The 142868-nt window shown below is 44.5% G+C and overlaps 3 protein-coding genes across 11 annotated transcripts; 1 reads left to right on the top strand and 2 right to left on the bottom strand.

Annotated features, from left to right (window-relative positions):
- Nucleotides 1-13449: 13449 nt before the first annotated feature.
- On the bottom strand, nucleotides 13450-36697 carry VSIG4 (V-set and immunoglobulin domain containing 4). 4 transcript variants are annotated; one of them, XR_015793599.1, is made up of 10 exons: nucleotides 36589-36697; nucleotides 31078-31437; nucleotides 30385-30663; nucleotides 29887-29937; nucleotides 27909-27965; nucleotides 25150-25263; nucleotides 24717-24738; nucleotides 22039-22583; nucleotides 16853-17133; nucleotides 13450-14344 (listed from the first exon to the last, which is right to left on the bottom strand). XR_015793599.1 is itself a non-coding variant. In XM_007436741.4 (8 exons), exons 1-8 carry the CDS (start codon nucleotides 36644-36646, stop codon nucleotides 22379-22381), a joined length of 1146 nt encoding a protein of 381 aa, XP_007436803.2. In that variant the 5' UTR covers nucleotides 36647-36697; the 3' UTR covers nucleotides 19553-22378. The 4 variants fall into 4 exon arrangements, 3 of the variants coding, with proteins under 3 accessions (XP_007436803.2, XP_025027998.1, XP_025027997.1); XM_007436741.4 differs by lacking the exons at nucleotides 13450-14344; nucleotides 16853-17133 and having other exon boundaries at nucleotides 19553-22583; XM_025172230.2 differs by lacking the exons at nucleotides 13450-14344; nucleotides 16853-17133 and having other exon boundaries at nucleotides 19553-22475.
- Nucleotides 36698-49323: 12626 nt separating this feature from the next.
- On the bottom strand, nucleotides 49324-79773 carry LOC103065833 (heat shock factor protein 3-like). 3 transcript variants are annotated; one of them, XM_088129303.1, is made up of 13 exons: nucleotides 79533-79773; nucleotides 70855-70963; nucleotides 66396-66523; nucleotides 65158-65297; nucleotides 64079-64154; nucleotides 61077-61138; nucleotides 59263-59344; nucleotides 58854-58935; nucleotides 57574-57718; nucleotides 56779-56884; nucleotides 55365-55430; nucleotides 52681-52747; nucleotides 49324-51214 (listed from the first exon to the last, which is right to left on the bottom strand). In XM_088129303.1, the coding sequence occupies exons 1-13, from the start codon at nucleotides 79662-79664 to the stop codon at nucleotides 50910-50912; spliced, it is 1500 nt and encodes a 499-aa protein (XP_087985429.1). In that variant the 5' UTR covers nucleotides 79665-79773; the 3' UTR covers nucleotides 49324-50909. The 3 variants fall into 3 exon arrangements, with proteins under 3 accessions (XP_087985429.1, XP_087985427.1, XP_087985428.1); XM_088129301.1 differs by having other exon boundaries at nucleotides 57485-57718; nucleotides 58854-58996; nucleotides 79533-79762; XM_088129302.1 differs by having other exon boundaries at nucleotides 57485-57718; nucleotides 58854-58996; nucleotides 65158-65282; nucleotides 79533-79761.
- A 116-nt stretch (nucleotides 79774-79889) lies between these two features.
- On the top strand, nucleotides 79890-142270 carry HEPH (hephaestin). 4 transcript variants are annotated; one of them, XM_088129300.1, is made up of 22 exons: nucleotides 79890-80023; nucleotides 83843-84030; nucleotides 87094-87248; nucleotides 89840-90084; nucleotides 90634-90846; nucleotides 97884-98063; nucleotides 99441-99695; nucleotides 108905-109073; nucleotides 112535-112743; nucleotides 114608-114739; nucleotides 116150-116361; nucleotides 117585-117738; nucleotides 119904-120116; nucleotides 120863-121076; nucleotides 123857-123996; nucleotides 125443-125574; nucleotides 127588-127694; nucleotides 128511-128736; nucleotides 131585-131724; nucleotides 132032-132194; nucleotides 132773-132799; nucleotides 134729-142270. In XM_088129300.1, the coding sequence occupies exons 4-22, from the start codon at nucleotides 89931-89933 to the stop codon at nucleotides 134992-134994; spliced, it is 3306 nt and encodes a 1101-aa protein (XP_087985426.1). In that variant the 5' UTR covers nucleotides 79890-80023; nucleotides 83843-84030; nucleotides 87094-87248; nucleotides 89840-89930; the 3' UTR covers nucleotides 134995-142270. The 4 variants fall into 4 exon arrangements, with proteins under 4 accessions (XP_087985426.1, XP_087985425.1, XP_087985423.1 ...); XM_088129299.1 differs by having other exon boundaries at nucleotides 87042-87248; nucleotides 112604-112743; XM_088129297.1 differs by having other exon boundaries at nucleotides 87042-87248.
- Nucleotides 142271-142868: the final 598 nt, after the last annotated feature.

The raw sequence follows: 142868 nt of genomic DNA, 5'->3' as shown, positions 1-142868 counted from the left end.
GAGGGGAACATGATAGAGGCCTATAAAATCATGCCCAGTCCTAAGCTCCTCACAAACAGCAGCCTGACTCACAAATAATAGGCTGTGTCACCATCATCAATATCATCACCAACCCTGACAAAAAACCAAAGATGATAATCCTCTTGTGGATTGCGCAACTTCAGACAGCAATGGTGGAATACTACTCTATGAGCTTTTCTTCACGTGCATTAAAGAGGCAATGGGATGCTTTTTAACACCAAAATCACATGCCAAGAGGTAATCTATGCTCAGGGTGTGATCAACACTTCTACGTCATGGGTTGCCTTGTACTAGAAAAACATCATGGGTTTTTCAGCAGGATTTCATGGCCATAGACAGATCACTTTCTGATTTCCTTGGAGTGTTTTTGGGGCTGTTTCCTGCTGTAGGAAAGCAGGATCTATTCAGCTGACCCAATCCTGGCACCTGATGGAACCAACTGGGTTTCATAGGGAACTTGGAGTTGTTCTGACGGCTTAGAGCATGGTCTGTCTGAGACTTCGATCGCTGGAATGAGAGGGCAACTGGGGCCTTGGATCAAATCGCACCCCTGTGGCTTTTCTTTTCTCATGGATCCTGTGGCTCCCCCAGTTTACAGCAGAACTGAGGGAGATGAAGCAGGCTAAAAGATGCCTAGAATGCCACAGGAGGTTGACAAGGAGTGAATCCAACTGCAGTTAGGGCCTACCTTGTGGCAATCAGGGCAGCAAAATGCCCATCATTTTCCACCCTTATAGAATCCACAGAGAGCCACCTGTAGGCCCCATTTCAAGTGACCTGGTCCCCTCTGAATGTGCCGCTCCCCTCAGCGGGAGCTGCAGACTCATTTATGGGACTGCTGGGAGGAACACAGGCATCTGTGGATAAAGTCACTCAGATTCGCTCCCAGCTGGACTCTGGCATTGATGCAGGTGCCATGGAGTTGACTGAAGCCCATCTGGCATAGTTGTTTGGGCAAAGTTTGATCCTGCAAGTCCTGAGGAAGTGGACACAGTTCTTGCAGCTGAGGACCCAGCGACCTGTATGTTTGGCCAATGTCCCTCTTGCTTAATGAAGGCTTCCCAAGAGGCAACAAGTGGTGGGGTGAATGCATGCTTGAGAGAGTGGGTGGTCTTGTGATGCTTAAGGAGGTCTGTCTCCTCCTCAAGAAATCATCACTGGAGCCCACCGTTTTAGACAATGTTCATCTGTCTGCAACTTTCCCTTTTTAGGGACATTTGTTGAGAACGTTGTTGCTCTGCAACTTCAGAGAGCCCTGGAGGAAGCAAATTATCTGGCCCCCCTTCATCGGGTGTTAGGCCCAGATACAGGACTGAAACAACATTGATTATGTCTGTGGATAACCTTCTGTCGAGAGCAGGATGAGGGTATTGCATCCAACCTTGCTCTCCTTGATCTCTCTGGCAGAAGAGCCGCAACCAAGACAATGGACAGATAAGAGAAATCTGAGTCCGAAGCAGGAATGTAATTTGAGAAAGCCCCTCTGACCTGACCCTCCCTAGTTTTCTTCAGGATAAAGGCAGGGAGGGGAGAGGCGCCTTCAGACCTGCAAGATTCCTTAACTGTCACCTTATAACAAAAGTAGGATTAACATTAATAACGTTGGTTTCCTGGTCTGGACTACCTCAAAAGCCTGACGTCAATCTTGCAACATCCATCTGCATGTTGAAGGAGCCTCTTCTTTGGTGCCAGTCTCAGCCAAAGGAAAAAAGTGAGAGCAAACTACTTCCAAAAATACTGCCAAGAAGCAGGGGCTTGTCCAGGCAGTTACCAGGAGTCAAGACTGACTTGAAGATACCCACACACACGAGTCATAGATCTCAGAGTCAGATTTAGTTTGCATGTGGATGGGAGACCATCAGAAAATTCCTCCTTTTTTTCACCTTTTCTGCTCAGTTTCTGGGAAAGGCAATTATTTTGGCAGGTTTTCTTTTCCCCAGGAGAACATTCAGATGAGATTCTCCTGGAAGGGCGTGGTAGTCCTGCAGCAGCCTTGTTTCTAAGCAGGGGTGGGAAGTGGGGGTCCTTCCTTGTACCCTCCTTTCTGTGGCTGTGGCAGCTCCCCTAACTTTGGTGGGTCCACAGAAGTCCTCTGTGGGGCTCCTAAGAGTGAGACGGGCCACAGAGGCTGCCACATAAGTAGAAGAAGTGGGAAAACTGACACCTGTGATTGAAGCCGATGACACACCTCAAGCATGGGTGGGGCTTCAATTACACAATGGTGACTGCCATCTTGACTTTTTTGACCCTCCCGTGCAGACCCTTCTGCCCCCTGCTCCCTCAGAACAATCCAGGGAGCTTGATTCACCACCAAAAGACATGTAAAATTTTGAAGCACCTGAGAATGAGGTAGGTAGATCAGATTCTTCTTTTTAATGGGAAATTGGAGGACAGATTTTGGCATCGCTTTAGGAAGGAGAAATTCACCCCTCTTTATACTGAGAAAACTGGAGCCAGGAAGGCCACAGGAGACAAGGGTCGATATGAACAAGTAGTCCTTTGGGGTACCTTAAAAGCCCAAAACATTGGGATAAAAGTTTCTATCTATATATTCTCTGGAGAGATCATGTACGGCCATAATTGGAGGGGCTGCAGACAATCAGGGGAGGGGCAGAGAGAGGGGAAATGGAGGGGATCATTTCCTCTGGACAGTGGCCCTTCACCGAACAAGGTGGCTGCCTGAAGCTTTGATCCTGAGTTTCCTTTGGAGCCGGTTCAGTCCAATCTCTGAACAAAACCCACTTTCTGAATGAAAGCTGCAAGTCAAGCTGAACTGTCAAGAAAATGGCAAAGTGTGCAAAAAGACCTATCCTTTTGAATGATGTGTAAAAACAAGCAGAGCTGACTGAGTTCAGATTGGAACTTGGGGGACAAGGTGGTGGCAGCTGTGGCCCTCGGGGTGTGGGGCTGGCAATGAGATGCCAAGGACTCCTGGTCCATCCAGGGATTTTATTTGGGCCCTCGGGCTTTATCACGGACCAGTGAGAAAGCATCCAGAGAGTTGGGTTAAGTCGTCTTCAGGATGGGGACCCAGCTGCAGGCTGTCTTTTCCACTTTTCCACCTTTTCCAGAGGTGATACTCGCGGGTACCTCCTGTCCCTTAAGAGTGACATCCAAAGCACAGTGGTCAGTCATGAGATGGGCCCTTTCCATGGCAGACCCACACTTTTCTAATCCCAGGGTAAATAAGATCCCCCCCCCCCCCGCATAACTCCAGAAAGGCCCCAGCCAGCGTTTCGGGGCTGGTGTTGGGTTATGCAATTTTTATTTGCGTTTCCATTTTAATGGAGTCTCATTTGCAGTTTACACTTCTGTTAGATGACTATACGATTTACGTGCCACGGTTATTTTCATATGTTGAAGTTATTTTAATGGGGTACTTATTCTATTATTTACTAATTGCATAACCCTCCTTGGAGAAAATTTTATTGCAAAGGAAAATTTGAATCCATCAAATAAATAAAATAATGATTCATTTTCTGGTCCACTTTGGCTATTTCAGTGAGGCGTACTTTATGAACAGTCTCTTCCTCTATCCACTCTATTTTTAAGTAAATGTATGATTTTTTTTCCCATTCCTCTTTTATTTGAAATGAAAGGAGAAGTGAGCAGCAACTGAATTTTGTGAGTCTCTTTGCCCTTGGGCAAAAGAGGGAGGGGATTCTTTTCATTTCGTGTGTAAATGAGGCTCCTGGCTAAGGTCTGCTTATTAACTGCAGGTGGTAAAATCCAACTAACTCCAACCTGGCTTTTAATTGCAAAGAGGATGGTAAAGAGGATAGCCAACAGGTAATTCTCTTCAGATACCAGACTTCCTTTCCTCTAGAAAACGGCTAGTGAGTGGGGTAGGTATTTAAGATGAGTTTACATATCCTCAGTTCAATTAGGAGGAAAGACTGACATTCAAATTGGAAGCAGAACATTATTCATGAGCACCCATTTTTAAAATACCATTGTGTTTGAGAGAGATAATGATACTGCCTTGTTCCCTTAAATCAGTGTTTTTCAAACGTGGCAACTTTAAGATGTGTGCACTTCGACTCCCAGAATTCCCCAGCCAGCATGTTGAAGTCCACACATCTTAAAATTGCCACGTTTGAAAAACACTGCCTTAAATGGAGCAAAAAAGTTAAGCTGATGCTTGAACTTCTCAGTTTCCAGACATTTCAACATTCAGGATAGATTGTGTGTTACAATCCCTACCCATCTTGCCGGAGTGGTTACTGAGGTGATAGGTTTAACCAGCTCCCATCAAATATGCATGCAATGTTCTTGATCCATGAGTGATACATTTCTGTGCATGGATATCCTTAGCTGAACTGAGACAAATAATGTCAACCATTAAAACACATTTTGCCCTTGAAAGAGGCATTTTTTTTCATTCAGAGCCCCTTGATAGCCTATTTGTTAGATTCACCAAGAGTAGCTTGGCTCAGATCCACAGGGGTAAGCAAGTATGTTTTGCATCTTTTATAAATTAGTGAGCATAAATTGAATTGAGCAGAATGAAATGTTAATTCAAAGTGGCTTACAAATGTTGCTAAAGCATAAATGTTCTGGTGTGGCCTTTCAACCAAGTTTATTCCCATGACCATTTGACTGATCTCACTGACTGGGTTCACTCTTGTTCCATACGTTATGCCATCATGTGATTTGCTCGATGCACATTAAAAGAGAAAGTGGCTTCAACTGCACAGTTCCAGCTGCCATCTGGATTGTTTTGACCACCCACTCCCCGTGGACACCCTTGGACATAATCCAGCCACTCACTCCAAGATGGGAGCGTGCAGGTGGTCTGTTCTGACCAAAGTGTTATGAACATCACAGAATCTAATAAAAAATAAGCCAGAAGTGCATAGGGCCTATCTACAAGCAGGAAAATGCTTGATGAGGTCATGATTTGGGGACAGCTCAAGAAACAGCAGTTCTTGAGATGAGCTCAAGAAATTCCTGTAATGTCCTTGGCTGTTGAGGGGAAGCTTATACTGTATAAAAGTATATAAATTATGCATGCTTTCAGAACATAAATACAAATGCATATTCACTTGGGCAGATACTCCAAAAGTGTAATTTTTCATCTCTCCCCTTTGCTCAAACCTGGATTTAAATTAAGGTTTGGAACATGTTAATGGTTGGGGAGCTGGGAGAGCAGTCATGGCTGGAAGAAGAATGCAAAGTGGGAGAGTCTCATTACAACTTTGGGCAGAGATGAAGCTGTTGTCTTTCCTTCTCTGTCTCTTTCCTCTTTAATCCTATTTTAGGATTATATCCCAGAATAATTATCTGGATTTGATACAGAAGAATGGCCAAAATTAGGTGCAGGAGCAGTCTATGTTGCAGGAGAGAACCAACGATTGCAGCACATTACTCAATTTTGACTTGTCAAACATCCAGCTATTTCCTGTCATCATCTGACCTCAACTTTATCTTCCCCATTTTAGCTTCCTCTTAAGGAGGGGTCCCCTGCAAAACAACCTCTTTTCTTTGTGGACAAGCTGCTCCTCTTTGGCTCCAACTGATGAATAGCCCATTGCGGGAATGAGAGTTTGAGTCCCCATGCAAGGAGTTCAAAGGGAGGGTAACGTATGCTTTTTTGGTTCTTCTAGGCAGCACATTCCATGGCTCTTCTCACCTGGTTTGGTAAGAAGATGGGTTGAACTGGTCCTTTGGGGAAGCAGGCAGTTGGCCATTGTTTTCAGGGAGGTTTTGGTTACAAAACCCTGCCAAACCTGCTTAGCAACTAATGGGATGAATCTTTTCCACTTTTAGGAGTGAACCTTCTTCAGAGGAACTTTCCGTTCCCTGAAGATGGAGACAGACAAGGTCTCCTGTCAAGGAGAAGATGGTAGTTTGAAAGCAGGGATGGAGTTACAGCACTAGGGAGTCTCCTTCCACTTTCAAACTCTGAACATTGGGTTTAGCAGATATTTGCATTTTCAAAACCTGCCAACCTGTTTGAACAGGGTCAATAGTGGTACGAAAGAAATGTACCCATAGCACTAAAGCAATTTCCATCAATTGGTCTGTTTTTAAACTTAGATGATATAGGAATACAACCAGGGGATGGGAGGGGAGGGTGATTTTAATTGGCAGCAGTCTTCCAACTTCATTAGATATAACCAGCTTTGTGTTAAGTAGTAAGTAAGAAAATAGTTTAATGAATAAATCTCCAGACCATTTCAAGTATACTATGGGTAATAGCAGTACATACACAGATCTTTAAACAAGACATTATTATTTCAATCTAAAACTAATACATTACAATTTTAATTTAATTTTAATTTAATTTTAAATTTATTTAAATTTAAAGATCATTAATTTTTGTTCTAGCTGAGCCTTAAGAAGTAGCATAAACTGGTAACACTGCATTATTTAATTTTCCCGCCAACATATAGGTGGCAACAGGCATATAATATTTATCAAAAATTTTAAAATGGCATATTGTGATTCCTGATTTTTCCTTTAATGTTGAAACAGTTCCTCTTCCATCTCTCTGTTCACTCTAGTTATCATGTCTGTATTGAGTTTGCTGTATTTCAGCTGAAATATTTCATTCCCTAAATTTTAGGAAATATTTGTTCCAGCATTTCAACTGTCCTCTGTAAGAAAATTGAATAGCAAATATTTTATCTCTGTGCCATGAAAATGTCATATGTTAAATACTCTCTATCCATTGTTAAAAGCAGAAGTGCAGGAACCCTTGAAAAATTGGCTCCCATGGCTACTGGATCCATAGTGCAAAAGTAGGAACGATCTATAGAGGCCAGCAAAGAGATGCAAACGCCAAGCACTTTGCTGCCTCCTTGTGGTCATGTGGACCTTTGCAGACCAGAGGTGGTAGCTCTAGCGAATTTCTTCACTTAAGAATGTTTTCTTGAACACTGTCAATGCTCTTCACTTTGGGTTATATGATATATATTAATATATATTAATACTCAGGATTGTTCAGATGGAGTGATTCATACTATTTAATGGAAGGTAAATTTATTGTGACAATATGAAGCATTTAAAGAGCCATCAGATATGTTGCCATTTTTGAGAACTATTTTTCATTCCCTTTTTACAATCTTAGGAATGTTCTTCATTTTTACAGATTTATTTGTTTGACAGGTGTTTTTACCTTGTTTGGCAATAGGAAAGTCAGGAATCACAGTATGCCATTTTTTAAATTTTTGATAAATATTTTATGCCTGTTGCCACCTGTATGTTGGCAGGAAAATTAAATAATGCAGTTTTACCGCTTTATGCTACTTCTTAAGGCTCAACTAGAACAAAAATTAATGATCTTTAAATCTTGTTTCCAGTTACTCCTGGAAACCTTCAAGTGGGCTTTAATTTAAAATTAAGATTAAGAGTAAATGTTAAAATTAATAGCTATGCCTAAAATGGTTACACAGTTTGCCTCCTTTATTATAAAACAAATTGGTAACTTGGCATCAGGTTTCTTGATCTTAGATATCAGCATCATTATAAAACTCTTGATCTAAAATAACAAGAATGTAGTAACATTTAGCCCAAAACACTCTTTAGGCTACTGGATCTTCTGAGTCATGAAATCCACAGCTAGGTAAGCACATTTTGGCCTAGTATGCTATATGATTTAGTTATAGTCCAGGGGTGTCATTTAAGCCCAGGAAACTGGGTTAACTGAACAAATAGTGATTGTTAACCATCGGTAAGCATCTCATGTGACTGCAATCATAGAAAAGTTTCATATACTGGATAAGGTGTTCTTTGTTATTTACACGCTATAAAAATAGGTTGGAATAAAAGGATTATAGTCCTTTAAACCCTCTCGCAGTGCTGAGCTGCACAAGTCATTAGAAAATGAGCAAAAGTTTTCCCAACAAATTTCATTTCACCAAAGATCCAGCCTGTGAACATTTTCTCAAGAATCCATTCCACTGAAATCAGGACAAGTTTCTCTCCAATAAACCCCACTGAAAACAACGCAGTAGGATTCAGCTATAACCAGCTAATTTCAGCTGATGTTACGGCAGATACTATTCTAGCTAATGCTGGGAGTTTTAATGAATGTACAGGAAGCTTTCAATTTAAGAAGTTCTTGCGCCAGAAAGCAAATGCCCAGGGTCTGGCCCAGATGGCTGGTACACATGTCTCAAGTGCGAATGAAGCCAACCTGGTACATCACTAGGAATGGAAATTCTCCTGTAGGGATGCCTAACAGTTCATTTATCAGGGACAAACGGCTCTTAATTGGCCTTTCTTGGATTCTTTAAGCCTCCCATGGCTCTGGGAGAGCGCCAGGCAGGCTCAGTGGCTTGTTGAGCATCCTTTTGTTACAGCGCTCTTAAAGCTACCCTTTACAATGCAGCTGGACATTGTTTTCACAGGGAGAGGAGGGCTAACAGATCGTGGCTGCAAAACTCCGGTAGCAACTGTTAGTTTTCTCTCTGTGTCTCCTGCCATCTAGTGGTTAGCTGCGGTTTGCAGCTCAGATCTGAGCTCTAGGGGTGAGCCTATAGGGCTCCAAATGTTGTTGGATAACAATCCCCATCACCCCATATCATGCAGTAACCACACAGGGTCTGATTGGCCCTGGAGTTCAGCAACATCTAGATCTCTGTTTTTCAAACTTGGCAACTTTAAGATGTGTGGATTCCAGCCGCCAGAATTCTGGGAGTTAGAATCCATATATCTTAAAGTTGCCAAGTTTGAAAAACACGGACCTAGATGTTCACATGTTCCCTCCCTTCTTCCAGACTGGATCTCAGATTAGTCCCAGATTGGACTGCAGCGTCCTTTTCAGAAAGGAGGATCAAAGCAGCCCCGGAGAGTGAGGAAGGAGGGAAATTAGGGCTGTGACTACAGAACAGGACTGTCCTTTGTTCGTTCTCCCTGTGCTGGCTTTGGAGATGAAATTATCTCCCATCCCAGAAGCTTGGAGTGGGGGACAGAGATCGTTGGAGTAAGTAATCTGGGGGAAGGGTTAATTTCATCTCGTCCAGACCTGAACCATCTCCAGTGTAGTAATCATTCACATTAAGGAGAAAAATCACACCCAGAGAGACACAAACGAGCCCCGAAGAACAGCCATGGTTCTACGCAGGGTGTCTGCAGGGTGTGGCAGGAAAGTCACGATGGTGCCCACACCTTTCGGGCACCCCTGACTCTCTGGCACCGTGCATGGCGAGGCCTGCATGTTTCACTCAGCTGCAGAATAGTCAACCTCATTCAGTCTAGCTGTTGTGTGGACCCAACCCAGGTTCCTTGGTGAGTGTTGTATGGTCAGGGTGTGTGTGTGTGTGTTTGTGGCTGGGTGTGGCTGTACCTGACCTTTTTCTCTATTTTATGGCTCTCTACTTTTTAAGGTGTGAGCTGCCCAGAGTCGAGCTGAGCGGCTTCTAAATTTAAAACAAATAGAAAGCATAGCATAGCTTCCCTTCGCTTAGCTTATGGTTCACTATTTCATGCAAGCCCGGAAAACTAAGCCAACTAAACCATAGATAAGTTAGCCATGCGCACGTGCTTTGTGGGCACACTCTTGCCACGCAGTCCAAAATGTAGTCCCGGAGTTGATCCGATGTCTGGCTTCGCGTCACTGCTAAACCAAAATGCGCTTTGCTTGTTTGTGGCTTGTTGAAGGCTACCACATCCAGGCTGTAAAAATACAACCACTAGAGCAGTGTTCCTCAACCTCAGCGACTTTAAGATGGGTGGACTTCAACTCCCAGAATTCCCCAGCCAGCCATGCTGGCTGGGGAATTCTGGGAGTTGAAGTCCACCCATCTTAAAGTCGCTGAGGTTGAGGAACACTGCACTAGAGGACAGCAAACAGCAAAGCTGTCAATTTTTGCAGCTTAGATGCAGTGGTCCTAAATGTCACCCGTTGTGTGCGTCCAGCCAACAGGCGTTCAGGTTTAGCATCCAGGGCAGACCCAGCCAATAATTCATGAATGAGCAAACTGCAGCTTACATACAGTGTAACACAATCGTGTGTGTGTTGGTACAGAGGTAACCCGTGCAAACCCATGTTGGCTTCTCCATTTAGAAAAGGAAGTGTTGTAGCTCATAGAGTTAATTCAGAACGTTTTTTTGTTTTTATTCCACCGGGCCAAGTAAAAGAGATTTGTTGCAGCTGTGCCCAAACAGGAGGGCGAGTCCTTTCCAGACTGGTTGATGATCCTTTATATAAGCTTGTCATGGGAGGGAGCAAAGAGGGTAATCCGTGCTGAAGGACACCGTCACAACGTTTATTCTGCCATTTGCTCTGCAATTGTTCGGTGCATTAGCTGAGCTGCACCCTGGCTGGTTAAATTTACAGGACTTAGGTTATGTTTTTGTTTTAAATCTAAAGCGTTTATACGCCACTCCCCATAACATTTCTCAAAGCAGATTAATGATCACATTTAAAGACAATAAGATGTTCCATTATTATAAAAGATATACATTAAAATGCCTAGGGGGAAAAATCCCTCCACCATATTTAGGAAAGGTTAGAGTGGGATCCTTGCCTATGAACATCTTCTCCTTTGCACAAAAACTCTACAGAGCTGTCTGAAGTTTGGCCAGGGTGTGTCTCTCAGTAGGAGCTACTCTGGACACAAATTAAAAAATGCTGCTGAGGAAATATGCAGCCTAGAGCAGTTGCTTATCCTGTGCTTTGTGAGACCAGAACACCGTTCTCTCATATCCGGGACTGATGGCGACACGACCCTTCCAGAGTGACCAGGCCAATTCTGACTTCCACATCAGGCCCTCAAACCGCTTGGGATGCTGTTAGTACATGCAAATCAACATGTATTCATTTGGGACGGGAAGAGGGTCAGGCACCTAAAAGATTCAGTACCCCACACCTCTAATCGGATATGGATTTCCTCCAAGACTGTGAGCAGTAATTTAGCTTGACTGGGGCCCCTGATTGCCTCTCTTGACTTCAGTGGTTTTAAGCTCCCCCAGCTCTTTGTAGGGTCCAATGGTGGTCCGATGTCAGGCCCTTCCCCACAGTTCTCCTCGGCCGCTCAGCATCCGTGACTGTTCTTACGGGGGAGCCATCGGTACCTCTGCGCTGTGTTTCATCATCCATCTGGACAATGTACGTGTGGCATAAATCTGTTTCCGTATCATGGGTATGTCTGCAACCCAATACAGCAGAATACTAAAACCAGTTAAGCAAGCTAAGGCAATATAGATATCACAGGGAAACTCCTGGGTCACCCAAGGAAGAACCCAAAGTAAACATCCAGCTGCGGCAGACCCAATTCACGTCAGAGGCCGACCCTTTCAGATGCTCCAGAGATCAGGGACGTTCCAAGCTGCAGACAAAAGGTTTTGTGGGGTTGCTAACCTTGTTCCTTCTCTTTTTCCAAGCCTACTACTTGATGAAGATGCAGTTCGCCACATTCCACAGGAGCCCTCAGTGTTGCCCTCTGTGTATTTGACAAGCTGGGTTCAACACTCAGTGTAGCAGTGTCAGTTTGTCAAATATACAAAGTGCGGCATTTGTCCAGCAACGGTGAGCGCCTGCCGGAACAGAGAACTTCCAGGGCCTTCAGAACGCAAGCTGTAGTGATTTCGGAGGATGCAAAAAACAAACAGCAAAGTTTTGTATTTTTTCCAAGAATTAGGTACTGGTTCTCCCCTGTTTAGCATCTTTAGAGATGGCATCAGTGCCAAGGATAGGCCAATATGGTGGTGTCAGCGCTTCAGGGTAGACCAGATGAGGAAACCAAAGTTATAGATATTAATACTACTTTTATTATAAGGCATCTTACAAGTCTGAATGCACTTCCCCGCTCCCTCCCTTTATCTTCATGTTAACTAGGGAGGGTCTTGTCTGAGACACTTTCTCGGGTTACAGTTCTGGCCCAGACTCAGATTTCTTTTATCTGGCCATTAACTTGGTAGCGGCTCTTCCTCCTGTTCCTCCAGGTTATTCCTCTTGTCCATTACAGATGAATGCTTTAAAAATTATTGCTTTGGACTTTGTGCAAACACAGCATCTCTCTGTTGTTTATTAAAACAGCCTAACTTTTTCCAGTGATCTACGTGGCCCTAAAGAAGGATACTTTAAGGAATCTACTCATTAAAGTTAATGTGACCCTTAAAGCAGCGGCACCTTTTTTCAGGCTCATGTGTCAGATTAAAGGTTTTGGATAATGAATTATTTCAGTTCAGTCTGTGCAGACATATTTTAAAAAAATGTGTGTGTGTGATCAGGTGACTTTAATGAATAGCAAAGAGGTGTGGCGTTGTGCCCCACAAGGCTCAAAGCACTGGTTCCAAATCAGTATTCTGCCAAAGATTGTTGTATCTGATGGTTACCATCTGATGGTGGTTTGGATTTCTGCAGCCCAGATCTGGTAGCCCAAATGTCACCTTGTCACCTTGTCAGCTCTTTTGTGGAAGATTGGAGGGCTAAAAGAATGAAACAAATGCCTTAAGCTTTCACCTTTCTTTTGGCAAAATTGCAGAAGAAAACACTGATGAAAATAAGCAGTGTTCCTGGGGATTGCATGAAGACCACAGGCATGAATGTTCTACAGCTAGATCAACTGCAAGTAACAATCTTCCCGCACCAAGGAAGAAATTTCACATGGCCTGTAGGTTCTTCTAAAGCAGCGTCTCTCAACCTTGGCCACTTTAAGATGAGTGGACTTCAACTCCCAGAACTCCTCGGGCTGGCTGGGGAATTCTGGGAGTTGAAGTCCATTCATCTTCAAGTGGCCAGGTTTGGACAACACTGGACTAGAGAGTCATTCTAGAAGCTGCTGCAAAAAAGAACTAGCCTCTGAATAAGCCCTGCAACTCTGTACAGGCACGGGATCTTTTCCATGTGAAAAGAATAACAAACTCCACCTAATTCCTCTTGGCTCTCATTCCTTCATGGATCTGCTTAAGATATCATTATCATCCTGCTAAATCAATCTATTATAGGATGAAGGTTCATTGAAAGTTATGAATATAATCTGTCATGCTTGTCCATTGTGAGTTGGTAGACAGATGTTTTTCAACTTCCCAGCCTAAAGCTGAGGGAAGAGGACCAGCCCAAAGTCCCCCTGGGAGGTTCTGCACTTAAGGGAGGTTTAGAACCTGGGTATTCCCGCTCCTTGTCCAGCACTTTAACCATAAGACTGGCTTCCATCTGGTGCCAGGTGGTGCTGGAAGACAAGTTCTCAGAATCCCAGCCAGCAAGATCCAACCCAGGTGATCAGGGCTGCCCAAGCCACCTGCGCAATCTGGATGAACCACTAGAACGCAACCAAGAGATATTGAAAAATATGACTCTTTGCTGATCTATACCTATTTTGCACCCCAGATGTGGTAACTCTACATGGATCAGGCACTAGAAGAGTGTTAATATTAACTTGCAGTTTCTTTTCAGCCACTGTGTTTATATGACATATTTCGATGATTTATTTCAATTATCTGTTTTGTCCATGTTATCTGAAAATGGCAGATTGAAATTAAAATTGCTGTGATTCAGCAAAGGTCAGCTGTATGATCAATGCAAGCCATTTGAAGGAAGTAAGAATAATGATCCTATTTTTTGCAAGTACAAATAATACAGGTCAATGCGACCTACACACCCACCATGATTCCTCTATTTACCACAATGACAGTGGGATGAACACAAAAAGATGACCAAGATAGCCAGTTGTGTAAATCCTTCCAAATAGGCATTGCCTTATTTGGGTTTTGGAATACTTCTTATTTGCCAAACACAGCTACCTTGGTATTGGTGCAGCTATGAGAGAAACAATGTACCTAAAGAAATAATATATTGATAGAGAAATTCAGGAAATCCTTTTGAAAGTATTTGGGTAAGAATAAAAGAACTTTATTCATGTATTTGGGTAAGAATAAAAGAATAAATATTTATTATAGACCACCTAGGCAGGCAGAAGATACAGAGGTGGCCTTTCTGCATAAGAGGACCAGTCTTTCGAAGAGACAATAGTGGTAATGGGAGATTTCAATTATCCTGACATCTTCTGGGTACCTTTTGTCAAAAGTCAGTGGCCCAACAAGTCCTTGTCCTCTCTTTCGTCAGAAGTGGCAGAAAGAACAAGGGGGTCTGCTCTTCTGGCCCTAAACCTCACAATAGGGAGGGATTCGTTAAAGGGGGCTGGCATCCTGGGGGAAAGTGAACATTGGTGAACATTATCCTTGGATTCATGATATCCAGAGCAAGAGGAAGGGAGGAGAGTGAGGACTGCATAGCAGACTTCATAAGAACTTTATGAACTCTGAGGGAAGGTGGGTTGGATCCAGTGGCTTCAGATCCTGGAGAAGGAAAGCATCCAGGAAGGATGGGAAATTGTGCAAAAGGAGATGCTGAAGCTCCCATCACTAACAGCCCCTGCAAGAAGAACAAACAGGAGAAATCCAGAAAGGCGGCTGGAGTAGGTAGGACAAAGCACTCTCAAGTGCTGAAGAGGGAAAGGGACACGTTCAGGAAATGGAAGGAGGGGTACATAACTGTAAAGGAATGGCAGGTAGTCTCCGGGAACTGTAGCAAAGCATCTGTCTTCTCTCAAGAGGGGGAGCTCTGGCTGATCCCAGAGCACAGCTTAGGGCAGACAAGAGGATAACAGAGAAGAGTTCAGAATGAATTCCAATTTCTAAGGTCAGATAGCACATTGAAGGAACTAGTGCAGAACCATTTTAGGTAATTTTTCAGAACTCCTGGAAGACTGGGTGGGTGGCTGGAGGAGAGTAAGCGTCCTCATCTTCAGAAAGGGGAAGGAGTAGGACATGTCAGCTCCATAGCTGTACTGGCCCCACTTCACCTTGGGTGAGGGAGCCGAGGGGATGGCTATCGAGTTTTCAGAGGATGCAAACCTGGGAGGGCTCTAGAGGAAGGAGAGGGAGGCGATTCAAAAAGATCCAGACAGGCCTGAGCAGCGGGACACAGCATCCAGATAATAGGAAGTAACTGTTTACTCTGTCCTGGTGAGACTCCCATTTGGAGTACCATCCCCAGATCTAGATTCCACCGTTCAAAAAGAATAATGACAGATGGGGACGTCTGGAGGGGCTCTGAAGACACAAACAACCCTGGGTTGAGTCTTCCGATGGAAAGGGATACAAGCTTTGGCAGCACCCCTTCCCCTTTGCTTTTTCGCATAAAAAAAGGGAAGAGGAAGCAAATGTGTTCTCAATTTTTGTCAAGTGTGTTTTATGTACATAGATATTAAAATTAGGGCAATGTCAGGGAGTGAAATCCCAGCTTCCTCACTTCACATTATTTCCACCAGAGACAGAGTCTGTTTCTCTCTCCAATGAGCCAGAGACAGAAAACACTTTGCATGTGTTCGTGTCTTCCATATCAACTGAAAACCAATTCCTTAATGATGCAATATGCCATTAGAGCGACTCCTACCACATGATTTAGGTCAGAGGGGCAGAATCCAAAGGGAAAGGATCCCTTGCAGACAGAGGCACCTAGTAGAAGCCACAGTGACCACACAGGTGCCATGATGTCATTTGTTACTTCTTCCCAGCCCATGGATGCCCTGAAAATCTTTGAAGTGACTCCAAAGGTGTCCAAACATTGCTGCCAAATTGTGTTAATGAGTTGGAAGGGGGCAATATTAAATGCATGACTGGAGAGCAATCCTATTAAGCATATGAATATTAATTGAAAGTAGATGAAATTGGATCACATGAAGTTTTTGCTCTGGCCTTGCCCACCATCCTGGGAGGGTAGCTCCCAGACACCCCTGAAAGGCAAGTCCAGTCCAGCAAGTCCAAAGAAGCCTTCAGCCCCACTCATCTGGGACGGAGCTGTTCACTATCATTAGACCCCTAGGATTCACACCAGGGAATATAGTATTCTCTATGAACAAAGCCTTCCCTGTTGGTCAACCTGGTGCATTTCCAAAAATCTTGCAACCTTCTTTCTTATCATGGAGGTCTGTGCAAAGGTGAGGGGGAGGGAGGCAGGACAGCAGCACAAATGTTGCTGATTTGCTTTCTCCAGCTCTGCAGAGAGAGATCCATCAGGCGTGGAGACCTCACCAGATTTCTCCAAGAGCATTGACAGGAGGGCAAAGGAGAAAGCTCTTCATGAAGGGCATCAGAACAATCATACAAGCTCCTTCCTGTTACTCCCAACCCACAGAAAACTTGGGAGTCTGGGCCTGACTAATTTGGAAGACTGGGACATCCATGGGGAGCGGCAGGCTTAAAAAGTCAAGAGGGGGCTGCAACTGCGCAGTGAAAACCCTGCTCCTTTTTATGTCTATCAAGCAGGGTGAGACTTTGATCACAACACATCTGATAAAGAGGCATGGCTTTGACTGTACAGCTGAAGCCTCTATCTTGCTTTCTTAACACACACACAAACCCCCCATGGTCATCTGTGTTCTTCTTCCTTACCAAGGGCTCAGTGGTGGCTCCCTGCTTTTGCCTTACCAAATCCCAAATCCTAAGAAACTGTTTCGGTCAAGGCCAACACTATGGAATCTGACTACTTATTCACCCGAAAGGAGCCTAAATGTAGCCCTGCTTCGCCCCTCTCTGTACAGGGATGTGGTCTGTGGCATCGTAATGGGAGTGGCAACCCCCAGTCTATCGAGGAGAGAGTTTGTCTCCAGGGAGCGTGAAGGGCTTTGAATCCACAGATGCTGCCTAAAATGTTCCACTGGAGTTATAAGGTTCTCCTCCACCACAGGCCGGGGTAAGACACCTTAAGGCAGTGTTGTCCAAACTTGGCCACTTTAAGATGAGTGGACTTCAACTCCCAGAATTCCCCAGCCAGCATGGCTGGCTGGGGAATTCTGGGAGTTGAAGTCCACTCATCTTAAAGTGGCCAAGTTTGGACAACACTGCCTTAAGCCAACCCCGCACCTCCATCAGCACTCACCTGCTCCTCGGCTGAGGTTTTTTCTTGCTCTAGCCCGTCTGAACGTTCCCAGAACGGATGGGTCCACACAGTTTTCTTGCAGGAGGGCCATCAGCAGCGGTTTGCAGGATCAGTTTCGTCCCCCTTCTTGTCTGTGGGGATTACAGCAGATCAGCCGAGTCCTCCAGGGTCTGCCTCATGCTGTCTGCCTGGGTGAATTTAGCTGTCAGGGTGGGATCTCTCATAGAAAAGACCCAAAGAGGATTTTTTTAAAAGGCTGGAAATCTTTTATGGACTTTTCGCTAAAAGAAGAAAAAGATGAAAGGGTGATTTATGGATTTAATGATTGAACCAGATGAGAATTAAATAAAGGGTTGGAGGGATTTCTGGAAGAGTTAAGAGAGAGGGGAGACAATAGGTTTGTTAATATCTGTTGAAGAGAAGGTCAGAAGTCCTATTCCATAACTTTAGCTTTTTCCTTGCTTTTTTCTTTTCTCGCATTACTTTCTTTCTTTCTTCTTTCTTTCTTTTCCTTTTCTTTAGATTTGCTTTTTGCTTTTTGTAAAATCCTCAATAAATGTAAATAAAAAACAAAGGTAGGATCTCTCCAGTCTTCACTGGTTGCCAACAATTTGAGGAAAATCAAGATTCCTTCAGGCACTTTCCCATTTTTTAAAATGTCGCAGTCAGTCTAAAGATACTGAGGCCCATTCAGAATGCAATGCGCTCACGGGAATGGTGCGCGTGAAACGAAGGATGTGCTCCTAAAAGAACTGCATGAAACTCTTCTCAGAAGTTAACAGGCAGTGACTTTGTCATCTGATCCCCCCATTCTAAGTAGCCCCCCTTATCTGGGCCAAAAAGTGACTTAGTGGCTTGCAGTTCACATCTCCAGCATGGGCATTTGAAGAGAGACAATTGATGACACACACATCATTACACATTGCACAAATGCTGTGAATCACGTTATTTGTGTGAGTTGCATCCAATTATATAATGTGTGCCATTTGCATGATGATGTCGTGATGTGTGTGGCGTTGGCCTGCCTTCTACTGGAAACCTATGATTCCCAGCTCCACCACAACACCTTAACAATGAAGGATATTGAATAAATATCCACTGGATATTTGGGGGGTTCTTTTTGGCTTGCCCAAATTAACTCCCCAACAGAGGCCAGGAGTTAGTCCTGTATACATTTAAAAAAGGCATTCTGTTTAACTTCACTTAAACACACTCCTGGTCAAACCAGGATTTTGACGTAACTGGAGAAACAGCATAAAAAATGAAGCTCTAAAGACAGTTATGAAAAGTTGACTCCGAAGAGGAGAAACATAGAGAACTTGGAGAGTAATAAAATTGCCCCCTCCAGTGGATATTTATTCAATAGAAAATTTACAAGCGTGATAAATAAGGCATCTAAAATGATTAACCAATAAATTTAAAAAGGGAGTTCCGCAGCTCAAAATGAAAACTGACTCATGGGGAAAATGTGACACATTAAATACATTAAAAAGAAAATCCAGGGGCTGGGTCAATCTTCATCTTCCATGGTTGGGACATAATGGCTTTATTGCCTAAACGGCGATGTCTATTTCAGATTCTTCCAAGTCTATCTCCACCCGCAATTCCCAGAGGACAAAATTTTTTTAGCCTGCATCAGGGTTTCATGCAATATAACGTATACTACATCAGAAGAGGATGGATTAGAAATATTCCCAGCCTTAAATTGTACTACGAAGCTGCACAACTGTGAAATGTTGTGGGAATGGCAGCCAACGTAGAACCGACGTCAAGGCAAATTCGAAAAGAGAATAGAAACTTTACACTTCTGTACTGAATATACAAAAAAATGATCAATTTCACTTCTACCCCATTTATTTTTATTTTCAAATAATTTTATTATACAAAGAGAGAGAATAAAAACAAGTACAAACTACAAAAAATATAGAAATACAAAAAGAAAAATACAAAAAAGAAAAAAGGATAGAAAAAAGAAAAAGAAGAAAGGAAAAGAAAAGAAAAGAAAAGAAAAGAAGAAAAAAGAAGAAAAAAGAAGAAAAGAAAAAAGAAGAAACTTCCCCCTTCACCCCAGCAAGTAAAAACAATTTTAATAGCTTATCACCATCTCTTAATACAACAAATACTCTCTTCACCCCTTAACGCATTTCTTAATTAAAAAACAAAATCCTAAAGCCTCATCATTCGTTCTTTATCAGCAAAAGTCCAATAAGGAAGACCAGATATCACTAATTTTCCATTTTAACCTTGATCGAATAAGCCAACCCTGTACTCCTTCCCTGCATTTTTAACAATCTTAATATTTAACCCCTTCAAATGTAGTCCCAGAGCTTGTTTTCTATTTGTCTTTTTTTTAACCCAAGAATCTTCCAAAACTTTAAGAAACCTCTCTTGTATATCCAGTAAGTAAAATTTCTCTGTCTCTCTCCCTCTCTCTGTGTCACTTCTCATAAAGTCCTTCAAGTCTTTAGCAGACTTCTTTTGTGGATCTAGTAAGAAAAAGTTATCCAAGTCACTTTTCTGGCTTAATAATTATAGATCTCCTTTAAGCAGTGAAACATCCATCAGTTTCATTTGTATCTCCATATCCTTCTCATTGCTTGACACATTTAAATCCACATTCAAATTCATTTCAAAATCATCTGTTGTAGCTGCTTCCTCCTCCTCCTCCTCCTCCTCCTCCTCCTCCTCCTCCTCCTCCTTCTTCTACACACTATCATACAAAGTAATTTTAAAGACCAGAATTCAAAAATGTCCCTCAGAGATTTCTGCTCCATTCTTTCATGACAAAATGAATTTATTGTCCTCTAGCTCCCCTTAGTATCCAAACTTCAAGGTCCCATTATCTTGTTTCCTCTTTAAAAAGCCCAAACAATCGCCATTTCCCACCGTAAGAAATCTTCTAATTAATTCAAAACTGTGCTTCCAAGTCCATCTGGACCCTTAATCCATTCTTAACTTTCTAAAATCCATATTCTAAGCACCCTTTTGCTGTTTAATCCAAAAAATAATATTTTTCCAGAACTTTTAAAATCGCATTTAAAACTTCTTTCTCCAAGGAGAAGGCAACTCACCTGATGAACGTAGTAAAACCTTGCCGATCCGAAGGGTTTTAAGATTTCCAGTACAATAAAAAAATTAATCCAAAAAGTGGTCAAGAAATGAGGCTTGGTCAAGCTTTATGTCCTTAAAAGGCTGCATTACAAGTATGAGCTTGAAGTTATCCCTCAGCTCCCAGCCACTTAACTTGTAAGCTGACCGCAAAATGATTCCTGCGGTCCACTCACAAGGAGCAGTTGTCCGGGGTCACGTGGTTATCTCAATGATCTCTTCTTCCTCCAGAGAAATTTCACCGGTCCAGACCTGTCAGGTTCAGCCCAAAGAACTCCAAGAGACAATGCAAATACAGTTCTGTTGCGTTTATTAGCTCCAACCTCAAGACAGAAATCTCCCCAGACTGAACCCCAGTTCCCAAGCCAGCCAGCCACAACACCATGAATTCCTTAGGGAGGTGCCAGCCTCATCTTCTTGAACTTCCCACGCTCCTCCGGCAAACTAAGAACACGCTTATCTCCCTGAGCCTGGCCTTCATAAGTCCATTCCACCACAAGACCCAACGTGCAGCCATGATTTTTCTCGTAAATGAGGTCCTGCTGTGAGCAGGACATCACCTCGCCATGGCTCCGCAGGAAGTTTAACCCATTTCTGAATGAACAATGGAAACCTGGAAAAGGTGACAACCTCCACCTCACCATTTTTATTAGTTGTAAGCCATCCTTTGGGTGAGGAAATATTTGGACAGACTGAAAGGGCAGAGGGTAAATGGACAAGAATGAGAGATATGTATTATGAGGGAATTTTCTTCCCCTGCAGCAGATCTAAACAACAACAACAACAGATGTCAATCCTACCTGATTTAATTTGCTGCAAATGTGTTCCTTTTTCTCTTCTCAACATAACATCCAAACTATTAAAAGACAGTATACTAAATTTGAAAAATAATCTAACATATCAATAAGCCAACAAGAGGGTTAACATTATGCTATTCTATAAAAGTACAAGCCCCTGCCATTGGGCTAGGAGAGGGGAGATCCAGGTTCAGGTCCCTCCCTCAGTCACGGAGGCTCCCCGGGGGACTTTGGGCCAGTCCCGCCATCTCAGCCCAACAGCTAGTGTGGTGTAGTGGGTAAGGTGCTGGACTAGGAGTGGGGAGATCCAGGTTCTAGGCCTCCTTCAGACCCAGAGCCCCATGGGAGACTTTGAGCCAATCCTTCTCTATCAACCCAGGAGCTGGAATGGTGTTGTGGTGACGACAACGGAGCAAGAAGACCCGGGTTCTCCACCCACAGCTAAGGAAGCTGCCTGGAGGACTCTGGTCCACTCCCTCTCTCTCAACCCCATCTACCTCCCAGGAGTGTTGCTTTGGGGAAAATTTGGAGGAGGGAACACTACGCACACTGCCTTTTGCTTCTATAAATCTAAGAAATGAACCAGCCACCTCAAGACTGCCCATCGGCTGTTCAGGAGGAAGGGGAAGTGAAGGAGGATTGATCCAGTCCCTGCTTCTCTGCCTGAAGCGGCTGGGGGCGCATGAAGACAGGGAGCGGCGCTACTACAAGCATTGGGCTCCAAGTGTGCACGCGGCAACTCTGGCTTTTAGCCTGGCCTGAGCAATTATGCAGAGAAAAGCCACTTGCTGACGTCTCTTGTCATCCAACTGGGCTGCACACAAAAAAGACTCCTTTTTCATTATTTATGCTTCTTGGTGAATGAATCTTGGCCAGACAGTTCCTCCCGCTAAGTCAGTATTAGATAGTTTTGCTTTAAAATGTCTAGGGCAATGAATAAAAACAACTCTAAGAAAGTATTTGAATGCAGGACAAGAAAAGCTGCCGTATTTGTCTGCCTACTAGAGGAGGGGGGAGAAACTTGTTTAAAGTAAATTTAATTCATTCTGCCTTTTTGAATCAACACAGAAACCACATTTAAGCAATAATCCCAAAGGCACCGTTTCCTGATGTTCTGCAGTGTGATTCAGCAATCAAAAATGTTTATAACAGAAAAGTGCTTTTTATTAAGGCAAAAAGTGCTTTTGATCAGATGGAAGAACTGTGTATTCTAGGCAAAACTGCAAACAAAAAAGCAGATACATGCTTTAGTGTCAACATTTTTTAGCAAAAGGAACTCACGCTCAGCAGACCGAACCTGCCAAATTCACAAGAAGGAGAAACAGAGGAAGCAGAGCCGCCAAATGAGGGAAATGCACGCTGAACGTCTGCCCACCCCTAGTTCTCCTAGCATCAGCTGCTCTTGCGCGGGGGCAGGTTCTAAGCAGCTGCGACCGGACCATGGAGTTGCAGGGGCTGAAAGAAGCACATCTGGGTGGCCAGGCATGAGAGCCACCAGCCCGGGAGGGGGAGGACCCTGTGCAGAGATGTGTTCACGTGGAAGCGCAGAGGTGGAGGTCCTTCAGGATTCAGCTCTTGAAGATGTAGCAAGTTCTGCTGCTTCCTGCTAGAGTTTTGGCCATCAGTTCCCCAACCGCTTCTCAGTTACCAGGATCTCATATTCGTTGTCCATCTTTTCATTCATCAACACGTATTCATCAGCTTTGGTAGGCTCCATACTGTAGGTGTTACCAAAATGTAAATTAGGTTCCTCATACACGCAGGGACCATCGACTCCTGAGCTGGCCAGGACGTGTTCATTTGCCAAGGTTAGGGCATTATTGTTGCTGAAACAGACAGTAGGATGGTGAAATCAGGCAAGCAAAAACTGCGGGTTCCACTTATCTGGGGAATCTTAGCATGGTGAAAGATGCCTTTGCACAACACTTTTTTGAAGGGCTGACTCAGAAAGATATCTATTTGCTGCCTCGGCAGTTAGCATGAGCTCTCTGCTCAGCCTCGTGAATGCCGCCTCATTTACCAGCTCTCTTGCAGAGAACATGATCTATTTTGAGACCTCAGTTCTGCTTTAAAAAGCACAAAGGGTAACTTAGTGGTATTTGTCCAGCACAAACCCATCCGATCCCATTGGCCTTCTGCTCTTCCTCTCAAAGCACACATACACACACACACATGTGCGCACACACATGTGCGCACACACACACAGGCATTCACAGAGACTGACTTCATCCCAAACTCTCTGTAAAAAGAGTCTTAGCTGCAGACAGGCTGTAAGGAACAGAAAGGTCAGTTTCACAGAGTGATGACAGCTCTGACTAAACAGGATTTTCGATTAGCAACCAGAGGAAAAGGAGGAAGAACAAGAAGTGTATACAGAGGCCATGGGGAGATACGGCTTTCCCGAATTACGCTCAACCCCCATAATGGTGGGTCACAACCCGGCTGGGTTTACTAAATTTATGTGATCTGGAGAGAAACCTGAACGTGGAGACACTGGTTCTAGAGGGTAGTCCCAGGCCAGTTAGCAGGGGTCGCATCTTACGGCAAACTAAATTAGGGGTTGAAGTCATCCAGCATTTTGAAAAAGAAAAAACAAAACTGGTTGAATGCAATTTTTAAAATATTGCACAGCCTGCAACAAAGCCATACATTGGATTCACGCAACACAATTAAGCAAGGTCAACTTAACCTATTTTCGGGTTTGCACAATATAAGTGATCCCATTCGCTAGACAAACAGGCAGTTTCACACCAGATAGTAAGGCGCATGCGCGCACACACACACAAAGATTAAAACCAATTTTGGACAAGGTGGAAACTGCACATTGTGGGCATCTAGCTGACCTGGGTTAAGGGTGTTGTGTAACACAGCCACAGTGATATCAGAGCTAGGTCACCTCCACCCAGGAAAGGGGAAGCGCAGTAAGGCTCTCTTAAGAGCTCTGTGCCCATCTCTGAGTGGCAGAAAACTCCGCCAGCGTGAAATCTGCCACCCTCCTGCCCTGATGGCTTCTCCTCCCAGCCCCAGCATCCTCTGGCTCACTCCCAGGCCACGGGGGACAGAGCCTAAGGGATTCATACCCCTTGAAGCTGCCTTGGATGGTGTCAGAATGCGAGAGGAGCCACTGCCTGAGCACTGTATAGCCAAGGACACGCAGAGGCTTTCTCACTCAGACACCGGGGGCTAGATGAAGGCGACAACACAGGGGCGTAGCAGAAAAGAATAAATACCTCTGGTGGGGTATGTGTATGCTGTCGTTCAGTGCATGTCTGGGTGCAGCCTTACTCTAGCCCTGTGTTTCTTCACCTCAGTTACTGGAAGAGGTGTGGATTTCAACTCCCAGAATTCCCCAGCTGGCCTAAAGCCTTAAAAAAAGGATGGATTTGCTGTCACTGGAGTCCATACCGAAACCAGCATGCCTTGCAGAGTCCTCTGCAAAAATAGCCATGAGATAACGGCATCCTCCAATGACCTCTCGTCCAGGAGGGCGAAACCTGTGGCTCTTCAGATATTGCTGAGCTGCAATGGATTGTGCTTGAAAACACCCTCAGCAGATCACTCAGCACCAACGACACTGTGGCTGTCATTGTGGCTGTGTTACACAACATTCTTAACCCAGGTCAGCTAAATCCCACAATGTGCAAGTTCCATGTTGTGCAACAGCTTGATTCATCTCAATATATTTTTTTCCCTTTGTATCGTAATGTGTTGCATGGACTCTGCTTGTTTGGTTGGTAGGGGTTGGTAGGGGTCAGTAGGGGGTTCACTTGCAATTCCGGAAGGCAGTACTATTTTTCCAGGCATCAAGAGGTTCCTCCTCTGCATTTCCATTCTGCACCAGAAATGGGAACTGCACGTTCAGCCTTTTTTCATCGAGTCTGTCATTTACACCCAACTCTCCAGAATATTTCTGGTCAACACATTTCACTATTCAGTTCCAGGATCAGACAATCACTTACTATGTTACTTCGTAAATACTATCTGAAAAAGAAACAGCATAGTTTTAAATTAATTTTTATTCCCAGAAAATAAAGTTACTACTAAATTAAAAAAACAACAGCAACAACTGCAAATGGTAATAAAATAAGAAAAGAAAAGAAAAGAAAAGAAGATGGAATGAAATGGAATGGAACAAATCAAACCAATTGGATAATTGGAGGCCAGGACGGAGAGCTTCTATGGCATTCTTATCATAAGGGTATTTCGAGAATTTGAGATCTTAAATTTAGTCTGTAAGTACTAAATGGTGCTGTCCACAGAGTCACTATTAGCAATCTGGATCCTAATTCACTCCATCCTTCTGATTCCTGAGAGCTTCTCTTTCCAATCCCAAGATGTTCTGCTGTTGCCCCCTGATCCCCAGTCATCGAAGATGAGCATCCCCCAACTCACCCTTCTTAGTCTTCCTCCTGCAAAAGATCACAGAGACGACCACAATGATCAGAGCTGCACAGAGCACAGAGATCAGGATGATGAGATACAGCGGCAGAATCAGCTTCCGAGCACCTGGAGTGACACAGCAGAGACGGAGATTTCCAGTCAACTTTGAAATAATTGATACGAACCACCATTGCGTGTTGCCTATTCAGGTCATATCCTTAAACTGTCTTTCCCAGAGGTAAGCCCCACTGATGTCTACTGGATTTGCTTCTGAACTTGCAGTATGAGATACGCTTTGGCTATTATTAATAATAACAGGACCCTGGGCTGTAGCACCCTGAGGGTCTTGAGACCTCTCCAGCAACTTTGGCGTGGCCTCTTTGCAACCCAGAGTAACAAGAGAAAGGAAGCTATTTTGTGTATTGGGAACTTGGTAAACAGAAAAGCAGCTGAACAGGTAATGTCCACATCTGGAGGATGCAAGGTTGAGGAAATGGGCCAGTGTCCTTTCTTGGGATGATGACCATATTTGGTTTGGTATCTGGGCCACCCTGCAAAATGTATGTGGCTGGTCAGAAAGGCCATAAAAGGGGCGTGAGTGAGGCCAGAACAAAACAAGCAGGCTAGATTCATACTTAATAAATTAAATATATATTTCAGGAGGCAGTATAGCCTCCTGAAATGATCAGCCAACTATCCATCTGTGATCTGCTCAGTCTTCCTCTTCTTCCCAACCCATTCGTTTTTCCCTCAAAGATTTCTTTTGCAATGCAGTTCTCATTCATTCTCTTGCTAAGATCAAATCAGCTTTCATACTTGCTACTCACTTTTGTATTCAGCACCTGATCATTCTTCACCCTCCTGTCTCTTCTTGTTTTACCACTTCAAAAAGCCCATTCCCAGTGCAATCAAATTACTTTTCTCCTGACATACCCAACTTTCGCCTGCCTATTAGACATATCCAGACAGTCATGTTTGCTTCTTTCAGCAGATCTCCATTCTTCATCACAGGCCATACATCACCCAGTATCTTTCTACCAGCATTTGTGCATCTTAAGATTTCTCCATCCATTTTCCCATCTTTAGTAAACATTCTACCAAGGTCCACAGAATTCATCTACTTGATCTAGTTTTTCATCATTTTCCTGTCACGAAACTACTTTGATCTTTGATCAGTTGATGCTTAGATCCACGGTCCTTGCTGCATCATGCAATCTATGTAACATTTGCTGCAAGTCATTTGGATTCTCAGCCAACAACATGGCATAATCCACATACAAAGTACGTATACTGTATGTTCATATTCCCAGCCAACACACCTCTAACGAAACCAGAGATGCTTGTTATAGAACGTATCCCTAAATACATTAAGCAATCAAAGGAAAATCACACCTCCTTGCCTTACTCCCTGCTCAGTGTTGAGCCATTCACTGAGCGTTCGGTTTATTCTCCGGTGTGAATTCCTTCCATCCTATGGCATTTGGCAACCAACCTTCAATGCCCTATTTATGCAGAGCATTCCTTAATTCAAGACAATACACACTCACAACATGTACTTCAGCAGGTGTACAAGAAGGGTTCTTCCTCACACTCAGACATTTCTCAGTGATAAAAAGGGAAAAGCTGCGCTTCACTTCCCAAATTTTGCTCACTGTGCCCTCTTCACCTCTTCCAATCAGAATTTGGTTAAACGCCTTCTCGGGCACACTTAACAAACTAACTCCCTGAAGTGTTTGCATTCATTCTTGCTACTTCTCCTTTGGTGTAGGAGAACAATAGCAACTGGGAAGAATCGTCAGGCACAGATGCACTCTTTGCACACAAGTTAAGCAGGTTGCACTGCTACTCCATGAGCAAACCACATCAGCATCCTACCCGCAGGCTTACCATTATTCCTCGCCTATGTTCGTCATTGCCCAATACTTTTTTTAAAAAATGAGAATAAATAATCAGAAGCCTGGGGGGGGGGGTGTGCACGTGTGTGCATGCTCTCGAGTTCTCCTGCAGGGAATTCCAAAGATGGCAAAGTTGTGATATAAAAAGTGAATCAAGGTGGTCCATTCCAGGGGTGTCTGCAGAGGGGATTAAAACCGGCAAGGTGGGAATGCCGGTCGTGATCAAAGTCCGGCCCTTTTGCAACTGCACGTGTGTCACACTTCCATACAAAACGACAGGCTTCGATTACAGCACTGCACCCTCCTTGCAGATTTTGACACCCGTCTTGCAAAAACTCCTGGCAGTTCTAATTAAATTTTAAATGATACTAAGTTGATCCATGAAGCTTAGCTTCAAGACATCCTGGATAGTCTTTATTTGTCAACAACTGTTCTTCTTTTCCTTTTAGAGCATTGGCTCCAAACAGGAGTGTTAGAGGGACTGTTCCCACATAGTTGGCCACCAAAACTGTGCATGAGATCCCACAACCAGCAGCAGATCAGGAGGGCTCCAAGGTAGTGTTTCTCAACCTTGGCCATTTTAAGAGGTGTGGACTTCGACTCCCAGAATTCCCCAGGCAGCAACGCTGCCTGGGGAATTCTGGGAGTCAAAGTCCACATCTCTTAAAGTGGCCAAATTTGGGAAAAAACAGCTCTAAGGTGACTCCAAAACCAAAGCAAGATTTGGACTGCATCTTCCATACTGTAGGAAGATTGTTTTTAAAAAATGCCACCAATTCTTCCATCCTGCAGCAGTCTTAAGTGCGTAAAGGCCGTCCCCAGCCTTCTTCCCACCTCCAGTAACATAGATTGGCTCCACCTTATTCCTTCTCTTACTTTCCCCCTGCTGTCCTGAAGGATTCCTAAAAGGTGTGGATGAAGTCACCATTCCATCTGGAAGACAAGCCAGAGAGTCCAAGTCAGATGGAAGAAATAAAGCTAGCGAGAGCCAGGCTGTACAACCAAAGCTTTCATGCCCACTGCCCCATACGCAGTGCCAAGATGATGCCCCCCACCCCAGAGAGCTGGAGGTCTGCCACAAGGGTAGGGCAAAGGACAAGAATCCTTTCTGGTGGGGAGGTAACCTCTCTGCCACCCTCGCCCAAATCTGCAAGTAGAAGGTAGATCAGCTTCCACCTTCTCCTTCCCAGGAACAGAGCCATCCAGGTCACCTTTTGTGTTAGAAGCAGAAGCAAAACCACTATCCAGAGCCATCTCATGCAGGTGAGATTATGGGCTCTTCCGCACATTAACTGTAGACAGGAGATGCCTTGGCAATCACATTTGGAGGACATAATGTCCCTTCCACTCAACCCTGACCCACCATAGGGACAGCCTTGTGTTTGTATTTACTCTCCACTCCTGAAGGGGAGGCCCCCTGCTCTTTCTAGTACAAACCATGCCACGCAGGCTCTCTGGGGGTGGGGACTAGTCTTGCTCTTACTGGCCCCCAGGGGTGGCAGTGGGCATGTCTCCCCTGCTCCTGGGCATTGATTTGCAGGACCATTAACCTTCAGGGCTCTCCCACTGGGCCAAGGAGCCCCCTCTTCCATTTCTCTTGCCAACCCTAGTAGACCTGGCAGCAGATCCCTGGGAGAGATGGCATCTCTGGGGGCCAGCTGTCTCTCTCCCCCTGGCCAGGTAACTTCACTCATGCTTTGGCTAGGCATGTGTCAAATTGCACCCCCATCCATGAATTAGGTGTCACAATGCCTGAACCATCTGGGGGGGCAGCTTTACTGAAAGCAACATCTTCTCGCTCAGGGTTTCTCAACCACGGCAACTTTAAAATGGGTGGACTTCAGCTCCCAGAACCTCCCAGCCTGCATGCTAGCTGGAGGATTCTGGGAGTTAAAGTCCACCCAACTTAAACTTGCCATGGTTGAGAAACACTGCTCTAAATGATCCCTGTGGAAACTCAAAACTAAATTAACCCAAATAAACATCAGCAAAGCTCACAAGATGCATCCCACGGTGTGAGATTATTATTTTTGTTTCCTTAAAGAAATATCAGAGTGAAAAGCCAGGCCCTGATCTAAAACTGGTGTCCAAGGAGGTAGGGGGACTAAGTGATGGCACATACATCATGACAGCAACACTCAAATGATGCCAGTTATATCATCTGTGTCATTTGTGCAATGACACCATGCACGCATGATGTCATTGTGCCTTGTACCTGGTGCCTAGGCTGCCTCAGTTCCAGAGGATTCAAAAAAGTCAAGATGGAAGCCACGACCATGCAGTCAAAGCCCAAGCCCCTTTTTATGGGCATTGCGCAGTTGAATCTTGACTTTTTGGGCCCTCTCCCTGCAGACACCCCTGCTCAGTTTCATCTTCCAGGTAGTCAGAACACCAGTGCCCCAGTTTCGAGCTGGCCACCAATGGCGGGGTTGAGGCAGAGGAAAAGCCAGGCTGGTGAAGGGCTGTGGTCCCTCGCCTTTCATGGTGTGGGTTAGCTGGGGCCTCCTGGAGGCAGTTATGGTTCACATTACCAATGTCAAGACTGACGCCACAGTTTCTGCCAGAGCAGGAATGGCAGCTTCACCAATAGCTGGGAATCTCCCTTAAAGACCAAAGGCCGAAAGGGATGGCAGAGGAAACCGGGGCATCCTTGGGGGTCAAGGTGGTACCTGCAGCCGTATGATCAAATCCCCCTTTTTACATGCATTGTATGGCGCGGGATCAGCAACGTGGGCTTCCCAGGGTCAGCCTGATCCCCTGCCTCCCACTCCCACTCCCGCTCCTCCAATGCAGAAGCGGCACGCCCCCCCACCCCCACCCCCGCCAGCATCTAAATGGCAGCTGAGTAACCCACCTGTTGGGTGCTCCTCTGTGCTTGGTCCTGCAGTGGAGAATTCAGAAGCATCTACAAGGGAAATTCAGCACAGGTTACCATCCTACCATTAAGTCACCCTAGAACAGCGGTTCTTAAATGTAAACCAAGCCAGTTGTGCTTGGTTCAATCATTCCTGGTTAAGCAAATTCTGGATGAACATGTGTGAACCTAGCCCGGGTTTGATTCCACCACTGTATTTGTGGGAAGAATTAAAAGCCTGGACCTCTTAACCAAGATATGAGTCCAGTCGAAAATGTTTTCCATAGACTTAACCTTCTAACACTGAATGTGACCCTGTAGACCAGTGTTGTCCAAACTTGGCCACTTTGAGATGAGTGGACTTCAACTCCCAGAATTCCCCAACCAGCATGGCTGGCTCGGGAATTCTGGGAGTTGAAGTCCACTCATCTTAAAGTGGCCAAGTTTGGACAACACTGCTGTAGACATTGTGCCTCTGCTGCAGTGCTATCCCCTTACCTTTCACTGTCAGCTGAAAGGAATCGCTCTGTTCCTTTTGCACGCTAAGTCTGTTTTCTGCCGTGCAGAAGTATCTGGCCGAATTGTGTGGCTGCAGGCTGTTGAAGGCAAGGACTGCGCCCATCTGCAGGTACTCTGCTTCTCTTCCAGGCCTTTCCTTGTACCATCGGTATTTGATGGGCGGAGAACCATTGGCTGAGCAGGTCAGGCTCACCCTGGTCCCGTTGGGCAGGACAGATTCCAGGCGGCTGGGCTGAATGGCTGGCTTGGACGCCGGAACTAGAGTGCAGGAAAGGAGCGAATGTTTGTCAGAGCACCTGGAGCAATTAAGAGCTAAACCATGAAGAAAATAAAAGGGAAATCGGGTTCCTAGGCCTTATTAATGCAAAGAGAAGCTGGGGGGCTTTCCTGATCCCAGTTACCACTTCCTTTGTAAAAGGAAAATTAAAAGTATAAATATTCAAAGCAAAGTTGTGCTGCTGCTGGTGATCATTCACATTTATGGTTATGATGCATCCTTTTATTATTATTCAGCTCGTAGCTTTGAAATTCTTGAGAAGGAAGAAAACTAGAAAAGAAGTAACTAAATCACAAGGAAATGATACAAAATTAAGTGGAAGCCCTTGCTGGCTTTTGCATCGATGGTCTCAGGATGCCCTGCAGGCAAGCTGGCATATTACTGCCTAGGGTTACCTTTTACAACCTGGAGCTGGACCATCTTTTCTTCAGTGAATTTGCTCATGTTCTTGGCTTCCCACTGAACTGAGCAAGTGTACGCTCCAGTATCGGTCATTTCAAGTTCCTTGATTTGGAGAGAAACATCTCCGGGGGACTTCTTTGCAACACTGATTCGGTGTCTGAAAGCAGCCAAGAATGTATGGTCCCCGGAGGAATCACGGAGGAAGATGGAGTGAGGCTCTTCGCCTTGTATGAGGAATTTCCAAGTCACTTTGACCTCCTTGAAGTCAGCGGAGGGTTCGTACATGCAGGGCAAAGTGATGGGAGCTCTCCAGGTACCATTGGCCATGTTTATGCCAGTCAAATCCGGGACAGCTGGAAGAGAGGCGACAGAAATATAAGCAGAAAATTTGGAATGCCAACACCAGAAAGGAAATACGACATTCTCAGGGGAAGAAGGGCTGTTGGTGCAGACTGCTATTGTGTCATTCAAAGTGCTGGGAACCAACTAAACAGGGAGAAATCTGTCAGGCAAGAATTGTCTTATCCACACATGCTCCTTTGGCTCTTGCACCTCACAGGTGGCATCAGTTGCCCTTCCACTAACTTGTATCTTTCACAGCAACCATTTTCTGTACATTTAGCAGAACCTACCTTGTTGGCAAGAATCAGTCAGGAGTGGAAACCCCTTTTTGTTGTTGTTATAATTTTGCAACACTCAGAGTCAAAGAGCACAACATTTGAGTATAGTTGAATAGCTTTAATAATTTTAAAACAAACAACTTTAATAACTTTAAAACAAGCAATAAACAAACTCTTCTATGTTTAAGATGATCGATTGATTGATTGTGCCATCAGATCAGTGTCAGCTCTTAGCAACCACTTGGCTAGATGATCTCCAGGATGAGCATCTGGCTTTGACTTTGCCTCTCAGATCTCTCAGTGGGGCCTCCACATGGTTCCATAATCCGCTGTGTCCTTCACCCTGCCATTGGACATCCTCTTCTCCTTTTTTCCATTGAGAGAGAGAGAGAGAGAGAGAGAGAGAGAGAGAGAGACATATATACATACATATAAAAGATACAGTTGACCAGAACCACCAGGTCTTCAATAGTTTCCTGAACAACATAAGGGTGCTCTGCTCTCCAGGGTCTTTAGACGACAACAGGGATGTTCGCAGGGTATGGTCACAAAAGTCAAGGTGGCAGTCGTGGTAGTCTGATCACATAAAACCCAGTTGGAGTTTCAATCACACCATCCCAGCTACCATCTTGATTTTTGTGACCATACTCTGTGAATACTCTTGATGAAAACTAAATGACATTAAAAAGCACTAGTGTATCACTGAACAGAAAAGGGTTACCTGCCCCAATCTAAACCAAACTGTCAAGCAAGCAGAGCAGAATGAAAAAGATGCAAAAACTGTGATGCTGGGACAGGTGCTGGGCTAGTTATGGGAGGGGAGGCTCCTGCATCGTGAAATTGGTCATGGAGAAGAGCTTCTAGAAGGTCACTAAGAGAAGAGGAAGGAAGCAGAAAAGCCACAGGCTCCAGAAGGTGCCTTTCCGTTCGTCTGATCTCCTTTTTATTTCTGTCCAGTCCAAAGAAAACAGGGAGAAGGGAAGTTTTACTTCTTTCTTTCTGATTTCCTCTTAAACCAAAAGAAGAAACACAGCTAACTGGCCTGCCTTTGTCATCTGCAAGCAGCAGACAAGATGCAAAGAAATTGATGGCATAGACCAGCCAAGGACAGAAAGATGCAGCTGAGGGACGCAGCCCTCATTCCTCAGTCGTCTCTTGTATTAAGTCAGGTCAGATTCTGGCCTGCAGATACTGGTGTGGGTGTTCCCTTACTGCAAGGAGAACCTTGTCCTCCTTCACTCCTGAGGTCTCCCAGGTTTGGGATCAGGACCTTCAATGTCCTTCTACTTTGTTGCCCTTCCTTCGATGCACAAAGGAGGTTCTGATTTGCCACTAAAGTTTCCTCCTCCTCTTCCAAGATGATCAGTTGGGCTGTGATGGCAAGAGAGTGCCTCATGCTCAGCACACATCTCTTGGCTTCTCTGATTTGCAGCCACTTTGTGGAGCTCATATGGCAGGATCAGTGACATATCCCATGATAATCCTGCTACAGTTTCCATGTTTCTGCTTTTTACAGATGAGGGGGAACGTAGCAATCATTTTTAAATTTCATCTCTCTTGAGAGATGGAGTTGGATTGCACATGCTCTATTTTTTTCCTAGGAGCTGGAATGTTTCTAACTATATGATTTCCCAATTTAACCATGCAGCTTGTTCATCTTCCAGGAAGAGGCCAAACTAACGTACGGCCAGGTAGCCGAGCTCCCCGGCACCCACAGATCCAGGATGAAAGACATGCAGGTCTACCCTGGGAGGACCCAGGGGGTGACATGTGACACCACAACTTCTGTCAGAGCTCAGAGGTGTTCCAAGATTATTCTTGGGAATGGAAAAGGGAAGTTTAAGATTTATCCCAACAAAGAACAGAATGCCCAGTTGTTGACACAGCCTCTGGATGGGGCTGTGAAAAGGGGACAAGGCTTTCAGCCTCAGCATGGACAAGGTCACTATGTTTGCTTACGCAGTCTAAAAAATGAAATATAAAAAGTGAGTGTCTAGCTACCCATCCTGGATATATAGCCCCCAGAATATACATATTCTTTTTATTTTGTTTTTTGATTAGGACTAATAAATACTTATGTAATGTAAACATTTTTCCAGATATGGGCTGTTGGCCTCCAATTGCAGACGGTACAGAAAAAGTGAACAAATTCCAGTGCTGCTGCTTCTAATGGCAGAAGTCCTGAGAAATCAACCTCAAGCACAACTCGGAAACAAAACTCATCAACTCTGGCTTTATGGGCACTGGCAAGGAACACAAAGACTGTGTTGAAGGTGAGCAAATATTGGGTAGCAATCAGTCTGAATCCTACAAAATTACCAAGAGTCTGGAAACCAAACATCTCAGTTTGAAAGATAAATGTCCTGAGTGTTTCAAATGAAAATGTGCAGAACTTCATGAGAAGAAAACAGCCTTTTGTACATTTTTGTGTAGCAAGGGAAATTGCCCTTTAGTTGCCTATCTAGTCAGTGATCGCAGAGCAAAAGCAGGTGAAGCTCGTGCTGTTGCAGAAAAGTTGCATGCATAAAAGGTCTGGCAGAATGCACGACTAATCAAAATTCTGCAAAAAATTGTGTATCACTCTCTAACCTGGTGTCAAAGACTTTTTGTGAAGAGGAACTAATAAAAACAACTAAAACAGAGTGCGGCTGGTTTCTCCCTTCAGATGATTTAAACTTCAAAGTAAAATGTATACAGCTCAACTAAAACTCAGCTTTGGAGTGAGCATGTTTTTAAAAACAATCTTGATTGCCTTCCAAATCTCAGCAAGTTTTTATCAACAAAAGAAATTTCCATCAATGAAAAATGTCAAAATCCTGGGGAAACCACACCTGTCTGATTTGGGTGCCGCAGTCACGGGATATTTTCCCCCTCCAGGCAGAGTATTTGACTGGGTCCAGAATCCTCTTGTACCTACTAATGCATTTGAATTGCCATTGAGGGAGATGGAACAACTTATGGACATTTCTACTGATTTCACATTACAGACATTTCCTCATGTGGAACTTGAGAATTTCTGGATACAGCTTTCAGAAGAAAATCCTGAAATTGCCAGTCAGGTATTAACATAGCTTATGATGTTTACAACAACACAACTTCACGGGAGAACCTTCTCTTTACACGCAGTGACAAAAAACAAGCATAGAAGTAAACTCATGAGATGAGAAACTTCAAGGGTGTAGACAGAGATTTGACATGCGGAAGAACCTCTTGACAGTAAGAGCGGTCAGCCAGTGGAACGGGTCACCACATGCAGTGGCTTCTTCACCTTCACTGGAGGTTTTCCAACAGACGCGGACAGTCACGGTATAGCGCAGTGGGCAGGGGGTTGGACTTGATGACCTCTGAGGTTCCTCCCAACTCTATGATTCTAAACAGGCTAGCTATAGAAGAAGATCTCTGCTTACAGGTGTCATCAATTGCTCCAAATATTGAACTTTTGTCCAAGGAAAAGCAAGCACATCCCAGTCATGGAACATTGATTTCTTTGGTTAAAACATTAGCCTCCCAAGTAATTGTGACATTCAAGTTTTAATTTTTGCACATTGAAACATTAATTTTAGCATTTACAATAAACAAGTTACTTTTTCTACTTTTAATAAGTGGGGGAACCTTCTGGGGCAGGAATTGGGGCATTCATTGTTGTGAATTCAAGTAACTTCAATATATGAATCTGTGTAAATCAATTCAATGAGCCTAAGTTTTGTTTTATTGCCAGTTTTCAGTCCCTAGAATTTTGCCTCTTGATTAGGGGTTCTGGGAAATTTCTTTTTAACTAACAGATTCCATGGCCTGAAAAAGTTTGAAAACTGCTGCCTTAAGCTGTCTCCTGACCAGCTCCATGGATCTGCATCTCCTGCTGGAATGGAAACTATAGATACAGGAGTGCCCACCGGGTGTGGTCAGAAAAGTTAAGATGGCGATCACAATGATGCAACTGAAACTCAGCCTATTTTATATACGCCACACACATAAAAACAGCTGGAGCTTCAACCAACTCGTCATGCCCTGCCAATGGCCCTGGATAGATGTGAGATGGGAACATTCACTGCCTGGATGGGACGTGCATCCTGAACCCCCACCTGCCCACTTTCTTCACTGCTCTTGTGCCAACAGCTCCCCCATTGCTGGGTCATAGATTCAAAGCCCACCCCCTGCCACATTTTGCCTTCTTAAAATCTCCCCCAATGTGCTTTCTTCCAGGTTGGTCAAAAAGATCGTCACTCTTCAGGAATTCTTAGCTGATTAAGTCTACTAAAACGAAGGAAGGATTGTGATCTGTGAAAGCTTAGTAGATAATGTTCATCTTTTTAACAACAGATTTGCAAAAGTCTACCCTTCTGAAATCAAATTTCATGAAGTTATGCTGATCATTAACCTATGCAAATAATACATGTGCATACATTTAAATATAAATAAAATAATCATGCCAAAGGACCTCTGTATTTTAAACACATACATGCTACACCAGGCATCCCTTTAAAAAGGCATTTCCTTCCAAAGGAGTAGAAATTCTATTTTGCTATAGAACTATGTTTAGCTATAAGAGCATTTTTTTGAGAATTAGCATTCAAAATATGCCGAGTACTTGAAGGCACCTGTCTACCCTTTTATTTGTCTGACAGGATTCTTCCTTTTGTCCAGGACCTTGAGGGAGCGTACATCAAATGCTATCTTCCCATTTTATTCCTGTAACAGCCACTTTGTGAGGTAGGGCTGGGCCAAAATCACCCAGCAAGTTTCCACAGCTGATGCTGGACTCGAACTGGACTCCTGGATTCTAGTCCAACATCCAAGCTATCACAGTAGCTCCCTAAAATTCTGAAGTTCATCAACTTTGCTCCTCATTTTACAGGGAGTAACAAGGAGAGCTTCTGAACTCACCTTTTCCAGGGACAATGGCCACAAAGCCCAGAATCCACAGCCGGGCCCATCTTTCCATCTTTTCTACCACTTCCTTGCTCTCCACTAGAGAGATGCTGTCCTCTCTTAAGACCAGAAGTAAAGTAAGCACAACTTCCTTTTCCTTGCTTGCTTTATTATCCTTCCTTCCTTATTTATTTACTTTTTTTAAAAAAATCTTGCAATAGGCTGAGTGTCCACAAAACAATTGGAGCCAACTGATTAAAGAAGCAATAGGTTAAATCATGCCACCCTGAAATTTCTGAAAGGAACTTGCTTTGATATGCAGCGATAAGGACTTCTTGAAAACTCTGGGATGTTATCCTTGAGAAAAGACAATAGAGAGATACTTTAGCATTTCTCAAAGACCAGAAAGGGTAGGGGTGTGTGTGTGCGTGCATGTGTGTGCGCGCAGAAGAATGTCAAAGCCTGTTCTCTCAAATCTGAGAGGAATAATGGCCTTATAGTAGAAGAAGGGAGAATCCAGCTGAATATAGGAAACCTCTCTGAGAGTAAGAGAAGTTCAACCAGGGAACAACGGCCCAGAGGGGTGGTAGATTCCTGCATTGAGCAGCAGGATAGACAGAGAGGCCAACGACTCAAGGATTCTGTTCATTGGAGGAGGGCAAATGGAGGTTGCAGAGGAAGTCTTCTCCCTCTGTTCCTCTATAAAACAAGGCCTTTTAAAGACTTCTGGCAAAATCTTCTCAGAGGAAAACTCCTCTTATTGATTAAAAAAAAGATCATGGTCTGCCTACACAAGCCCTCTTGTTTTGCACTGGTTCTTTCATTTGTCCCTGAGTGGATCTTGGTAGCCACCTCCTTGCTGGTCTGGGGATCAGTCGAGATCTAGAGATCAGAGCAGGTCCAGGAACCGGGAGTGTCTCTAATGCTGTTATATATGACAGTCGGCCATCCCATTCCCTGGTGCAACTTTGGGAGTCTTTGAGGTCCACGTGTGGAAGGAAGGTTGCCCCAAAGCCCCTCTCCCTCTATTGCCTGGCACCGGAACCCCATGAGCAGAGAAAGACAAAGAAGCAATAGCCTTCTTCATTGTATGAAATTTGCCCATTGTGACCTCCGTGACAATTCTTTCTAAAAACCACTTTGCTGAGCCATTCTGGAGAACTTCTGTGGAAGGCAACCCACAGTGTTATGGAACACCTGCACAGAGTGGCTAACCTCTCTGTCTCACTGGGGAACCAAGCTTTTGCTAGGACCAAGACCAGCCAAGCCTCCTCACCATGCAAGGTATCAACTTGCCACTTCGTTTCAGGTCTGGCAGACCTACTGAGGCTGCCTTGCAAAATTCGAGAGCTAGGATTGCTTAAGTCTACAAAAGAGAGAAGATGCTGACCAGAAGAACAGTCGCCTCTCCTTTTCCAGGGGTGACTCATGCCCAACTTGCAGGCAGTGACTTAAAGACTTTTAAAAAGAGGGTGGGTTTTTTCTCCCCACAGTTGCAACATTACTCCTCCAAAGGGGAAACTGGAGGACTTCTGTGACTTAGAGAGTTGTGGCTAAGGAAAAGAAGAGTCATCGATGTAATTGTCAACTTTACAGGCACTGAAGAACCCGGGAGCTGTTTCCACAATGCTGAATAGGCACATTCAGTAAAAGATGAACCTGGGCATTTTTATTTGCAGTGATTTAATTGGCTTTCTATCACTCCAATTACTTGGAGAGCAGGAGCCACACATCATATATGCCCACATATTCTCTTGCCCACATAGAAGGAGCAGCAGAAGAAGCATATCTAGAGGGCAGATCAGCAACAGAGTGCCTCCAGTTGCAGATGTTCCCACCAGGCTCCCAGTGACTTCACTGCCAGGACCTTCTAGGAAAATCCCAACTTGTCTTGCTGGCAACTATCTCCTTCACAGAAAGAACTAGACAACCTGTGACCCATTGGGTCATCATTTCAGAGATATTTCCTTACCTATGACCAAGGGCAAAAAAGCAACGGGAGTGGGAGCGACTTACGACTTGCTGCTGGCTTCCCCATTGACTTTGCTTGTTGGAAGCTGGCAGGGAGCATCAGAAATCTTCCTTCCTTCCTCCCTCCCTCCTTCCCTTCCTCCCTCCTTCCTTCCTTCCTTTCCACATATAATCTAAGCTTGTGCCATTTGCCCTCCCCTCAAGATCCTCAGGAGAGCCCCACTGAAGCCTCCTCCTCCTCCTCTTCTTCCTCAATTGACCTGCAGAACTACCTGCCACTTTGCTGGGGGAGACGGAACACAGGGAGCCACGGACCATGAGAAAACTGCACCCCACTCCCTATTCTGGTGTGTCCCCAAGGGCCCCCTCCCTCAAGGGAGGAAGAGGGCTCACCCATCAACCACCGATGCCCCCCAGCCAGCCCTACCTCATCAGCAGGCATCCGAGTTGCTCCCTCATCCTTCCCTCAAGGCCCACCACCATTGAGATTTCAAACTTTGGCCTTGTTTCCAAAGCAGCCAATTGCCGCTCACCTGTCAGGCCTTGCCATCAGCCAATTGAGCGCAGGGGACAGAGGGAGGCAGGAAAGAGGTTGGGGATATGCCCATAATAATCACGTGACCTCGGCTGACTGCAGCGCACAGTAGCACAGCAGTGCTGAAGCAGCCACAAATTTCCCAACTTTCAATCCCATTGGAGTATTCCTCTGCGTGGAATAGAACTCCCCCAGACCACGCTGGTGTGCAGTCTGGGCGTCCTCCTGGACTCATACCTCCTGCTCTAGGAGCAGGGGCAGCCGTAGCCACGAGGGCCTTTGCATTAATCCATCTTGTAGATCAGCTGGGCCTGCTCCTGGATCAAAGGCTTTTCTAATGGTCACTTGTGCCTTAGTTCCTTCCCGGTTGGACTACTGCAGTGCACTTTGCGTGGGGCTGCCCTTGAAAAGCATTTGTAAGCTGGTCAAGAATGTGGCAGTATTTTTCTTTATTTTACTCATTTATATTTCAAATTTGTCACTGCCCATCTCACTGTGGAGTGACTCTAGGTGGTTTACAGTAAAAACAGAATAAACATTAATTAAAATAGATAAATATTAATTAATTAATTAATTAATTAATTAAAATATGCCAAAAAACCCAAACTTCCTATATGATATTTTCAAGAGGCTGATATTAATTAGGTGTTAATAAACTCAGGGAGCGTCGTCAATATTTATTAAAGGAAACCAAAGCACACTGTGGTTGAATATGTATATTAGACTCAAAAAAGCATTTTCATGAACTCAGAGCATTTAGGTTTCCATAGGTACATTAATGGTATCTCTCTTTTGTGCATGTGCACGCACGCACACACACACACACACGGGAATAGGTGTAGAGAGTATAAGGGAGACTACCTTGACTGAAATATACAAGAACTGTTGCATCAGCAGAGAGGGCTGAAACATTCCTTAAATCCTGGAAAGAAGACAGTATTTGGAAGAGTCTCAGACAGGCTGTTCTCTGATTCACTGGGCTACGAGGGCAGGTGAAGCACAGGCAGACTTGCAAGATTCTGTTATTGTAGCCCATCTCAATGAAGTAGAGTTCCAGTCTTCCTGTGAGCACCTTCTCACAACCCTTCCAGTAAAAGAGGGTAATTCAGATTCATTTGATGCCCACTTTCAGATTATTGTTGAAATCATTTATGTATTCCATTTATACATCCATCTTCATGGATGAAACAGCATTGTTCATTCATTATTATTATAGAAATAATATTCATTCAGTAATGAAACAGCAGATAAATCAATAAACCAAGCAAACGTTTTAAAATTCTAAACAGAAAAACATTGTTTTCCTTGGCACTGAAATGGTGGCCACCCCAGAGCCACAGAGATTTAATAAAAGACAGATTTTCATGGAAAAGCAGCTCTCCTTTATTGTAAAATAGCATACTTGAATAAAGGAGGTATTCTCCTTCCAAGGAGATCTTCCACCTACAGAAGGCCTCTATGGAAGATCTCAAGGCATCAACAGATTGCAAAGAGGTGCTCTTTCAAGAACTAGGTTCATAGCAATCTCAATCTGGCCCATGTAAGTATGTAGCAGGTCACCTTATTTTTCTATTCCATCCAATTTCAGGTATTAATAAAGGTCTGCAAGATCCTCACATTGTACAGATTGTGGCTGAATCTTTCTTAATATTATTTCTATAACTTCTATAATTATGGCATGGGAAAGAAACTTAAAATAATACCTTGAGTCCATTTGGTATAAAAGGGAGTTATCCCAGGAGTAAGATTCAGCTCTGAAGTCAGAAAGCTCCCTTCACTACAAAAGTGGCAACCTTTGTAAATCAGGAGTCCCTAATTTGGTTTCATATTTGCAATGTGCAAGTTACAAAGAAAGCATAGACCTCCACATAGGCAGTCACATGTACACGAGCCAAGTTCGCTTTTCCTGGACAGCTACTTCTTCTTTTGAAACCACAGTCTTGGGAGGCTCTTAGAGCAAAAGTGGCACCTTCATTAGTAACTGAATCATCAGCCAGAGCTGTTTTCAATGCTCCACGAACCCTGGCACGCTGCCTCTCACGTGACTGAAGCTGTGGGCAACACCCAGTGCGCCCTCAGGGCCACTACAGCGTCGGAGGCGTCTGTCCTTGTTATTGGCCCTCTCACCACCTTGATATCAATGGAAAATGGTGGCCAGGTCTTCTCACTGTGGGCCAGGTCCCTCCGCATCTGGAAAGGAAGCCAGACGGAGAATCAGCTCCGGGGTTCTCTTTCGCAACTGCAAGACAAAAAGCGAACGAGGGCCCAACACAGCTGACAGGAAGATTTGGCAGACTGCAGTCTGATATCAGATTGATGCTAATTTGCGCACGAGAGGGGTAAATGTGCACCTTCTGCACAGCTGGCCTTTAAAAGCCAAGAGAAGCCGCAGTGAAGTTGCCGGGGGGAGTGGGGAGAAGGAGTAAGGCTTAGCTTTTCTTTTTCCTTTGGTTTGTATGCTGTGGATTTAAGTCCCTGGTATTGTTCAATAACTATATCATGGTGGCAAGAGGGGCAGTCGTATAAATAGAAACAAACAAATGTCATGGATGCTATGATGGGGCAGCCAAGTGCTCTGGTGGAACAGGAGAGGTAACTGGGGAGGAGACCAGACCTGGCAGGGAATGGCCAAAGCACCCACTGCAGCCTCACTGGGTCAAGCAAGCAGCCCCCCCCCCCCAGGTGCTTCTGCCCATCCTTTGGCCTTCCCTCCCCAGGTTGGGGAACAAAGCAGGAGGACAAAGCTGGTGGACTCATTTCAAGCAAGGGGCAACGTTCAAAGGGAAAAGGCTGCACCCGGGCAACCCAGATTGGAAGAGCCTCCCCATCAGAGAAATGGAAGGTTGGCTCAGCAGCAAGAGTGGGAGAGGAAGCTCATCTTCCAGGTCTTCTGCCATGCCTAACACGTGCCTGTACATATCTGCCTCGTTTCTGGATTTCATCCTCTCTCTTGGGTCTGGGCACAGAGAAATCAGTCTTAAAACCTTCTCATGGTAGGCTTACCGACTTCATTGTTCACTTTCGTTCCTGTGCTTTAGCCCATGTTAATCTACAGCCACCGCTTTCACTCTTGTGCTTGCCCACAGATCCATGCACTGCTTGTTGTAATGGCTCAAGGCAAGGAAAAGCAAAAGACAAGAAGCATCGAAACTGTGCACACCATGCAAGCGATCTGACTCCGTGTTTGAGCAAATCAACTCAAATATGGAAGTCAACTCAAATTAAGACAGCTTCATAAAGCAGGTGAGTTTCCTGGAGGGATTATCTCCAAGAAGACATGCCACAGCTGTGAAGGCCTGGCCTCTGCATCAGGATGGGGAAGGTGATCAGTGTCTTTGAAGGGATCTTAATCTACTTGTCCCTTAGAGGAACAGCACCAAAGATCTCCTGCAGCAGAAAATGAATTGTTTCCTCTGCTTTCACTACCAATTCCCACTCCAACCTTCCACAGTTGGAATTTCATGGTAGTGTTGTCTGTGAGATTAAACCACCAGTCTAGGCGGTCTAGGGATCTTAATCTACTTGTCCCTTAGAGGAACAGCACCAAAGATCTCCTGCAGCAGAAAATGAATTGTTTCCTCTGCTTTCACTACCAATTCCCACTCCAACCTTCCACAGTTGGAATTTCATGGTAGTGTTGTCTGTGAGATTAAACCACCAGTCTAGGCGGTCTAGGGATCTTAATCTACTTGTCCCTTAGAGGAACAGCACCAAAGATCTCCTGCAGCAGAAAATGAATTGTTTCCTCTGCTTTCACTACCAATTCCCACTCCAACCTTCCACAGTTGGAATTTCATGGTAGTGTTGTCTGTGAGATTAAACCACCAGTCTAGGCCCCAGGAGGAGATGAACAGAAACAAATAAAGGTAGTCCTCATTTAGCAACCACAATTGGGACCAGCAACTTGGTCACTAAATGAAACCACAACTGTGCTTACGATCTTACTTCAGCTTTCCCTTGCTTTACAGACCTGCAAAGGTCGTAAATGCGAGGATTGGTTGCAAATTTACTTTTTCATCACCATTTTAACTTTGAATGGCCACTAAATGAGGCAGTCACTAAATGAGGACTACCTGTAGGACCTATTCTGCAACAGTTGTGCCCAATGACTTCAGCACAGGCTGGCACTGAAGCTGTCTTAGATGGAGGTGAAAGCAGAGAGAACGAGAGTGCTGGGTGTGCCAAGTGAGTCAATGTGACTGCCTTGGCCAGCACCATTTTTGCTACAAAACCCACATACTGCATAAGGCTTTGCTGTTAGTTGTCTTCAGTGGTGGTTTTAATATGGTTTATTTCTTCCCCTGTGCCAGTCGACTTGTAACCATTCAAAGCCTTCCCAGAGCAGAGGAGGGAGCAGCAGGGGCACCTTAAAATTATCTCAGCTCTGAAGGAAGACAAAACAAAGTGAGCTTTTTGGCCAGGGTTGAAGAAGCACCACCTTTCTGGGGGGAAGTATAGCTGGTCCCTTGCCTTCCCCCCACAGGGACACAGAAAGTGCAGCTGTAACTATCCCTGTTTTGCAGAGTTTTGCAGACTAATTTAAAGATTGGAACCTCCAAGACCCTTTTAAAGGTTAGTTTTTCAAAATCAAGACATGTCTAGAAAGGCAAATAATTATGGGGTGTTTTGGGCACAGTTGCTCTTAAAAAGAATGGTCAGAAAAATTAAAATAAGAAACAGCCCTTTGTAGCATCTCTGGTGGCCCATTTGTTTTTGTTTTTGTTTTATGAAAGTCAGGGGGGAAATTAAAGGGTATGTGTGAGGGAGGACGCCTCCAGCAATGCCAGAGCAGACAAGCACAGTAGCAGAATTAAATGCTAATTCAACTCCTTGCTGTAACATCTTCCAGCCACAGCTGAGCATTCAAGGAGGGCGAGGGCTTTTTTGGTTTGGTTTGGTTTGGTTTTTCTGCCCTACACATTCCTCTTTGGCTCCGTTTGTCTTCATCTTTTCCTTCATGAAGATAACCCCTATTGCTTGCTCAGACTCTGCGTGACTTGGAGTGTGTAAGCAAGGTTGTGAATACTGAACGCTGTGCCTTCTCTCTTTTAGTTTGCTTTGTTTTATGTCCTCACAATGGGCTTCTCTGCCCTTTTATAGTCCCATCTCATCTCAGAAAAACAGCAGGCAATATTTTCTCCATCAGTGCATCCAGACAACAAGACCACCACCAGATTTCTACATCAGGAACCCACCAAGGCTGGTTTAACAAAACCCCTGCAGGTATATTCAGCCTACAGAAAAGGCTACTAAAGGGAGATATTATAGTCATTTTCAAACACTTGAAAGGTTGTCACACAGGAGGAGGAGGAGTGGGCCTATTCTTTGTTGCCCCAGAGGGCAGGACTAGAACCATGGATTAAAACGACAAGGAAATAAGTTCAAGCTAGACATCAAGAGGAACTTTCTGACTGTACAAGATGTCAGCCAGTGGAACAAGCTGCCAGATGAAGAGGCAAGCTCTTCATTAGAGGACTTCAGACAGAGTCTGGATGGTCATCTGTCAGATGCTCTAGTGGATCTAATTTTGATCCCTTCCAACTGCATGATTCTAGGCCATTTATAGCAAGTAGAAAACAAGACATGAGCAGGTGCATAATAGGTCCTTTAGGACCAAGCTAGATTTGTGAGAGATATGAGAAGAGGGCGTTGAAGGCTATAAAATTTGCCTCCAAGCCCAACATGACAAGAGAGAAACAATCCATAACATCTCCCTTCTCCATCCTCATTCCAGCTCAATGAAAGAAAATAAGACTTCTGGAAGATCGTGTTTTTCAAAGCACATTTTTACTTTGTCAGCATTTCTCCTGGGAGTTAGCCTTTTCTCCCAGATGAAATGAAAAACCCATCCTCCCATCCTCTGCACATAACATAAACTTCTGGAGAGATACTATTGTTCCCTCAGACAAATGCTCATTCAACGTTTTGTGATGTGTATGTGATTTGAAGTGAACTTTGCTCTTTGCATGCTCTTATAGCGCTGTCATAAGGCAGGCAGAAAATAGGTTTCTGGAACGCAGCAAAGCAGCATTGCTCAAGGATGGAACTAGAGTCCTTGAACTCTTTCACAACTGAATAGAAGCTGAGGCACATCCTCTCCCCTAGACCAGAGAGGTTACACTGGCAGACTGGAGACCACTCCATGGGCCAGACTGCAGTTGCCGCGAAACACCACACTGGAATCCCACTAGGCTTTCTTCTTTCAAAAGCCCTCTGTGGGAAGGTGGAACGAGACAATCCTGGGTCCTTCCTCTGAGTCCTTGAATTAATTTACCTTCTCACTGGCTACTTACTGGGCTATGTGAAGTCACTTCTTCACTACTTCCCTCTAAAAAGTTAGGAAAAAGGGAGGCAGGAAACCTTTTTTTGTGTGGGGACACTTTCATTTCCTCAGAGGAAATCTGAGGCTACATGATGGGTGAATCCAAGGCAAATAATGGATTAGACCATCCACTCTTTCCTGTTCCTAAGCTCTCACAGAAGTATGCAATTACCACTAGTACTATTATTGCTGCTATTATAATGGTTGTCATATTTTCTCGTTTTCAAAGTCACCAGGGGTTTAAAAATTAGACCAGACATTGCAGTGTTGATTCCCTCTCTGCTCTCCACAAACCTACCTATTTGTCTCCCTGCTTATAGCTCTCAGGGACACAGGGCACCCAACCCTGCTCTGAAATAACTCACCTTTTAATGCACAGGCACACAGGCACCAGAGTGCTGCTTCCACACTTTGAGGACCAGCTCTAGCATGAGGGGAACCCAAACAAGGGAAGCACTGAAGCCTCTGATTTTCTACCTGCCCAACTTTAAAAAAAATTGGTGGCTGGTGTGGGTCTTCCGGGCTGTGTGGCCGTGTTCTGGAAGTTTTGTTTCCTAACGTTTCGCCAGCATCTGTGACGGGCATCTTCAGAGGGCAGGAGCACAGACAGGAGCAGTTCTCTCTGTGCCCAGGATGATGTGACCCTTTTGTGGGTATTTATAGAGATCTGGGGGGGGGGGCCCTTCATGGATCACTGCCTTGTCATGGTGAAGGGGCTTGCGTAACTCAGTGAAGCCATGAGCTATACCGTGCAGAGCCACCCAAGACGGACAAGTCATGACAGAGAGTTCTGACAAAATGTGGTCCACTGGAGAAGGAAATGGCAACCCACTCCGGTATCCTTGCCAAGAAAACCCCATGGACAATGTTAAAAGGCTAAAAGATATGACGCCGGAAGATGAGCCCCTCAGGTCGGAAGGTGTCCAATATGCTACTGGGGAAGAGCGGAGGGCAATTCCAAGTAGCTCCAGAAAGAGTGAAGCGGCTGGGCCAAAGCCGAAAGGACGTTCAGCTGTGGATGTATCTGGAAGCGAAAAGAAGGTCCGATGCTATAAAGAACAATATTGTATAGGTACCTGGAATGTAAGATCTATGAACCAAGGCAAGCTGGATGTGGTCAAACATGAGATGACAAGACTGAACATCGACATCTTGGGAATCAGCGAACTGAAATGGACGGGAATGGGTGAATTTAATTCGGGTGACCATTATATCTACTACTGTGGGCAAGAAACCCTTAGAAGAAATGGAGTTGCACTCATAGTCAATAAGAGAGTGGGAAAGGCAGTAATGGGGTACAACCTCAAAAACGACAGAATGATCTCAGTGTGTATCCAAGGCAAACCATTCAATATCACAGTCATCCAAGTCTATGCCCCAACCACTGATGCTGAAGAAGCTGAAGTTGACCGCTTCTATGAAGACCTACAACACCTTCTAGAACTAGCACCAAAAAAAGATGTCCTTTTCATCATAGGGGATTGGAATGCTAAAGTAGGAAGTCAAGGAGTAATCGGAATAACAGGCAAGTTTGGCCTTGGAGTACAAAATGAAGCAGGGCAAAGGCTAATAGAGTTCTGTCAAGAGAACAAGCTAGTCATAGCAAACACTCTTTTCCAACAACACAAGAGACGACTCTACACATGGACATCACCAGGTGGTCAATACCGAAACCAGATTGATTACATACTTTGCCGCCAAAGATGGAGAAGCTCTATAAAGACAGCAAAAACAAGACCAGGAGCTGACTGTGGCTCAGATCATGAGCTTCTTACTGCAAAATTTAGGCTTAAATTGAAGAATGTAGGGAAAACCACTAGACCACTCAGGTATGACTTAGATCATATTCCTTGTGAGTACACAGTGAAGGTGATGAATAGATTTAGAGGATTAGATTTGGTAGACAGAGTGCCTGAAGAACTATGGACGGAGGTCCGTAACATTGTACAGGAGGCAGCAACTAAAACCATCCCAAAGAAAAAGAAATGCAAGAAAGCAAAATGGCCGTCTGACGAGGCTTTACAAATAGCTGTGGAAAAAAGGAATGCGAAAAGCAAGGGTGAAAGGGAAAGATATAAGCAACTGAATGCAGATTTCCAGAGAATAGCAAGGGGAGCTCCTCGTCAGGGTGTTAGTTTGTTTCATGATTTTGCTGGTCAGATCCCGTTTTAGTTTTCTGTATGTGGTGGGGTCTAGTAGTTCTCTAACTTTGTCTTTGTATTCATCCCCCCAACCCCCCAATCCCCCCCTTCCCCCCCTTCAGATCTCTATAAATACCCACAAAAGGGTCACATCATCCTGGGCACAGAGAGAACTGCTCCTGTCTGTGCTCCTGCACTCTGCAGATGCCAGTCACAGATGCTGGCGAAACGTTAGGAAACAAAACTTCAAGAACACAGCCACACAGCCCAGAAGACCCACACCAGCCATTGTATGCTGGCCGTGAAAGTCTTCGACAATACATTTTAAAAAATTGTTGGCATTTAATGTAAAGTTGGTTGTGCAATTTCTTCACCAGTGTATGTTGTGGCCTAAACAGTTATAGTCATCTTCAAAATGTAGGAACCCATTAAGAAGAAAGTTAGAAGGCGTTTTAAGATTTAAATAATGTCCAAATTGTGCCAAACATAGCAGATCAAGTTTTGATCTAACAAGTTCTAACCCCCTGCTTTATTGCCTCATTATTCCTTTTTCAATCTTGTACTCAATTGGATGCCAACCATGACTCATTTTTTGAAGCTCAGTACACAGCAGGCAAGGGTGTAACCCTAGCAGAATTTAAGTCTTTCTCAACTAATCCACATCTGCTCTTTAGCAATGACTTATCCAGCTGACTCACGTTCAGCTTGTGACTGATGGGAATTGCAAGATTGCAGCGTACAAATGCCAAAGCAGGCACCCTCCATCCAACAGCTGTTACCTAAGTGCAGAACTTCCCATCTGCCTGTGATGTCATTCTTGTTTCTGATTTGATCACTGTTATCTTGAGAGAAGGGGAGGGGGGTTCCAGCAGCTTTGAAAAAAGGCAGTGATCGGCCCCTTCCTCAAGAAGTCAGAGTTGGATCCAACATCAATGGACAACTACCAACTTTCTGGGGGAAGGCTGCTGAGAAAGTGGTGGGGCTGTAATTCTGCAATTACCAAGGGCTCTGGAGGATATGAATTATCTGGACCTGTGGCAGTTGGGATTTAGGCTCAGGCATGGGACAGAAACTCCATTGGCTATTCTCATGGATGAGTTGTGGTATGACCATCCTTCTCCTCAACCACGGTATCCTTTTGGATCACCTATGTGTTACGTGGTTATTCTTCTGAGTGGATGGGTCTTGTCAGTAGGGAGAGGGAGACCATTTGGGCCCTGAAGCATTCTGTTAAGGTGTGCCCCATGGCTTGGTCTGTTTAATCCTGTTTAGTTATCCACATGAAGCCGCTGGAACAGATCTTTTGCCAGTTCAGAGTAAGATATGATCAATAAGCTGATGATACCCAGTTGCAAATCACTACCTGAGGCCCAGCAGGAAATGTGTTAGAATTTCTACCTGAAGACCACCAGGACTTGGTTGGAAGGAGCACACTAAGTCTTCACCAAGACAGAGGAGAGGGACTGTTCATTCAGAGGCCTACTGATTCTAGGACAGAACCTACATTGACTCTCCATGGATGTTGTGCTCTCCCGGAGACAGCAGGTTTGCAACCTAATGGTTCTTCTGCATTCATGGCTCCTGCTGGATTTGCTGGTAGCATCCATGATCTGGAGAACCTCTGCCCAGCTTCCACAGGTGCAGCCTTATCTGAAACAGACTGTGCTGAGGACAGCCACTCATACTGTCAGCCTCACTCACCTCCATCTCTATATGGCCAGCTGCATCAAGAACACAGGGAGTTGGGTGCAACTGCTGGCTTGAACAAGGAAACACAGATCTCCTGGCCCAACAATATTGGACTTTAATTACATAATCCATTTCTTCTTACTTATGAGGTGTAGCCATGTCTGGCTTGTCAGGGTGATGGAAAGTGTACAAGATCTGACAAAGAAAGAAAAACACAGGGAAGTACACCTGTGCTGGGAATAGACTTAGTAGTGCTTGACTTTTCAAAACCAGTGAAATTTTTAGTTTTCAAAACCATTAACTTTTGAATTCATTCACTTTTGAAACAACATACCAGAAAAGACTGGTAGAAATGCAAAATCTTGGATGAACACTATAGATGTAGTTTTTCATAATCTGTGAAATCAACAGGCAAAGGCCCTAACACAATTTTTCAGGCGAGCGCACGTGATTGTTCTTTTTATAAAAGGAAACCCTTCATTTTGAAGGCGACTGTGTTGTGCTATTATTGTGCCACTTACAGAAGAGCTGAGGCTGAAATGGCTGCAGATCACCCTGGGTCTGCCTTGGATGATGTAGACTTAAAGGGCTGGCACCCATGACCCTTGCTGGGGCTACTACTGGATTTGGCCACCGTATTTTGTTTCTGGACAAAGGGACAATAGTCCAGGAGATGTTACTTCATGTCTCAAATAGATGCTATCTTTCTATGTATCGCAGCATGCCAAATGGTCTCGTAACACTGCTTTTGCGGACGAGGGGAAAAGCAGAATCTGGGGACGGCACGAAAGCCCCGGAAGCAAGCAACCACACAAGCGTCAGACGCCAATCCCCAGAAGGGCTCCTGCCAGAGACACCTGGGCAGAACAGGTCACCAAAACCCTCCGTGCCCTGGGCCTGAGAGTTCTGTGCAAGAAAAGGTTGACTTTGCTGACGCTTCTTTGATGATAATTCCATTATTTACTGAAAACTAGCAACTTGGAAAGCCACCTCAGGAACAGAAGATTTGGCATGCAATGTGCATGAGAAATAAAGCTCTTTGCAAAGGATCGAAATATCCAGCTGTGTCCACATACTACCATCATTTTAAAATGGATGCGTTAAAAATATATTGTTTTCCATAGGAAACAGAAGTTACTTACATTAATATTTAGAGGGAAATCTTAAGGGTAAATAGTACACAAAAGGTGACATGGCTGAATAGTGAGAACTGAGGCAAAAGTTTGGAAGAAAAAAAAGTTACAGTTACAAAAAGCCTCTAACATAATTCTAACAACATACAAGCTATCTCCAACACAACATTTCAGGGGGGGAAAAATAAATGTAATATGATAGTATTGACTATCATGGGACTAAAACCCCTCATATGAATATGCAAACCTTACATCAAGATATAAACATTTGTCTTATTAATAGCATAGCATCTATATATAAAACAGTTCGAAAGCAGATTTGAAATTTGTTGTTCTTTGCTTTTAAAAACAAAAATCAGTGCAATTCGGAGCTCCAGCCTTGCAGCTGCCTTCCTAACACTACATTCTTTGGGTAAAAATAGCTTCCCTTGTTTGCGGAGGGAATTCAGCCACAGAAAGTAAGAGAAGTAGAACTTCTCAGCGGTACTTCTTGAATCTTTTTTCTACAGAAAAGATGCTGCTTTGTGAAAATACCAGCCAGTGATTCAAGTAGTTTCTATTTCTGAGGCCTCTTCTATGAAATTCGCAACTGGGCTGAGAAGCAGAAGAGGAAAGAGTTTATATTCGCCGTTCATGTCTTCTGAGAGAAGGGGCTGATCGAGGGGCTCCAGCGGAGCGGGTCCATCTGTCGGGCCTTCTGGATCGGCGACTTGCTGCAGTGCTTCGTTGCTCTCCACTGAGCCCAGCAGATCACCTCTGGCATTCCCCAGGCTGCCAACTTCCTCACTGGAAGGAGGTTCTTCAAACAGTGAAAGCAAAGGGTTCCCCCGATACTGAATCAGCTGCATGTCTGAGGTGGGGGGGCAAAAACATCTACGCATTAATAGCCAGGCTAAATGCTGGTTGGCATGTGCAGCCATGGAAGGAACAAGCCACCCCCTGCCCACCCAAGCAGAGCGCCAAGACAAGATCCCAGGGGGAACATTCAAGCAGAAGCTTTGTCAACTGGGTCACCCCACAGGCTGGACTGCCAATGATGCCAATAACGATCAAACACAAGGAATTCAGGCGTATGTGATGGGGTCCTGCCTATCAGACTTACAGAAAAATGAACAGAAGGAATTCGATTCTGGGAACAGGAATAAATAAACCTCACCTTCTGCATCTGACTTCCTGCCTGGCCAGAACAGAGTAGAGTTTACTGCCAGGGATATCATTACTGATGCTATAGTTTCAATTTACTGTTATCCTTCAAAGCATATACATGTAGTCTTTCACAACAAAAGTCAATTCACAAGTACCGCATCAAAATAGAAAGAAAGATCTAACAGAACAGCATCAGCTCAGCACTAGCTCTCTTCCAAACAAAATGCCAAAACCTAGAAACAGAAAGTTGGCAGAGGGGATGCTGAATAGGGGGGCTGTCACTACTGCCAAGAAGGGGTGCAGGGGTGTCCACGGGGCATGGTAAAGGAGTCAAAAACTCTGCCCACACAAACAAACCAGCAGAGCTTCAATCACATTGTTGTGGCCACCATCTTGTCTTCTTTAAAGTATTTCCTGTGAACCTCCCTGATCTTGTGCCAATCAACTAAATTTCCAGCCCCACAGAAGAGGCCCTGAACTCGATTTTAGTCTTGGGCTGATTTATAAAGGATTCAGAGTGCTGGGAAAGTTAATGACAGACTGTAAGGTCAGAAACATAAACAGAGTGGATAGAGGACTTCTGCCCGGCCCACTCAGCACTCTGGCATCTGTAGGCTGTACCCTGAGTTGTCTCTAAGAATAGGACTGCATTTCTTGCCACTGTGCAACCTTTCCTTGCACAAGCCTGATTCCTCCCTTCCTTTCTCTGCTCTCCAAATCTTGTGTAAGACGCACAAAAAGTGTTAAGACCCAATCACATTCCAAGATAAAACATCAAAGAAGAAGAGCATTTTAAGAACAAAGTTTTAGGCGGGAATGGGAAAAGACCCCATTCTCAAGGATGTCCCTCATACAGGGCATGAAAGTCAATGTGCCAGGCGGAGATTCAGGGCCTCGTGGGGCAGTTCTTCCCAACTGGGTGCTCTCTAGATGGGCTGGACTCTGACCTTCCAAATTCCTAGCTCCTGGCCATGTGGGCTGAAAGATTATGGAAGGTGACGTCCAACTCATCTGGAAGACACCAGTTCCTATGGAATATAGAGGCTGTTGTAAACCACACAGGAACTGAAATGGACGTTCTTTCCAAATGGATTCCCAGTAGATCCACCCCTGCTTAGCTTCTTCAGACTGACTGGGTAAAGCAATTCCCAATTTCCCACCCTTGCTCACCATTCTTCCCTGAGGTTTCCTCATCAATCATTCCAACTGTATCTAAATTTGCTGGTAAATCTTCTGTCTAAAAAAAAAAGCAAATACACAGAAAAACATTTTTAGAATATTTGTTTTTAAATACAACCTTTTTTAAAACACGAGGACGGGGAGCCAACTGCATCCTGTTCAGCTGAATTGTGTTTCCTCTTTTTCCTTTAATCAGCTCATCACTCCAGCTGTAACAGCCTAGCCAACGCTTTGTTTCCCCAGCTCCAGTCGGTAGCACTCTGCTTAAAGCACCATTACTTCACACAAAGCACTGTGACTGCCAGTAATTCTGAGTACTCCTTTCTGATCTATTCTATGGATGGTCAGTAGAACTATTAAGAGATTTTTGTTCTGGTATTTCTGCTACAGGGAGCGCTGTCCAATTTTTTTAATGTAAGGGTATAAATATAAAAAGAATTCTAGTAAACTATCTATATTTTTATGCACACTCACGTTCACACACCAGACAATTACTCCAAGCTCTTGACAGCCTGCATTTCATTTCAGGACCCTCATGCCTCTCTGAACATACCCTCTCACCAGCAACACCACTGCCTCTCCAGAAAGCAGGAGCCGTCTGCCTCCGGAGCACAACCTCTGGAAACAGTGTTAGTCCACACTTCACGGCGTTTGGGAGAAAAAAGCGCCATCCCACCCAACGTTTTCTCCCAGAAAACCTGTATGCTGAGTTCGTCCAACACAGAGTTCTTCTGAGCATCACTTACAAAGTCAAGGCCGTTGGTGGAAGCTGCCAGAGTTTTACTCCAATTAGCAGAATCCAAACCATCCTGGAAAAGGAGCTCATTTGAAAAGAAAAATGAATGGATTTTTTTCTAAGAATTTAGTCGACAAAAGAATTTAGATTTGGCAGAAAACTATTCTGTCGCAATATAATTTAAAGCTATTTAACTGGAACCTTTTTCTTAGAGAGTCTGCTCTGACCCTTACAGCTGAACTGCATAAGAAAAAGGCTTTCAAATGGCTTCCTAACTTATCTGCCTGAGTCCAAGCATTTAACTACCCAAATGTTTTTCAGAAAATGCTTCATCTCATAATACACAGAAAAGAGAAACGTTGGAGAGTAAATCCCAACCAAGCCAGACAGAGTTCCAACAAAACACACTCCACTTTCAGAATGGCTTTGGCCCAGGATCTTTGATGCAAAGCTCCCTCTAATGACAAAATCATTCCTGACCCCTCCATGACCTAACAGAAATTGAGCAGAACCTTTTGAGCAAGGGGGAGGAATCACCCCACCAGCAGCACCATCACATCAGCCCACAAGCCTCTAGCTGGCTCTACAAATCCATGAGGAGCACCGTCTGAATAGAGGGTCAATTCTCATGCGAGGGGAGGCTGAGGAACTCAATACCTGATCTAACAAGTTTGGCTCTATGGCTTACAAGGGAAGAAGGAAGGCGGGCAGGGGGAATCAATGAATCAATGCCATGGGCTGGAACTGATAGAAAAAAGCTGGGTTTGAATCTGTTTCTTACTCAGACTTCCTGAAGGAAAGGATAGAACTAGCATTCCTCAGTCTGGTAGTCCAGCAATCTGGAGAGCATCAGACTGGAAACGCTAAATAAATCTTTTTAAGAAGCTGGCATCTCAGCCAGCAATACTGAGAGCACAAACGCCATTTGGGAAATAGCTTTTCACTGAACCCAGTGCCTGAAAGCTCAGCCCCGAAGGAAGGGGCTCCTGCAGCAAAGAGTTACCTGCTCCTGGGTTAGCTCATTCACCAGCTTTCCTACAAGTCAGTAATCTGAAGAAAGTGACTGTGGGCAGTTTGAACTTTTAAGCCCTCCTGGACAGGATGGCAGCCAAATCAAGAGAAAGTTCAAACCATCAAGGTTGCTCACCAGGGATGGGCAACCATCTCCCCCTCCAAATGGAGAAGTCATATTTGGGGGGTCCTGTCAGCAATACATAGGTCAAGCCATGGCTGTGCCCTATAGTTTTATTTTATGATCAACTTTTTTTCTCCTTAAAAAAGCTGGGTGTGGTGGGGAGAGGAAAGAAAAAATGTCCCCAAGATCATTTGCGACCTCCCAATATCCACCTTTATTCTTTCTCCATCAGGTAGTTCCTTAAGCTCAGACTAGAATTCTTCACAAATCAGGCTTTCAGCAAACATTTAAACCAGTATGGAATCAGTTCAGTTACTGTGACTTGCTGGAAGTTTCCATGAGAAGAGGTACAACTACTTTCAAAAAGCTAAAATATATGGCGGGGGGAGGTTCATATCTGTGGAGTCCTTGGGGTTCTCTGAGCTTGGTTGTTTTCTTGCGAACGTTTCGTTACCCGGCTAGGTAGCTGGGTAACAAAACATTTGTAAAAAAACAACCAAGCTCAGAGAACCCCAAGGACTCCACAGTTCAACCCTGAACTGCATATATTGTCTTCTATAGGTTCATACCTATTAACCTTCTTCATTTGAAAGAGTGCTCTTAACTCTCTCTTTTTCTATACTCCCTTCATCTGGCAAAGGTATTCCTGAAATTCAATGGATCGGGGTCCAGCATTATCTAAGCAACTTTGCTGGTCTGAAAGGAATGCACCTTGGTACCTTAAACTCCAAAACAGCTCTCCACGTTTTTCCCAATTCACTGCTCCCCTCCCTCCTAGGAGCCAAGGAAGACCCTACTACCTACATTTTCCAGTCTGAGAGGAACTTCTGGCATGCTTGAATCCAATACAGGAAGCTCAGGACTGAAGGTCTGAAAGCAGAAATTAAGACAATCTGATCTGTTTTATGGATTAGAAACAGTTTAAACAACAATTTAAACAGCAAAAATATGACAAAAGCCTCCCTTGAGACAAATCAAAGGCTTGAATAGGTAAAAGAAAATAAGCTTCCTTTGAGTTAGCTAAGTGCTGTCACCTGCTGAGGCTAAAAGATGGAGTCCCTCAACCCCAGAATCATAAAGTCCAAGGGGCAGAAGGGACCTTGAAAGTCTTCTGGCCCAACCTCCTGCCCAGCCAGGAATCCTAGGAGCAGCCCATGCAAACAGCTATGCAGCCTTTGCTTGAAATCCTCCAACGATGGAGCCCTCATGACTCCAAAAGGAAGGCTGTCATGATCAAGAGGTTCCTTCTTCTTTCAAGCTTGGATCTTCTCTATAAAGCTTCCACCCACTGGTTCTTGTCCTACTACTTGGCCACTATGGAGAGCAAATCCACACAGTTTGTTGTCTTCTTCCTTAATCCATGGGCACTCTCCTCCTGTTCCCCCCAATCTGACTCATCCTGAAGGGAGGTATCTCAATTATGGGTGGTTGACTGGCCCTTATCCCTGTGAGTTCTCAGCCAGGAGGTCTGTAAGGAGAGGAGAAGGGAACAGCATCACTTCCTTCCTCACCTCCCAAGGTTCAATTTAGTTAAGGACTGCCCAAATAGCATTTTCCACTGCTTTAGCCACACATACCTATGGGAAGGTGGTAACTAGTCCAGTCCTGATTCAGAGGGGTTGTGACCCAACTTGGTAAGTTATACCGTTCTCTGACAGGGGATAAGGGTAAGGTCTGGGCTTTGGGTTAAGATTATCTGGTGGAGGCTGAGTCAGGGTGGGGGGAGCCACAAGCTTTGTCCCAATGACTCAGCAGGTGCAGAATTGACCATTTTCTCCCAGGAGAATGCAGCAAAGAGGGCACAATGGGGTGGTACTGAAGGCTGGTTCCCTGGGTCAGCCCAGCTGTCAGAGAAGTTCTCCAAGCACTCCGGACAGCAAATTGGTGTCCACTTGCTTGGTGGCCACTACTAGCTGATCCTGAAGGGGAGGGAAAGAAAGAGAAGGCAGAGAATGGAAGAAAAAAGAAAAGCAGCAATCAGGGAGACACACTTGCTGGAGTAGGGCAGGGCCAGAACTCAAGGAAGGAAAGTGGCATCTCCTCCCATCAGAAGCATCAGCAAAATGTTCCCTAGCTCTGCCTCCACAGCGAGCAGGAAAACTCCCCCAACTCTAGGATGCCTTGCCACACTGTAAGAAAACTCAGTTTTTCGTCTCTAGCAAATGTGAGAGAGATGCAGCAGCCCATCTAAGAAATCAACATGGAAAAATGGACTCACATCAGTCAGTGTTTCCGAAGCATGGTTGATTTTTTTCCCAGACAGCATTGCCTGAAGTTCCTCAAGACTCGCATCAATACAATTCAAGAAATCTTGGATCTCTTCTCTGTGGAAGGAAATATAAATGTAACAGAGGAACAGGCAGAAGGAAGCAGATACCATTTTACTATGTTCTAAGAAGAAACTGCAGAATGGGCAACTAGATTTGGAATAGGCGGCCTTTAATTTGCTAGATTTACATCCCATCCTCATGGCATACAGGCTCAGTAAGATTACCATGGTGAAAGGAGGGCAGGAAACAAGAGGGTTTCTTTCATGGCTGTTTATGCCGGAGAAATAAGTAAAGGGAGAAAGAATCCAGCAAGGGATTTACAGCTGCTGCTGGACAGAAATACCCAGGAATTTCCGGGCACAAGAGAAAGAGCCATCTTCTCCCTTCCAGGGCAAGAGGACAGTGAAGAATGAGGGAGGCAGCAGCTCCAGAGACAGAAGGAAAAACCAAGGGTTTCATTAATCAACGGTAGAACCAACTTTCTCGGAAAATGAGGGTGGGGGGGGGCTGTCTGAAGCAAATGTTCCACAGCTACTCGTCATGGATGGCTTGAATACCTGCAGGGACCAGAGAAGTGACTAACTTCCTCCAATGCTGTGATTCTGTGGTGGAGGATAACCCTACCAGGTGCTGCCTCTCTGAAAGCAGACACACCTGTCAAGGAAAGAGTCACTCGATGGCGTTGTTTGGTTTTCATTCATGATGGAATCGATCACCGCTGCAGCGTCTTCATTAGGACTGACCTGTGGAGCATGCAACTCCACAGCACTGGACTGGAGGGAGTCATCCAGAAGCTGAACCGAATGGTCACTCTGGGGCAGTTCTGGCTCGGAAGCCTCTCGTGTTCCACAAGCAGGAATTCCTTCTCTTGAGGGCACAGGGGCCTTCCTGAAAAACGCATGAACAGGCACAGTCTGAACATTCACTTTCCCCAAATGGTGCAATCAAGCAGCAAAGCACTTCTCACAGCACTGCAGAGTGGGGAGAACACTTCCTTTTTCCAATAGGAACCCTGCATTGCTGGCTGTTACAAGTTGGTGTCTATCCATTTTAAAAGGGTAAAGAGGATCTCACTAGGGACAGCATCTATATAGTTTTCTCAGCAGGGCTGCAGAAGTGCTTTTCTACCCTTTCTAACGGGATGTTTATTTCCTTTCACAGGGTAACCAATGGTCTTGGCTGATCCCAGCATCTAAGCAGGATCAGTCCTGGTTCATACTTGCAGGGGGACCCACGCAGGAATTCTAGTATCATTGACCTGACTGGGAACTTGGAAAAACATTCAGAAGGAGGTAAAGGCAAACCTCTTCTGCAATGCTGCATGGATGCAGTCCTGGGAGCTGAACCCCCTTGAGGGCATCTTTGCCTTTAATTCTCTCTTTCAAAGCAGAGTCCAGGGCATATCACTGCACTCTATGAAATGCCCTGAAAGGAAGGCTTTAATTATGGAAACCCCATTCCTTCTAAAGCTACGTATAGCACTCTTACTGAGTAGCACCACAGACATTTGCCCTTGGGAAAGCTGGTATCTCCACTCTGGCCTTCATGCCATTTTAATAAGTTAGGCACACCTCATGGGCTGGATCCACAGCTGAGCAATTGAGCTCCACATTCAATATCTAAGCTAGCAGGGCTGGGAGAAGCCTTGGAGATTCTGACAAACCATAACAGACATTGCTGGACATTGGAGTGCTGAATCTGGTTTCACACACACACCAACGCCCTGCCTCTCATCCCCTTAGCTGCACGAGCCAAGCTGTCAAAAAACCAGACTTCTGCTTATTAAGACAAACTATTAAGCGTAACTCCCAATTCTACTTTTCCTCCCTAATTCCATTCCTTTCTTTTAATATGGAGGTAACCAGATCTCAAACCAAGATTTTGCAGAACAAGGGATACAGGCACCTCCACACAACATCCCTAGGGTAAAAACAGTCAGCACTTGGATCACTTATTGTAAAACAGCCTGCCTCAGCCTCGGTGTTGTCTCTCAACGAAAACATCTGAATATCCGTAACCTCACCAACTTTCATGATCGGAGTGTACCAGCGCCAAAAGTTTCTCTGGGGCACCATCTTCCGCTTCCTCCTCTTCCTCTTGAGCATCTGTGATGTCACGAATGATAATAGAGTCTTGGCAGACTGGACCATGCTCCGAAATAGCTGTCTAAGGGCACAATAGCAACTAGCAGCGTATCCAACACTCTTATCATCATTTTTCTTTATTTACACAATTTTTATCATAGTTAAAACGTTATTGCTCTGCCGATTAATAGGAGAATTCCTAGTCAAATTGAAATACGTTATTAAAAAAATTAACAGTGGTCATTAAGAAGGGATTTTATAACCAACTAAGCTAGCATTAACTTAGCACGAACTGACTTGGGATAACTTAGGAGGGTAAAGCGGAAAAACAAATAGAAGAAGCCTTACGGTTTCACAGTCTTTCAAAGGAATGCGCACATATTGGCGGCTGTATTTTGTAGGCGAAGTATCTGAAGGATCAGCCAAAGACCTGGGAGAAGAAGGACACACAGGGAGCTGTATTCCTATGGAGGTGGATGGACAGGTGATCGAGCAAAGCTTTTTATGCAGAAACTGTTGCGTGCATGCAACTGAAGCATTTCCCTGTGTGTTTGCTCCCCATGCAAGGAAATCATCACTAGAGAAATGGCTTGGTAAAAATAGAAATAGGCTTTCATAAATCTGAGCTTCTCACCTCTCAGACCTTTAAACAGCCCAAGAAAATAGATTCGCAGAGGGAATCTTTACTCCCTTTTTAAAATAAACAAAACAGAACAAATTGCATGCCTCCTGAAGGAGGCTTGTAGGACGCTGGGCAAACTGATGAAAGGTTCATTAGAATACAATTCTCTTAATGGGACATTCTAATTTTACTGTACAACTACCTGGATTTAGAATGCAGCCCTGATGGTCCACATACTGTTTTCTCATTTACAGCTACTAAACTGATTGGAGGATGGCAGATTTGATAGCACGTGCTTTGCAATGACAGCTTGCAATTCAAAGAGCCACATGCAGTGCTTAGGAGCTGAAACTGAGGCAGGCTTTCAGCATAATCAAGGCATAATCGTTACTGCACCAAAAGGGACCGACTTTTCCTAGAACAGCTGGCATCTGGAATAGAATAAGGTCTCTAGCCAGCCACTATGAGTTACAGAATCCAAGGCAACTCTTTCTTGTGTTCAAATGAAAAAGAAATCATGATTTCTCACGTGGGAAGTTCCTGCATAGGAAAATGTACAACAGCCATTTCTTTTACACAAGAATTAAGAAACATATCCTTTCCAAATGTACCTACACCTTTTTGGAAGCCCTCACTAGCAGTAACCATCCAAAAAGTTTTTTCTATAAACATGATGAAAAAAAAAGGACATGAGTTCAAGAGCTGGACACAATAATCTGAAGATTTCCAACTGGAAGAAGCTACTAACCAGCAGATCACCTGCTTTGCAAACTCTGTTCAAGTCCCCGAGTCTCCAAGCTGAAGCAGCTCAGACTCCACCTGAAATTCGCTTCATGAAACCTTCACATCCTTCTGCGTAATTTCCTCAGTAAAAAAGCACAGAACGGGTTCATACAATATGCTCTCTGCAGCCTATAAACTGAAGCTTTCTCTCTGCTCTTCCCCATCACCCTGTGGCTTGCTAAGAGCATCACTGGCCTGTTCAGGTTTCAGCCGCCAGCAATTTCCACCTGATATGCTAAGAAGAGAAACAAACCTAAAACAAGCTGTGGGCTCTTTGAGATTTTTTTCCTGGTCAGAGAAGCATCTGACAGATTCATGCAACGCCCCAAATAAATCAACGTGACGGTGTCAGAAAGAAGTCAGCCCAAGCTTCTGGCAGGTTCACAACAAGCCGTAAGCTGTGGGGTGTGCCCTGAGCAGTCTCACACACAGCAGCTGAAACACCCTATTAAAAGCTCTAACACGGACAGGAACAGGGTTCCTCAGAAGACGTGAAAAGAGAGGCAAAGCAATCAGAAACAGGAGCAGGATGAAAGGAACAGGACAAACAGCGTTTCAGGAAAGCACCATGGAGTATTTTGCATCTCAATGCCTCAAGGAATCATTTCCGTAGGTCCCATTTGTATTCCCTGAACAGGGACACAGGAGCCCTACTTTCAGACTTTAAGAATATTGTTCTCTGTGAAAAAAAAATGGAATCAGAATCTTTTTGACAGCTCATTTTGAACAGCAACCGAGCCCAAAAGCGAGCAATTACCTTTTTCTTTTAAGCCCCAAAATGCAGTTTCCCCTCATCAAACCCAGAATAAACTCGAGGATCTGAAAGAAAGAGGGAGAAAAGTAAGAATTCTCTCTCATCTCAACCATCACAACCTCAAAAGGAAATTAAGCACAGGAACAATATTCAACTGCGCAAACTGGAGCAACTGGCAAACGTTTAAAAAACTTTTTCATGAATGTCTGCCTTTAGTTCATACCTCCCTCAAATAAATAAATAAATAATGCACACACTACATCTACAAATACACACTTACGCCCCCTCATCCCAGACCATCTTACCTAAGATTTAAGTTCCGTACAACAGATTTAAAAAATTCTATCATCCATAATTACCAGGCATCAACAAGGAATTCAGGTTGTTTGATGTATGTCCCCCCTTTTATAGCCGCGTTCGAAGTGGTTTATTTAAGGGTCCTCCTTCACCTTATGCCCCTAACAACTCTGTGAGGCAGGCTGGGCTGAGGGGATGTATCTGTTGAAGGACCCCAGTGCTGAGGGTGTGTCCAATGCCGAGAATGGACGTGAACTTCACTTTTCCTAGCCCTGATCCAACACCTTAACCAGTGCAATTATTTACCTTCACTGTAATAACTGAGGACTGAGCTGATAGTCCATGGACTGAATAATCATTCAGCACCTTACTGCGCCATCAAGTCAGAAGCTGTGTTAACAGAGCAGTGGCTCACATTAGCAACACCTCTGCTCCTATTTCCCCAGTGTCAAATTCGGGACCCTCTGCAATTCCCTTCTGTTCTCTTGGGTGTGAGTGCTCCAGAAGCCTTTCCATCTGTTACACCAGCGAGAACCCCCGATTACAGGGCTCAGCCCAGCAGCTTTCCTCTAGGAGGCTCCTTCCCTCCACGAACTGCTTCTCTAAAGATGGCTGCTATAAAGACATTCAAAGTTGCTTTGTTTGTCTTTTCTCCCCATCTGTCTTTGACAGAGGTGTCTCTGAGTCTCGCATAAAACATATTTTACTTAAATAATAAAATAAATAAATAAGAGGGGTCACTTGTTGCAAATGTTCTACAAAATATTCTAAAAGCCTTTTCAGTTGAAGAGTAAAGTAAAAGCAGTTTAAATAATCAATATTTGGGAGTTTATTTATCAACTCCACATCTTAGGAATTTAATTTAAGTACTTCTGATCTTCGCCTCTCCAAATGCACGGAAAACATAATTTGTATTTCCTGACAGCAGAGTGAATTCTTGGCTCCTACATTTCTTCTAACTCTTCAGTCAGGCCCCTTTATTTACTTGAACTGCATTTCCTAAAGAAGTACATTCTGAAAAATGCCTACCAGATTCAGAATTAAAAAAGTAAAAAGCATGTATTTGCCCTGCACATAAATCACACTATGGGACTTTTCTTACATGCTCAGAGACTGACTTGATGCGTTCAGCCTGAACTAAGATGCAGTGAGAATAATGTAAAATTATAGGGTAGTTCACTGTGCTATAAACCACAGCTTTCTGCAACCAGCAAAATGGAGAATGAACTGCATTTGCTTGCAATTTATGTAAGCATTTATTCTTTTCTTTGCTTAGTGAAACTGCTCATAATTAATGGCCTATCCATTGCAAAACGATTTATCCAGACCATGCACTGATTTTAATATTTTAAAAGATCTAAAGGACTTTTCTTCTGCTCTTTTTTCTTCCATTCCAGTCTTTCCAAGTAATTAGCAGGAGTTCCCCACCACTAGCAGCCCTCAGCCTTCTACTCCAGGAACGCCTTCTGGGACTATCAGTGCAGTCTTCTCCTTTCAAATCCTTTCCTTCTGCAAATCTGGGGGCACTCTGAGAAATACTCTTACAGGTAGTTCTCAACTTACAATGGTAATTGGGACCAGAATTTCCATCGTTAAACGATGTGATTGTAAAGCACATCACATGACATCGCTTAGCAATGGCAATCCTGGCATTCCCTGTTGCCATCGTTAACCGAATTCCACCAGTCATTATCTGAGGACCCACCCCAATCCAAGCCATTCTGGGCTTTGTCTCTCCCAGTCCCAAGCCTCAGTAAGGTAAGGGACTGCCTTCAACTCCCCCCACACGCTTATCTCCCCCATCTCTGCCCTTTTGGCTGCCCTGCACCCTGCCTTGCGGGGCAACCCCAGAACCACATGGCTCTGGGGCTGCTTGCCATGCTGCAGCTCTGGGGCTGCAAGAAGCCTGAGCCGCAGTGCGAAGCCTCAGCCACCCCAGCCACATCAACCTCACCACCCCGCACTCTGAGGCCCCTGCTGCCCTGCACTCCACCACCCCAGCTGACCTCTGCCATCTTCTCGCTCCTGCTGCTGGCCCTTCATGAGGCAGCTGTCGGCCACATGAGGCCATCTTCCACAGGTCTTGTGAGGAAACCAGCATGCATGATCTTGGGAAAAACGTCTCATGCGGCCAGCAGTTGCCTTGCGAAGAGCCAGGCCGGGCATGCTTGGTCAGCAGCGGGAGCAAGAAGATGGCAAAGGTCAGCTGGGGCAGTAGGAGATGCAGAATGCAGGGGGCCAAAAAGGCATAGATGGGGGGGAGATAGGCAGATGGGGGGAGTTGCAGTGCCCCTGCAGTCATAAGTGCAAACAGGCTCCCAAGCACCCAAATTTTGATCATGTGACCGCGGGGGCCACTGCAATGGCCATAAGTTCGGGAACCAGTCATAAGCCCCTTCGTTCAGCACCACTGTAACTCTGAACGGTCACTGAACGAATGGTCATAAGTTGAGGACTACCTTATCTTGCAGGGAGGCATTTGTACTACATAATGATGGGTGCTCTTCTTCTAAGCATGGAAACAGAATAGATCATTTTAAAGGATCCTGCTCTGGATCCTAAGTTCAGCTGATTCCCGGAGGCAACATTCCAACTGTCCCATCTCCTGCATTCAAGTGAGGGTAGTGGGAGTTGGAGAGCCCAAGACAAGTGATGGCTGCTTTGGAGCAGAGCAGAGCATCAGGCCAAGGCCCAGGCTTTCTCAGCACCTTTGATAAAAGCTGCTGCTGCTGGTTGTGCTTCTGGCGCAGAGAGGCCACCTCTTTCCAGAGGGCTTTGTTTTCCCTGAAAATGAGAAACAGGAAGAGGCAAGGTCATAAAAGTGAACTGGCTTTCTAGAGTTCAGATTAGTCTACCAGAGATTTTTGCGAGAAAAATGTTTGGGGTGCTCCACTTAAGGAAAGAAGGATGTGTGAAGGCTGCCAAAGGAGGGAGACTAACCACCTTTCCCATTCCAAGAGACCCAGAATGGAAAAGAAAAGAGATGCCATAGCTTTACTGGACTTTCTCCTGGGATTGGTGGGGCACAAAGAGGCTTGTCCTGAAATGATGTGGGGAAGGGTCCATCTAAACACACTGAATTACAGTGGCTGCCAGGGTTCCAAGAAAGGGTGTTTCTCAGCCCTGCTTCCTGAGATCCTTTAAATTGAGATTTGGGAGGCCAAAGTCACAAAAGGTCACAGCCCAGGGGCAAAATATCTGTCCTGCAGACAAAAAGCTCCAGCATATCCAAGAACTCTCTCTTTGGAAGGGAACAGGCAGAAAGCCTGGTACCATTGAAGGGCGAGGGGGCCTATTAGTCCAGCCCTTCATCAGGCAGCTTTTCATGGACGATGGACACCTTCTGCTCTACCAGTGACCTATGGATCTTCCCACTGCCCACACCAGACCATTCTTAATTAAAACATTATAGAAGAACACTTAAACTTGGGGGTGGGTTAGATTCCACAGTTCAGCAGGCCAACTCAGCAGCCAGCATGAGCAAGATCTTTAGGGACAGAGGACAAGAAACAAACGTGAAGAAAATTAATAAGGAAATGCACTTCCTCTAGATTTGCAATTATCTGCAACCTTAACAGCAAGATCCTTATTTCCTTTTCAAAGTGGGTGGGTGCTCATATCATGGTATAACATTCTCCACTGGAGCAGAAGAATGTCATCCAGGCTGCCAATGAGTCCATATTTCTGTACTCAGGCAATCCCTTCATTCTACACGCAGCCCTACAGATGGGGTGGGAAACTCTCATGATTTGCCTCTCAATACTTGCTCCTGGGGAAGGTGCTGCACCTTTTCATACTTTCCAGCTTGATGTCCATATTGTTCTGCTGCTCCCTCATCTCCTGGACTTCAGACAACACTTTGTGCAAGTCGTCTGGGCAGACTTTGAGATCTTCTGGTCTTACCGTAGATACCTGTGACAGAGTAGACTGAAGATGATTTATTAAGATGAAACATGTTTATAAGGAACAATTGAAATTTGACTCATAAGGAGTGAGAATGCTGAAAACACTCAGACACACAACCTTCCCCTTGCCAATTACAGATGATAACCCAAAGCTGATGTTAATGTCAACTCAGGAATAGCTAATTGGGCACATACCCACCCCAGTACCAGAATTTTACTAAGAAAGCAGGATTGCAACATCCCAGTTAGAAAAACACTGACACAAATGTAAAAGAAAAAGGCTAAATGTGAGGGGACTCTGACACTTATGATTTAGGCTTGCCCTACCGCTGACCAGTTTTGGTCTAATGTTCACATCATTGTTAATATGATCTTGGGGAGAGAAATATGGTTTAAAGATGTACCCAAACCTTGGAATTTATCAATTTACTTAGACATTTGTCCTTACTGTACTTGGAATGTATTAAAAAGATAATACTGAGTTGGTAAAACTGTCCATTGAAGAAATTTGTTCCCTCCCAGACTTTGAATGGTTCTCTATTGGCAAAATGAAGACCAATCACTATGATCCCATGCAGGCAAGGTTTAATTTGTTGTTTAAAAATTGAGTTGCTTTTACATATCTATCATAATACATGAGGTTTTGGGGTTTTTTTAATTGATTTTTGCTTTCTGTATAGCTGTATATCTATATCAATTACATTACAAGGTAGCTGGCCATTCAGCCTCCACAGCTCCAGAATTTTGCAAGTAAAGCAGTATTTCATCATCTCAATTAAAAAAAAAACATTTGCATGGATGGAAAACATAAACAAGCTCAACTCCTGGAGACTCCATGAACATGCCCAATAGGCAAGTGGCTTGCCTTTGCCTTCTTCTAGAATGTTTTTTCAACTTCTCATTCTACTCTATAGTCCTACAATTTTTGGTGGTCTCCCATCCAAGTACTAAAGTGATCCAGTCCTGCTTAGTTTTTCTGAGATCAGCCAAGATCCATTTCAAGGGGGTGACCAAGGTCAAGGCTTTTGCGCATAATGCTTTAAACAAAAAGTAGACCAGGTAATATGCAATAGCACCGGACAAAGAAGTTTTCACCAGGCAGCGCACTAGAATACAATACCTTCCTTTTGATGTTTGCCAGCAAATCAGCCTTCCCTCGCTTGAAAAACGGGTGCTGAAACTCAATGGCAGGATTCTTGTCAGAGGTTATCATGCCATTTTCAAGTGCAATCACTTTTCTGAAGCCATCTGCAACAACATTGGGGAAAATTAAATCCATTTGTGTTTCTGAGAAACCCACCTACATTTGGACTCTTTCCTTTTCCTATAGTTAGATGCAAACTCCCCATTCAAGAGAAGAATTACAGTGGTCATATTTTGATATGACAAAACCTGTATCCCTTCTTCCTTCTTCAAAGGGAAGAGATCAGGGTAATAACAGACCAATGGAAGAATAGAAGAAAAGTTGCCAAAGAAAATACAGAACACAGCAGCCAGAAGTTGGTTTCCTGAAAGCAATTATAGTCATACTGTCTTCCATCATTATACACGTATGGGAGGTTTTAAAAGGAGCCCAAACACCTGCAAAGCCTCAAGCAGAGGTGATTGTTGGACTAGTGCTCCATTATCAAAATGCCTCCATGGGTCTATAAGCTGTCCTCCAGAAGAAGCCAGCCTTCCGAATGTCTCACCCATCTTCAGACACATGGTTCCCAACAGCACAAGTGCCCGGGTATAACAAGGCAACTTCAGAGGAGTATTTACCCCCATTCTCTTGTAGAGGAAAGCAACACAGCCAGTCCTCTCAAGGAAATTATTGGAAGACATGAAAAGTGCACCTCCCAATATCAAAGACTTGTAACAGAGCTGGAAAAGGAATGGAGCTTCATTGGTGCTCAAAGTATAGATTCTGGTCTGGATACCAGCTGGACAGAGTTAAGTGAGGGAAGATGAGTAACTCTTACAAGACAACCTGGGATTCTTTTGAGTTTATGAAATCCAGAGGACTACTAGATAAGATGCTTTGGAGAATGAGCTCCATTACTTAGTTTATGCTCCTCCTGGCTCCTCTGGGCTGAGCAATGTCTCTTTGAGGAAGGTGTAATACCATCTGACTTGAAAAGGACATCTTTTGCCCTGGCTATATTTGACAATTTTCAGTCTATCTTCAACTTTCCTTTTTCAGCTAAAGTTATTGAGAAAGTGGTGGGAACTCAACTAAGGATCCTAGAAGAGGCAGATTATCTTAATTGCTTCCAACCAGGATTCAGCTGAATCCTGTACTGGTGAATGACCTGCGTGTTGACTTTGGATGGGTGGAATCCAACCCTGCTAGTCCTATTACAACTCTTAGCAGTACCATCAACCAATGTATCCTTCTAGGCTGCCTGCAAAGACTGGGAATTAGGGACACTGTTTTGCAGTGGTTCTGCTCCTACTTGAGTGGGTAGTATAGAGAGTAAGTAAGATAACTTTGATGGAGATATGCAAGAACCTTTACCTTGGCAAAAGGAGCTGAAACATTTTTTAATTCATTGTACTGTACTGTTTACGTGTGCTTAGTTTTTTGTTATAGTTTTTTAAATTATTGTTTTTACTTTTGTATTGTGTTATTGGCATGTTTTTATGTAGTTAGCTGCCCAAAGTCACAATGTTGAGATGGGCAGCCATATAAATCATTTTAAATAAACAAACAAACAGACTCAGCTGCTTTAAAGAAATGCAGACTCTTTGTTGCAAAGTGCTTTTTTGGAATTAAATCCAAAGTGTTGCACAACCTAGTATCAACATATGACCTTTATTTCTTGAATATCTGAAACAGGTCCAGAATCCACTGGCTGGCAAATGTGAAATAATCTCTAGAGACAATTTCCAGTTACATTGTCATCCAGAAAGCTGAGATGTTTGTTTAGAACAACAGTGGAGAATACATGCAGAATTAGTATTTTGAGGAGACTCAGTTTACTATCATTTCTCACAGTTTTACCTGATATCACAACACACAAAATCTGATATCAGAAATGCTACAACTTTCTAAAAACATACTTCCATCATGCTTTCTGGTTAGACTCCCATTCCCACCCCAAAACCTGCTATTCCGCTAATGTTCCATTAAAATGCTTTCTCCTCCAGTTTAAATGAATTTTATAAAGATACAGTTCTTGGAACACATAACTGCATTTTTGCAATGCAGAACAAAATCTAGAAAACAAACAAATGTGATGATGGAAACGTATAATGAGCTTGATATCCTTGATTACTTACCATAAAGAATATTTTAAAAAAAAAAAAAACACAAAATTTAGTTCCATATGACAGCATAATTTCCTAACTCTTATTCAACAAATCACGCTATCATATCACATCTTTAATGCAAGAATGCAAGTTTTTTCAATGTAGAATTCAGTGCTGTTTATTATTAGAAAACTATTCAAAATTTAACATACTCTTGCAAAAGAACCAAGAATTGGAATATACAAATCCTTCTAGTTTAAATCTATGCTTCTAAAAGATACGCTTTGTATTGAAGAAAATTTCACTTCAAACATTGCAATTTTTATTCCCAACCCTGTTATCTTTGGCTATCTCACTGTCTCATCAAATTCCAGGGAGAACAAAAAATGGACAAGTTATTTATTCACTTACAAAAATGTGTAATCTACTACTTACTCAAAACACTCTAGGACAGTGTTTCTCAACCTTGGCAACTTTAAGATGGGTGGACTTCTGGGAGTTTAAGTCCACCTGTCTTAATGTTGCCAAGGTTGAGAAACACTGCTCTAGGAGACCTACTAAAACAAACAAACAAACAAAACTCTATTCCAACATCAAGACTACATACAAAATCCAGGAACAAATCATTGTAATTCCTAGTTCCAAAATCCCTACAGAAGAGAACTGCTTTCACCCCACTTCTGAATGATGAAAGGGCAGGAGCTCACCTGATTCTTCTACAGTGAAGGGACAACTCCAGGAGGAAACATTCCCATGCAGCCAAGGACCCAAACTATGTAGGGCTTTATAGTTAACCACCAGCACCTTGAACTGAGCCTGGAAGCACACTGGCAACCAGCACAACCACAACTTAAGTGCTACTCTGCTAAAGGGGCTAGTAGCAACGGGGGAGTCTGCAGTCTATAGCAGCTTCCGCTTCCAAGGTGTTTTCAGGAATAACCTTGGGTGCAGCAAATTGTAGTATGCTAACCATGTGATTACAAGAGTGTGAGTTGCTCTCTTCAATCTCTCCTGACCCAGGAAAGGAAGGAAGTAGCTGGCACAGCAGTCAAACCTGCCCACGGCTTCCACCTACCACTCTAGCAAGAGCCCTAAGTCCAAGAGGACCCCTAGACTGCAAACCTGCCCCTTCATAGAGTCTCTGTGGAGCCAACAGAAATTCACATCAACAGCAACTCTGTCTTGTGGGAATTCAGTCTAAGTCTGTTCCACCCCATCCAGTCCCTCACAAGCCTCCAGGACTTTGAGTGCATCTCGTTCTGGGGTAGGATGGAAAGCTGAGTATCATCAGCATATTGATGATATTGTACCCCAAACCAAAGATGATATTCCCCAATTATTGTGAGTGAGCAAGGCCATTAAATTCTCTCCTAGGGCTTTTTCTTCCCTTTTGAAAGATATGTGACCACCAACTGAAGGTCTCCTACATTCTTCTGCTCTTTCTTTACCACTGGAGGTTTTACACCAGTCTCCTATCAAGAATCCACTTTTCAATTATTTATTTACTGCATTCATCTCCTGCCTTTTTTCTGGGAGCTCAAGGTGACTGACATGTGGGACTTCATGCTTTTATTTCCCACAACAGAATGACTGACCCAAAGTCACACACTGAACTCCAGCACCAAGTAGGGATTTCAAACCAGGCTTCTTTAAATACTACATTGCTAAAGGCACAGCCTTCCTGGAACACGTTGCACTCTTACTTACATTCAGGTGTTGGATATGCCACGCCCTAACTCCAAATGTGCACGCCCTAGAATGAGCACACAGTACAACAGGGTGTGGTTAAGTGCAGCTGTTGCTATCTCCATGTAGCTACTCTACCCTGAAGCTTATTTCATATGACTAGTAAGGTTTATATGACATTGGTAATAGAGCTATGCAAACTTTCTGAAAGGGGCACTTCACAAAGTCTGCAAGCCCTACACTCTTCCTCAAAACATTAATGCAGTTACAGCCTCTGCAAGGTTCATACAAGGCCCTGCCAGCAAAGCAAAAGAACTGTGCATGGCCTACATGTGCATGGCCAGCCTGGGACCACTTTTAAAGTAGCCGCATGAACCTTTCAGAGGATGTGGCTCCTTTAATGTTCCATACACAGCTTGAAAGCACCCTTTAAAAATCCACATACAGCTCTATAGCTATTGCGTGAATAGGTGAATGTTACACCTGTGGCATGAATCCAACTATAGTGTAGCTATTTAAATGCAAGAGCCTTTCCATCTAAGATTCAAATAATTTAATCATTGTTTATTTTCTGACAACTTAGGTAGAGGAGTCTTTTCATTTTAATGGGCATTGTGGGTAGAAAAGAGCAACCAATATAGACAGAATCTGATACTTACAGATGTTGAGTTGTCGTATGAAGCTAGATAAATTGTTGTGTTTGAAGTACTTAGGAAGCAATTCTTTAGCAAACCTCTGTTCATCCAGAATGCAAAAGTTCTGTCCATTCTAGAAGAATTAAGGGGGGAAAAAAACAAGTACAGTAAGAAAAAGTAACTAAAGATGTCTGGATCTACTACATAGTGGCATTACTGAGCCTATTATTTTAGTGCATCTCACCCAATGGCACATATTGGTGATGTACTGAAACAGTCTGGGAGTGATGCGACTTCCATCTCTTAACTTTAGTTAACTCTTAACTAAAAAGAATCCATTAACACATGCAGATAAAGATGGCAGAGCAATCACTCTCCAGTTGACTCTACTGAGCCAGGAAAATGAAGCATCTTAGAGGAACTTTTCTTGGAATGTGGGACTGGAGCAGCTGCTGGAAGGTTTTACACATGAAGCTATGCTACACAAACAGAAGTGCACCTAAAAACTAATGAAAAAGAGACCCAAGATTTGAAGGATAAGTCCATTTCCAAGCCACTCCGCCTAGCAATAATATAAACTCTGATTTTACAATCTGCCACAGTCTTGGATTCTGAGTTGAACCCTGGAGGACAGGAAACCCCTTGGCTCCTACACTGCCTCTGGCACCTGCCACCAGAATCCAAGTCATCTCTGCATTTACAACCCAGGGGGCTACCATCAGCTGGCCATGCCCTCAAAAGCTGCCTTGGTCTAGAAATTCTTTGGAGCCACTTATATGCACCCCAAATCCTCTATTTTGTCAAATTCTAAATGCATTAAAAGCTATTACCTGGCAAAATAGTCCAAATAAATATGGCAGCTCTTCAAGCTGCATGGCCAGGAGTAAAAGAATCCTTTTCAGTTATGAACTAGCTAAGAAGCAGGCCGTTCATGAAACAAAACCATTGTGGAAGTCGCTGATACACAGGATTCAAAAAAGCCAATTGGGTCACTTTCTCTGACACATTACAAGCAGCATTAAAAGCAAAACTAGGGCAGATATAATCAAGGTTTTCTCAGGAGGACAAATCCAGATCCACATGCAGTGCTCAGTCCAGAAGTATTCTTAGCAAATCCTAGGTTGGGAGGCGAGTACCAACACACCCATTCTTAGATCTCCCTCGGAGAAAGAAATATTATAAAGCCTCAGAACACTAATGAAAGTCATTTTTGTGGTTCAGAATCCTAGATAATCCCTGAGAAAGTTGCCTGCAGTACTGGAACCGCATAAAATGATTTATTAAAATGAACACAGGAAAAGCTGGAAGGTTTTAGCCAGTTCTAATTTTGCAAACATCCACATAAGTACTTTGATAAAGTGTCTTTGTATGTCTGCATTCATTTGTAAACAAAATACCGATCTTGTAGGCATTCCTTGAAGTAAGACGGGGGGAGCAAGACAACACTTCAAAGTCATACAATGTCCCATTTCTGAAGCTACATAATCCTGTTTTCTATCTACTAAACAGCCTGTGGTTTGCCTTAGGCTGAAGACAATTACAAGTAAATATTTTATAATAAAAGAACGAGGGATTCAGACATTATACATTTGTTTGCCCCAACACTCCCAGGTGTAACAAAGGATCTACACCACACCCAGGAATGATTAATCCATGCAAAGATGTTTCTCCTCTGCCCCAAGACGATTTCATGAGTTCAACAGCAAATCAAATGCATTTCCTTGTTCCCCCTGCATGGAAAACCTGCATGATAAAGAATCCTACAGAGAGATTTTGGGACCTCTGGGAATGCTCCTTAGATATTTTCTGACTAAACCCAACAACATTTATCAACAATAAGGCTGACAAACTGTGGAAGGGATTAAGGCCCAATATTACCACAAATTTAATCTGGTTTAATCCACCAGAAATATAAGTTTCTACCATCAGGTACCCATTCTAATGTGTTATCCACTGCATGTGCCTGCATGAAGTTACAATAAATAACGCTCTGAGTTCTATTCCAAATTGTTGCTTCGATCTTATCATCTCCTAGACTGACTGGGCTTCCAAGATCATACACTTCTACCTCTACCCAAAACTGCAGGAAAAATCAGCCTAAAAAAGGAAAGCCTTATTTCAAAAAATGCTATATTTGCATGGAGGAGGCTTGAACTTATAAACTGCTTTCAAACAAATGTAGAACCTCCAACCTAAATAAAAAAGGAAAAATACCAATTAACGCTCAAACACATGCAGCAGAATGACCAAGCCATTTTCTCATTTAGAATGTAGTCAAGATTATACTGTCTATGCAGTTTAAACCATGTATGCTGATATTTACCAGAGAAATGCAATTATTCTGAGTGTTGCAGCCCAATTCACAATGTCAGACAACTGATTTATAGCATGTCCTACATTCTTTTTTAAAAATATCTAAAACTCTACATACAATGCGAGGAGGAAGATGTTACAGAATATTGCCACTTTAAGCATGCCCACAAACATAAATACTCAGCCATCATGCAGTTCCCTTTGGGGTAAACAGCATAATGCAAACCACAGGAAAAGAATAAGGAGCAGTTAGCCAAAGAAATTAAAGGCTGGAGATACAAGGAATTATTACTATATCTGGTTATCCCTCAATACCATTCACTATATTTCTCCATCAGAAACTATCCTTGCTTCCATTATATGAATAAACCACTTCATACACTGCCTTTTGTTCTTTCAGTTCCCCTGGTCTCTTTTTGAGGATCTCATCAACTCCTTCCAATCTGCTCAGTCTTTCCCATCCTCTAAATATATTTATTCTTTCTTTGTAGATCTGTTCTACAATTCAATCCTTATTCATTCTCTCTATACAACCAAATCACTGTAATGTAATGTAATGTACTTCTTTTATAGTGATTATTCACTTTTGTACTCAGTTTACATTCATTCAGCAATCCTTTATTCTTGACCCCATCACTCTTAAGAACCCCCTTCCCACTGCATTCAACTTCCTTTTCTGTTTCCCCTGATATACCCAGCTCTCACTTCCACAGAACAAAGTGGGCAGAAACACACTCTTGTACATGGCCATGGTGCTTCTTTAGACAAGCATTCCTTTCTCACAACAGGCTATATATTCCCTGTCTGCAAGCAAGCGCATGTCTTAACATTTCACTATCCACTTTCCCATCACTGGTAAAAATGGTACTACAGGTAGACCTCACTTAATCACTGCCCTGTTCAATGACCATTCAAAGTTACAACGGTGCTGAAAAAGTAACTTTACCAGTTACTTGCATTTATGACTGTCGCAGCATCCCCATAGTCACATGATCAGCATTTGGGCACTTTTCAACCAGCGGGCATTTATGACCATCACAGAGTCCTGTGGTCATGTGATCACCATTTGCATACTTCACAACTGGCTTCCAACAAGCAGAGTCAATGGAGAAGCCAGCAGTAAAACTGCAAGTCGCAGTCACGTGATATCTTGCTTAGCGACCGCATCGCTTAGTTGCCAGTCCCCATTGTGGTCACTAAGCGAGGACTATCTGTAAATTCATCTACTTGCTCTGATATGTCTGACTTGTAGACCTCCATTTTCCCTGTCAAGCACCACTATCTTGATCTTTGCTGCACTGATTTTCAGATTCATACTCCTGGTTGCATTATATAACTTATCCACATTTGCTACAAGTCATCTGGATGCTTTGCCAAGAAGAGAGCATCATCTGAATATAGAAGTACACCCAGTTAGATTCCCAACTAACAAACCTTGAGTGATACGATAAGCATTTATCATGCACTTTTCTATAAATACAGGTGAAACTCGAAAAATTAGAATATCGTGCAAATGTTCATTTATGTCAGTATGGCAACTCTAAAGGTGAAACCAATATATGAGATAGACGCATTACATGCAAAGCAAGATATGTCAAGCCTTACTTTGGTATAATTGTGATGATTATGGCGTACAGCTTATGAAAACCCCAAATTCACAATCTCAGAAAATTAGAATAGTGTGAAAAGGTTCAATATTCTAGGCTCAAAGTGTCCCACTCTAATCAGCTAATGAATCCATAACACCTGCAAAGGGTTCCTGAGCCTTTAAATGGTCTCTCAGGCTGGTTCAGTAGGAATCACAAGCATGGGAAAGACTGCTGACCTGACAGTTGTGCAGAAAACCATCACTGACACCCTCCATAAGGAGGGAAAGCCCCAAAAGGTAATTGCAAAAGAAGTTGGATGTTCCCAAAGTGCTGTATCAAAGCACATCAATAGAAGGTTACGTGGAAGGGAAAAGTGTGGTAGAAAAAGGTGCACAAGCAGCAGGGATGACCGCAGCCTGGAGAGGATTGTCAGGAAAAGGCCATTCAAAAGTGTTGGGGACTTTCACAAGGAGTGGACTGAGGCTGGAGTTAGTGCATCAAGAGCCACCACACACAGACGGATCCTGGACATGGGCTTCAAGTGTCGTATTCCTCTTGTCAAGCTGCTCCTGAACAACAAACAACGTCAGAAGCGTCTTACCTGGGCTACAGAAAAAAAGAACTGGTCTGTTGCCCAGTGGTCCAAAGTCCTCTTTTCTGATGAGAGCAACTTTTGCATCTCATTTGGGAACCAAGGACCCAGAGTCTGGAGGAAGAATGGAGAGGCACACAATGCACGATGCTTGAAGTCCAGTGTGAAGTTTCCACAGTCTCTGTTGATTTGGGGAGCCATGTCATCTACTGGTGTTGGTCCACTGTGCTTCATTAAGTCCAGGGTCAACACAGCCGTCTACCAGGAGATTTTGAAGCACTTCATGCTTCCTTCCGCAGACGAGCTTTATGGGGATGCTGACTTCATTTTCCAGCAGGACTTGGCATCTGCCCACACTGCTAAAAGTACCAAAACCTGGTTCAATGACCATGGGATTACTGTGCTTGATTGGCCAGCAAACTCGCCTGACCTGAACCCCATAGAGAATCTATGGGGCATTGCCAAGAGAAAGATGAGGGACATGAGACCGAACAATGCAGCGGAGCTGAAGGCCGCTATTGAAGCATCCTGGTCTTCCATAACACCTCAGCAGTGCCACAGGCTGATAGCATCCATGCCACGCTGCATTGCGGCAGTCATTGCTGCAAAAGGGGCCCAAACCAAATACTGAGTACATATGCATGCTTATACTTTGCAGAGGTCTGATATTGTTCTATTTCCAATCCTTGTGTTATTGATGTCATGTAATATTCTAATTTTCTGAGATTGTGAATTTGGGGTTTTCATAAGCTGTACGCCATAATTATCACAATTATACTGAAGTAAGGCTTGACATATCTCGCTTTGCATGTAATGCATCTATCTCATATATTGGTTTCACCTTTTGAGTTGCCATACTGACATAAATGAACATTTGCACGATATTCTAATTTTTCGAGTTTCACCTGTATATTCAACAATCAAGGGGCCAACCAGCAGCATCTACAGGCAAGGTCAAAATCTGCAGGATGGCAGGTGTGGAGTCACAAAGTCCTACCCTTTTGTACTTGCAGATGCCAATGGCCACAGAGGCAACAATGTTGACCCCTCTTTATTCTTATGCATGTTTTACTTCCATCATGTGCTACCTGTATCACATGCAGCAACTAAATTTCAACAGCATATTCATGCAACATTTTCTATAATTCTATTCAATTTAATAAATTAAAATATAGTAAAAACTCTTTTGTACCTGAAAATAAGTATACCTAAAGTACAGTCAGGTACCGTATCTTCTGGCTGCCATTGCTATGGCACAAAATTTGGCCACCATTCTGGAGACTTCCTAATCCTGTTTTTTTTTTTTTTTTTTAAGAAGATAGCACACAACAATTGGGTGAAATTAATCTGGGTTGTTTATAGTAAGAGGGAAGATCAAATCTACCCTCCAAGGATGGTAGATAGGAGATTTCATAAGTACATGAGCTGCTGCCTCAGAATCTGAGCACATACCCAAACTCTCTTGGTAAGGAATGCCATTAAACCTTCCTGACAGTACCATTGGTGGGAGAGCATCCAAGCATACCAGTGTAAAAGCCCTCCCATCTAACAGGACAAGTAGGTGATAAAAATAATTAGGTTGGTAAAGGCAGGGTGCGTGAGCTCATTGTAGTAGAAATATAAAGTGTTAATCCTGTCTCTATGTATCAAGGTCAAAGATTCTCTGTTTGAGCTCTCTCTAGGTCAGGCCCGGCACGGATAAGAAATTGGGGGCTACAGCACACCAGACTGGCTGTTATTTATTTCTTCCAAGGACAGCAGTGTCTATCAGTCAATAATAGCTGGTCTAAAGATTCACCCCTGAAGATTTGCTTAAGTCAATACTTTAACTGGCAGAGCTGTAAGTGAGCCTTGACTGAGATGCACCCAAGCTCTAGGCAGAGAAATACACTGGCAACCGAGCAAGGACCTGAATAGGGATCTCAAAAACTTAAAAACCTTAGAAGCATTGCACTTACAAGGATACTGGTGTGTTATTCTAACACACCAGTATCCTTATAAGTGCAACACTGTGCACCATACAGCAAATATCTGGACTTTTAAAAGTCTGATTGCTGTAGGTGCATAGTTGTTGCTCCTATAGGTTGTATAGCTAATTACTGCATTAGAAACCATGCCAAGAGAGTTAATGAGTAGAGTTTCCAGGAAGATGACAACTGGAAGTATGTGCCTAGATATTAAAAAGCCTTCATCTGTTCCATTTGGTAGTTGTCAATTTCCCAAATGTGGGAAGTGATTAGCATTATACCTAGTAAATACAACTGCCCTGGTTTTCACACAGCTATTTTAGATCAACATAAGATGCTAGGAGGTGGAAGCTGGCCTGCAGCCCCACTTGCGATACAGACAGAATAACATTGCCAACATACAGGAGAATGGAAATTGGTTTTCTTGTCAGGGATGAAATTCAGCTCTATTAAGGGCCTGGTCAATATCACTGACATAAAAATTAAATGGGGGGGGGCAGAATACATCCCTGTTTGAATTCTTTAGAGGCTGTAATTAGGTCAAGTGAGGTGCCTTCATGCAATAGCATAATTAATTGGAGAAGCCAGCAATCAACAGAGGAGGTTGCCAGTTTTCAACACAACGTCTTGGAGGAGATTGAATCAAATGCCATTTTCATCATAGAGAGAACCTTTTGGTGGACTGGCATACTTCATAGAAAGGTGGTGAAGGGGAAACACTGATCTACAACTGAGAACCCTAATCTAAACCCAGATTCTTCCTTGACTAACATTTTTTGTTGGATCATCTATCAGGAAGTTTTGGTAGCAATGTTTCACATAATTTACCAATTATGCATAATAAACTGATTGGCAATAATTAGCCAGGCTGGTCTTATCACCGTTTTAATATCTTGGGATTGTTTACGTCTAATTTGCAATCCTCCATCTTCTCTGTCAAACGCAACTAGCTTGGTCTTTCGTACATTACTTTTCAGCTTCGTTACATCATACAGCTTACCTAACATTTGCTACAAATCATCTGGGTTCTCTGCCAAGAGAGCATCATCTGTATACAGAGGTACTCCCCAGCTAACACACCTCAAATGACACCATAAGCATTTCTCATACATTTATCCATAAATACATTAAACAATCAAGGATACAACTAGCAGTGTTCACAGGGTGAGGTCAAAATAGAGCTAGTGTGGTCCAGTGGTGAAGGCTCCAGGCTAGAAAGCAGGAGATGGGGAGTTCTCATCCCGCCTTAGGCATGAAAGGCGGCTGGGCAACTTTGGGCCAGTCCTTCTCTCTCAGCCCAACCCACAGGGGAAAATAGGAGGAGGAAGGAGTATTAGGTATGCTCATCACCTTGAATTATTTACAAAAATAAAGGCAGGATAAAAAAAAAATCTAGAAAAAAAATCTACAAGATGGCAGACACGGAGTCACAATCCAAGCCCCATCCTTTTCTACTTGCAGATATGGATGCGGAGACATCAGTGTTGAAGCCTTCCACTTGTCCTGTATGTACTACTTGTACTCTACGTAGCAACTGACTTTCAACTTCCAAGCCACGCAAAACATTCCATGGTTCAAGCCTATTCAATTCATTATGCACCTTCTCCAAGTCGGAAATCAAACTTTCTTTCTCCATGCTCTGCTGAAAAGCAAAACTCCAGCTTGCAACCCCCTTCCCCAATTCTGCCACCACCTCTCGTACCCTTTTTATCAGGATTCAGCCAGCCACCTTCCCAGACAGGCTCAGACTAATTTCCACACAGCTTTCGCAGCAGCCTAAGCACAAAGGCGCTCTTTGCAAGATTTTAGAAAATAGCCACCGGTGAGATTAGCAACAACGTAGGTCTCCTCCGGCAGAGCCTGCTTTGGATCCCGAGGGGCGCTGGGCTGGCCGGCCAAGGGGGAAGGTCCTCATCTTCCAACGGCAACAGAAGCAGGAGAGCGCTCCGGGGAAGGGCCCAGAGCGCTCTTCCAGCGGGGCGCATCCGCCCCCCTGCAGGGCCTGCCCCCTCCCTGGTCGCAGCTGCAGGCCGGCTGCAAGCAGAGGGCCGCGCAGGGCTGCCGGGCCCGAGCAGCCGCTTCCAGCCGGGAGAGGCGCTTTCTGGCCCCGCCGGAGCAGACCCCCCCCCCAACGGCCGTCCCCGCAGAGGCTGCTGCTCCGGCGCCCCGTCGGGGAGGCTGCCCGTTGCCCCCCTGCGCGGCAGGCCTGGCGCCTCTGCGCATGCGCCCTGCGGCCCTCACCCGGCTCCACGAGATCACGTCGTCGCTCCCGGGATCCTCGACCAGGGCCCAAAGTTTGGCCAGGAAGCCGGGGACCGAGGAGGCCCCGGGAGAGCCCGGGCCCGCGGCCACCAGCGCCACAGCTTTCTTCATGCCCGACCTCGCGATGCCGCTGCGTCGCCGGAAAAGCGTCAGGGGGACGGCGCGAAGGACGTCGCCGGGCCGACGCGGCGTGAGAGGGCGTTCCCGCCGTCCCGCCTCGTCCTCTCATTGGCGCCCCTGACGTTGAGCCCGCCTCCTCGCAGGGCCCGGCACCCACTTTGGCTCGGAAAGGGGGAGCTCAGGGCGGGGTGGTGACGTCACCGCGCCCACCGTAAGACCGCGAAAAGAGGCGCAGGAAAATCCGTTTCCGCGGCGGGCTGGTGCGCCTGCCCGTGGCTGGCAGAGGCGGTGCGGTTTCCCGTCCTACTGTTGCCGGCCGCTGTGGCTTCTTCCGCTCTTGTTTTCCCCGGGTGAGTCTGGATCCGCATTCAAAAGCCGGTGCGCTGCGGGGTCCCAGGTTTCTGCGCGTGTCGGTCACGGCACGTCGCCCAATCGCGCGCTCCCTCTCTCCCGCCGCCCGCCCCTTCTTGGCGCGGGGCGCGTGCGGGTGGCGAGGCGAGGCGAGGCGGCGAGGCGGCCGCGGGGTCCGGCGGACCCGCCGCGGCTGAGGGAGCGCGGAAACCCGCCGAAATTGCGTGCGGCGCTCTTGGGCTCTGTTGCCGAGGCGACGGTCTTCAAAAACGCTGGTCCTTTTAGGAGCCGCGTTCCCTCGTCCGCCGAGGCTTCGACGGGGGGCGAGGGCGAGGGGCGTAAAGCCCCCAGGAGGCGGCGGGCGCGCTGTAGGGACCCCGCAACAGGCGGCCCGGTTCGGGCGGGGAGGACCCGGTCGCCGGGACCCCGCGAGGCGAGGCTCTGAGGGCCTCGAGGCGCGGCGAGAAGAGCGGTGAGCTGAGGCGGAGGCGCAGGGAAGATGTAGATACGGAGGGAGGGAGGGAGGGAGGGAGGCCGGCCCCCCTCCGCCAGAGGCCTGGAGCCGGAGGATCCGCGCAGGATCCCGGCCGATCCTGGCAGGGAGCTCGGAGGCGGTTCCTGGGATCTCAGGAGCCAGGCCCCGAGCTCCGCGGCCGGGTAGTGCAGCGGTTAGAGCGCCGCCCTTTGGGGCGGGAGGCCGGGGTTCGAATCTCGGCTGGTACCTGCCTTGCCAGGGGGGTCCTTGGGCAGAGACCCCCTAACGCTTCGCCTGCCTACCTCGGATGAACTAACTAAGAGAACCGCGCCGGCTCGGACGTCGCCCAGGCGTTGGGGAACCAGGACAATCTGAGGATAAGTGGCTACTGGAACAAACCATACACGGACCAGACAAGAGAGCCCGGCATTGGTGGAATGAATAGGCACACATGCACACGCACACTGTAAATGTTGGGTTTCCCACACTGAACCCTATATCGGTTCTCAGCAGGGCTTCTTTCAATGGTCGCCTTTTGCAGCTCTGGCAAGTAGATTCCAGAGGTCTGAATTTCAGCCTGACGACTGTGGAGAGCATTTTTAAATGAAGTTGATTGTTTGCTGGTCACTCGGGCAGATTTCCTAGAAGCCCTGTGTGGCAGGAGGCTGAGAGATACGGTAACTCTGAATCCATGTTTCTCAACCTTAGCCCCTTTAAGATATATGGACTTCATCTCCCAGAATTCCCCAGCCAGCCAGCATTTTTCATGGTGTAAGTCATAGTTTGAGGTCCTTTGACACCTCTAGCTATAGAAGTTAAGGTGCTCTCCCATTGTCTAGGCAATATGGGACTCTAATTCTTTATTCCACTCATCTTTTAGCATCTGCATATAAAATTGATCTATTGATAGCAAATATGTATAAAAACTAATAGGGTTTTTTTTTTGTTTTAAAGGATTTAACAAGTTGTTCTATTATCTTAGGTGTCTCAAAAGTTGAAAAGTTGGACTGCTCGTCCAAACTGTTATTGACAAATGTAGCTCTAAATATTGCCATTGGGTTACATGGGATAGATGATATTTATCTCTCAACACAGAATATGTTAAAAATTCATCATCATGTATCAGTTGGTCCAGAGTCAATATCTCCACCTCCATCCAATTTTTCCATACCACCATCTTTTTCCCAACATTTAATGTTGGGTTTCCCCATAATGTCAGTGCTCTCAAAATGAATATTATTCCCATATTAATTTATATTCTGAGAGGAATTCCTGTTCAAATATCTGGAAAATATTTTCCAAAAATAAATTTTTTGTTTAGAAAACTTCTGTGGGGTTCTTTGGTTCTGAGAATATCTTTACAGAAAATGCAACTACCAATTAATGAGGGAGGATTCAGTTTTCCGAATCTGGAGCTATATCATCATGCTTACCTATTGTATTAAATGCTTGAAGCCAACAACAAGTGTCAATTTTCTGATTTGGGCAATGTTGGAATTTACATATATAGCACCCTTGGTTGGATGGACAGTTTTGGATCTAAATATATTAGAACTCTAGTATCCATGGGAACAATTATGCCAATTAGAAAGCTATGGAATGCAATGTCCAATAAAAAAAGATTCGACCCCCTTTTCCCATGCCAAATTGACACAGGCTACTTTCTATCTTTGCAAAAATGATCCCACTCCTGAAAGGAGCCTTAATGGAAAATCAGCCACATGAATCACAAATGCTGCTTCTCATGTGGGCTTTGGGGGAAAATGTGGGTCCCAGTTCTTCCAGTCCAGTTCATGTCCCAGCTCAGCTCCAGCGAGGCTGGGGAGATCTTGAAGCAGGGCATGGAGGCTACCTTCCCAAAATGCAAACCTTCTGTAAATTAAGCCTCCATGAAAACCTTCTGTTTAAAATGAAAAGTGCAGTGGATCCTATTGCTGCTTGGCAATACGTTATAGAAATATTCTTGCATGGTGAACACTGGAAACATTTTTTCTAAGTTAAGTTGGGGACCAGGGGTATACTATATAAAGAGAGCATCTATGTTCCTGCCAACACAGCAAATAAGCTTAGAAAAATAGCTTGGAAGTATTGGGAGTTTCTTCCCACTCGGGTTTTTTAATAGTTGTGACACAAGGGTGCCAAGAAATGATTAAGCTTTCTCTCAAGCTGAATGTCCTTTTCTGCAGTTGAGTTTCAAAAAAGCTCCGGCTGATCAAAGAGATGCTGAGGACCATGAAAATAGAGTTTACATCCCAAAGGCAGAAGCCTAACTAGAGTGAACCCGTGCACTGAGCACCAGTGGCGTACCAGCTTTCCAAAAAAATACTAGAGGGATCACATCTCACCTGGTGGTAATCTTCCCCTAAAGTTAAGGTCCTGAAATGACCTTTGGGAATAATTCTTCTGATTCAGGGAAGGAGAGAGAAAAAAACATACATATGCACACCCAGTTTGATGTATGCAACAGGAAATCTTGATGTGTCATTGAATACACACATGTGAAGATGTGATGGAATCCTTCGGTGAAGGCCACGCTCGGTGAGATAAGCACTGCCTTAGCCCCCAGCAGGAGTGTGGGAAGGTTAAGATGAGACTGGCACCACCCTAAGGAATTCGCGGGGTTTTGCTTGCTGCCTTGATGAGTTTAGATTCAGTCTGGCAGGATTCTGTCTGTGGTTGGAAGATAATAAAAGCTATTGAACTAGACCAGTACTGTCTCGTGGAGTTCTTTGGGCTGAACCTGACAGAAGCAGCTCTTTGGCACCCTCTACTTTTACAGTTTTAAATGAATGCTTCAAACATATTAATTGTGCAGACTAAGAGAATTATCCTACACAGGTGGGAAGAAAATACACTTCTGATGTTAAAAGACTGGAATTTGAGAGATTAGATTTTTATCAATTTTCAAGTGCCTTTCTATTGTAAAATTGAGCAGAGGGTGCATATGTTTCCATGTGATTTAGGTTTAACAATACATTGAGCTAGTCCTATATTACCATGGTTCGGGTCTTTTTTATTTTTTCAGTTTTTATCCCTATTATTTATCATTTTTACTGTATTATCACTGCTGTCTTATTATTATATTTTGGTTGTTATATTTTACCAAATTTAAAAGGAAAAGAAGACTTGTGCAAATGCCTCCTGAAGCATCAGGACTAGTCTCTATATTAGTCGTTTCTGTTTTCTTATCACTAAGTTAATTTTTATAGTTATATTATCACCTGATTCCTCCCTATCATAAAACAGCATACCATCAGAATGAAATTACACCAAGTTCATTCTTGTTATTTAAAACTAAAAATGAAAGAGACGTAGGGTAAAAAAATATGTGTATCCCTTCTAGTACGTTCCCAGGCGTTGCAGAAAGGCCAGTATTCAGCCTCAGGTTTATGACCTAGACTTTGGCCCTCCTTGCCTTCTTTAAACCTCAAAGGATTTCACTGGAACTTCAGATCCTGGAAGAACATGCTTCTAGAGCACACATTAACTCTTTCTCGTGGTTTCTGCATCTGATCCTCTCTCTTTGTCAAGGTAAGGGATCCATCTTTTCACTTAATTGCAAGCCCTTTTGGTTCACTAAAAGGAAGGCTGTTACTAAGACTGCAATCCTAAATGTACATATGTAAGCGAATATGTCAGTGGCAAACTCATTTGTGGTGCAGAGGGTTGGGCTCTACCCTGAAACTTTCCAATTGTTTCCAGTGAAAAGAAGAAATGTGCTAGATAGGGTGAATTTTGGGGAAATCATGGCGCAAGGCCTGATATGGATGTGATCAGATGGGGAATGGAAAGAATTTGGAAGGAGGGGGCTTCTAAAGCCCCCCTTCGTTAGAATGTATTCATTCTTCAAGAGGTTTTATAGGTTTTAGAGTTCTGAATTCCATGCTGCTAAAAAGAAATGAAGATGAACTGTGTTAGAATCAAAGGATCAGCATAATAACAGTTGCTTACAAACATGCAAAAGAGTTTCTCATAAAAACAATCTTTCCTAGCCAAGGCACATCTATAAACTCCTAAAAATACAAGTCACCATCAAACCAGAGCACATTCATTTATTTTTAGCAGCAGGTGGTGTATGGTGCAGGAGTTGGTGCAAAACTTAGCTACACTGCAGGGTATACGTGTGGATTATGGCCTGATAATAAATAACTCGCCCCCAAAGTTAGGCTCTCTTCCTGACAAGCTTCTCAACAGAGGTGCAGTTTTACAGATTTCTCTAGAAAAGATGGTGTAAAAAAGCATAAGCACCAAGTCCACATCCCACGCGTACAAGGGCAGACGCATTGTGCAAAAGAGAGGATACCAGCCTACTAATCCTACTGAAAGGGTGACATGCCAGACAAGATTTAAGCGTGGTAATACAGGAAAGAAGGGGAGAAAAAAGCAATGGTGGCCTGGCCTATTTTTCCTGGAGTCTCATTATTGGCTAATGAATCAGACATGATAAGGGAACTTAATGAAGGGAACCAGTTTCGATTAAGTCAGCACTATTGTCCGGACATTCTCCAAGGCTGCAGTTAAGGGTGTCCACTCTTGAACGCTCTGGGATCTGCAGCAGAAAGGGTGTGAAAGTCAGATATCAATCTAGCTGTACATTTTAAAAATCTGTAATAAGACCCACCAGGCAAACAAACCTAGGCTATATAGCATTATATTTCCAGGAAAGAATCTGGGATTCTACCCAGTGAACAATGACCCAAAATATATTTGAGTTTTCCCACTTTGTAGCAGTTGTTGTAGTGGGCTTCCAGACTTAGTCAGAACCCTGGTCAATACTGTAGTGTGAATAATTCGGGGTGGGGGCGGATACAGGTCTGTTTAGTGCTTTTAGGTTTTGTTTTTGCTTACCACCCTGTTCTCTACTCAACAGAACCCTGGTTCATTCAATTAATTCAGTTTTCTGGGTTTCCATGACACATGAACTTTAAACCAAGCTAAAATGTGGTTGGCGACTTCAGAGTCTGCTGTGTGAACAGCTCCCCAGTCAGGCTGAGGGATGAGTGCCTCAGCCAGGAGCAAATGGCAATTGCTCATTGACCTTTCCTTACTTGGCAACACTTCTAGGAATGAAACAAAATTTATTTATTTATATTTCAAATTCGTCACCACCCATCTCACTGTTAATTGCTGTTGCTGTTAATTGAGATTTGGGCCAGACAAACTCATTAATGAAAGACCTCACTGATACTTCGAAGATCTCCTTTCACTTTTGATGAAACATAATTAGGAAGAAGCCAATAAGATTTTGGTGATGTGCTGTATTTTTTAGCATTTATTTTACCAATGCTTTCTAATGTTTTGTTATATGGGATTTTAATTTGGGAAGCCTAGGCACATACTTCCCTGTTAATTAGATTAGAGAAAAATTCCTAGATAATATTGACAATAGTTATTTAATGGCAAGCCTCTCACCCTGCCATAAATAAATCCAAGAGAAATGTGAGTGTCATTGCAAACAACGCTGCCATTAATTGTTTGCTGTAAGGTTTTTTTCACCAGTGGGAGAAACATCATCTTTTTCAGGGTTTTCTGCACTCCCCTCTTTGCACAAAAATCCATTGAAAAGTTCCACATCAGGTACTCTCATCATTAAGTTGTCTAACTTAACAATCATCATCATCATCATCATCATCTTCTATTGCAATGTTTTTGTTCTGTATAAAGCAACACTTAAATAGTATTGTTTCAGATTTTGTAAACAGTACAGTATGACCATTGATAAATAACTGAGAAACAAATTATTTAAATATTTAAGTCAGCAGGAACTGGTTTTATTCTGAGATTTAGAGGTCATATTTTGATACTGGCCCAATTTCTCTCTATATGCCTTCAGACACTTAATGAAAATGATGAGAAATCATTCAAAGATATTTGTTTCTCATTATATAAAAAATCCACTACTAGAGATGCTCATACACATAGAGAAAAACAAACAAAAACATTATTTATATTGTCCCCCAGGGTGCAATTCAACCACAATCAAAATTTACAATTAAAACTAACAGTTAAAATTACATGAAAGCAATAAAATCTGTACATACCATTTTACATATTTATAGTCACAGGGTTAGCTCCAGGTTTGAGCTACACTCATCTAAAAATTGGTGGGTAGAGACCTAATTTGATCAAGAAATATGCCCCAATTGAATATATTGATGGTCATTCCAGCTTCAAAGGAACCAATGGACTATCCAGTTGGTGACAGACTTCTAAGAAGGTCATATTGCTTTCTTCCATTCTTCCTAACTGCTTCAGGGGCAGCGATGCCAGTTCTAGGCTGCGTACTGCCAAAGTTACGACTGACTCCCTCCTCGCCAATAGAGCAAGACCATCAGCCAAGTAGTTGCACCAGTACATGCCTAAAGGGGATGGTTCTGCTTCACATTTGGAGCATCCAATTTATTTTGCTCCCCCACTTTTGCCATCTGGAGCAAAATCAAAACTGTAATGTTTGTGATGGACAATTGTCTAAATCACTCTCTAAATTACTTCTTGTTCGTTTGACTCATGTTAAAAGGTTTTTGTTTCATCCCTTTTTTGAGATACCGAGTCCTGAAGGGGACTTTCAACACTTAGATGTGCCCCTATCAACAGATATGGCCGGCCGTCCTTTGCATCTATTTCCTTCCGCTGCGGCTTCTGGCAGAAGGAGTTACCAGAGACTACTATCTGGGGATTCACAATGTGGACTGGAACTATGCTCCGCTGGGAAAGAATGCCGTCACTGGACAAAACATTGCAAATGACCCGTGAGTCTAAATTTCTATATCCCCACGACCCAGTGCAACGTAGGTACATCGAATCACTCCAGAGCTGCATACAAAAAACTGGAGGCTTTTAGCCGAAATGTACGGCATGCATCACATCGTGTGAGGCATAGTAGCTGATCTCTTTTATCTAAGGAATTGGAGAATTTCCACGCTACAATAATGTAATGTATAAAATGCGCATCGATTATCAGAGGGAAACGTTCAACATGTCATGTAGTACCATTACACAGTTTGCCATCCCTAAAACTAGCCACTGTGTAGTCAGTCATCTTTCCAGACGGCAGGTCCGGCCATCCGCAACGGCCTGGAGAAATTAATACCAAATTAAAACGACTTGAAATTTAGTAAGATTGCTAAATTTCGTAAGTTTTCAGCCATTTCACCCTCAGGATTTTAGTCAACATTAGTAACATTTTGAATTCATGAGATTTTGGATATTTTTAATGTACCCTTTAAATTAATGATTTAATTCTGGGGAGTGTAAATGGTATTTAGAAGCATCACAGGCACATTTGTCAGCAAGTGGCTAATTTTCTGAGCCCACTGCTGTAACATTTTGATTATTTAGTTTTACATATATGATTTGGAGCCAAATTTGCTGTGACACGTTGAAATTTATGATAAAGATCTCTGTGCTTAAATTATTTCTATAGTTACATTTTCTTGACTGTAGCCCTCCGGTCAAAGTTGGTGGTTTGTGTGTGTCTGTGTGCATGTTTGGAAGAGGAAAAGGATGAAGCGGTTAACAGCTGATGGGAAGTGTTGAGAAAATGGCTCAATTTCCTTTCCTTGGCACCATGATTGCAATTTGACCTGAAGCCCCCATCAGCTACTTATTTTAAAGAATTTGGCTTTCAATTACTTTAAAAGCCAAATCAGTTATCTCCCCCTGACATTGAAGTTGGGTGGTAGGGAGACAAAATTGCAAAAGAAAGAAATGCTGCACATTATACTGGAAGGAGTCTGAAGGGACAGTTTAAGACAGTGGTCATAAGAGGTCCTGTAGGACTAAGATACCATTACGGGGGGTGGGGCGGGGGGGCTGGGATTATACTCAAACTACCTCTCAGCCACAAATGCCCAACAGTTGCCATGGTCTGAAATCTTAGTGGCTGTGTGGAGATTCCTGCTTCATCTGCAGATAGAAACTCAAAGTACACCACCGATCAACATGGACTTAGAACTCTAGCTGGGTGTTTTACGGTTGATAAAAGGGCTTAATGATAGGTGAGGTTGTATAGTTCTCTGCTGCAGCAGAACTTAATCTTTCCACTGGTATTTCCAAATGTTGGAGTGGGAAGTGACTAAGCAAGGGCCACATGCAATTTTCTAAAGACTTGCTGGTGAACTATAAATGTTCATATGACGTCAGGGAATAATTATTACATAAAGAGGGAGTAAACATACAAATTGTACTTTGTTAACTTATTTTAAACTAATCTGTCATGTTTAAATCATGGTTAGTTTCTATTACAATCCTATCAGCCCACATCTTTGCCCTAGCCCACCCGCTTTCTAGAATGTTAGTGTGGCCCTCAGCACTTAATCCAAAGACTAAGGTGGGCCTTGGCTTGAAAAATGTCCATTTCTGCTCTAGAACAACTTGTGAGCCTGTCAACCAAATCAAGCCACCAGCCATATGACATGCCCTACTAAGTGCTTGATAGCCTCCGACTGCTGTTCCTACAATTACAAGCAAATGTGAGAGGCCTGTCATGATCCCGATGTTTATGTTACTTACGTTCTCTATTGTTCTTGGGTGCTGGATTGAGATGGCCTTTTGATCATCCTGCTAACTGAGCCGATACACTTTTACCCAGAGGCAAACCTTACTAGGTTCAGTGGAGCTGCTTAGAATAGCCCAAATTTGGTCCAGTGTCCAGTTTCCCATCATGACAGATGAGATGCATTCCCTTGAAACTCTCAAGGTGAGCATTAGCACAAGAACTCCCTACCCACTCCATCATTCCCCTCACTCCTGCTTTACTATTGTGTAGTGACATCCTGTGTCTACTGTAGAACCAAAGTCTCTCCTTTTGGTCATTTATCAGTGATGACATTAAAGAGAAACTTGGGTTCTAGATACAGGATGTGATCATCATTGATTGACCTGTTCTTGAGGAATCTGTCTGAACCTCCTTCAATTCCCTCCAAACTCCAAGCACCTCCATACCTTGTGGCAACAAATTATGTAAGCCAGCTACACTTTGAGTAAAGAAATATTTAACTTGTCTGCCCTGTCAGCCTATTTGATTGTATGATTGAGTGTTAGACTTCTAGCTAAAGGACAACAATGATTCTCAGAAAACATTTTCACATGTGATAATCAGTGTTATCTTCTGAGCTCTGTATGCCAGCCAGGTTCATATAATTTTGTATCAGAGGGCATATTCCATGCCATATTGATTCCATTCTTTCTGCCCTGTGTTAAAAGCAGTCAGCCACACTTGCAAATAGCATGAGAGATTTTCAAAGGGACTTTTAGCATCCAACTAGAGATAAGACACTGGTGTGAATTTAAATGGAAGTTGCTACCAACTTTGTCTCAACTTTTGTCTTTTTCTTTCCAGCATAGCCTCCTATTTCCTCCAACCTGCCAAGGACAGGATAGGTGGGATTTACAGGAAATCTATCTATAAGCAATACTCTGATTCCACATACATGTCAGAGATATCCAAGCCTGCCTGGCTGGGATTCCTTGGGCCCATCATACGAGGTGAAGTGGGAGACACCATTACTGTACACCTGAAAAATTTTGCCAGCCGCCCATTCACCATTCACCCCCATGGTGTCTTTTACACAAAGGATTCAGAAGGTAAATGAATTTTCTCTCTACCCTCCCTCCTAAGAATATCTGCAAGATGTGATAGCTTGCATATGACTGATGACTCTTATTTAGCTGAAAAACTCAAACCACACTTTAGAGACCCCAGGTGGCCCTGCTAAGGAGAGAGCATTTGGTAACGTCTAGCAAGGCCCAGTAGAAATTAGGGAAACAGTTTGCCAGAAGACATCAGATGGTGAAACCACATTCAGAAGAGAACAGCTGAAAGCTCTGGATCAGCCCTTTTGTACTGTATTCCCTAGATATGCGAGGACCACAACTTCCAGAAAGTCCAGTCACCATTGCTGTTGGCTGGGACTGTTGTACTGCAGACTGGATGTGTCTAAAGGATGTCATGTTGGCAAAAGGTGAACTCAAAAAACGTCAACATCAAATTTACTATGTTCAGGCCTTGTACTGACTATCCTACAGTTAATAATATATAATACGTAATATACATCAACACACTGAGGAATTGACCACTAAATTTCTTGTGAAAGCTACGTTTGACTGGATGATGTCATTGATCCCTTATTCTAGGGGCCCTGTATCCTGATTCATCCTCTGAAGATCTTAAGAAAGATGATGCTGTCCCACCAGGAGGAAACCATACCTACACATGGACTGTTCCTAAGGACCATGGTCCAACTGCTGATGATCCAGCCTGTTTAACATGGATCTATCATTCCCACATCAACGCGCCAAAAGATATTGCCAGTGGCTTAGTTGGGCCTTTGCTGATATGTAAAGAAGGTAAATTTACCCTGAAAAATATGATTGGTTTTGTAGCCCCTTTTGAAATGACCTTACATATGTAGCAATAAGCTACAAATCTTTCTTGAGTATGTTCCAGGGTTCAGATTTAATTTAAGTTAAGCAAATTATTATTTCAGAGCGGACAGTCTCTTTTTGGCTGGAAGACCAAGATTCCAGTGCAGGGTGACAGTGCAAAATAAATAGGGCTATGTTTTGTACTTTGTAGACAGCATTGTCTACTTTTTTCCTGAGACATAGTGGGAAATTGTTCTTAGTTTAGCAATATTAAATGTAATTTAGGGCCTGTATTACCAATTTTCTGTGTTTCCTATCTCAAAACGGAAGGAAACTTTCAAACCTGTAACAGCATACTGCAACTAAGGAAGCAAGATTCACATGGAGTTTTCTTAATCAGGTTTAATATCTAGAAGTAAGGGTTAGGATGCAGGATCTTGGAAACTGAATCAGCAAACTCCCTTATCGCTGATGGGTGAGTTCATTACAATGGAGTCTCTGTGACTTGTTTGAACCTCTTTTTCTCAGAATGTGAAACTGAACGGTGTAACTGCCCTTTTTCCAGATAAATCTGACACTGAAACATCCATCTGCTCTTCATTAGTTTTGAAAGATTAGCTTTTTTCAGCTTCAGTGAGCTCGGTTACAGAAACCATGCCCCTGATTTCTAGCAATTGTTCCTAGAGAAGGCAGAAAGAGAGAGAGAGATCTGAGATCACATGTCCTTGGGCAGGACATCCATCCTTCTCCATCTTAATTTTGGCACTTGGAGCACAAATGAAAAAGAAGAAAGCTGAATGAATTATTCCATTCGATATATTCTCCTGCTACAAACACATGAATATACATTTTAGATAAGAAAATTGTGCATTTCTAATCACTTGGTTCCCCATTTTGTCCTTTTTAGACTGCAGAGACTTCAAAAGTAGATGAACATGTCTTGGATCCATTCCTTAAAATCAGCAATTTCTTTCCTGCTCTATAAAATTATCCTCTTTGCACCAACTCAAGAGAGGCAAAGCCTCTCTTAATAAAATATTATCCTTAACTATAATATTTTGTCCCAAAATTACATATGTAGTGATTTAAATCCAGAATAAAGCTATAGCTGGACAAGACCAGATCATACAAATTAAAACAACTTCAAATTTCTTACAACACCAGAATAAAAAATCGATGTCCGCTCCCCTTTAAACATTCTTTGAAGGGTCCAACAAAAGCAAAATAATATTTTCTGATGAATTAATTTCATTTTGAAATCAGAAGTATATTTCACTTTTCTTAACACTTGGACCTACTGATTCTCCAATACTGGATATTCCAATTCTTCATTCCACAATTCAGATGAATAACTAACACTAACTTTCATTTTACTTTTTAATACCTCGTAACATTGAATTATTGGTTTTCCCTTCAAGCACTGCATCTCTTAAGGATCCTAAAATTGCAGATATCCGGCCATGCTGTTTTATTATTTCAACTGTATGCAGGGTGTACCTAAAGTCAGGCCCCACTGACAATTTACTGTATTATATAAATTACAATAAATATTCTAATTAGTTGCCATTTTCTTCTGAACACTTCCTTACTTGTTTTATTCACGCCCTTTGATCATTCCTGGACTGTTTTCTCTGAAACAAAATTAATTAATAAAACATATTGTGGTTGGCCTACAGGGCCTGACTTTTGGTACACCCTGCATATTATAGGAAAGTCATATTCAACACACAATCTCTCAAAGTCTCCCATTAGAAATTAAGTGATTTAAAGTGTTGGCCCCTTATTCAACCCAAGAGTTCCAGTAAAGCATCTTTCCCACTAACTTCAAATTTGGGTTATTTCTGTTTGGAACTCTCAAGTGATACAGGATCAAAATGTAATTGCTTACCTATCTATATGCATCTGCATGTAGATATATCCAATTCAATATAATGCGATATATTTCAAGAAAGATACAAATCCAAGTATTTTATGGAGTCTGTACAAATTGTAAATTCTAATCTCTTACAAGATAAAATAGATCTAGATAAAACAGTTTCTAAAGACAGCAAATTAGATTTGTTCTAGTAAATATTTTCGCCAGAGTATAAACTACATTGCTTGTATTATCCAATAACCTTTGGTAATGACGTTGCATAATTATCAAGGGTGGCCATAATTAGCTTATAAGAACAATTTATATTCAGTGTTATGTCCCATCACACCCTTAATATCATGAGATTGTCTAACAGAGGAAGCTAATTAGTCCAAGAAGCAAACTAAAGCTGGAGACAAGGGACAACTTGACAGGTTGAGAGATAAATCCATTAGTAATAACTTTAGCTGCTGGGTGAAGCTACCAAATTATAACCTAATGAATAAAAGATGGTAGAAACCCATATCTTCCTACAAGATACTTCATAAATTCAGTCTGAAGCATATCAAATACCTTTTCAGCCTCCAACAAAATTTCCACAGCTGATCTAAACTGATTTCAGTTTATCTGTTGTGATATCCCTCATATCAGTCATCAGATGGATATTGTTAGATGTTTGTCTACTTTTTTATAAATCTAAATTGTGATAGGTGAATTATGGACAGTATTGCTTTCTGTAGCCTCCTGTTGTAGTTAATATTTTAGCATCCACATTAAGCAAAGATACTGAAAACAGATGATAGCAGATTCTGTCTTGGTAAATAACTTACTGGCCTGAATTCCAGATATAAAACTTCATTGTTGTTGTTTCAAATGATCAGCTAATAACATTCCAGCTTCATCTCCTGATTTCCATTACGTATTTCTGGTTAATGCATTTCAGTATTCAAATAGTTCTCAGTGCAGAAGCCCCAGTTTAAGCTTTGCTGCTATAAATACTTTATATGATTCATTTGGGAGGTTTCTATGATATAAACAAAGCAAATTTTTAACCATCTTTTCTAACTGTATCAAATTAGAGTCAATGTCTTTTTTTGCTGAGGTGAAAGCAATAATGAAAGCAATTAAAATACATCTCAGAGAGGTAGGAGCATCTGGATTTGTTTCAAAAAAAGAACAAATTTCCTTCTCAATAAATTCCCCCAAAGGAGAACCTATTAGGAGAGAAATATTCAAGTACCATCCAAAACTAGCTGATTTACAGTTAATCTTTCTAAGCTCCGTGCACTTTGCCTTTGAGACTAGAAGTGGAGTTCAGTTGTGCAGGAGGAGAAGACACATATGATGGTCTTTCTAGAGCTAGAGTGTGGGGAGTGGAAGAAGGAGGCAGTATTTTTTAAAAAATACTGTAACACATTAAAGTAAGGTTGTGCTGTAATAAAATTATCACACCAGTAAAAGCAGTTTGGGAGAGCCATCTGTCTGATGTGTTACATTTACTACATACAGAGAGAAGTGAACACAGGAGATTATGCCAAAATCTGTTGTTGATGTTCCTGCACAGAGGCATGATCTGACTGTTAGTCCCTTTGGCTCAGTACTCCTCTGCTCTCCTCTGGCCAGTGGGACTGTCTGGTTTTCCTCTGTTAGGGATAACAGGGAATGAATCTGGAAGCGTTGAAAGTTTATGACCTACTGCTCAGTTAAGGGTCTTATTCTTGAAGCCTGGAACTCTTCCGTTTCAGGATCTTATCTTGCTTTATCCCTAAGGCAGGTTTCCACAAATTCCACAGCACCTCTCAAAAGTGATGGCCGATGACTTCTATCATCCTCAGCAAGCAGGTTGCTGTAGGTTCAGGAGTGTCCACGGGGTGTGATAAAAAAAATCAAGATGGTGGCCGTGACAGAGTACTTGAAGTTCTGCCCATTTTTAATGGGCATCACACCTGATCTCACCATCGTGACCACCATCTTGACTTTTTTACTACATGGAGCAATACCTCTGTGTAGGTTGCTGGAATCTTAGCTCCAGATGCTTCTGCTAGCACTAGAAGATCCTGGCTAGGTCAAGGAAGCCATTCTGCATCTCCACCCCACACAAAACAAAGGGGTGCTGGTGGTGTGGTCAGAGCCCAGTCCGTAACCTTCTTCTCCTTCAGGTTCAAACCTGCTGATGGAAGGAGCAGTCATTGCAGGGATTCCCAGCAATCCTCACCTGCCTTATATCAGCGGCCGGGGCCTTGGACAGGATTGCGCCTTTGTGACCTCTCTTGCCACGTCGGCCCCGACACTCCCCGTGGTTTACGGAGGAGTTGAGGGTGCTGAAGAGGGTTAAGAGACGTCTAGAGCGCCGCTGGAGGAAGACACGGACTGAATCCAACCGAACACATGTTAGAGCCGCTATTAAGGCCTACATTGTGGCGATAAGGGCGGCGAAGCGTCAATACTTCTCCGCCCTTATTGCGTCTGCAGAGTGCCGCCCAGCGGTCCTGTTTGGGATCACCAGGTCCCTCCTTGGTAAGGGGGATGTGGTGGTTCATTTGCAGGGCCGCACGGAGGAATTTGCAGAGTACCTGCAGGATAAAATCGCTCAGATTCATTCCAAGTTGGACTCCGAGCGTGGTGCAGGGTCTGGGGAGATACCAGGGGATTGTTCTTGCCTAGTTAGCTGGGAACGGTTTGATCCTGTGGTTCCTGAGGAAGTGGACAGGATCCCCTGGACTGTGAGGGCCACCACTTGTCATCTGGACCCATGCCCCTCCTGGCTGGTGAAAGCAGCTTGGGAGGTGACATGTGGTTGGATCCAGGTGATGGTTAAGGCATCCTTGCAGGAGGGAGTGTTTCCAGCACCCTTTAAAGAGGCGTTGGTGCACCCCCTCCTCAAGAAGCCCTCCCTGGATCCTACTGTACTGGACAACTTTCGTCCAGTCTCCCACCTCCCCTTCTTGGGGAAGGTGGTTGAGAAAATGGTGGCTTCGCAGCTCCAAAGGGTCCTGGAGGAAACGGATTATCTGGACCCTTATCAGTCAGGTTTCAGGCCCGGCTATGGAACGGAAATGGCATTGGTCGCGCTTATGGATGATCTCTGGCGGGAGCGGGATGGTGGAAGTGCGACCATCCTTGCTCTCCTTGATCTCTCAGCGGCGTTCGATACCGTCGACCACAGTATCCTATTGGGACTGCTCAGGGATATGGGGGTGGGCGGCATGGTCTTGTGCTGGTTCACCTCCTTTCTCCGGGGCCGATCCCAATCGGTGGTGATAGGGAGCGAGAGGTCCCATCCTCGGCCCCTGCTTTGTGGGGTGCTGCAGGGTTCGGTTCTCTCTCCGCTCCTTTTCAACATCTACATGAAGCCGCTGGGCGAGAACATCCGTCATCACGGGATGAGGTATCATCAGTATGCTGATGATACGCAGTTATACATCTCCATCCCTGGTGAGGTAAGCGATGCCGTGACTGCCCTTTCTCGGTGCCTGGAGGCTGTGGGGGTCTGGTTGGGGAACAACAGGCTTCAGCTGAACCCTGGCAAGACGGAGTGGCTGTGGGTTACTGGCTCCTCTGTATCCGGGACGTTGTCATCGTTGGTGCTCGATGGGGTAGCACTGCCCCAGACAGACCCAGTGCATAATTTGGGGGTCCTCCTGGCCTCACGGCTCCTGCTCAAAGAGCAGGTGGCAGCCGTGGCCAGGAGGGCCTTTGCACAGCTTCAGGTTGTGCACCAGTTACGCCCTTTCCTGGATCGGGATGCCTTGCGAACAGTCACTCATGCCCTCGTTATCTCCCAGATAGACTACTGCAATGCGCTCTACATGGAGCTACCCTTGAAGAATATCCGGAAGCTTCAGCTGGTCCAGAATGCGGCCGCGCGAGCAATTTTGGGGCCCGAAGAAGGACCCATATAACACCTCTGCTCTGTGAGCTGCATTGGGTACTGGTTTGCTTCTGGGTCCAATTCAAGGTGTTGGTTATCACCTTTAAAGCCCTACATGGCATGGGGCCAGGTTACCTGAAGGACTGCCTCGCCCCCACGATCTCAACCCGTCCCACCCAATCTCACAGAGAGGGCATGCTCCGGATCCCCGCGGTAAAAGAACTTCGACTAGTGGGGTCCAGAAGATGGGCCTTCTCTGCTGTAGCCCCCGCCCTTTGGAACATCTTGCCCCCGGAGGTGAGACAGGCCCCCTCACTCCAGGCCTTTCGGAGGGATTTGAAGACCTGGCTCTGCCATCTGGCCTGGGGTGGGGACGGAGGATATCAGAAATGGGGTTGGCTGGCCCCTTAGCGGCCTGGTGTGGCCCCAGCGGCCTCTTGGATTTCTTAGCTTTTTTATCTTTTTAATGTTTGGTTTTATAACTTTTGACTGTGTTCATGTTTTTTAGTATGTTGTGAGCCGCCCAGAGTCCCCCATTGTGGGGAGATGGGCGGGGACAAGTCAAATAAATCATCATCATCATCATCATCATCATCATCATCATCATTCCTGGCCAGGTGTGTCATCCCTGACACAAAGAGGGTAGAGGGATGTTTTGAAGGTCACAGGCCATTGGACAAGTTAATTTAATGACTGGCTTCACATGTTGCAATAAGCCATGGTTCATTTAACCATGATTTATTGAAAAACCACTCCTGTTCAATTATCTTCAGCAAGGAGATAATACCTCCTCACCAAAGATGTTAGTTAAACTGATGCTGCTCTGCCTTTCTGGTCTGGCCTCAGCTGGTGGTATTGCTCCAGGTTTTTTAAAGTTTTTAAAGATTTCTCATAATATTGTAGTGTTTAAATTGTAAACAACTTGCTTGTTTTTAGTGAGTTGTATGGTACTTTGCAATTCTATGAAATGATATAGCAAGGTAGAAATGTTATAAATATAGATTTTGATTTACAAATCATAGGGGGTTTCATACAACATAAAAAATGCTGTACCTTAGTGTGATACGTGAACATAGGGGTGTCCACAGAGTGTGGTCAAAAGATTCAAGATGGCAGCCACAACAATATGATTGAAGACCCACCTGTTTGTTATGTGCATTGCATGCAGTGAATCCCAGGTTGGAAGCTCATCCTGACAAAGAGACATGGAAGCTGGGGAAAATTTCATAAGTTTCCCACACAGGGCTAGTCTTGCTGGCTAACTTCATTCACTCATGTTCCTTCTTGGTCCAGGAACTCTGAAAATACTACCTTCAAGACGCCACGATGTGGATCTTGATTTCTTCCTGATGTTTAGTGTGGTTGATGAGAACGAGAGTTGGCACCTGGATGAAAACATTGCTTCCTTCTGCACTGAGCCAGACTCTGTTGACAAGGAAGATGAAGAGTTCAGGGAAAGCAACAGGATGCACGGTGAGCACCCACATCTTTGGCCTCCTGCTTTGACTAAGGCTAATAGTTTGCCTGTTAGTAAGAAGGTCCCCAAAGATGCAGAGAAAATTTAGACTTTATTGTCCAGATTTTATTAAATACATGGGGATTATTATTCCTGGGAAAATATCCTGTCTAGCATATAAGAATAATTCAATTTATATTACCCAGGTGAAAAGGGATTCTAAGAGGATGATGAAAATACCACTAAGTTTGTGGGGAGGAATTAATATGTTGAAAATGAGAGCAGTGCCTCTGTTGATTAATTTTTGGTGGAAGGAACAAATATGTGGGATTTTTAAGGTATTTAAGGAATATTTAATATATTTCATAAAACTCAGTTAATAAAAAAATATTTGGAAAGCTTATTAGTTGGCTGTCATTCTTCCTAGGCCCCAGATGTAATAAATTTGAAGGAGCCTTCAACATGCCAACTAGCAATTCCTTATTGGTAAAATATTATCATTATAGTGAATCTGGTCCTTGGAAGGAAGTTAAGGGTACAAATGTTAATGTGATATTAAGCTATATTCTAAACATTTGGAAATTCTCAGTTTATGAAGACCTTTGGAAATACTGTGCTTGGACCCATACAAAGAAGGTAAATCATGTATTCTTGGAAGCGTGTTTGTGTCTCAGACTGTAAAAGTTGGCTTCATGACATCTGTGACCGCTTAGCCTGACTTTTCATCGAAGGAGAGGCAAGATCAAATAAGGGAGCCAGTTTGCTCTAGTGATTAAGGTCCCAGGCTAGAAACCAGGAGATGGTGAGTTCTAGTCCCACCGTAGGCATGAAAGCCGGCTGGGTGACTTTGGGCCAGTCCCTCTTTCTCAGTCCAACCCACCTCACAAGGTTGTTGTTATGTGGAAAATAGGAGGAAGAAGGCATATTAGGTATGTTCGCTGCCTTATTTATAAAAATAATAAAGAGGGGATAAAAATTTAAAGAAAAAAAGATTCCATGGGGCCAATTCATTATTTAAAAATGGAATTGTATGAATAAGGAATTCATACTTGAAACTATAGAACAGTAATATGATTTTGAAACCTGAACAGTATTTTTGTGTTTCGTTTGTTTTTTTATTTGCGTTTGGCTTTTGCTTCATTTTTTTCCTTGGTTTCTTTGTACTGTTTTGGTTTTTCGACTTTATTCTTGTTTTTAAGCATATCGTTCGTTTTATAATAATTGTATAGTTTACATATATATTTGTTATTAACTACTATTAATAGGCATTGTCTTTTAAGAAAATGTAATTATAATCCTTTTTTTCTCTTTTTTTTAAGGAAAGTCCTGTCCTGCCTTTACCGAGAGTTAACACTGAACCCCTCCCGCTGCTACTTCTCTCTTTCTTTCTGCAGCCATTAATGGTTATGTCTTTGGGAACCTCCCTGAGATCACAGTGTGTGCCGGGGATCGTGTGTCGTGGCATCTCTTTGGGATGGGCAGTGAGATTGACGTCCATACCGCCTTCTTCCACGGACAGACTCTGACCGTCCGAGGACACAGGACTGATGTGGCCACCCTTTTCCCAGCAACATTCGTGGCAGCTGAAATGGTCCCTCACAACGTTGGCAAATGGCTGTTGACCTGTGAGGTCTCTGACCACTTGCAAGGTAAGGCACCTTCCCCCTTGGGAGTCACTGTCACAGCAGAGGACACGGGCTCTTCTCCACTTTGCATGACCAGCACAAAAGTGGGCAAACTGCAGACAGCTGAGCATGGAGCAGAAGGTCATGAGAGCAGAGTGAAGAGCTGAACCAAATCCGTAACATGTTCTTCTTTCAGGGCCATGCTCTAAATCAGTTGTCCGCAGGATATGGTCAAAGAAGTCAAGATGGCAGCTGGGACAGTACAGGCTCTTTTTATGTGTGGCTTCTATCGCACCATCCTCACAGCCTCTACCTTAACTTTTTCACCAGATTCTGAGGACACCCCTGCTCAGTGCGTTTGATGAAGTACATTATGATCCATGAAAGAGATGATGGTGAAATTGTGTACTCCCCCCCCCGCCCCCAAAATAATTAGATACCACTTTGGCGACTTTTTCCAGAAATTTATAGGTATTACATTGTGAACATTTTCTGGATCTAATGCTTTAGGAGAGGGCCCTCTTCCCAAAGATAGGAAAATTGACTCAAAAATGACTCAAGGGAAACAACAGAGAAGGCAGGGGGAACGAAAGCTAGAATAAACGGACAGACAGTGCAACTTCATGCAATCTTAAGTGTGATTTTTGCATGATCAATACTTTCACTAATGATGTGAATAATTATGCTTATCAAATGTACCAATGATACAGAATTGGATAGGGTAACTAAAACTTTAGAAGATAGGCATAACATTCAGAATAATCTTGATAGAATAGAGAAATGGCCTGAAAGAAACAGAATAAAATTTAGCAGAAACAAGTACAAAGCACTAAGAAAACAAAAATAAAATGCACAGACACAGGATGAAGGATACAGGACTCAATAATTATATTTGCAATAAAGAAATAGTGGCTGATTGTAAATTGAATATGAGCCAGTGGTGTGATGTGTGAGATTTGCCCCGTTCGACAGAGAAACTCTCGTGACACGTGTGGTTCACAAAGAAGGTTTACTCATGCGTAACGTAGTAGTCACAAGCAAAGCCAGGACTGGCTTGGTACAATTGCATCACTCGTTATATTCCCCCCTTCCTGCGCTTTTTCCCGCCTCGTGATCGCGTGCAGCTGTGGACTATTGGGCCCCAATGTCCCCCTTGATTGTTCATGATGGCAGGGTCGGTCAGAGTCCATTGTCCTTGATTGCCAGTCCCCCTCCGGCTGGGTTGGTCCCTCCCTGCTACGTGCAGACCCGCGGGTTCTGTGCTGCGTTGCGATCTTGTTTCGCTGCCTGCGGCCCCGTTCCTTGCTTGCTCGCGCCGTTATCAGTTCATAGTTAAATGCTTCCGCTGCGGTTTTCCTGTTTTGCTGGCCGCAGGTGGCTCGTTAATTAGCGGCGCTTTCGGTTCCTCTTTTCCCTGCTAGCTACCGCCGGTGGATTCCGCGTGGTCTGGTTGCGAGCTTCCCTGCAGCCCCGTGCTTCCCTGAAGCCTCGTGCTGACCGAACCTGACATGCCGCCCCCCTGAAGACAACTCCCCCCCCTCGGTTCTATTTCGGCTTCCCGGGGTATTTACTGTAAAAGTCCCGCACTAGGTCCGGCGCCCTTATGTGGGTTTTACTCACCCATTCGCTGTGGGACTTGGGGAAATGTTTCCATTGCACTAGGAGCTGGGTCTGCCCCTTGTGCCTCCGGGCGTCCAGTATCCGGTTGATTTCGAAGTGCTGCTCCCCCCCGACCATGATGGGTGGCGGCACTCCCTCCGCCTTGTGCCAGGCGTTCCCCGGCTGGTGCAACTTTAGCAGGCTGCAATGGAACACCGGGTGGATCTTCCCGAGGCTTTTCGGGAGCTTCAGCCTGACGGTCACCGGATTGATGACCTCCGTAATTGGGAACGGCCCCACAAACCTCGGGCTGAGTTTTTTCGATGCCTGGTGCGTCCTTAGGTTTTTGGTGGACAGATACACCTGGTCCCCCACTTTCCATTTCTCCTCGGGGAGCCTCTTGCGGTCCGCGTGTTTCTTGTAGTCGGCTTTGGCTCTTTGCAATGCCGCGTGCGCCGCTCGCCGGGTCTCGTCGATTTGGGCGAACCAGGCGTCTAGGGAGTTGATCTGGGATTCCGGCTGAGGCAGCTCCGGCATGGGGACGAAATCTCTCCCGGTGGCTACTTTGAACGGAGAGAACCCGGTACTCTTGTGGACGGCGTTGTTGTATGCCACCTCCGCAAATGGTAGTAGCTCCGCCCAATCGTCCTGTTGGTGCCCCACGTAGCAGCGCAGGTACTGTTCGAGCCCCCCGTTCAGGCGTTCCGTGGCTCCGTCCGTCTGCGGGTGCGCCGCGGAGGATAGCGCTTGTTTCGTCCCCACCCGCTTCAGGAACTCCTGCCAGAACCTCGCAATGAAGTTGCCGCCCCGATCGCTGACGACCCGTCAAGGTGCGCCGTGGAGTCGGTAGACATGTTGCACGAACAGTCTCGCCAGCCCCTCGGCCGTGGGGACTCGCCGGCACGCTACAAAATGCGCTTGTTTGGAGAATAAGTCCGTGACCACCCAAATGGCGGTCTTCCCCTTACTCTCCGGGAGCTCCACTATGAAGTCCATGGCGATCTCTTGCCAAGGGCCGTCGGGTTCCGCTACCGACTGGAGTAGGCCTCTAGGTTTGCCTTTGGCCCCTTTCGCTGTCGCGCACACCGGGCAACCCCCCGAGTACGCTTCCACGTCCTTCCGGAGCGTGGGCCACCAAAACTGCCGCCAGATTAAGTGGAGTGTCTTTACGAAGCCGTAATGCCCCGCGCTCCGGCTGTCGTGGGCTCTCTCCATGACCTCCCGTCGGCAACCCTCGGGCACGTACAGCTTTCCTTCGTACCACCACAACCCCTCTTGGCCGGTTAGCGCCTCTCGGTTCTGCTTGAGCCAAGCGTCCCGCTCCGCCGCCTCCGCGAACCCTTGCCTTACTTCAGGCGCCGCGTCCCGTCGCTCCCCCTTGGTCTGGCTTCGGGTCACCGCCTTTGCAGCCAGCCTGCTGGCGGGGATGACGGAGTCCACGATCTCCTCCCGTAGGCTGGCATGTTGGGGCATGCGAGACAGTCCATCTGCTAGGAAGTTGCGCTTCCCGGGGATGTGTTTCAGTGTGAACCTGAACCTCCCGAAGTATTGGGACCACCGTGCCTGTTTGGGGGATAGCTTACGCGGGGTCTTCAGGGCCTCGAGGTTCTTATGGTCCGTCCACACCTCGAACGGTTCAGCTGCCCCCTCCAGTAGATGCCTCCACGTGGCCAGCGCCCACTTGACCGCGTACGCCTCTTTCTCCCACACCATCCACCTCCTCTCCGTCTCGGTGAATTTGCGGGAGGCGTAGGCGCACGGGTGGATGGCCCCCTCCGGGCTGGGTTGGAGCAGGACTGCCCCCGTCGCCACGTCTGATGCATCCACTTGGATTATAAACCGCCGGTCTGGGTCGGGATGGCGCAGGATCGGCTCCGCGGTGAACCGCCGTTTTAGTTCCTCAAACGCCCCCTGGCATTCTGTAGTCCACGCGAGTGCCATGCTGGGTTTGGGGGGTTTCCCAGTGCCCTTGGTTTTTAGCAGGTCGGTTAGGGGAAGGGCGATTTGGGCGAAGTTCGGGATAAACTGGCGATAGAAGTTCGCAAACCCTAGGAAGCTTTGGAGTTGCCTCCGGGTTCGCGGCGCTTCCCAGCCCAGGACATCCCTTACTTTCGCCGGGTCCATCTCAATTCCCCGGCTGGATATTCGGTAGCCGAGGTAGTCTAGTTGCTCTCGATGGAACTCGCATTTCGAGAGCTTTGCGTACAGCTGTGCCTTCAGCAGTCTCTGGAGCACCGTGCGCACCAGGCTCACGTGCTCCGCCAGGGTCTCGGTGTAGATGAGGATGTCGTCCAGGTAGACCAGGACGCCCCGGTAGAGTAGGTCGTGCAGCACCTCATTTATTAGCTGCATAAATAACCCATGGGCCCCTTTTAATCCGAACGGCATCACGGAAAACTGGTAGCTTCCGAGCGGGGTGTTGAACGCCGTCTTCCACTCATCTTTTGCGCGGATCCTGACTCTGAAGTAGGCTTCGCGCAAGTCCAGTTTTGTGAACACCCTCCCCTTCGACAGATGCGACATCAAGTCCTTCATCAGGGGAGGGGGTATTTGTACTCCGTGCTGATTGCGTTCAGCCCCCGGTAGTCTACGCACATACGGAGCGAGCCGTCCTTCTTCTCCCGGAATAACACCGGGGCCGCTAATGGTGACTTCGCGGGTTGGATGAATCCCCGCGCTAGGTTCTTGTCTATGAACTCGCGCAGGGCCCCCATCTCCCTCCTCGACAGGGAGTACATTTTCGGCTTAGGCAGGGTCGCTCCTGGCTCTAGCTCGATGGCGCAATCACTGGGCCGGTGTGGTGGGAGCTGGTCGGACTCCTTCTCCCCGAACGCTGCCGCCAGGTCTCGATACTGCCTCGGGATTCCGCCGCCCGTCGGGGGTTCCCCGGATCCGGCCCCTCGCTTTGCGGTCGCCTCGCCAGTCGCCGCTGCCTCCCCTCGCCTCGGGATCGTGGCGGGTCTCCGGGGTCCCGGCGCTGCTGCTGCTGCTGTTGCCGCCCGGGTCTCGGGCCCCATCTGCTCTCGCCCCGTCTCCTGGTGTCCCGGACCCTCCGCTTGCCCGCCGGTGGTTGCGGCTGCCTCCGTCTCCACGGCTCGGTCCCCTCTGCTCTCGCCCCTCGCCGGTCTGTCGTCCCCGAACCGCACTGCCTCCGCCGTCCAGTCGACTCGTGGGTTCCGCCGCCGCAGCCACGCCAAGCCGAGTACCACCGCGTAGTCGGCCACCGGGACCACCACAAACCTCAGTTCTTCCCGGTGACTCCCGATCGTCATCTGGACCGGCTCGGTGTAATACTGAGCTGGCCCCCCCCCTGCCAGCGTGCCATCTAGCTGGCTGAATGAAATGGGCTCCCGGAGGCGCCTCAGCTGTAGCCCGAGCCCCGAGACCACCGCTGGGTGCATCAAGCAGTAGGTGCAGCCCGAGTCCAGTAGCGCCCGTAGCTGCGCCTCCCCTCCGGATCTCACCCCCCGGACGTGTATCCTCACCCGGAACGGTGGGCAGTCCTCGTCTCCTATTGGGTCCGTGCGCCTCGACTCCCCTGCTCGCACTGGGACGCCGTTCAGTGCGAGCGCGCCTCGTTTCCCGCCGGCTCCGAGTCCTCTCCGGAGGATGCTGTCTCCGGGGTCGACCACCCCCCGCGTCCTTTCTCGGTCACTGCCGCCACTGCCCCCTTCCGCGGTCGGTCGCCGGTCCTTTTCCCGTTCGCACGCGGGGGCTTGACTTCGGGCCGTGGTGGGGCTCCTTCCCGCTCCGTCGGGCACTGCGCCGCTCGGTGGCCTCTGCCTCCGCATCGGAAGCACAGATTCGGGGCTCCGGTCGCCTCTCGCCCCCCGGTGGACTGCCGCCGACCGCTCCGCCTCTCCTCGGAGGTTCTCTCCCTCGGCTGGTCCCTCGTCTGGTCCCGTCGTCTTGTGCTCTGTTGGATCTGCCGCCACGCCGATTCCGCCATTCCGGCCAGCCAGATCCAATCCTTCACTGTGGGCGGGTCGTCCCGCCCCAGTGCCCGTTCCAGGATCTCTGGGTTGAGTCCCCTCTTAAAATATTTCACCTTCAGGGACTCCAGCCAGTCCGTGAGCTTCTCGGCCAACCTCCGGAACTCCAGGGCATACTCCGATACCGATTTGCCCTGCTGTCTGAACTGTAGGATGTCGTCCTCCGCCCGCTTGGCGCTCAATGTGTCCTCGAATCTGTCCCGGAGCGCCTGCATGAAGTCCGGGAAACTCCGTAGTTCCGCCGCGTTGGCATCGTACAGCCCGATCACCCAGCTGGCTGCTTGGCCATCTAGCAGCTCGGCCACGTAGGACACTCTGTCCTCGTCTTTAGCGAATAGGTGACCACCCCTCTGCATGAACCCCCTGACGTGCGTCAGAAAGTGCGGCAGCTGTTCGGGGTCCCCTGAGAACTTCCCAGTGATGCCTCGAAGTCTCAGGGCGTCTGCCGCCCGTTGGTCCTCCGACCGGGGCGCCGTGGGTGGTACCGGCGGGGGTGCCGGACCGGCCCCCCTGTCGCTCGCCCCCTCGTTCACCGCCGGTGGCCCCACTCGCTGTAGTAGGGTCTGGAGCATCGCCTCCACGGCGTCTAGGCGTCGCTCGACTCTCTCCTCTAGTCGGGCGAATTTCTCGCTCCACTCGCGGTTCCGGAACCCCGAACCCTGGGTCATCGTAACGCCTGAACCGTCTGGTCCTTGGTTCACGCCCACCGACCACCGCTCGGATGGAGGGCGCCCGGCCCTGGCCGCTGTCCCGTCGCTCCCGGGCGGCTCCGACCGCCCTTCCGCGAGCCTGGGTTCCTCGCGCTCCAGCTGACCCACGGATTCCTCGTCGCTGGTCATGCCTGTATTGAGAAAGAAAACGCTCCTCGGTGGTACCGGGTAGCGCTGACGGTGAGTCCTGGCTTTATGTGAGATTTGCCCCGTTCGACAGAGAAACTCTCGTGACACGTGTGGTTCACAAAGAAGGTTTACTCATGCGTAACGTAGTAGTCACAAGCAAAGCCAGGACTGGCTTGGTACAATTGCATCACTCGTTATATTCCCCCCTTCCCGCGCTTTTTCCCGCCTCGTGATCGTGTGCAGCTGTGGACTATTGGGCCCCCCAATGTCCCCCTTGATTGTTCATGATGGCAGGGTCGGTCAGAGTCCATTGTCCTTGATTGCCAGTCCCCCTCCGGCCGGGTTGGTCCCTCCCTGCTACGTGCAGACCCGCGGGTTCTGTGCTGCGTTGCGATCTTGTTTCGCTGCCCTGCGGCCCCGTTCCTTGCTTGCTCGCGCCGTTATCAGTTCGTAATTAAAAGCTTCCGCTGCGGTTTTCCTGTTTAGCTGGCCGCAGGTGGCTCGTTAATTAGCGGCGCTTTCGGTTCCTCTTTTCCCTGCTAGCTACCGCCGGTGGATTCCGCGTGGTCTGGTTGCGAGCTTCCCTGCAGCCCCGTGCTTCCCTGAAACCTCGTGCTGACCGAACCTGACATGATGTGGCTACAAAGTAGGAAATTGCTATTCTAGACGGCAAAGATAGAAATATGATCTCCAAATTATAGAAAATAATTGTTCCATTTTATCCTGCTTTGGTTAGACCCAGCTTCAAGTATAATCTGCCACTTTGGGCACCACACATTGTTTGTTTGTTTGTTTGTTTGTTTGCTTATTAAAGCTTACGTGCCCCTGCAGTCCAGCCAGGTCCTTATATTCTCTTCTTCCAGTAAAAGGTTCAAATGCAAATATAGTACAAAATGGCATCACCGATGTTATTTAAAAAAAAACTAAGGCCGCTAAGGACAGAAACATCCAGGCACAACCAAGGATGCTCTGAATAACCAAGGATGCTCAACATTCTGGATAAAAGCAATGTTCTCATGATGCTAGCTTAATGTTTCATGTTTTTATTTTAGTCTAACTTAAACTAGATTCCCTCTGGGGCTCTCTTTAAAAGCCAGGTTTTAGCAGCTTTCGTAAACCACAGCAGGGTGAAACTCAGAGAAATTGGAACAAATTCGGAGAAGGACAGAAACAATTATTAAGGGACTATGGACTGTGAAGAATGATTGGACAGGCTGGGTATGTTTATCCTTGCGAAAAGCCAACTGAGAGAGACGTGGTAGAGCTTTTCAAACACTTGAAAGGAGGTCATGCAGAAGAAGCTGAAGATTTGTTCCTTCTCTTTCCAGAGCTCAGAACATGAGTAATGGATTTAAGTGAGGCAGATTCCCGTTGAATGTTAGAAAAAATGGCCTGATAAAGTTCAATGATGGAACCAACAATTTGATCCAGAGAGGGGTGGTCTCCCCTTTCTTGGAGGTGGGCAAGTGGGCCTGGGCAGCCATTTCTCAGAGATGCTTGAATTTGAATTCCTGCACTGAGCAGGGGGGTGGACTTGATGGTCCCTCCAACTCTATCGTTTTACAAAATATCCACAAATTTCAGTAGGGAAAGTGCAGATACAAGCAAGGGTGGAAGCAGTGGAGACTAAGATTTGGGGATTTTAGAATATCTGTCCAGTTTTAGGAGGGATTGGTAGAAAAAAATAAGGGAGAGAAACAACTTTGTAGATACAAGCAATGTTCTCATAATGTTAGCTGAATGTTTCATGCTTTTATTTTCTTCTTCTGTGATACCCCATAAACAGAAATGTCATTGATAGAATCAATCCCCAATTAGGCACTGCAATACCACTCATGTACAAAAAAGTTTGATCCTTCCATACAAACAATAACAGTTATCAGATAAGTGGTATGAAGGCCAAACCTTTTAGAATTGTTTACAGGCTAGGCCATTTTCAATGGAAAAAGGAAAGAACAAGAAGAGAAGATAAATTAAAAAAAAAAAAGATTTCAAAGAGACCGACTCCATTCCCTGTTATATACAAAGAATTGTATAATTCACCCGGCTTAATTGTTAAACCAAAAAACTCATACTCTGTAGCCAAGGCAACTCTATTATGAGCATTTTCCTCTTTTTAAAGAGACGTTCTGCTATTTAGTTACTCAGTATTCTTTCAGCACTTTGCTGATATTCAGGAGCGCATCCTTTAAAAAGAGCTTCTGATTAATTCAAATCTCCAATACATCCCGAAAGAGTAATGATCTCTGTAGCACCCTATTAACAATTCTGGGAATATTTGTGAGGAGTCCAACAGAGTAGGAAAGGGGGATCATACCTCCATTCCAAGGGTATCTTGCAGACTTTAATGCAGGCAATACCATCCAACTATGAGTAAATTGGAGAGGAGAACCTGCCAGAGAATCAAAGTGGTCATTTAGTGACTTTCGGATTAGTCCATAAAACCAGTAATGGATTTCTGAGTTGCACACTTAAATTCCAAAGCTGCCCTGTTTGTGCAACCCTCTAAATTGCAGATAGATTGTCTTATTTTCCTTGTATCTAGGAAATTTAACAACTTAATTTATTCAGTTTAGGCACCACCCAACCAACTTTGGGTGGCATACAGTAAAAGTGACCGGATGAAAACAGAACACAGTACAATATTTACAAAAGAATAAACGAGAAGAATCGATGGCGGATCTGGTCAGCCGCATCCCCAACCACCCTAACCCCATTTTCTGCATCCTCTGAAACGCCTCTTTTCTTCCCCGTGGGGGAGACTGAGCCTCAATCTCTTGCTGTCTCTTCTTGGCTCCCGCAGCGGGGATGGAGGCTCTGTATGAGGTCAAGCGTTGCTCCTATCAGAATCCAGGACCTGCCCCAAACGGGAAACTTCGGGAATACTATATAGCAGCAGCAGAAGTGCGGTGGAACTATGGGCCTTCCGGATTAGACCGAAGTACTGGGAAAAGCCTGCAGGAGCCAAACAGGTAAGTAACTCTGATCAGTTTAGTCAAAGGTAATTTCCAAAGCCTGTGTGCTTCGGCCGGGAACACATCTGCAGTGTTGAAAGGAGCGTTGTGGAAAAAACAGTATTTTTCGGCTGTTAACTTTGTACTTTTACAAGTATAAGAATGGGCTGAATAACTAAATTCACTGCCTGAGTAGGGAGAGTATTTGTGATGCAGATGATAGTTCACTATAACAATGTATGTTGAAACTGGCTTAACAATAATAGCTGAACAGAAATGCAGGTGAGCTCAGGTTGGATCTGAAGTGAGCACTCCCTAGCCCAGAACTTTGTTCTCCCAAGGGCCAAGCAAGAGATGATCCCACTCAGGTATGCCAAGATCTGGCTTTGAGGGGCTGGCCATCCCCGATACTGCAGGAAATGGACAGCCATTGTGAGGAATTGCCATTGACACCCCTATCCTGAGAATTACAGTTTTTGATGGATGCTGAGAGTTCTCCAGCCCTGTCACAAGACTGTGGTTTCTTGTCTTCTGTGCCTGGGGATTAGACCACTGAGCAGACAGATTGAAAACTGCAAAGCTTATATTGGTCTTTGACTGTATGTGAATTTTAACAAAGTGTAAACAGAAACACAGCAGGCTTGTTTTTCAGCTGCAAAGTTGGCTGGCCCACCTTCCTTCCGAGAGGAAGGGATCGAATTGGGAGATGGGCATCTAGATAAATCAGTTAAATAAATAAGCAGGGTCTACTGCATGGGGACCCCTAGAAATTCTTATGGCCAAGGACCACAAGGCAGTGTAGATAACCCCAACCTCAGAAGTGCATGTGCCCTTCAGGGTCTTTTTTAGCAACATCAAGCTCTCTTCAGCTGCTCGGCTGAATTTCAGATCCCTTTAGTTCTCAGGCAGAAACCCATAAAAAACTGTAGCCTATACCTAAAATAGGCTTAGCAAGTTTTGTTTAAAAGAATCCCACCCCAGCCCAAACCCAGAGAATCCTGGCCCTGGCCCCCTGCAAGATGGATCTCATTCACGTTGTGCCAGATCCCTCCATGGCAGCCTTCAGCGCCCACCTTCAACCATTTCAGCTGCATCCTCACCCACCAGAAGTCGCCCACCCTGTACAGAAAGACAGAGCTGGCGTTGGGCTTCCCCTGGATTGTTGGTGTGCCAGCTGCAGCTTTTTGCTAGTTTTCCAGGAGTAGAAGTGAGCTGGAAAAGAGCCCAAGCGGTTGTCCAATACAAGCCTTATCTGGAAGCTTCCAGTGTTATATCATTGCCCCCCCCTTTGAAAATTACCTCTGGTAATGCTCAGCATCTGCTCGATTTAGGACCAAACTGAACTAGTCAGGCAAGCAGCAATTCCCTTTTCAGGCACAGAGTGGCAGAATTGGGTTGAGGATTCTTGATACGACTTTATGGCTTGAAAATCCCAGCAACCCAAGCAAACATTTGCCAGGGTGTCTGCAAGTGGTCAAAAAAGTCAAGATGGAAGCCACATCCATGTGGTCAAAGCCCCCACTCATTTTACATATAATGCACATAATGTTTGCGGCCACCATCCTGACGTTTCTCTCTCTCTCTCCTTCTCTCTCTCTCTCTCTCTCTCTCTCACACACACACACACACACACACACCAAACACTCTATTCTGTAATGTTCCTTGCGGTTACTAAACAGCCACAACTACAGTAGTACTTAAAAGTTTCTGAATCCTTTTGAATTCTCAATATTTCTGCATAAATATGACCTAAAACATGATCTGTGATCCACACAAGTCCTAAAACTAGATAAGAGAACCCAATTAAGCAAATGAGTCAAATGAGTTCATTTATTTATTGAGGAGAATGATCCAAAGCTACATATTTGTGTGCAAAGAGAAATTTAGAGAATTTCCCACAGAAGGACTGCTGAGTTCTTGTAGACAACCACAGAGATGACCTTGGAAAACAAATGGGGCAATTTGCAAAACAAGAATTAATCCTGGGAAAGAAAGACAGTGCTGGAAAGAAACTAAACTGTCTCTCTCTGGTAAAAGCAGAAGGAAAGGGAAACACTGTCAGGCTTTCAAGACTGATGTCAGCCCTTCAAAGTTGGCCAGGTCAGGAATAGGTCTCCTCACAAATGACTGGAATTCTATTGAGCTGGCTGAAATAACAGACTCTTGAAAGCTGGTGGTGTTTTCCCTTCCCTCCCTCTTATGCCAAGACAGGGAAATCTTGAGTTTCTTTCTCACACTTCCTCCATTTCCCCAGCATGATTCATCTCTGTGGTTCTCCTCATCTTTTCAGTCTGTCTTGCAAAGATCCAATCTCAACTTGTTTTGTCCAATCCAAACCCTTTGAGCCTGCAGTCCCTAGATATGGCATTTCCTGCTCCCCCCTGGATGGAATTGTACAGTTGGTTATCACCTGTAAATGATACTTCCCTGCAATGATGCTCCCCTCCAGTGGCTTTATGTAGCGGTTAAATAACAAGGGGAGAGGAGCGAGTCCTGCAGCAACTGTATAAAAGGGGCCACGGACTTATCCCTTCCCACAGCTGACTGGCACCACCCATTCAGGACGTAATGGGAGAGCTGTAAAATGTTGTCTCAACTCCCAACCCTTTTAGGATACCATAGTTGATAGTATGAAAGGCAGCTGGGGGATATAACGGGGCGAGAGCTGCGCTCCCATCATCCACATCCTGATCTAGATCTCCACAAGAGTGTCCAATGCCAACTGATAGGAGCATCCTTCCTGTTTTTCAACATACGCCTTTCTGGGATTAACAGAAAATGTCAGGAATTCAGCCTGAGCTCCCTTGAACACAAAACAGGTGTTCTCTTGCTGCTCCGCTGCCTCCCACTCTCCCGATTCTGCCAGCACACTCACTGCTTCCAATCTTGTCTGGCCAGGAAGCCCCCGGCTGGTGCTCGGGGGAGAGATGCGGGCTGGCCCTGATGCCTGGAGAAAGGGCAGAAAGGAGAACATTGGCAGCCACCTTGGCCTGCAGGTCTCGGACTTTAGCTGAGCGGGGCTTGTCATAAATGGTCTCGCTCTGTGAAGTACCCACAGGGGACCTCGTAGATGTCAGCAGGGGGGGCCACTAAGGCTACTCACTGCCGACTCCAGAGGCCAAAGGATGGCTGGGGCTGCCCCTGCGTTAATTTGCCCTCGGCTGTGTGGTCCTCTGCAAACGTGACCAGATCAGAATTTCTTATAGGTGTAATGAAAACACCGGTGAGGATTAGATCTAATGTTAAGTGCCAAAGATTAATCTGACTGCTAGATTTTTTGCAGGATTGTTTTTGTTTTCCTGGCATGACTGGGTGGAACATAAAAATGTCAGGGATATTTCTCTATTGTTAAAGCTAAACCAACCTCTGAATCAAAAGATTAATTTGCCAAGGCTGTTTGTACAATTCAAGATGAAACATGCTGCCATTCTTTATACAGCCAGATTTATACAATCAGTAACAAATACGTTTTTTAAAAGCTCAGAGTTTAAGGAATGCCGTGGCTGCTGGATAATGCAAAAATCCATCATGCGCTTGTTGGTGTTCAGTTTCTCAGAGCAGTTCTTTAAGCAGAATTCCAGTCAACCTGGGGGGACATTTTGGAAAGCCAAATACATTGAATATACAGACGGGACTTTTCGTGTGGAGAAGAGGCGGACGGAGGAAGAAAAGCACCTTGGGATACTCGGTAAGGTGGCAGGATTCCATCTCTAATTGAGCAAGGAGATTCTTAATTTATTGCCCATATCTGTTCATAGCTCCATCCCTTCACTCCTACAAGTAATATATAATCTAGTTAAAAACAATTTAGGAATTTGCTCCTTTGCAAGAGGAGCATCTTAAACAAACTGGAAACATACAATGCAAATGAAGAACAAAAATTCTAAAAGCAGTATTTAAATAAAAATGTTCCCAGATAAAGCACTTCTAGCTAAAGAATAGTGAGCATTTATTCAGTTCCACTTTGATGAAAACAAAATTTCTGTATATGCAAGTGGAAGTATATATACATATATATATCAACGTTACATATTCACTTTTTTTCAGATGGCACTTCAGCTCACAATATGTACAAAACTGTACATTATAGTTCACATAATATTCATATGTTAAGGGTGCATCGCATATGCGAGGAACTTGCTTGGAGATATTAAATATTTTATGTTTTACATATTAACTACATCAGCAACAGTGTGTGTGTGTGTGTGTGTATGAGAAAGAAAATGCATAGAAATTTTTGTGCAAATGTTTATTTTAAAAAAAATAGTTTGGAACAATGAGAAACTCATCCAAATCAAATTCACAAATTTGCTTTCCCCATCATTTAATAAAAAGACATTGTGCAACTATTATTTTTCCTGGTTAATGGATGTCCTTGTAGAAAGAGAAGAAACAGAAAATATGGCAGGATTATAATCTGAGGAGGTCATCACCTTGAATCCATGCTCTCAATAAAATTCAGTAAACAAACAGGGTAACTATGCAATTAAAACTTCAGTGAGAAGCAGCTCAGAATGCTGTCTGGAGAGTTCTGGGAGTTGAAGTGCACACATCTCAAAATTTGCCAAGGTCGAGAAACCCTGTGTTAGAGCATCCAAAGCTGGGGAGAGCTTTTGATTCAGGTATGGTGCAACGGATTTAGGGGCATGCAGGCTCTGGCACCAAGATGGTGTAATCAAAGGCCACCATCTTGACTTTTTTGACCATGCCCTGCCAACACCCCTGCAATTGGTTGTGAATTTCAGCCCGACTAAAGACCTTGTTTATGCTTAACTTCTCTAGCTCAACTTTTCTGTTTTGAAAGGCTGTTATTAAACCTTGTAGTAATTGGAGCTGTTACTCTGGATTTCCACTTTAATTAATGTTATCCAGGATCTATCTATCTTTTTGTCCCCTCCAAGCCAGAGCAAAGCAGACTAAATCTTTTATCTTTATTGTTAGTATTTTATTTTGGTGATTCTGGATCTCACCAGATGGCCTTTGATTGAATTGTTTTTCTTGAAAACAGTCACCACCAGGCTAGGGCTCTGTAAACATTAAGTTTTTAAAACTTAAAATGAATAATGTTACCATAACATAAGCATTGCTGGATCCACAAAAGCAGATGCTGAATTATTTTTTTATATTTTTTCAGTCAGGGATCCATCATTTGGGGAGGTGCAGAGTCTTTGAATTGTACTTGGTATTTGAAAGGCAAGATGGTGATCTCACTCAGAAAAGCCTGTCCAGGTCAGGACAAAAAGTAAATTAGATTTTTGCAAATGTATGTCCGTCAAATTACATTACATTAAAATAAATTATAATGCTCATTCTCAACATCTGTAATCATTTCTGTTTCCCCCTTTTTATCATATTAAACATGACAAGGTGATGGCAATGTTAGAGTGTTCTGGGGGCCACACCGAAGGCTTTGGGCTGACTGTGGGGGCCCTGGTTGGGCCCTCTAGCTCCAAGGGATTGCTCTTTGTTAGCCGAGATTTATGCAGTTCTCTGAAGCTGGTTCATTTGCGGTTGCAGCTCATCCATGCCCCCTCCTCTCTTTCACCCCGCAGGGCCAGTGATCAAGGCCGAAGTAGGTGACACCATTCAGGTGACCTTTGCAAACAAAGCCTCGTGGCCCTTCAGCATTCAGCCCCACGGTGTGTTTTACAGAAAGCTGTCAGAAGGAACCCCATACCAAGATGGTTCGTTCTTCTCACCTCTCTGTGTTCATTTTTTATCTGTTCTGGAATGAAACACATATATCACAGGTGTGATCCTTTCAGTCAATAAACAGGTCAGGCAAAGAAAGTTCTTGGTCCAAGAAACAGAGGCTATTTCCAGTTATACAGAAACAGTTTTATAGGAAGCCTTCATGTGGAACACTGGCAACGTATTGGCAATGCTCTTCTCCTGCCTGGTGTCCTCCATGTTGGCTGTGGATTATGGGAGCTGAAAGGGCCAAGCGGTGGAAGGCATTCTTAATCTGCTTTATTTCAGTAGCCAATCTGAGAATTTCCTTCTGAGATGACATTTCATTTTTAATTCTTAAAAACTATAAAAGCAACACAGAAGAGAGCAAAGATTATTAAGAGTGGAAGGGAGGACAAAGGGCTATCACAGCCCCTGAAAAAAATCTGGAAACAGCTCATCCACTTGAGCTCAGCAAGGACCACTTAGCCAGGCCCTGGGCAGAAGTTTTTGGAATGACAAACCAGTCAGTCAAAACCTAAATAATGCATCTATCACAATTCTTCCCTTCCTCCAAATGCTGAGGGCATTGAACAGACCCTCCTTCACATCAGCCCTGTGAAGTCACTTAGGCTGAAGAATCATTGCTGGCTACCCCATCGCTAACCTTTGAAGCCAAGAAGGAATTATTTTCTTTCTTTTATTTAAAGCATGTCTATTAGAACAGTTTGTAAACACTGCATAAAAATGCAGTAGAAGTGAGCAGAATATTCAGTTAAAATTAACCAGCAAATCTGGACCCCTGTCGTCCAGTTCTCAGTATTAACTCATCCATGCCATCTTTCAGTTTTTCCCAGGAGAGACAATCTGGTGCCCATTGGAGCCAATATGCCAGTAGACACGTCCCATTGCACCTTCCCAGTTTCCTGGCCCATCTGATCATTCTGGGTTCCAGTCTTTAAAATATTAAGCAGGAAGCTGCTTCCTTGCAAAGCAATTCTTTACAAGATACTTTGGGACCCACCTCTGAAAGTAACAATGACTGGTTGGTGCAACCCAGAACTTCCTTTGAAAATGTGTCTACCTTCACTTCCCCCCGAGAAAGGATAAACTGAAATTTCGGAGAGCTTGCCTTTGAGGCCAAGAAGGAATTATTCTCTTTCTTTTATTTAAAGCAGGTCTATTAGAACAGCTTGCCTTCCAGTAAATGGATATGGTAATGATTAGTGATGTCTCTCTTGGCAGAGAGTATTCTGGTGCCCCCTCTCCATAGTAGCCATTGTACAGGGGTGACCACATTCCAAATATGCCCATCAAATGGAAAAAGCCAGGAACATCTGTTCCCACCGTGCATTATGTGAGATGATTTGATGGACCAACGAATGCAGATATACAAATAACGGGATTTTCCCTTCATTTTAAAGGCTTACTCAGAAATGGAGCATCCGTCAAGCCATTTGGGAACTTCACATATCACTGGACGGTGCCACTACATGTTGGCCCCACAGCCTCAGACCCTCCTTGCCTGACCTGGATGTACTCTTCTGCAGTGGATCCCACAAGAGACACCAATTCTGGCTTAGTGGGTCCCTTACTCATCTGTAGGCCTGGCACTCTCAATGAAAGAAACCAGCAGGTACTATGCATCATTTTCTCATGCCTGACACAAGGGAGGAATATGAGGAAAGGGTTAAATTGAGAGGTGGAGCATCTATTGTGGATGCAGGAGGTCCACATCCAACACTAGCATCATCAGGGCCGGGAAAGACCTCAGAGCCAGATCCTGAAAACTGCTGCAGTTAGTACAGACCCGTCTTCCCCAGCTACCTCTGTCTTCCAGATGATTGAATCCCAACTTAGATGAGTCCCCTCCAAGTACTCCTGTTAGCCAATAGTTAGGGAAGCTTGCTGTAAACTATCTAACCATTTGGGGACCATCGCTTAATAATACGTTTTCTGCCTTCTTTTTAGGCTGCTGTAAAACCCTTATCCTAGTGCAAAAATAAAACCTTTGCTTTATAAATCTAGATCTCTCAGTTGGTGCATAGTGGAGATTGCTGATACGCACACATGTGCAAAAAATTAATCTTCTAACTTATTTAAGTGGTTGGACCTTAGCTCACTTAAATAACAAGATAGATTGTATTGTCGAAGGCTTTCACGGCCGGCATATGATGGCTGGTGTGGTTCTTCCGGGCTGTGTGGCCGTGGTCTTGAAGTTCAAGACCACGGCCACACAGCCCGGAAGAACCACACCAGCCAACAAGATAGATTCATTAATGCTGCCCTCTGTAATTTTTATAATTAAATAATTAAATATCCATATCCAGAGGGAAGTCAGCTTGAAACCACTGCTCCGTGTTGCTCTGTTTGTGGTTTCTCAGAGGCTTCTGTATGGCCACTGTGAGAAGTGGATGCTAGATGAAGGAGGTCAAAGGTCTGACCCAACTTCAAGACTCTTTCTAAGATATTTCTCTGGCTGGGTGTTGTTTTTAGGCAGACAGTAGTTTCTCATTCTAATTCCCAAATCAGTGTGGTTCTCCAGAAAACATGTCTAGGTTTCCACAATATGCTAAAACCGGGTTAACAAAACACAGTTGCTAAATTTACCTAATATGCTATGCCAAACCAAAACATTACACACACTCTGGCTCACGGCATGTATTAAAATGGTAGCTGCATTCCCATCCTTTATACAGAATCATAGGCCAGCCATCCCCACTTTAGCTCTGTGAAACTAAGGCTGTGTGTAATTTCACATTTCCTGATTTCGTTCCAGTTTTTTATGTGGATTAGCCGATTGTATTCAATGAGATTCTAAGCATTTCAAAATCTGATATCCTCTGTGTTGTTTCCTAGAAAGGCATTGATAAAGAGTTTTACCTTTTGTTTGGTGTGTTTAATGAAAACCTAAGCTGGTATGTGAACACTAATCAGAAGTATCTGAAATACACATTGGGGAAAGAAGAACCATTTGAGGATCACATCTTCAAAGAGTCCAATAGAATGCATGGTATGTCTGTGCGCCCAATCTGGGGGATGAAAGCAAAACATCAGGCAACTGAGTGTCCTGTGCCAGCAGTTACAAGTGTAGGAGGTTAGAGGTCTTTATGGCAGCTAAATATCTCACCACAGCTCAGGAATGTGAGGCCTCAGGAAAAACAACATTACTTCAGAAGTTAAACTTCCATGTGGACAAATCCAAGATCCGAGAATCAGAGCAGAGTATAGTCTTTTACCAGTCCAAAGATCAACCAGGGAATCAGAAGCAGCACTCACTGAGGAAGTCATGCCTGAGGTTGGAAGGCTGTTTGCCAACATAAACTCTCAACCTCTTATTTTATAGCATGACTCAGGCATGGCTATTTTCCTGAGTCGTGCCTGTTTTTCGAGGAGCCACATTTAATATCTCTGTTCTCCTATTTGGGCAGTGTTGTCCAAACTTGGCCACTTTAAGATGAGTTGACTTCAACTCCCAGAATTCCCCAGCCAGCCACTTGTCTTAAAGTGGCCAAGTTTGGACAACACTGTATTTGGGTATGAAAAGGGTGAGTATCTTTTCCTGCTCAGGTTCTAGGTCAGCTGACTCAACCTGCCGCTGTGCTTCTGTGACAAGTAGCTGATTACCTGATTGCTCCAGAACTGCAGGCTCATCCTCCAACAGGATCTGCTCTTCTGAGTCTTGTCTGCAGATGATCTGAGAGCCTGGTGGGTGCTGACTAGCAAGAATAGAATTGTCAAGCCCTGTTCTTCCAAGTCAGAAGAATCACCAGGCTCATCAGACAGGTTCACAACCCTTGGACATCATGGCAACTCAGATTTGTTGAGGTGGATGCAAATAATTTAACAAACCAACGATAAATGGCTAACTGTTGACATAGGTTCCACCTCGTCCTTTTCCTTGGTGAAACACTTTAGGAAAACCTACAGAGAAAAGCTTGAAAGCAATGGCCCTCCCTATTATTGCTTTTTACAATGACAAGCTGCTTTTAAGTAGACTTCCTCTCCTCTTTCCAATACGCTTGGCTTGATTCCCATCCTTGCTAGCCAGCATCACTAATGGCCATCCTACCTGAAAATTATAGGAATTAAAATCCAAGACATGGAGGTCCCAATACTTGGGAATCCTGGTTTACCCACTTTCCAGGCTATCTCAATTCATGCTTAACTTTACATCTTACAGTACTGAAATCCAGACATGAATTACAGTGCGCTGCTTTGATGAATTTCTCTAGAACAATAATGTACTGAGGGGGTGTTCTGCTTCCAATTAGGACTCTTAAATCCCTCAGAGTGGATGTTCTCAATGCTGTGTTCCAGTCTAGCAGCAGCCTCAGCTCTGATTGGCTGCAGTACCTTTACGTCCCTCCCCTCCAGCGGCTGGTCAATGCCCTGGGAAGCCATTTTATCCTGGGCTCCTGAGCTATGTTCTTGGCTGGTCGGCAGTTGCCATTTTTTAATAATCTTTTTCATTAGTAATTTATTTGTGCAATTTCTATAGACACCCATCTCAATCCAAGTGACTTGCGGTTGATCCAGCGATGGTCCGTTAAGTCAATGAACTATCCTCACCAGTGTTTGCCTACCTTCTGTAGAAGCCCACTGCACCATGTCCCAGTGGGCATCCTTTCAGTTTCTGCCCAGACTGGGTGAAGCCTACCCTCTTTCCCACCCCATGCCCACAGCCCTGCAAGGCTTCCCAACCCTCTCCTTAATTTATTTTTTTGAATATCTTTAAGTTGCAATGTAGGAGCCTTGCTGCTTTGTTTCTGTGAAGCTGAACTATTTGTTCTTCCTCACTTGCAGAGGAACGTAGGAAGAACCTGCTGCTTTGATTATTGCAGCATCAGATCAATCATGATACGATAAAAGGAAAAAGGAAAAAAGAAAGGTCTGCATTAGTATCAAAAGAGAAAGGAGGGAAGAGGTGTGAAGGCATCCATGTGTGCAAATATCTGGAAAGCAAAGAAAAGGCACAGGGGCTAGTAAGGAAGCAACAACCCTGACAGGAAAAGGCAGACACAGGAAGGGGGAGAAGCAGGCAAGCAACCAAGCAGGTCTTGTGATGGCCGTAGCCCAGATGTTTGTGCAGTCCTCTCCCAAAATGTCACTGGGGAAGGTGTCACCTGAACACTGAACTCACTGCTGATTTTTTCCCTGTTTTCTTTTGCATTGAAGCCATTAACGGATTCCTCTTTGGAAATTTGCCTCTCCTGGATATGTGCAAGGGAGACACCGTTTCCTGGCATCTCCTGGGCCTTGGCAGTGAAACTGACGTTCACGGAGTTGTTTTCCAAGGAAATACCATCTTGATGAATGGGATGAGGCGAGACACAGCTAGTCTCTTCCCTCACACCTTCACCACCGCCCTCATGCAGCCCGACAACCTAGGTAAATGCTTAACCCCATGACCCCTCTTCCCTCTCTCAGGACTGAGAAACCTGTGGCCCTTCACAGCTTGTGGAACTGTGGCTCCCCACGTCCCTCATTTTTGGCCAGACTGGCTGGGCTTTGCCACATCTGCCCTCAGCTCCTTCCCATATTAACTTTAAGATGAAGGCAGATACTGTAACACTGCAGAGCAATAAGGTCAAATGAGAAGCATGTGGGTATATTTATTTATCTATTTAGAGATTGTGTGTCTATCTCACTTTGCTTCTAGGAACTCAAGGACACATACAAGGGGGGGAGGTCTGTGTTGTAGGTTGGTCTGAGCAAATGCCCCAGGTCAACCAACTGAGCCCCATAATTAGGAGAGGACTTCTACTGGAGTTTTCTGAGTAGTGATCCGTCACTTTAACTACTACCCTACATTTGCTGTCAATAAGTTCAGAATAAGGAAACACTTCCTTGAGAGCTCAGCAGTCATGGCAGCAACTGGGCTGGTATCTGAGAAGGTATCTGCCCCCCTCTCCCAATCCCTGGAAAAGTTTACTCATTTTTTTCCATTTCTTTAAAATAAGCCAGAAGATGCACACATCAGTACATTTGGGGCGCTTAAAAAATGTTGGCTCATTGCCTGATCTGACAGAATTTAGGTCTGCCTTTCCCATAGCTGGTAGAGAAGCTTCAAAGATGTTTTTGCTCCCAGCCTGATTCTGGGCATCTTCTCAGTAGCTTTGTCTGTCTCCTTCTAGGGACTTTTGGCGTGTACTGCCAGACGAGCAACCACTATCAGTATGGCATGAAAGGCCGTTACTCTGTTCAGCAGTGTGGGAAAAAGGCATATTTTCCAGACCAACAGTATGGGGCAGCGAGAACCTTTTACATCATGGCAGAGGAGGTGGAGTGGGACTACGCTCCGGAGCGCAGCTGGGAGCTGGAAAGGCACAACAGCTCTGGAGAAGAAAGGTATCGGTGCTGCTTCCGAAATAGCTGCTTCTGGTGACTCATTTCCATGAAATGGGATGCAGTCAGTCATGCTTTTCCTTGCAAAGATACGTTTTGGGGGAATTCTCTTGAAAGAGATGTTTAAATCAATTGGCCTCCTAAGGCAAAATTTCAGAAGAGGTGTAGGCCAATTGGGAAGAATCCTGAGGAAGGTAAGGCAGCTGGTTAGTGAGCTGAGAAGAAGCAAGCCCTAGAAAAGGTTGTGAGTGTTTAGCCTGGAGAAGGCCAGTGAAGACCTGAAATGCTTCCCTCAGAAGAGGGCAAAGAGCTCTGTTGCCCCAGATGGGGTCTAGTGCAGCTCAGTTACTGGAGGATCAATTTTTGCCTGAAGATCAGAAAAAGCTTGTTGACAGTAAGCTCATCTGACACTGAAGCAAGCAATTACCTAGGGGCTCTTCTCGCTGAAAGTCCACAAGCAGAAGATACATATTTGGATTGAAGGCTCTATGGGCCAGCGGTGGTTCTCAGGTGGAACCAGTTTCCTACGTTGTGCCTCTCCTAGAATGGTCAGCCAAGAGAAGGGGGGAAGGACTTCATTCCCATGGGGCAGAAAAACCTGTGGTAAGGACAGATCAGGCTCAGCAGAAACTCTCCTAGGGCCATTACCTTATTTGAATTGTCTAAAAAAGAGGACATTCTGCAGAATTTATTTAGTTTTGCTCTTCTGCCCTTCACCCACCCAGCACACTTTACCTCTCTTGAGTGTTGCTCCCTTTTACACTTTCCATCTTAATGTGTGGAAGCTAGGTAGGGCATAGATGGGACTGCAAGCCCAATCGTAGTTGCTATCCAGCTCGAGCCCTTCGCATGTCCAAACAAAGGCCCGATTGCAGCTTGTGTCCTTGCCACTGGCCACTTCTCCTCCGTCTCCTCAGGCACTGCAGAAGCTACTGCCTCCTTCAACTTCTGCTACACTTCAGTTCAGCTCAGTTCAGTTAGTGCACAGGGAACCAGAAGATCAAAGGGCTTCATGTTGAACTTCAGAAGATCAAAGAGCTTCAGAAGATCAAAGAGGTCATGTTGGGGGAAAGCACCCCCTCATTCCTCTTGCTAGGAAGAGAAGCTGGCTTCCAGTCTGTTGCTCTGCCAAGGGCCTCAGCATCCCTCCTGCGGCAGAAATCCCTTGACCCACCAGGGGCGTCCACAGGGAGGGAATAAAAAAAATCAAGATGGTAGCCACAACCATGCAATCAAAGCCCCGCCCCTTTTTATGTGCATTGTGGCAATGTAAAAAAAAGGGGTGGGGCTGATTGCACGGCTGTGGCCATTCTCTTGACTTCCTTGACCACCCCCCAGCAGATATCCCTGCCCTGCTCACAGCCACATATGGCAAAATCCTGAATATATCCCAGGAAATGCCTCCATGAGGTAACTCTGTCAGAAGTATGGCAAGCTGCAAAACAGAACAAAACAAAAACTTATTTTAAAGGTAATTAAGGTCTTGATATTTGTACATAAGAATTATTGCAGTTTTATAAATCTAGACCCAGAGGCAGAACCTGAAATTCCTTGGGCCACATGAGCACTCAAAAATCTTAGATACGCTTCCCACAAATATTTTTAAACGTTTTACCAAAATGGTTTTTTAATGAAGTACAAGCAGAAAAATAATAGTATATGATGGGAACATCATCTTATTAAGTATATTTAATCAGATACGTGTGTTACTGAAGTGAAGTTAAATATTGTTTTTGCCCTGGCCTCACTAGCGACCTTCTGGTGTAGGCACCAGAAAAAGCCATCGACCTCTCAGACAGACCAAAGAGTGAGGATTCCTTGAAGCAAACTTGGCCACTTTAAGATGAGTGGACTTCAACTCCCAGTTGCTACGCTGGCTGGGGAATTCTGGGAGTTGAAGTCCACTCATCTTAAAGTGGCCAAGTTTGGACAACACTGCCTTAAAGGCATTTCTCACACCTGGTTGTTTTCCACTCAGTGAACACATGAGTGGGGACAAGATAACAGCTTCCTTTTTCTTTCCTTCCCTACTTCAGGGTTGGGCAACCTCCAGAAATCCATTGGTGGCCACCAGCACCCCACGTTCCCAGCAAAAAGGGCAAACTTTGGGCTGTGACCTTGATCCATTTTCTAGGTTGAATTATCAAGAAATGCAGCATTTACCTTTGGGAGATGTTCTACTCCCTTCCCCTTCCTGAGAAACCGTCACAATAGCCAAACCATTCCTGCCAGGCTCTTCCCAGGGATATCAAGCATTGTCAGAGAGTGTCTTGTAACCCTCTAAATGTAAGAAACTGCCATGCTCAGTTCCCAATGAAAACAACTCCCCTTGAAAACTGATGCAGGTTCAAAGAAAAGTTCATGTATTGAGAAGTAGTGTACAGCTTCTAAAGCATTGCTGAAACTAAAGCCCGTGTGCGCCAAAAGTCGATTTTACCCCCTTCCCAGTGCACCTTCTCCCTTCTGTCTGTTTTATTCTCATTTGCCATCCTTGCTCCCTTTCATACAGTGACAACCACGAACTCAAGTGCAGAGCCCCTGGATTGCTCTTGCCTCTCCAGACAGCAGTGTTGAACCCAGGTCTTCTCTAGGGTCTCCTTCTTCGAGAGTCTGATTTCCCTACAGGCTTTCATGTCAGCCTGGCCCACATCTGTTAAAGGCAAATTTCCTTGAGTAAAAATCTGCCCAAAGCAATGAATGAGATCCTGACACACACAATTATAAGTGGTTTATTCATGCTAACCATGCATCTTTAATGCAAAAGGGAATCTTGAAATTCACAGGTATGGTGAAGTATTTCTCAGTCGTGAGAATGGACGATTGGGCTCCAAGTACAAGAAAGCAGTTTATAGGGAATACACAGATGGGACGTTCAAGACCCCAAAGAGCAGAACGGGTGCTGAGGAACATCTAGGGATATTAGGTAAGCCGTTAAAACTTATGGGTATGACTTCATTCCAGCTAGATAGAATCTTAAACCCATTTCTGTACGTTATTTTCAAAAGCGTATCTTTTTTGTCCGCTCCTGATAGGCTTTTGCAATTTCTCAACCAGGAGATTTGCACCCCAGAAATGACACAGTTCTCTTTGAAGTATAAAGAGTCCTTGACTTACAACCATTTTTTCAGCAACCATTCAAAGTTAAGATGCCACTGAACAAATGATGGTTATGATCAGTCTGGGAGTTCTGGTCATCCCAGCACCCTTGCAATCAGCTGATTGTGATCTGGGCACTGGCAACCGGTTTCCACTTATGACCGGGTGCAGCACTTCGCAATCACATGATTGCCATTTGCAACCTTCCCTGCCAGCTTCCCCAGAAAGTCAATGAGGGAGCCAGCAGGGAAAGTCACAGGTCACTGTGGTAAGTCTATACCACCCGCACACCCTCCCTCCACCCTTCATGCTGCACCAGCCACTTGTGCACCCTCACACATCCTCCCCGATCCGTGCTGCATGCTTGTGCACCCTCCCCAACCCGTGCTGCACCTCTCGTGCACCCCTTCACCCCCTTGCACACCCCTGACCTGCACCGTACCTCTTGCACACCCCCTTGCACCCTTCCCCACCTGGCAGCAGCCACTTACCTGCCTGCCGGCCTGGGACTTGCAACTTCCTGTCAGCTTCCCACTGCCTTTGGTTGTGGGAAACCGGCAGGAAGTTGCCTCACCTAAAGTCCATGGGATTTGGTTAACGACAGCAACTGGGAGTGCAGGGATTGCCGTCATTAAGCTATGAGGTCTCGCTTTATGACCCCATCACTTAGCGACAGAAATTCTAGTCCCAATTGCCATCGTAAGTCTAGGACTACCTGTAAAGAGTCCACATCATTTGCACTGACAAAGTGCTTTGGGTTGCTTCAGAGCTCCTCCCCGCCTCCCCCCTCCCACCTTTCCAATGTCCAGAGAGCTTTTGCGATGGCGCCATGCCTGGGGGGAGTCGGAGGAGAAGTGCGCGTGCCACAACTTTTGGATCGCTCACCCCAAGCTTTGGAGAAGTGCGATGGAGAACGTGCCTTTCTGCCTTCTCTGGCACCGCTCACCAAGGCCTGGGAAGAGTGGGCCAGAGAAAGCAAAAGGTGTATTTCTGCAGCCTCATTGTGGCTCTCAGCAGCAGCCCAGGGAGGCTGAGTGGTGCCTCCCCAGAAAGATTCTTGGCTGGCGCTGCCCGGGAAGCAACGGGGGCCAGTGGAGCAAAGCAAAGTAAGGTGGCTGCTTCTCTCAGAAGCAAAGCGGTTACAGCATGTCGCTTTCTGAAGCTGCTTGGAGGGAGTGCTGCGCATTAAAGTTCGCCAGAAGAAACCCCCTGCCAAAGTTTTGCAGAGCCCTAATTCCTAGCCACTGTTTTGCTTTGCCCTTCCCGCCTCCAGGTCCCTTTCTTTGGGCAGAAGTGGGAGATGTTCTCAACATAGTTTTTAGGAACAAGGCTTCGCGGCCTTACTCCATTCATGCCCACGGAGTCCTGGAAAAAAACAACAGGGGCTCGAAGACAGCATTGCCTGGTGAGTCTTGCCAGCATTTGCTTGGCAACCTGCATGCCTCGATTTTGTTTCTTTATGTGCTACCTGTGTGTGTGTGTGTCAAAAACTCCAGAGGGCAGCCACAACTGCCCCGCCTTCCCTAAGACTGAGAAACCTAAATAATTATGAGTTTTCAATGCAGCCCTAAAACTGTAGCCTTTGTCAGTCCACAGGATTGCAGTTTCTGGATGGATGGGGAGGGGGATCAGGGATTTTGGGAGAGAAATTCCTGGTAAGAAAAATTCTAATGTTTCCTTCCTGCCTAGAATTTTTTTTTCCTGATTCAAAGAATTCAGAGTATCGGGTATCAGGCTGGGTCCACGAAGAGGCATGTAAAAGGGAGCGGGTCTTTATGCAGCCATGGGGACCCTCTTGACTTTTTTCACCTACTCTGTGTTCACCCCCCCTCCCTGTCTTTCTTCCAAGGAGTGTGTAGATGTCTCCCTTTTCCTCCCTCCCCCCTTTTTTTATTTTGCTGGTCAGTGGCCATAATAAAGATCATAGTACCCCATTTTTATCTATGCCAGTGTTTCTCAACCTTGGCAGCTTTCAGAGGGGTGGACTTCAACTCCCAGAATTCCCCAGCCAGCACAGCTGGCTGGGGAATTCTGGGAGTTGAAGTCCACCCCTCTGAAAGCTGCCAAGGTTGAGAAACGCTGATCTATGCTATGAGAGTAGAAACTTGGTCCAAGATTAGCAATGAGCTTTGTGGCTTAGTGGAGTTTAAACTTGGATTTCCGAGTCATCTGAAAGCTAACTGTGGCATCTCCCCGACTCACAGTATAACACCGGTTGCATCATTCCGTCTGTCTTCACCAGCGATTGCTGTGGAGGTATGGAAGCACCCCAGAAGTCTCATATGACCAAATAGCACTCTGTGAAAACTGAAGGGGGCCAAGAAACATCTAAATAATATAAACCTACATCTAAAATAAATACTTCTGAATAGTCTGTATACAGCCTCAAAACATGGTTTGCGGGCAGTGGCCAGATAGAACATTATTTTAAAGGAACGACCCAACCCACTTCAATCAAGTCAGCTTTAGTTGCGTAATACCAGAGAACAATATTCTTAACCGGCCAGAGGTCAACTAAGTAGGGCAGGGCTGGAGGAAAGCATAATCTTAATAAAATATAAACTTAGTTTGTGAAAATAACCACAGATCAAAGAAGAACGCACACAATGTCAGGTTCAGCCGGCACTGCACGCCTAGGAACTTGCCCAGCCGCGCTTTAGTCAATTTCACCGCTCGAGCGCCAGCGCAGAAAGAGGAAAGGCGAAACCGCAAACTAATGAATGGGCCTCCTGGCGCCACTTCACTAATCTGGAGCGGATGCCTTGTGTTAAGCCGGAGGGCCGCGGGCGCTATAGACAAAGGAGAGAGCCGCGGAACTGAGGAAGAGATCAGCGCGCGAGGGGATGCTCCCGGCTGGGCGCGCGACAGAAGCCCCAACGAAGGCAACGACCCCAACGCCACAGGCAACAACAATCAAAGAAAGAGAGAACTGGGCTGAAGTAGAAGCGGGGTATTACAGGGGGCAATCTGCAAGCTAATTTGTAATATGTAACCTAGCAACGGGCCCGCGGGGGGATTGAGACAACTATAAAGGAGTAATGTAAATGTACCAAGCCAGTCCTGGCTTTGCTTGTGACTGCTACGTTACGCATGAGTAAACCTCTTTTGTGAACCACACGTGTCACGGGAGTTTCTGTCAAACGGGGCAAACCTTACACACAAACCATTGTTCTAAATACAGGTATTGCTGAATCAGCAACAGGACAAAGGCGGCCCTTGATTTTAGCTGGTGCCCCCATCGCCACTCACTGTAGTAACTTATGGCTGCTGACAAACTTGTTTTTCTCAAATTAGGTGTGCTGTCTTTTGTGGCCTGGTGTTCAGGAGGAGGGCTTTATATCTGAAGACTTAATTTTAAGATACACAATCCCCTTCAGCTAAAGTTCCTAACCGAAGTGTTGAAATCTCTCTCTCTCAGGGGAAATTGTAACGTATCAATGGGATGTTCCTGAAAGATCTGGTCCAGGGCCGAATGATTCAGCCTGTTTGTGTTGGATCTACTACTCCACAGTGGACCGCGTCAAGGTTTGCGCTTTTCCATTTCTCCTTGTTGGTGTACCATCCCAACATGTGATGGGGCAGCCCCATGAAACATTAGTGGTCAAGGTGTTGGACTAGGCACGCTCAAGCCCACCTCAGCCGTGGAACTTCCTGGGTGACTTTGGGTCTGCTATTCTCCCTCACCACAGGGTGGTGGTTGTGGGGAAAATGCTGGAGGGAGCATCACGTATGCCATCTTGAGCTCCTGGAGGAAGCAGAGTTTGTGTGTTTGTGTGTTCTATGCACCTCACCAACAAATCAGCATGCTGGGAGCTGTTCACTAGCTTCACAATAAAAAGTAATAAAGCAAAAGAAACACGAACATCCACAAGCCTCCTCCATGCATACCTCTGCTTTTCTCTTTTCCTTTGCAGTAGATGTTCTTCCTTTGGGAATGATGGAGTGAGGTTCTTCTTTTCAAGGAGCTCCCTAGAAGCACATAAGTCTGACCTGCAGCTATGTAGCTGTCCCCTTCCTTCTGTGCTGGTCTTCCCCCTGGTCACATCACATTATGTTGTATTATTGCCTGCAGCTTTCACAACAGCAATCACACACTAGCATTGGCTGAGGTGAAGCAGGATGAATCGCTAGTGCTATTAATGAGAATAGAATTGTGTTGAGTACACTATTGCCATTCCTTTGTTCTGGGGTGTCACACGCACATGTAACACACCTATTTAAATTGTATAAGGCCTTGACTGATGCAGCTGACCATGCTTTGCGGCATTGTGATAGTGAAAAGTATGTGGAGTTCTACCAAACGTGTGCTGAGTTTTACTACTTCCCGTTCTTTTCTTGCAGGATTTGTATAGCGGCCTCGTTGGCCCCCTGAAAGTTTGTCGTAAAGGGACACTGGATTCTGATGGGAGAAGGAGAGGTGTAAGCAACGAGTTTGCCCTCCTCTTTTTGGTCTTCGATGAAAATCAGTCTTGGTACCTTGAGGAGAACGTGAAGACTTATGTCCAAGGAGACTGGAACCGTTCCCACCAGCAGGACGAAGAATTCGTGGAAAGCAACAAAATGCATGGTTTGTAGAGCTACCGTGCTTTTTGCATTAGCTCCAGTGATGCCTTTGCACGTTGCAAAAAGAGAATTGCGTCTCTTAATGAAAAACAGAAGAGTTTTCTGGGAAAAAAAAGTATTGTCCCACGTGCATATTCCACCTGAGAGAGGTGGGAAATTTCTGGAGGGCCAATACACATGCAGCTTTAATTTCCTTAGGAGGAGCTCACTGGATAGAGTTTTTGTCATATAAAGTTCCTTTTCACAGATCTATAGTCTGAGAATAAAACACTTTCATAGCATTAAAAAGCAACACCCTTCAGATCTCTAGAGGTAAACGAAGGAATTCTTGCACAGGGCAAGGTTAGCTCTACACTTTTTCTTACTTCTAGTGTATCACCTGGGAAGGGTTTAGTTGGCACTCTGCATAGTGAACAATTAAATAATGAGTATTACTGGTTGCCATTGGGGAGTTCTTTTGCATGAAAAGGGCTCATGCAAATCTGAGGGCCTGCTCAAATTGCAGAATTCCCTGTTTTTCTAGCTCCTAGCTTTTCCCTGCATCTTTGTGGGTATTTTTCTTCCCTGCTGCTGCTCCTTCATCTTTTTTCCCCTTGTTTTAGGGTCACTCATTCATTTTCAGGGAACATTAAGAATTCTAAATGCTGCTAAGTCTGAAGTGAAAACCCGCTGGGTAGTAATTTGCAAATGATTTGACTCTTGATTTGGAGACCAATAAAACGTGCCTCTTGGCCCTTTTCTGAATAAAACACAACCAGTACAAAAAGGTTGTTGCAAAAGGGTTGTTGCGATCACATCACGGGCTGTTAGGAGAAACCACAATCAGCCCCCGGCAGAGAATATCTAGGAGGCAGGGTGGTGTCTCCTGTGCCAAGGTCTCCTGAGGACTCCTCATGCCTAGGAGCTAAGCAGCTGGGGAAGAGAGTAAGTCTCCATCAGAGGTACTGGTAGGCTTGATTTACGGAAGGCTCCCTTTTGGTTCCAGATTATTTTATTTTATTATTTCCTTTGAGTCAGTCTTGACTCCTGCCGACTGCCCGGACTAGTCCCTGCAGTTTTCTTACCAAGATTTCAGAAGTGATCTGCCATGGTGCCTCCTTCCTGAGGCTGAGAGAGAGTGACTACCCCAAGGTCACCCAACTGCCTCCGTGCCTAAGGCAGGACTAGAACTCACATCTCCCAGATTCAAATCCAGTGCTTTTAACCACTACACCAAAGGGAATCCATTGGTGGATTCAGAAAGTCCCATCCACTGATCGAACACGGAAGAAAGTGTTTGGGAACATTCAAAGGTGCCAGACAACTCTTTCTTGATTGTTATAGTCCCCAGTGCCTCAGAAACAGTGGACAATTAGTTGTCAACATCCAAACTGAGCTTCAGAGATGCCTGGTGTCTACCCACCACTGCAAAGTTTCACTCTACAAAAAAACAGTTATTGAGGTTTGCTAAGCAAAGCCTTTTTTCCCTCCCTCATCCGTGCTTGCCATTATGGCCAATTGCTAGATACCGAAGTCCACAACTGCAGTGAAAGCACATGAGAAGCTATGCTTGTTAGGCGGGTTCTTATGTGCCACCTTTGGTGGCAAATATCTCCCAACACAACTTACAAACAACAGTTTAGCTTCTCATACTTCATGGGATCATGATGCTTTGAATGATTTAGGACCCAGACCAATTTCTTCAAGCCTATGATCAGCCCTTTTCCCCATCCATCCCCGGTGAATCTTACTAGGCTCAGCCACCCAACGTTTTCCCAGCCCTAGAGTTTTAGGATCACATCGAAATCTCATAATTATTTATGGCTCTGAATCTCAAGGTCCTGCAGGACCATTTTTCTCCAATTGTTTCTGCCTATCCAGCAAGATCTCGCAGGGTCAGCATGCTCCAGGCCCCCTCACTTAGGCCCCATCGTTTGGCAGGACCCAGGAGGTCTGCCCCCTCTGTCACTGCCCCCCGACCCTTGGAACAGCCTCCCCCAAGATTCAGCTGAACTCAGTCCTGCCTGCCTTTATGTCCTTTTGTTATCCCAACAGTAGACCAGACCAGGAAATCAACTCCACAGGAAGGCTGACACCACTTTTATCGAGAGTGGCTCTGACAGCAGCATCTGGCAGGTCTGGTGGTGCTGCGCCTCCTCCCCGCTCTTAAACTCCTGTGAATGAGGGAGGCATCTCCCTGAGCCACTTCTGAACACAATCTGTCTGTTGTGGACTTAAGCCATGTTTTTCTTCTTATCACTTTAATAACAGATCGTGCATATTTCTGTCAAGGTCATCTTCTTCACACTCTACACCTTTGGTTTCTATGCTTTACTTTTATTATTTGTTTACTGTGTCATTTTTATATGGATTTAATTGCTGTTGATTAATAATGTACGCTACCCTGAGTTGCATGCTATGCGGGCGGCTATATAAATCAAATCAATAAATAAATAAGCAAGCTAATTTTAGGAACAACTGCTTTCTATCTCTACAAAACAGTTATAGACATTTTGGTCTATAAAGAATAAAAAGATAATTTATGATAGGGCAATAGCCTCCAAATTCTTCACCAGGCAAAATGTGACAGAAGCCAGAAATTCAGAAAGTAGGCCAGATGTTTCAGCAAAGTGAAGTGCAGTTCAAAGTTCTCCTCGGGATGGAGACTGTAGGCTAACCGCATGGTTTGTGGTAGGCGTCATCCAGTCAGATACAGGGAGAAGAATTGCTGACAGTTTTGCAAAGACAATAGCCCTTATCCTTAGGAGAAATGCGAAGGCTCATTTTGTAAGGGTTGGTGGTTCTTTGAGGATTTTTCACAAGATGAGAGAAACTCCGTGCCATCAATAAGCAGAGATTTCTTCTTTCCTTAGCAATCAATGGTAAAGTATATGCAAACCTGCCGGGGCTGATAATGTATAAAGGAGACGTAGTGAACTGGTATCTGCTGGGAATGGGCCAGGAGATTGACGTGCACACGGTTCACTTCCACGCTGAAACGTTCATATATCGGGTGAGACTCTCTCCAAACTGATGCAGAAGGCTCCCCCCACCCACCCTACCCCATCCCACTTAAAGGATAAATCTGGGTAAAGAGTCTGGAGGCTCCTATCTTGCAGTTAGTTTGTGCGTCCCAAGTTGGCAAGTTGATTTGTTTCCTCTCCCCAGGTCTAGCCCAGCAAAATAAATTGAGCAAAAATATATACATCTAGCTTTCTGGCCATGAAATGTAGCTTTTCTGGGTGGTAGTAGTTAAACATTACCCTCTAGGCAGCACCCCTGTTCCAAACTTTTACTCATCTGTATATCTTGTGTGACAGAATGGCAAGAGTTACAGAGCCGATGTGGTGGACCTCTTCCCTGGGACCTTTGAAATGGTGGAGATGCAGGCTGGCAACCCCGGCACATGGCTTCTTCACTGTCACGTGGCTGACCACATTCATGCTGGCATGGAGACACTTTTCACAATCCGACCCAGCCAAGGTAAGAAGAAAGCTCATGTTGAAAGTGGGGCTCGATCTGTTCTGGGGCTATGCCTATCAAAATCATTCAGTGGCTCCATGGCACATCCAACCCACATGGAAATCAAGGGTGAAATTCTAGAGCTAGAAAGCTTCAGGATAAGTGATGGATCATTAGAGAACAGGAGCTGCAAGGGCCAGAAAGGCAGCCATATAATGGTGCAGCTGATATGCTTGCTTTGTGGCAAACAGAGGACAGAGAAGAATGCCGATAATTAGGAATCTGTGTCTGAACTCCTGTATCTAAGTCCATTCCAGTGTTGTCAGATTCAGTAGGAGCCCATTAAATCTTCAGTCCCAGCCCCTAATCCTAATCTGTTTTGAGCACAAAGGAGCGCAAAGGAGTTCTGGGGATGGGCAATAATCTGTTTGCATCAGTTCAAGGGCTGGATGTGATGCTAAGGAAAAAGAAGATCCAGACACACATCTCTTTGTGTAAGCTGGATTCCATGCATGGATCTCCTGGGCTGCTTCGGGTGTCCTCATCCTCCTTTTGTGCTACCCAATACAGTCCTGATTCTGTGGTTTATTTCATTACAGATGCAAAATCTACAATCAAGACTACAGGTACCATGTTTTCTTTCATCCTGGACTCTTCTATCTCTTTCAGATATCCTGATTGGTAAAGGTATTCCGGGTTTGAAATCTTTTCTATCTTCCATTGCTCTTTTAATATTCCTTGTAAGATTTCTGTGTTCCAAACATTCACCTTCTGGTCTACAGTAGTCCTGAGATACTAGTCTCTAATATCTTACAAATTAGGACCCAGTTTTGGCAACATTGCACACCCTCCAGCACTTTTCCTCTAGCCGCTGCAAATCCTCTTGTCAGTTTTAAGGGCAGTTTAGAGCACCCTTATTTACCATAGCTTATGCTAGCAAGATTGCCTCTTAGCCATGGTTTTCAAACCCATTTCAGGCTCTGGTTTAGATGAAACTGCTTGGAATTAGCTATGGCGCAAATGTAATATTTTTCAGAATCTGTGAATGCTGGTCACTTTCCTTCTAGGATTAGAGACTCTTGATCCAAGTTTCTGAACAATCGGACTGAATGGAAACAGACTGACGCTCTCCCCAAAGATTGGGGAGTGGCCATTATAATCCCTAATTTAAGAAGGGTGAGAGAAAGTTACCTCAAAACTATGGACCTCTTAGCCTGCTGAGCAGGCCAGCAAGTTGTATGCCAGATATCAGTACGGTCAATTAGTGGACTGGATGGACTCTGAAAATATAGAAGCTGGTCTCCTAAAGTCAAAGCCAGTGGATGGATCAAAGTGTTCAAGCATTAGTTAAAACTCATTTTTTTTCCTATAGGCTCAGCCCCATATGTATTAAACAGCCACTTCATTACAAAATAGCAAAGGCAGTGTTGTCCAAACTTGGCCACTTTAAGATGAGTGGACTTCAACTCCCAGAATTCCCCAGCCAGCCATGCTGGCTGGGGAATTCTGGGAGTTGAAGTCCACTCATCTTAAAGTGGCCAAGTTTGGACAACACTGAGCAAAGGGGTATAGGAAAAGCTGCCTTGCTGCAGCTTCTCCCCCCACTCCCTGATCACAATGGGGTACGACGTGGACATCAGACTGAGAATAGCCTAATTCCCGCTGAGGTCTGTTTAGGTAATCCAGTCACCAGACATGAGCCTGTCAGATCTCTCAGTCAAATTGCCATATCAGAATTGCAAAGAGCTCTCACACTTGCAAACTGCCATTTTGAAAGGGAGATTCCAGGAAATCCCTACAAGCAACTCCTTTGTCATTATAAATCAGGAGCTATTGAAACAACAGTCCACGTACTTCTTTATTGTCAATCTTACCACAAACTAGAACGCAAACATATTTCACCTCTGTTATCTCAATATTCTGGTTATGCTGACTTCTTTTATCTCAGTTATGTTTCAGAGCAATGTACTGTCTTATAATTTCACTACATTTCCTCTAATGGCTGGCAAGACCCAACAGACTACATTTTTTATATTTACCTCATTTTTCTTTTTGACCCAATTTTATTTGATCATTCTTACTTCATTCATCTTACTCTGTTTTGCTATCAAGTCTAGTCAACAACCCCAATAAAGCACTTTGACTTTGACTGAAGCACAATTAACCATCATGTTTAACCATACTGTAGTTTAATCCTATATGAACAAGCCTGTTCAGCCCTCGGCTTTGGGCTTGCCCATTTCAGGCAAACCAGGCCTAATGTAATGCATGAATCCAGGCTTAGCTCAAGATTACACAGCTGGAAGAAGTTCTGTTGGATCAACTTAATTAAATGACAAAATCCAATCAATTGAAAAGGATTTCCAGTTTAGCCATGTTCCTAATCTAGTTTTCCAACTGTAGGGAGTTCTTGATTTTAAAATCTTTTTAAAATCTTTCTTGGGTTGGCTATTATGCTATTATTGTTGTTGTTCTCCAGTTTTCAATGGCTTAAGTTGTCTGATTTCTCTTTTTCAGTAGTTTGACTTTTCCATAATTCATTTTACTTCCAACAGAAACTTCTGAAGAGAAAAGCATGGGGACTTCTGGAGAAAAAAGCTTCTCGCATGACATCGTTTTGTTTGGCTCAACACTAGACCCAGGACATGTAGAAGCAGCAATTATTACTCTTGCTATTGCCGGGATTGTACTGTTCCTCACCGCCAGTATCTTTCTCGGTGTGATCATTCACCTCAAGAGACAAAAGAGGCTGAGACGCAACAAGCGGTCTATATTGGATGAAAGCTTCAAACTGATGCGTAGTCAAAAACATGACCTTTAGAGGACAGTGGAAGAGCTCTTGATAGCTTTTTAGCCAGATACAAGTGAAAATGGCCCAGAATAGAGTTACTATTTTAGGAAAGTTCAATAAGAAATGTTACTAGCAAGTACTCCACTCTAGATTTTATGATTTAAGGTTTCAGGTATCCCAACATTCAGATGGATTCCCAGATCCTTACACTTGTATTCATTGAAGAAAGGGACAGAATCTCAAGCAAATCCAGACTGGATGTTCAGTCAAGCACTTGGAATCCCTCTGGCCAGCAACTTCCATAATCTTGTATCAGCTTACTCCCTATCTGGTGCTACTACCTAACCCCTGGATCTCCTGCATTCCTCCACTCTTGGGGCAATTCACCCATTCTGTGAGATTAGCCAATTACAGTTTCTGCATGTTGAACATACACCTGGCTGGGGAGGAGCAACAGACATTGAGAAAGTTCTTTAAGAGGGCAGAGCAACTAGCATTCTCTTGAAACAGGCTTCCACCACAAATTGTTTTCCTTGTTTTGAACTCCTTTCATTCCTCAGCAGTTCTTCTTTCAAAAGAACTTCTGTTTGACTAAAATAGGACTTTCAACCCAAAAGGCCAATGATTATAAAACTGATATAGCTTCTAACTAAAAGAAGTGGAGGAATCAGTGTTTGGAGGTCATGTTTGTTGACCAGCCTTTCCTAACCAGGAACTCTCCAGCTGAGTTGGGATTGCAACTCCCAGGATAACTGGCATTGTGGATGAAACAATTGTAGACATGGGGAGGGCAATACTGAGTAAAGAAGCATTTTAGTCATTATTTTATTAATGTCAAGATGGCACAATTATGGGCTAGTTCATATCTGCATTATATTGCTGGATACCTGATGAAAAGCATGGCCTCATTTCCATCCAGATTTTGAAAGGGGCACCATCCCAAACTAAAGGAGCCCTTGACCAATGCTAAGGTCAAGCCAAGGAACAAAGAACTAAAGATTCTATTCATTTTGGAAGAAGAACTTAGCAAAATTGCCAAATGCCTTCATAACTGAAACAGAAAGATCCTAATATTTTAAAGATCTGAATGAAAGGTAAATGAAACACAACATCCAGACTGCAGGGTCTGAGATTTATACTCTTAAGCATTCACCCCTGTTTGTGGTGCTCCGTTCAGGTTGCCAAATACATTTGGTGACAAATCCAAGATGATCCTCTTTATTTAAGACATATCTGTGTAGATGGGAGAGGAGTTCATTCATTCTTGACTTTTTTATAAGAAAATACTAAAATTTGTAGATTTCCTCATAAAAGTGATAGAAACATATTAAGTCTAAAAAATCTCATGTGAGAAAAAAAATCATTCATTCCGACAAAAGTTCTGAAAACTCTGATCCCCCAATCTGGGAAGCCCAAAGACTAGAGCACTGAAGCCTGATATATTCATGCAGCTAGTGCCTCATCCCCCATTCTTCATTCCCCATTGAACCGGCATGCACAGAGTAGTCCATGCGCAAATGAAAAATGATTGAGGTAGTGGGGTGGGTGACAAGCTTCAGATGACTTTACAACTTCTTATTCCACAGGATATGAGAAAATGCCAAATGGAAAAATCAGACAGTGGGCGTAGAAAACACTTAGTGGATAGTATGCTGTCTTTGGGACTGGTGCTTTGGTTCAGTCCAGGATCCTGAAAGATGTGCGTCTTGTCTTCCTGTCTTCTCGTTTCTCCAGAGAAATTGCTTGGGTCAAATGCTCTTAAGCTGCCTTAACTCTCTAGAAGTGTTAATTAACTAATGAGTGGGCTGCATAGTACAGCATGGTATTCAGAGAGAGAGATGAGTTTTGTCTGTGGTATTAGATGCATGATTTGGTACTCATTCATGCCAGTAATTACTTGATGTTTCATGATTATATGAATCAGTGGGCAGAATATAATTGTCTTAAAGAAATTAGTAGCACAAGAGAGGCTGTAGCAGGTAGTCTTAGGAAGTAAAGTGAGTAGAAGGGCCAGAATTTCCCCCTCTTGTTTCTGGCGATTGTTTCTGTGGCCTGGAAGACTTAAGAAATCTAAAGAACAGCTACAGTGAAAGGGTTTTCACTGTAGCTGGACCTATCCTAATAGAAAACCAGGATGTCCTGCAAGAGCTTTCCCTCGTTGAAGGAGAGGTGGCCCTAACCATGGCTTAGTCATGTAGTGTTTTAAGAAAGAGGCATGAAGGACTGCCTCAGACTAAAAGAAAGGTATCTGGAAAGTATTAGATGGTTTTTCATCCAGTTGTAAGAAAAGAACCTAGACCATGCTGATGACCAGGAACGGTGAGAGGAGGAGAAACGTCACTCAAGTTGGGTTAGAGCCCTACCAGCCAGATGTTTGTTGGGGAGTTAAATTGGATTCTGATACTGAAAAGATAGTTGCACTCAGTGGCCTATGGAGAAAGAAGATAGAATCATTATGCAGAGCTCTGCCAGACTCCTAGCACTAGACTTTCAAACTTCAAATATTATGGACCCATCTAAATGAGGGAGAAAGTTGGGAAAAGAGATTTCAAAACACAGCCACTAAGCCTTCAACAAAGTATTAGATCAAAGAACATAAGAGCATAAGCAGTGGCCTGCTGGATCGAACCCCTTGGTCCACCCAGCTCAGCAATCTGTTCTGACAGAGGTCAACCTGGTGCACAAGGAAGCCCACTAGGAGGGGGAAAGTCACAGTTTAGCTCTGGAATCACTTTGGGCTGATTTCTATTTTATACAGTAATTTATTTAAGGAAGGGATTGCAAAAGAAAACGTACATGATTAAAAGACTACTGTTTCTTTGTCTGGCATGGAGCTGTGTAAGGAAATATTTCTTGTCATAAATATATATTCTTTTTACATTCATACACAATGCACATCAAATTAAAATGAATCCTTTTAACTGCCCAGCATCAGAGTCAGGCAGCGTATAAATTTAATAAATTATTAATAAATTATTATTAACATCTGATTAAATTCTCTGTAGTAGGGAAGGTTCTGGAGACACACTTGTTGACTCATAAACATAGAAGCAGGTTCTGCAGAACAGCAAGATAAACAACCTGAATATAAATTCCTAACTCAATTACCAGCTATGGAAGGAACAAAGCAGTTTTGTTGCTATATAATTTAGAGCTGCAGAGGTGGGGAAATTAGTTATACAAATAATTCAAAAAATCACTTCAATATTATTACAAAGAATGATTGACAAAAAACCTTGGTTCTTCAAGGGATGCAAGAATAGAACGTTAAAGCTTCTTGATAAAATGAGTTTTATTTTGTTGAGCACATTTCCCCAAATCTACTTTTTAAAATGCCAGGCTTCTATTGGCCATGCTCTGTTTTACAAACTGGCACCTTGCCCAGCTAGGTGACACCATTCAGCCAATCCTGGATGATCTCAGAAAAGTTGGATCTGGTTGTTACTTTGATTATTGGGAGACCTAGAAGATAGGGTGACACCAGTTTTTAAAAAGGACCTCGGGGAACCTGGAAAATTAGAGGCCAATTAGCTTAATGTCCGTTTCAGGCAAGTTCAAGAAACAGTATTCCAAGTAAAAATCACCAGGGGAACAAGTCAAGCTGAAGGAAAACCACCATGGATTCTGCAGAGGAAACTTCTGCCTCAACAACCTTGTAGAGTGTTTTGAGAGCACATGGATGGGGTAGCCCTGTCAATGTTGTCTACTCGGATTGTTAAAAAGCCTCATCAAAAGCTTTTGAGTAAACCAAAGGGCCATGGCATAAGAGAGCCTGTCCTTTTTAAAAAAACAGCCAAGAGCAGGAATAATTGGGCAATCTTCATAGAGGAGAAAGGTAAGAACCCTTAATGATCTGTGCTGGGACCAAGGCTTTTAAACTTGCTCATAAATGATCCCGACTTAGAGGTAAGCAGTCATAGTAACTGATACAAGACCATTCAGGAACACCAAAGGTGATTGTGAAGAGCTCCCCAAGAATCTCTTTAACCTGGCTGAATAATCAACCAAATAGCAAATGTCATTCCATTTAGGTGTGTGGAAAGTGTTGCACATTAGGGTGAAAAACCCTTATTTCCCATATAATCTGATGGGATCTGAAGAGTCTGAGTAACCAGAAAAAAAGATCTTGGAGAGCACAGTGCAGGTGTTGATTTCATGAAGTGGCAGCCATGGAAAAAGCAAATGCCATGCTAGAAATCATTAGGAAAGGGATGAAGAATAAAAATGCCAATCCTGTAATGGTGTTACATAAAGTACCTCCACACCTGGGGTACTCTATGCAGTCCTGGTCCCACCAGTTGGAAAAAGTATATAATAGAACTGGGAAAAGGGCAGAAGAGAAAGCAATCCGCATCTTAAGGGGTTCAAATGCTTTTCCTGTGAGAAAAGGCTAGGATGTTTGGGACTCAGTGCAGGAAAAAAGGTGATTCAGAGGAGACTTCATCAAGGTGTATAAAATCATGCAAGGCATAAAGGAAATGGTCAGGGACAAGTTTTTCTCCTCATCACCAAATGCTGGGACCACAGTCAGCCTAGGAAGCTGATTGGAAAGAGATTTAGAACAGACAGAAGGAAGCACTTCTTCAAGCAGCAGATATGTAACCTGTTCAGTTCCCTACTGGAAAGTGCAAGGATGGCCACCTGCTTGGGTAGTTTTAAAATGGGATTTCATAACTCTTGCAATATTCCAACATAAACACCTATCTGGCTTCCATCTGGGTTGCATCTTCTGGCCAGAACATCCAGGTGGAATGAGCAGTGTCAGCGGCAGGAGCATAGCCACATCATCCTTGGTCAGGCTTTTTATCAGCACCAGAGGACGGGGATACAAGGAGAGGACCTTGGCAAGAGAAGGCATGTTGCTGGAGAGATTGGATAACTTGAGAGATTGAGAGATTGGATAACATCTCCTGTACGTTACTCCTAGTTTTGGTCTCCTTGCTGTGTCTTTGGCCAAAACCAATTAATCTCTAGGATGGCATTCCTCGACCTTGGTGACTTGAAGTTGTGTGGACTTCAATTCCCAGAATTCCCCAGCCAGCAAGGCTGGCTGGGGAATTCTGGGAATTGAAGTCCACACATCTTCAAGTCTCCAAGGTTGAGGAACCCTGCTCTAGGAGATTTGCTGCTTTCTTTCTGCCTGTTTTCTCGGCTCTCAGTTCTGTGCAGCACTGTAAAAATGTGACTTTGGTTTATCTCAGCAACCTGGAGGTGTTTTAAATTTGGCCTCACTGACTTTTTAAAATTGAACTCCTCAGAACGGAGTGTTTATTCAAGCTTCAAAACCTTGAAGGAACTGTAAGCGCACACTGTTTGGCACTAGTACTCTATAAACTGTGGTTTACGGTTTATGGCTTCATGCATTGTGCAATCCCAGCCAACTGCAGTTTAGTCAATAGCCATGGTTAAACAAACAGAAATTGGGACATATCTGCTCATTTGGACCAAACTGTCTCTGGCCAGAGGTGTCCATGGGGTGTCATCAAGAAAATCAAGATGGCAGCCACAATGGTGTGATCAAAACACCACCTGTTTTTTTTTATGTGTGACACACATTAAAAAACAGGTGAAACTTCAATCACTCTGTCTTGGCTGTCATCTTAACTTTCTTGACCATATCCTGCGGGTGCCCCTATCTCTGGCTGAGGAACTGTAAGTTTCTGCCTTTCTGGCTGTGTTCCCCACCCTGAGGAAAACTAGGCTTCCCCATTTGCACAACCAGGCCTTGACATTCTGCTGTGTCCTTGTGACATTGCTTTCATCTTGTCCCCAGCAAGACAGGCTTAAAACATCCTTCCTGCATGGGTGTTCAAATAAACTATTCCAACGCAGCCTCAAAGTACATAAAACCTGTTAGGCTTTGTCACTTAGAAGTCAGGACTTCCGGTGAGGATTTATGGTGAACTAGACGCCTCCGAGGGGCTGGAGATGGCATCGAGGCAAGACCGGCTGCCAGATGACATTTTCTGGCTGGCCAAGCCTCTCCAGACAAAGGAGAGATCGTGAGATTGCCCGCTTGTACTCCCAACAGCTGCTCCTCATGAGTAAACTGCAGGAACTGAGTTTTTTGTGGTTGGCTCATGAGTTGAGCAGTTGGGAGTTGAGGGATTTTCACCAGGCTCACAGCCACAAGGTAGCCTTACGGTACAAAATTCTGCCCAGCCTCGTTTCTTAATGACTTTTGGAAATTACTTATTAAGTGCTAACCTTCCAATCAACAAGTCTTATAACACGCACTGGGTGAGTTTCCTTTAATCCTTAGCAAAAGAAGTTTTAAAGATAAGTTTAAGAAAAAAAACTTTTTTAAACTTTTTTTGGAATAAACAGCAAAAGGGTGATTAGAACGTTGATTTTGGAAAGTTATAATTGGACTAAGGGTCCAGATGGATTTGAAATAAGATTTTGAAATTAATTGTAAGAATCCTTCCCATGGGAAAATGCTGTTGTTTTGAATTCTTAAAAGAAAACATGATAGGATGGAAATTTGAAGGTTGGGTGCTAGAGGGAACCAGAAGCAAGGAAAATTTTCAATTAAAGGAGAAGAACATTTAAATTTGACTTATTAACATAGAATGGAGCAAAACATTTTAACATTACACGTATTTGAGGATATTTGTGAGTGATGGATCCAGCATGTTAATTTTAAGAGTGTCTGCCATTATAGATAAACAGCTTTTAAAAGATGCTACGGAAGAGGAATAAGTTTTACCAGACAAGACTGAGACTGATCTGAAAGTGGATTTACAAATGACAGGTTACAAGAACGATATGGAAAAATACGTTACATTGGATATACAAATGAAACTGGCTGATGTCTTAATAATTAAAAAAGATATACAAATAATAAACTAAAAGAGTGACCTGGATAACTTTCTTATATTGGATTTACAAAAGAGATCTGTTAAAATTCTGAAAGATTTTGTGAGAAGGAACAAAGAAAAAATGAAAACAAGCTCTAGGACATTGTTTGAAGGGATTAAAGATCAAGATTGTTAAAAGTAAAAGGAAGGAAGTTAAAATAGGTTTATTTAATCAAGGTTAAAATAGATATGTTGTTATTTCTGATAACCCTTAATGGACTTTTGCTGACCAGGACTGAATCACGAGGTTGTAAGGATCTGTTTATAGATAAAAGATGAGATATGAGACAAGGAGGTTATTGTATTTTAAGAGAAGGTGATAAGCTGCTAAAATTGTTTATACTTGTTGTGATGAAGGGGAAAGTCACTTCCTTATATATTTCTTTTCTTCTTCTTTGCTATATTTTTACTCTTTCTTTTTTATTTTTCTGTATATTTTTCTCTTTTTCTGCACTTTTGCTTTTTTCTTTTTTTCTTTTTTTCTTTTAGTTTTTGTAGTTTGTATTAGTTTTTATCTGTTTAATTATAATGTTTAATAAAAGTATTATTAAAAAAAAAGAAGTCAGGGGACATTGGCCTTTCCTTGCTGCCAAGAAATGGTATCTGTACTTGTTAGAAAGTATTATAGGATTATTTTTAGAAAACCTTGATGCCACTGAATAACTGATTGCATTACATCTAATGAGAATCTTTTCTGTATTTCAGTAGCCCTGGAGAAGCTCATTAAAACCTTATTAGACTTTGCATGTCTTCAGAGCAATACAAATATGCCATCCAGAAGATGATCCTGTTGATTCATCCTAGCCACAGGCAGCCAAATACTCCCACGGAGAAAGCTCCAAAGATTTCAACCAGATTTCAGCAAATTTGCTCAATACAGAAAGTAAACTCTCTGGGGTATGCAACATTACTAATCAAATACTAATTAACGGTAGCTTTTCCATCGACTGAGAGTCTGTAATGTCACAGACTTTTAGAAACATTTTATATTGTCTACTGAAAATGTAAGCAGTGGCCACCTTGACATCTGGTACCTAGGACCCA

Source organism: Python bivittatus, unplaced genomic scaffold (assembly GCF_059951505.1).
Source record: "Python bivittatus isolate LINGU-HERP-01145 unplaced genomic scaffold, Pbiv_v1 ctg000790_np1212, whole genome shotgun sequence".
Classification (NCBI taxonomy): Eukaryota; Metazoa; Chordata; class Lepidosauria; order Squamata; family Pythonidae; genus Python; species Python bivittatus.
The sequence above is the reverse complement of the archived record's forward strand: the minus strand, read 5'-3'. Positions and strand labels throughout refer to the sequence as shown.

What these genes read in the sequence shown, in the direction of transcription:
- LOC103065833 (XM_088129301.1), bottom strand. Translation starts at nt 79,664, where the DNA reads ATGAAGAAAGCTGTGGCGCTGGTGGCCGCGGGCCCGGGCTCTCCCGGG. An exon ending in TTGGGGCTTAAAAGAAAAAG is followed by an intron (nt 59,345 to 61,076) that starts GTAATTGCTCGC and finishes TTCTTCTCCCAG; the next exon opens with GTCTTTGGCTGATCCTTCAG. An exon ending in CTTTGAAAGACTGTGAAACC is followed by an intron (nt 58,997 to 59,262) that starts GTAAGGCTTCTT and finishes TTGTGCCCTTAG; the next exon opens with ACAGCTATTTCGGAGCATGG.
- VSIG4 (XM_007436741.4), bottom strand. Translation starts at nt 36,646, where the DNA reads ATGGAAAGATGGGCCCGGCTGTGGATTCTGGGCTTTGTGGCCATTGTC. An exon ending in CTTTCAGCTGACAGTGAAAG is followed by an intron (nt 29,938 to 30,384) that starts GTAAGGGGATAG and finishes TTTCCCTTGTAG; the next exon opens with ATGCTTCTGAATTCTCCACT. An exon ending in CAGGAGGAAGACTAAGAAGG is followed by an intron (nt 24,739 to 25,149) that starts GTGAGTTGGGGG and finishes TTTCTTTTTCAG; the next exon opens with ATAGTATTTACGAAGTAACA.
- HEPH (XM_088129297.1), top strand. Translation starts at nt 87,076, where the DNA reads ATGTGCCCCTATCAACAGATATGGCCGGCCGTCCTTTGCATCTATTTC. An exon ending in AGCCTGCAGGAGCCAAACAG is followed by an intron (nt 109,074 to 112,534) that starts GTAAGTAACTCT and finishes GTTTTTTAAAAG; the next exon opens with CTCAGAGTTTAAGGAATGCC. An exon ending in TCAATGAAAGAAACCAGCAG is followed by an intron (nt 116,362 to 117,584) that starts GTACTATGCATC and finishes GTTGTTTCCTAG; the next exon opens with AAAGGCATTGATAAAGAGTT.